Source organism: Brassica napus, chromosome C3 (assembly GCF_020379485.1).
Source record: "Brassica napus cultivar Da-Ae chromosome C3, Da-Ae, whole genome shotgun sequence".
Lineage (NCBI taxonomy): Eukaryota > Viridiplantae > Streptophyta > Magnoliopsida > Brassicales > Brassicaceae > Brassica > Brassica napus.
The window spans coordinates 63,954,730-64,098,908 of record NC_063446.1 but is presented as its reverse complement, the minus strand read 5'-3'; the positions used below and the strand labels follow the sequence as shown (position 1 = coordinate 64,098,908).

General features: G+C 35.9%; 9 protein-coding genes, 1 long non-coding RNA gene, 3 other non-coding genes and 7 pseudogenes across 13 annotated transcripts; 8 read left to right on the top strand and 12 right to left on the bottom strand.

Annotated features, from left to right (window-relative positions):
* Positions 1-6,882: 6,882 nt before the first annotated feature.
* Positions 6,883-8,278, top strand: LOC125583855 (annotated as a pseudogene).
* A 9,601-nt stretch (positions 8,279-17,879) lies between these two features.
* On the top strand, positions 17,880-17,986 carry LOC125584715. The gene has a single exon (XR_007321624.1). It is a non-coding gene; the product is annotated as a small nucleolar RNA R71 (small nucleolar RNA).
* A 2,388-nt stretch (positions 17,987-20,374) lies between these two features.
* On the top strand, positions 20,375-20,481 carry LOC125584714. The gene has a single exon (XR_007321623.1). It is a non-coding gene; the product is annotated as a small nucleolar RNA R71 (small nucleolar RNA).
* An 8,464-nt stretch (positions 20,482-28,945) lies between these two features.
* Positions 28,946-30,667, bottom strand: LOC125583854 (E3 ubiquitin-protein ligase BOI-like). The gene has a single exon (XM_048751383.1). The coding sequence runs from the start codon at positions 30,545-30,547 to the stop codon at positions 29,843-29,845; it is 705 nt and encodes a 234-aa protein (XP_048607340.1). The 5' UTR covers positions 30,548-30,667; the 3' UTR covers positions 28,946-29,842.
* Positions 30,668-35,827: 5,160 nt separating this feature from the next.
* Positions 35,828-36,376, bottom strand: LOC125583250. The gene has a single exon (XM_048749885.1). The coding sequence runs from the start codon at positions 36,374-36,376 to the stop codon at positions 35,828-35,830; it is 549 nt and encodes a 182-aa protein (XP_048605842.1).
* Positions 36,377-43,367: 6,991 nt separating this feature from the next.
* Positions 43,368-43,937, top strand: LOC125583249 (uncharacterized protein At4g02000-like). Its single transcript, XM_048749884.1, has one exon. The coding sequence runs from the start codon at positions 43,368-43,370 to the stop codon at positions 43,935-43,937; it is 570 nt and encodes a 189-aa protein (XP_048605841.1).
* Positions 43,938-48,552: 4,615 nt separating this feature from the next.
* On the bottom strand, positions 48,553-48,658 carry LOC125584723. Its single transcript, XR_007321632.1, has one exon. It is a non-coding gene; the product is annotated as a small nucleolar RNA R71 (small nucleolar RNA).
* A 10,126-nt stretch (positions 48,659-58,784) lies between these two features.
* LOC125583248 lies at positions 58,785-59,486 on the top strand. The gene has a single exon (XM_048749883.1). The coding sequence runs from the start codon at positions 58,785-58,787 to the stop codon at positions 59,484-59,486; it is 702 nt and encodes a 233-aa protein (XP_048605840.1).
* A 4,870-nt stretch (positions 59,487-64,356) lies between these two features.
* On the top strand, positions 64,357-67,790 carry LOC125583851 (annotated as a pseudogene).
* Positions 65,431-65,964, bottom strand: LOC125583853. Its single transcript, XR_007320890.1, has 2 exons — positions 65,825-65,964; positions 65,431-65,619 (listed from the first exon to the last, which is right to left on the bottom strand). It is a non-coding gene; the product is annotated as an uncharacterized LOC125583853 (long non-coding RNA).
* LOC125583852 lies at positions 66,472-67,055 on the bottom strand (annotated as a pseudogene).
* Positions 67,791-81,563: 13,773 nt separating the features above from the next.
* Positions 81,564-83,631, top strand: LOC125583850 (pyrroline-5-carboxylate reductase-like). The gene is made up of 7 exons (XM_048751382.1): positions 81,564-81,838; positions 81,955-82,003; positions 82,161-82,233; positions 82,315-82,435; positions 82,525-82,630; positions 82,742-82,877; positions 83,220-83,631. Exons 3-7 carry the CDS (start codon positions 82,194-82,196, stop codon positions 83,420-83,422), a joined length of 606 nt encoding a protein of 201 aa, XP_048607339.1. The 5' UTR covers positions 81,564-81,838; positions 81,955-82,003; positions 82,161-82,193; the 3' UTR covers positions 83,423-83,631.
* Positions 83,632-83,716: 85 nt separating this feature from the next.
* LOC125583247 lies at positions 83,717-86,010 on the bottom strand (annotated as a pseudogene).
* Positions 86,011-95,314: 9,304 nt separating this feature from the next.
* LOC106436629 lies at positions 95,315-97,411 on the bottom strand (annotated as a pseudogene).
* Positions 97,412-108,766: 11,355 nt separating this feature from the next.
* Positions 108,767-110,548, bottom strand: LOC106436633 (peptidyl-prolyl cis-trans isomerase FKBP17-1, chloroplastic). The gene is made up of 4 exons (XM_013877589.3): positions 110,171-110,548; positions 109,982-110,104; positions 109,469-109,585; positions 108,767-109,054 (listed from the first exon to the last, which is right to left on the bottom strand). The coding sequence occupies exons 1-4, from the start codon at positions 110,456-110,458 to the stop codon at positions 108,926-108,928; spliced, it is 657 nt and encodes a 218-aa protein (XP_013733043.2). The 5' UTR covers positions 110,459-110,548; the 3' UTR covers positions 108,767-108,925.
* Positions 110,549-113,146: 2,598 nt separating this feature from the next.
* Positions 113,147-114,641, top strand: LOC125583849 (protein PHLOEM PROTEIN 2-LIKE A1-like). Its single transcript, XM_048751381.1, has 3 exons — positions 113,147-113,440; positions 113,694-113,812; positions 114,059-114,641. The coding sequence occupies exons 1-3, from the start codon at positions 113,261-113,263 to the stop codon at positions 114,438-114,440; spliced, it is 681 nt and encodes a 226-aa protein (XP_048607338.1). The 5' UTR covers positions 113,147-113,260; the 3' UTR covers positions 114,441-114,641.
* Positions 114,642-120,184: 5,543 nt separating this feature from the next.
* Positions 120,185-123,216, bottom strand: LOC106407844 (meiosis-specific protein ASY2-like). Its single transcript, XM_048749882.1, has 6 exons — positions 122,400-123,216; positions 122,183-122,317; positions 121,833-122,098; positions 121,434-121,715; positions 121,182-121,340; positions 120,185-121,099 (listed from the first exon to the last, which is right to left on the bottom strand). Exons 1-6 carry the CDS (start codon positions 123,214-123,216, stop codon positions 120,185-120,187), a joined length of 2,574 nt encoding a protein of 857 aa, XP_048605839.1.
* A 2,603-nt stretch (positions 123,217-125,819) lies between these two features.
* On the bottom strand, positions 125,820-126,329 carry LOC125583246. Its single transcript, XM_048749881.1, has one exon. The coding sequence runs from the start codon at positions 126,327-126,329 to the stop codon at positions 125,820-125,822; it is 510 nt and encodes a 169-aa protein (XP_048605838.1).
* Positions 126,330-129,550: 3,221 nt separating this feature from the next.
* LOC125583245 lies at positions 129,551-132,830 on the bottom strand (annotated as a pseudogene).
* A 3,451-nt stretch (positions 132,831-136,281) lies between these two features.
* On the bottom strand, positions 136,282-143,073 carry LOC125583848 (annotated as a pseudogene).
* Positions 143,074-144,179: the final 1,106 nt, after the last annotated feature.

Sequence of the window (144,179 nt, the reverse complement as noted above, 5' to 3'; positions counted from 1 at the left end):
TTGAAATCATATTAATTAATATTCAAAGTTTCACAAATAAAAATAAAACATTGCGAGTTTTTGGAAAAAAAAAACTACGGGTCTGGCACGTCCGGGAACACCTCGTTCGGGTACATCCTCTGCATCATCTCCATCATTTGCTGGCGAAGGGGAAGCCTGAAAATGGCTGGAATCCCGAGACTGGCTCCCCGTACCACCACGACCACGACGCTGTCGAGGCCGGATCTGATCATCATGAGACCTTTAAATTAAAAAAATATATTTAATAAATACAGAAATATATAAATTAATTTTTTTTTTTAAATCCCAAATAATAGTTTTTAATCACAAAAAAAAAATTTATAGATATTAAAAATATTTAATAATTATATAAAAATAGTTCTAATAAACAAAAAATAGTTTTAATAAATAAAAAATAGTTTAATAATTACAAAAAATAGTTTTAATAATATATATATATATTAAAAATATTTTTAAATCCCAAATAATAATTTTTAATCACAAAAAAAGTTTTATAGATATTAAAAATGTTTTGTAAAATCCAAAAAATCGAATTTATATACAAAAAAGATTTTGTAAAATCCAAAAAATAGAATTTATATAGAAAAATCGTTTTTTAAAATACAAAAATCGATTTTATAAATACAAAAAAAATAAAAAAATTATAAAAAAATTCTAAATCAATTCAACAAAACAAATTATTCAACCAAATCACAATTCTAAACCTATTATACAACCAAATCACAATCCTAACCAATAACCCTAACAAAAATCTATCAAAACTACACAAAAACCTAACAAATATAACCTAAGAGAGTGGGATAGGGTCCTTACATGATTTGTGTAAGAGAAGGGGGAGATCGCCGGATATATCGTCGGATTTCAGGGGGAAATCGCCGGAGAGAAGAGAGGAGTCGCGCAGAGGAAGAAGAGAGAAATGGGGAAGAAGAAGGGGCTCGTGGTTATAAAACCTAGGGTCCGACGGATATTATCCGTCGGAATTCCGTCGGAATTCTAATTTCAATTTTCGCTAAATATTTGCCCGGTAAAATATCCGTCGGAATTTCCTCGGAATATTCCGAGGAAATACCGAGGAACTAGTGTTTGGGGTTTCAAAACATCAATTTTTTTTGCCGTATTTCATTTCTTATACAATTGTAATGCATACCATTGAGGATTCTTTGTATAGATGAGCATAAACCATGAAATAACAAATTTCAAAACTAATTGAAAGTATTCCCTTTACCGTTCATTAAAAGGTATAAGTGTTTCTCTTATGTTGTGGGATTTCGTTCATACAATCGGAAAAGTGTTAATTATACGGTAAGGAACAAATTTTTGACTTCATAATGAATGTAAGACACTTAATAAGGGTTATATAGGTGTTATTCAAACCGCAAAACGTTGTTTTCGGTTTAAAAACCCTATTTCCTCGGAATTCCCTCGGATTTCCGAGGGAATTCCGAGGAAACCCTTTTCTTCCTCGGAATTCCGTCGGAATATTCCGAGGAAATTCCGATGAACTAGTGTTTGGGGTTTCAATACGTCAATTTTTTTTAAACGGATTGATCGATGGATATATGTACCAAAACGCATCGATCGATAGAGTATATCAGGTGTTCCTCGGAATTTCCTCAGAATATTCCGAGGCTTTTCCGAGGAAACAGGGTTTGGGGTAACAAAATCTCGTACGTTTTTTTATAAATGGATCGATCGATGTATATATATCCAAAAACGCATCGATCGATCACTAAGATGGACCAAAGCGTAACAATGTGATCGATCGATTAGATTATCCCGTCGATCGATCGAGAATCTCAAGCGTTCCTCGGAATGTCCTCGGAAAATCTTGTAAGTTTTTGTATAAACGGATCGATCGATGGATATATGTCAGAAAATGCATCGATCGATCACTAAGATGGACCAAAGCGTAACAATGTGATCGATCGATTAGATTATCCCATCGATCGATCGAGAATCTCAAGCGTTCCTCGGAATGTCCTCGGAAAATCTTGTAAGTTTTTGTATAAACGGATCGATCGATGGATATATGTCAGAAAACGCATCGATCGATCACTAAGATGGACCAAAGCGTAACAATGTGATCGATCGATTAGATTATCCCATCGATGGATCGAACAAAATCTCGGGAGCCTTTTTTTAAACGCATTGATCGATCTTTATTTGTACAAAAACGCATCGATCGATCTTTATTTGGTTGTGTTTTGAGTAGTTTTTAATTCGTATTCAGCTTTGCCTTGCTTGATAAACCAAATAACTATTATCTGAGTACCATTCTTTCAGCTATCAACTGCAGGCTGTGAAACATGGAAAAGCCACAAACATTGATCAACCAACAACATCCATGCTTTTAAGAATGTTCAAAGGATTCAAACTGACTGACCACTCAATCTACTCAAATTTTCTCATCTTGGGGCTTGGTATACACTAGGTTCGCTAGTACTACCATGTTCATAATCAGTTTCCCCATGATGATACCAAATTTTGTAACTTCGTGTAAACCCACTCAAATATAGATGAGTCCAAACATCCCACTCTTTAATAACCTTTCTATTTTTACAATTAGAGCAAGGACATCTTAACATACATGTTTTTGCTTCCGGTTGTCGGTGAACTAACCCCATCAATTCGGTTATACCTCGTTGGTATTCTTCCGTAAGCAATCTCGTGTTCGGATCCAAATGAGGTCGATCGATCCAAGAACGAAAATAATTTGAAGAAGACATATTTTTTATGAATCAAATTCGTGTGTAAATAGAGTAAGAGGGAGGATGAAGATATGGAGTGAATGAAGAGGAAGAGGACTGCTTGTATTTCGACGGACCAAGGAAATTTCGACGGAATTCCGATGCCAACGGCTAGTTCGTCGGAATTTCCTCGGAATTTTGTAAAATCCCCCAACGGCTCTCCAACGGCTATAATATTTCCTCGGAATTCATCTGTTTTTTCCGAGGAACACATTTTTCCTCGAAATTTCCTCGGAATATTCCGACGGATTGATATTTCCTCGGAATTTCGTCGGTATATTCCAAGAAAATTCCGAGGAAACCAAATTTTGTGTTTCCTCGGAAATTCCTCGGGATATTCCGAGGATTTCATTTTCCGTCGGAATATCCGTCAGAATACCGCTGTTTTCTTGTAGTGTGAACTTATCCCTAACTAAACATCCCTCCAAAGTTCCGACAGTTTAATATTATTTATTTTAAGAGATCTTCGGAAAATCGCGTGTATATATAGTTTATACTTAAAAATCATGTTAATAGCTTAAAAATAAACTTTTTTTTTTCTGGCCAAGATTAAAATAAGTTAAACTAAGAAAATAGGTATGCGACGTAAAAACGTATCTACAAAACTATACACTATTTTCATGAAAATGCATGACTTTTATGAAATTAGAACGAATCGCAAGGCCTATATATAAATTAAAACAATGTTATTACATCTTAATTTTTATAAGTAGAATCGTAAGAGATTCCTTTATATATACATACTATATGATAACTCGCGCGTATGCGCGGAGTGAGTTCTTATAATAATGTTTGTTTATAAAATGGTTTTAATATTTTGCAACACTACAGTCTTTATCGATTATAAAATGACGAATACAAATGTTGGTCTCTTAACTATATCATTGTTGTTGAAGAGTTAACGTATTACATCTCATTTTAATTATTTTTAAGACTTCGTCTGCACAAAAGGAAATTAAGTTTTGCGGCTGACATAAATCACCAAAACCAAATAGGCAACATCGATTGTAAAACGACGAAAGGGTTTAGGTTTTCTGCTCTCGATTTGTTTACTATTGACTCTTCATAAGAGATTTCATTTTCTACCTCTATAGAATTGTGCTTTCGTTCTCGTTTTTGTTTCATTGATATGAGTTAAGTTTATTTTTTTTTTAACTTCTTTTATGAATTCAGTGAATTACAGAAGTGCCAATTAAAAAATGGACATATAGTTTCACTCCATATACATATCTAAGAATCAAAATTTTGAAAAAAATCACCGGAAAACTATATTAACATGTTAGTGTTCAAATCTAATAAATCAAGCTGTTATAGAATATAAGTGCAGACTCGAAATATAAATGTATGTCTAGTATGTATTCACCATCTCGGTCCAAAAATCATCTAATTAGAACAACAAAACAAATTACTTATTTCACCAGTTCGGGTAATATACGAATCCGAGCGGGTAATATCTGAACCCGAACGGATATCCAAAGATAACCAAACATAAGTATACTTAACCCTATATTTCTAGTTTATTTCTCTCATTTTATTCAAAATATTTATATTAATGATTCTTATTGCTCAAAATTAGATAACATACATATAATTATGGACAAAATCATTTGCTACTTACTTAAAATATATATCAAGCTCTTGTTTCTTGCATTAAAAAAAGTTGCATCTAAAATTTCAAAACAACAACTAAATTATTGTCTTTCTATTTTTAAATTTTTATCTCTAAACCTATTAATAGTTTAATATTTTAAAAATTAGAAAACCAGTTAAGTTAAAATATATTTTAAATACAAAAAAATTAAACAATAAATAATTTATTTATTTTATTCTTCAAAATTTAAATATCTGAACCCGAACATAAAATATCCGAACCCGAACATAAAATATCCAAACCCGACTCGAAGTGTAGAAATATCTGAACGGGTTCTACACCTTTATATTGAAATATCCGATACAAACCCAAACGTGTATCCGAACGCCAACCCCTATGATATATGATCATTTGTCTCTTGCTTGAACAAAAAAAAGTTAAACAATTGATCACAAAATTTTCAATGTGGGACTTTTACTATTTTTAGTGATTTAGTCGTTTTTAAAAATTAAAAATATAACAATTAATTAACAAAATTTTCAATGTGGGACTTTTACTATAACAGCTTGATTTATTATATGCTTAATGTCATTGTTTAATTTCTTTTAATAGTATAAAAATAAACAAAAAAGAAAGGGGTTATAATTGTTTTTATCAAATATGTATTATTCATGATGATTAATTGTCATATATATGTTAACCGTATTTAGTAATTATGTAGCTTTTATTTAAGGAAAGAAAAAAATATTCTTGTGTACACTATTAATTAATTTGATAGTTAATTTAATAAAAAACATAGTATATGTTTATATGGATCAACTTATTTTTCTAACAATTCTAAGAATCATTCTCGTAATGACACCTGGCTACGAAAACATGTTGTAATGTTCCTGGATTAATATATAGGAGATATATATAGTTCTGTTATTTATAAGATTAGTTAGCTAATAAACACATCTATAGTCGTGTATATAAATCTTAGTATAAAATAATGGTATAGTTGAATTGATAAATAACTGCTCCGAATGATATATACAGTGGCAGATCTAGAAAAACATTTGAGTGGGAACATAAAATTAATTTTACTTGATAATCTGACAAAAATACCTTATATAACACATATAAAAATGAAAAGAGAATACAAGGAGGTTTAAACCTTGGTCATAGTGGGGGAAAATAATGATTTTAACTAAGACTTACCTCTAGGTTCACCAACCAATAGGATTGTGTTATTTCATATTCGATATCTTTTAAAAAAGAAAACAAAATATTGTCAAATTAACGTCGTCAGCAAAACATTAAACCATAAATCCTAATCTCTAAATCCTAAATCCTAACCCCTAAACCCTTGGGTAAACCCTAAACTCTAGGATAAATCTTAAACTCTAGGTTAAATCTTAAAGAGTTATTCTTGGGTTCACCCCATAGGGTGAGGTTCACAAACCAATAGAATTTCATTATTTCAAATTCGACTTCTTTAAAAAAAAGAAATAAAATATTATCAAGTTATATTATGTTTTTTAAAAAACAAAATTTTAAAAAAATAGCAGTTACAGAAAATAGAATTAAAAAAATTCTTTTTAACGTCGTCAGCAAAACACTAAATCCTAATCCCTAAACCCTAAATCCTAAACTCTTGGGTAAACCTAAACCCTTGGGTAAACTCTAAACCCTTGGATAAACCCTAAACCCTTGGATAAACCTTAAACTCTAAATAAAAACACTAAACCCTAAAACTCTAAACCCTAAATCCTAAACCCTAAACCCTAAACTCTTGAGTGTTTTAGTGTTTAGTGATTTTGATTTAGAGTTTAAGATTGACTTATTCTTGGGTTCACTCCGTAGGGTGAACCTATAGGTTCACCAACCAATAGGATTTCATTATTTCAAATTTGATATCTTTTAAAAAAAAAAGAAACAAAATATTGTCAAATTATATTATGTTTTTAAAATTAAAAGGTAAAAAGAAATAAATAGAAAATAGTAGTAATTAAAAGTATATATATTTTTAACGTCGCCAGCAAAACACTAAACCCTAAAACCTAATTCCTAAACCCGAAATCCTTGGATAAACCCTAAACCCTTGGATAAATCCTAAACTCTAAATCAAAATCGCTAAACACTAAAACACTCAAGAGTTTAGGGTTTAGGATTTAGGGTTTAGTGTTTAGTGTTTTTTATTTAGAGTTTAGGATTTATCCAAAGGTTTAGGATTTACCCAAGGGTTTAGGGTTTAAGATTTAGGGTTTAGGGTTTAGGATTTAGGGCTTAGTGTTTTGCTGGCGACGTTAAAAATATATTTTTAAAAAATTTTCTTTTCTGTAACTACTAGTTTTTTTTTACTTTAAAAAAAACATAATATAACTTGACAATATTTTGTTTCATTTTTTTAAAAAAATATCGAATTTGAAATAATAAAATCTTATTGGTTGGTGAACGTAGAGGTTCACCCTAGGGGGTGAACCCAAAAATAACTCGTGATTTAATATGTTTTCTTAGCACGCGTGAAAACGTTAAAAAGTCCATTTCTGTGAAATGGAGGGGGAGTGTATTGATTAGTTTTTTTCACACTCCACACATCAAGTGATTTGCGTCATCAGTGACAATAAATGGCCTGAAAACAACGGGCACACATTCATATATAACTCGACTCATCCAATAAGTCCAAAGCACACTAATATTAAACAATCTAAACACACAAAACTCCAAAAGGAAACAAAGATGGCTTCAACTCCAACACTTCTCATGAAAACATTCTTCCTTGTACTCATCTTTGTCTCTTTTACAATCTCTCCAGCAACTTCAACGGCGCCAGAAGACTGCGCAAGCGAGTCAGCGAACCCGTGCGTCAACAAGGCCAAAGCCTTGCCTCTCAAAGTCATAGCAATCGTAGCAATCCTAGTCTCAAGCATGATTGGTGTTGGGGCTCCTCTCTTTAGCCGAAACGTACCGTTTCTCCAGCCAGACGGGAACATTTTCACTATTGTCAAGTGTTTCGCCTCAGGGATTATCCTTGGAACTGGTTTTATGCATGTTTTGCCTGATTCTTTCGAGATGTTGTCATCACAATGCCTTGAAGAGAACCCGTGGCACAAGTTTCCCATCTCCGGGTTTCTCGCTATGTTGTCCGGTCTTATCACTCTAGTGATTGACTCAATGGCTACAAGCCTTTACACTAGCAAGCACGCAGCTGGGATCGTACCACATGGCCATGGTCACGGCCCCGGAAATGATGTTACCTTACCAACAAAAGATGGCGATTCTTGTAGTGCACAACTATTGCGATATAGAGTCATTGCTATGGTTAGTACACATGTAAATATTAGAAACTGACGTTGCTATTTTAAATGATATATAACTGAATATGAATGTTATGAATATGAAGGTATTGGAACTTGGAATCATAGTTCACTCTGTAGTCATTGGACTATCTCTAGGAGCAACAAGTGACATTTGCACCATTAAAGGACTCATTGCTGCTCTTTGCTTTCATCAAATGTTTGAAGGCATGGGTCTTGGTGGTTGCATTTTTTAGGTATATAAAATTATATATAAGAAATTTTTTATCTACATCCAAAATGTTAAAATTTGAAATAATAACTTTTTTAATGTTTGAGATGTTTTCAGGCTGAATATACGAACATGAAAAAGTTTCTTATGGCGTTCTTTTTTGCGATAACAACACCATTTGGAATAGCGTTAGGGATCGCTCTTTCGACCGTTTACAGAGACAACAGCCCCAGCGCATTGATCACTGTTGGATTGCTTGATGCATGCTCCGCGGGATAGCTCATCTACATGGCGCTTGTCGACCTTTTAGCGGCTGAATTTATGGGACGAAAGCTTCAAGGTAGCGTCAAAATGCAGATCAAATCTTCTAGGGTGCGGTGGCATGTCGGTCATCGCCAAATGGGCTTAACTATAACAATGAGGAATTGAACTATTGAAGTCCTGTGAATTTCATTGTCGGACTTAAAACCGTTTTAGGTTCAGTTCTCCATTCTGTATCGTTTGAATTTCATTGTCGTGAGTATCTATCATATTTTTCTTTTTATATATTTCATATATGTATTGTGATTTGTCCCACCAGTCATATAGTCTTTTTAGTTCTTGTCGTTTGATGTTTTCGCATGTCATATAAAAAATAACTAGATTTTTATCCGCGCTTTCAGATCGCGGGTTTATTATTTTTTTTTTTTCAATGGTCAAAATATTTAGTAAATGTCATATTTCATATATTTGTATTTTATTTTATAAAAGACTTAAACTTTTTATCTTTCTTTATCGTGTTTCATTTTAAATGACAATTTATGTTTAAAAAATTAAATTTTATTTTTAATGAATTAAGTTGGTATAACTCTGATAAATTAATTTTATTATGTGGTTGATATTTTTAATAAAAATAATTATATATTTTTAACAAAGATTTATATTTTTCAATGAAAAAAACAATTTTTTATATGAATGCTTAAATTATATTAAGAAAAGAAAAAAAAATAATTAAGAATGGTTGAAAAAAAATTATTTGAACTTGGACTCAATGGCCCAAAGGAAAAAAAATGTGAGAATTGGATCTGATTTCTTAATCGGTCCAAATGGCCCAAGAGAGATCTGATGTGGACAGTGGACTGGATCCGAAAAAAATGGTCAAATATAGATGTGTTATTAATATTACTTGATTGCCCTTAATGAAACATTCAATGTTAGTAAAGAAAATGCAGACTAATGTAAAACGGACAATAGGATCCTGCTTTAATAGTATAAGTACCTTTTGCTAATCTTAGTGACATTAGTCTATATATTTCGAAGTAGGCCGGTACATCGGTACATTGTTTATAACATTCTTGTTTTTTTGCTGAACATAAAGTTTGTTTACGTTTTGAAAAGTTTGTGTTTTAAAACCTGAGCCATCCGACTATTTCTTTACCTAAGATACTGTATATATTATACACATACACATTAATTTTATAACTTTTCAAATATACAATAACTCAACCGTTAGAGATGTTTTGCATTTTTCAATATAAACAAATCCCTATAACCTAAACACTATTCCATATACTTCTAAACCCTATACATATTCTAAGTATAACCAATTGTACACCATATCTATATATAGATTATACACTGATATTTCTATTATAATTCGAATTGGAAACCAATTAGTACAATCTCAAGTTTTATAATATAGAATATATGGTACATGTCATTGATTGATCATAGATACATTTCAAAAACGAAAATGAGAAACATTTTTTTAATTTGCCATTTTACATTTACTTTTCAATCTGTACAATATATTATGTACAATCAAATAAAATCTTAAGAATATATTTCCCCTATATTGAATCTCTGTAAATTTGGTACAATGTAGAATATAAGATATTCATTTTCACAGGAAATAATTAATGTCGAATATATCATCTCTTTTAAATTTTAGTTATTAAAATATTCTTCCTATACAGATTTGGTATCTACAATTGTTATACTACATTTACGCAATAAAAGATTTGATAAACCCTAAAATTTAGCAATCCTATGATAGGTTTATAGGAATGATAAACGAAAATGTCTTAAATAATATCTCCGCTATATATATATATATTTTTTTTGATTAACCTGGGGGTATCCCAGGCCCATGGAGAGGCCCAGACTAATCCCCAGGCTATATATTTTTATATCCTAAAAATAGACTACCCCGTAATATTTTGTCAAATATCAGTTGTAAAAAGATTTCAAAACGTTTTTTATTATTCTCTCTCCACGTCATATACCTTTTTTATTCTCTCTCCACGTCATATCCCATATATATTAATCGAAGAACATTTAAAAAAATGTAACCTCAATTTTGTAATAACTAAAAAAGACTCATTGCTTATATGTCAATCAATTAGGTAGTTAATTAATTATACGTGTCAGTCTCACATTAAAATTGAAAAACATGTTGATCCAATTCGATTTTTATATCTCATTAGAAACATTTAATACCAACTATATGATATCATATGATATTAACTAAAGAAAGGTGACTATTTATTATATATTATTTCATTAAATAAAACCTACGGAATTACCTAATGTGATTATGATATATATGGTAACCAATGATTTTAAATAATGAAGATTTGCTAATAATCTGTATGCTTTTTATCATTTTTGTTTAATTCTTTACTATTAAAATAAATTACACAATTACATTAATCATATATTAAAATTTAGATTCTTTGTATATGTTGTATTTTAAAATTTTCAAAACGAGTATAAATTACTAAAACTATTAAAAGTCTCACATAAACTTTTGTGATCAATGTTTAAATTATTTTCTATAATAAGATACAATGATAATAAAATCATATAAATAAATTATTTTATTTTAATAGGTTTTTATGTTAATATATATATACTTCATATCGTTTAAATTTAATTATATATCATATACGATAGATAAGATTGATTGTTTTGATTTATTTATTCTAAAATGATTGCGAATAAACAAGAGCAGTCATTTGATTTATATGTGCAAGCCAATTTATTACATAATAGTAACTGATTTCTAAGTTATTTAATATATAATTATTATTTTATTATTTCATAATATGCATAAAAATATAAAATAAGTATTTATTCTGCACAAGGCACAGATCTTAACCTAAGTATGTATCTCTTTAATAATTTTGAATCTTAAACATTTTCTAAATCTCAGACCAAAATAAAAGAAAAAAATGAGAATAAACTCCAAAATCAATATTTATATCGAGCAATAACCAAAATGACACAAAAAAGAGAAAACTATCGAAGATAGATAGGATTGATACGTGAACGTAAGCTTCTCATAACCATAATTAACTTTTAAATTGCTAAATCATGATATAAAACCGAGCTGACATAGTTTCATTGTAACCAAATAGTAGGCATGAGATTCTTCGGCATAAACGTTAGGTTTTTATGCGATAAATAATTTTTTGACCTAAAATATTTTTAAAAATGAGATCAATTCATTAGTAAACAAATTATATAATTAACAAAAAAGGTTTTACAAAATTGTTTAAGAGCCAAATATATTAATTCGATCAATAATATAACCATACAATATTTCTTAAATAATTTTCATATAAATTTACCCTACCTATTATAAATAAGAAACAATGTATTTGAAAACCTAAAACACAAGCCTATATTGAGCTAAGTTATTCAACTATTTTTTTTTTGTTTTTTTTTGTTTAACCAGGTGTTGGCCTTGCGGTCCACCACCTAGGCCCGGCGCCAGCCTTTGTCTGTACCTTTTTACGGGCCCTGGACACGCCTCCCCGTCCACGCGAGTCGAACAGCCGACCTCCCTTCCCCAAGGAGGTAGTACCACTGGACTACGAGGTCCTGGGTAAGTTATTCAACTATGAAACTCACAATATGCTGAACTGTTAATGATGATCTTAGCTTATGAGATTATCATTACCTCTTTATCTGCATGCGCTTATGTTCTTTTTATCTTTTTAAAGCTAATGTTCATTCTTATTGATTCTCTGCAGGATATCAAATTCACGTTCAATGTGCTGGAAAACAAAAGAAGAATACAGAGTTCACAGAGACACTTAGTAAGTGTCGGATCAAATTTAATAGTACTGTTTTAAAAGTAAAATGTTTTTTTTTGTTTTCTGACATCAAACGGCTGATCTATTACTCAAGTTTGAGGTGGTCTGGGGAACAAGACCGGAATAGAACAACCAATGTAATACAGGTCCCTATGAAAGAATCTCGTTATCTTAGCTAATGAATCAGACGATACATTTTCAGATCGAGGAATAAAAACAATAAAGAATTCTGGGAATCTGCTCTTCAGCTTCTGCAGCTCGTCCAATTCAGTTGAAAAGTTGGGCCATGCTCCTGGGTCTTGAATCATCGAGATTAGATCCTTACAATCCGTTCCAAAAGCTTGACACATCGATAGCTGAAGCATGCACTCCATCACCCACGAGAGGGCCTCGAGCTCCGAGTGAAGTGGTGAGATTCTTCGTCGCTGGTTTCGTGCTCCTAATAGCTGAGTTGTTCCTCTTGAGGTCTTCCATGTCTATCCATAACCACTGTAGTGTGCATCATGTGTCCATGATCCATCTATCAAACATCTCTCAAAATTTGTTAACTGCTCAAGGTTCTGTGCAACTACATGTTCTTCTTGTTTTGTTGTTTGCTTGGAACCAAGTATGGCATTCTGACTCAGCATGTCGGACAGTTTCCAAAGGGTCTCTGTCTATTCCTCTGAATAGTTTATCATTTCTCGCTTTCCAAATAAACCACATAATCCAAGGATAAGGGTCTTTATCCAGCTCAAGATCTTTTATATCATTCTTCCTCCAAAAAAGATAGTCTATATTCGTGTAATGTCTCGCGCTGGGGAACACTGATGGCGGAGTTGGGGTTGCTGCATATGCCCATTTTTGTAGCGCTGGGGGACACTCGAAGATGGCATGGTTTATAGTCTCATCATCTGCTCCGCATCTAGGACAATAATTATCGCATCGCATATGACGATGTGTTAGATTGCTTGTTACTGCTAGTTGTCCAGAGATTGTTTGCCAGATAAAATGTCTTAGTTTTGGTGGAGCTTTTATCTTCCAAGCAAAGGCTTGGAGTTTCGTAATACTCGGTTCTCCCTGGTTTTCCACCATCTCTTTGTTAAGAATGTTCCTGGCTACCCAATATCCTGATTTAACAGTGTACATCCCATTCTTGGTATAACTCCAACAGTACTTGTCCCTCTGATATCCTTGACTTATGGCCAATGATTGAATCAGAGGGATGTCTTTCGGATCCACATAGTTTTAAAGCACCTTTGAGTTCCATATTTTTGGATCGCATGTCATCAGATCACGAACTGACATCATTGGATGAACACGAACTGACATCATTGGATGAACCACTGGCGCTAGTGGTCAGCTGGTCTTGCTGGTATCGTTGGTATCCAATGGTCTTCCCACGCTCTAATCTCATTCCCAGAGTGTACCTTTTGTCTGATACCCAACAACATTAAAGGTTTCGCTGCCATTATACTTGTCCATCCATATGAAGGTCTATTTGCTTTGTTTAGCCGCAAAGGCGTGCTACATCTGAATTATTTACCCCTTAGAACTCTTGCTACTAAGGAATATGAGTATTGTACCAAGTGCCATAACTGTTTGCCTAATAGGGCAAAATTGAATTCATGGATCATCCTGAATTCTATTCCTCCCTCTTCTCTAGGTTTGCAGAGTTTTCCATTTTACCCAGTGTATACCCCTTTTAGGAAGGTTCGAGCTCCACCAGAATTATGTAATGGCACTAGCTAACTTATCACAAGTCTCTAATGGTAGTAGCAAAGTCGACATTACATAGGTAAGTAATCCCAAGAGGATAGACTTTATGAGTACTTCCTTTCCTCCCTTTGTTAGCCAACGGCCTGTCCAGCCGTTAACACGATTCTGCCAACGATCCTTGAAGAAAGCAAACAACTTCCTTTTTGAGCCACTAATATCCTCCGGAATACCAAGATAAGTTCTCATTCCCCCCCCCCCCCCCCCCTCCTCATTTGTGATTCCCGTTGAGCTTTTGATAGTCTCTTTCACACTGCCAGGTATCTTTTTACCAAAGAGCAGGGATGATTTTTCGAAATTAATACACTGTCAAGAAGCTTTCTCATAAGTCTTAAGAACTTTCATGACTTCATCGCATTCACGGGGCTCCACCTTACAGAAAAATAGACTAGCATCAGCGAAGAGAAGGTGTGATACCAGGGGGCTAGCACGCGAAACGCGCATCCCCATTATCTTACCTTGGATCTCTGCGTGATTAAGAAGGCTAACGAGCGCTTCCGGTCATAAGATAAAAATGAAAGGAGACAAAGGATCTCCTTGACGCATTCCCCTATGTGGGTTATATTCCTCTTGGCTGGCCATTGAACATGACATGATATTTCACCGATGTTACGCATCACATTATCCACTCTATCCATGTACTTGAAAATCCCATCTTACTCATCACCGCACTGATGAAAACTCATTCTAGCTGATCGTAGGCTTTACTCATGTATGTCGTTATTGCCATCCTCCTATTTCTTCAGCCGGGATCTGTACGAAGAGCATGGAACATCTCCTGTTCTATTAGTACATTATCAGATATTTGTCTTCCAGCAATAAAGGCTGACTGGGTCTCGGATATCCGATCCGGTAGTAACTTCTTTAATCGCTGGCCTAATACTTTGGAAATAATCTTGTAACTGACATTGCAAAGACTGATGGGTCGAAACTGAGACATTTCATTCGGTTTGTCTTTCTTACGAATGAGACAAATATTGGCGTCATTAAGACCATTGGCCATAGTACCCTTAAAGAAGAATTCATTAATCATACGGGTTAAATCTTCTTTAACGATGTCCCATAATTTTTGGTAGAAAAAGGCTGTCATGCCATCAGGTCCAGGTGCCTTTTCTGGGTGCATCGCAAAGAGGGCCAACTTTACCTTCCATTAGGGCTGGGACATTTAACCGGAACCGTTTACCGGAACCGGATCTGACCCGAAATAGACCAGTTCGGTTCGGTTTTGGATATGGCAATATTACCCGATGGGTCATTGTTTCAAATACCCGTGGACATCGGGTAGGTTCCGGTTATTACCCGAAACCCGATCGGGTACCCATTTAAACCGAAATGGATAGCCTAAAACCCAGAATATTAAAAATGTGTTATCACCACAACTCGAATCCAGGGTGGATAGGTAGAAAAGTGGCTATGTTACCACTAAACCACTTCAACTTATATGTATTCTTCTATATTGTAAACATATATAGTATTTCAATATTATTTTTCTTATAAAATTGACATTTTAGGGGCTTGAACCTGGATTGGCCACACTAAAAATAGAGTATGTAACCACTGAACCACTTCAATTTACATAATAAATGGGTACCCGGAACCGACCCGGAACCGGTGGTATCCGACCCGAAAACTGAACCGAAATTTACCAAATACCTATTGGGTAGAAAATTCATTTATCTGAAAGACCCGGACCCGAATGGATTTTACCCGTACCCGATCCGAATATCCGAAGTCCCAGGCCTACCTCCCATTCTGAAACATGAGCTGTAAGACCTGCATTTATTTGTCATACATTGTTGTTGTGACATTGGCCAGCGCCTCCTCCATTAGTTCCGGGTTGGAAGTTGTAAATAGTTCTCTAAAGTATTCAGTAGCGATGGCTACCAATTTTTCTTCATCTTCCACGAGATTCCCAGCAGAATCTAAAAGGCCCGTAAATTTATTTCTGGCTCTTCTCTGTTTAGTAATAGCGTGAAAGAACATTGTGTTTAAATCCCCTTCTCTGAGCCAGAAGATTCTACTCTTTTGTTTCCAGAATCGTTCCTTAGCCTTAAGAGCCTCGGTAAGTTCCTTAACCGCTGCTCCTATTTCTTCTGTCGTGGCATCATCATCTGAGTAAAGGTTATCCACCTTCGATTTGAGTTCTTCAATCTGTTTCACAGCATTCAAGTCTTTTTCTCTCTTCCATTTTCCTAATACTTTTCTGCAGCTGGATATATGATCCATGATCGTTGCATTAGGAGAAAGTTCAGAAGAGTTCCAGCCATCTAAAATCACTTGTCGTTTCTCTTCATTGTCTAGCCATCGCTTATCAAATTTGAAACTTTTCCTTCTTTCTGTTGGTTTTGTTAGGATATCTGCCAGTACCGGACGATGGTCTGTGATATTAAGAGTTTTCAAGGCTCCTAAGACAAATGTTGTAGTATAAAAGATTGTCGAACCAGTTTTGAGGGATATCAAAGCACCGAGAATGCAAGTACTCACTTAATCTAAGTGCAACCAATGATTTAGATGGGTTTTATACTACTACTAATACTAGAAAGCAATAACAGAATGATACTTTCTTGACTAAGGGAAAAGAGAACTCATGGGCATAGGGATTAGACCTTGGGTGATCAAGTATCGAACTAAGGATGACAAATGATCAATCAAACTATCAACCTTAAGCCTAGACACAATTCTAAGCAAGCTCTATGTCTAGATGAATGCTCATTTGCTAACATATCTCAAACATCAAATGTCTTTGGTTGAATAATATGAAAGCAATCATTACTAACAAGTCTATTAGCTATTTTAGCACCTTTAACAACAAATGTCTTTGGCAAAGTATATTAAAAGTCTAGGAGAGTTGTCTCAGGCATTTCATCAAACACCTTTTGGGTGGGAAATGTCTGTTGATCAACTTTTGAGTGGCCAACTCAGAAGATGCATTATGAATACTCAACTCAGAAGATGCATTGGACATGAGCCTCACGCATACCCGACATCGCTGGAAGCTTAACTCCAATATCACTTAGGTCTTTTCTGAACTTGGAAATCACCTTCTTCTGAGCTTTGGTGAGAACCCTTTGTGGAAATGGGAGCTTGTCATAGGGTGACTGCTCAACCTCAGTGGTGTCCTCCAGCTTGACCTCTTTCAGCTTCTGGTTAGCTCTCTTCGCAACTGGTTTCTCAGCCATGGGTTCATCTCCCTTCAAAATCTTTACTTCAACCATTTTGTCAGCTTCCTCCACAATCTTTGCTTCAGCTGTTGCTACAATCAGATGCTGAACCTGTTCAATCTCAGTTCCAAACACCAATCTTTCAATTTCATCTACCTCTTTCTTGTGGTTACTCAATTCAATCCCTGAAGAAGTGGTAGAGAGGACAACATTGCAATACTCCTTGGGTGTTTGCTCAGATTTTCCAGGTAGAGACCCTTGCTGGCGATTCTGGTGAGTGGTCATGGAAGCAAACTGGTTTTCCAAAGCCCTGAACTTGTTGTTGAGCTCATTGTAACTTCCATCAATCTTGGAGTGAAGGTTCTTCAACTCATAACCAACCTGCTTTTCACTTCTAGTCTGAGACTCCAAGATCTGTTTCAGTAGAACATCAGTGCTGCTTTCCTGAGGAGTAGAGGTAGAAGGATTAACTTGTTGTTGAGAAGACTGGTTCCCTTTGTTGGAGAAACCAGGAGGAGGGTTTTGCTGAGGCTGATAGTTGCCTTGCTGGTTGTTCCTAGGCTGATAACCACTTTGTTGGTTGTTAGGATAGGATTTCTGTTGGTAGTTGTTGTACTGAAAGTTGGGCTCTTTCTTGTACCAACTGCCATTGTTGTTGATGAAACACATCTCTTCTTGACCTTCCAAACCCTCAACCTCATTGATCCCAGGTGGTGCATCTTGGTTTGAGTTACCAACAAAGTTCAGCTGCTCTTGGGTGGATTTATCAGCAATGAGTATGTCTATCTTATCCTGTAGAGCCTTTAACTCCTTCCTCGTCTGCTTGTCATCTGTTCTACTGCCTCTGTCGTGGTCTCCACTGTAGAGTGCGTCACTCTTTACCATGTTGTCAACCAGCTCCTCTGCATCTTCCTCAGTTCTTCCCAAGAAGAACCCATTGCTAGTTGTATCCAATCTGGCTCTGTACTTAGGAAGAGCTCCCCTGTAGAATGTGCTCAACAGGCTTTCCTTAGAGAAACCATGGTGAGGGCATTGAGCTTGGTACCCTTTGAATCTCTCCCAGGCTTCACTGAATCCTTTCAAGCCCTTCTGTTGAAAGCTGGAGATCTCATTTCTCAGCTTAGCAGTTCTTGAAGTAGAGAAGAACTTCTCCAAGAATGCTTTCTTGCAGTCATCCCAAGTGGTGATAGAGTCGCTGGGTAGAGACTTCTCCCACCGACGCGCCTTATCCCCCAAAGAGAAAGGGAATAACTTCAGCTTTAAGGCATCCTCTGACACACTATTGGTTTTTGACAACCCGCAGTAGCTGTCGAACCTGTCCAAGTGATCGAATGGGTCCTCTAAAGCCAAGCCATGAAATTTGTTGTTCTCGATCACGTTGAGGAGTCCTGACTTGACCTCAAAGTTATTGGCTGCCACAGCCGGTGCTCGGATTCCCAGTCTATGACCATGAGTGTTGGGCCGGTCATAAGTACCAATGGGTCGAGCTGCCCGCGGTTGGTGTTCTGCCCCTTGTTGTGGATCTGCCATATCAACGTCCAATTCCTGCAAGTGGGCTTGTTGCTCTTCTTCTCTTCTAGCTCTAGCACACTCTCTCTCTAAAGCTCTGAAGAAGAAGAATCAGTAACAAAACAAAATTTAAAATGACTTATTCTCAAACAAGTGACTAAATCTCAATGTTTCAATCTACTCAGAATTTGGCAACGGCGCCAATTTGATATTAAGAGTTTTCAAGGCTCCTAAGACAAATGTTGTAGTATAAAAGATTGTCGAACCAGTTCTGAGGGATATCAAAGCACCGAGAATGCAAGTACTCACTTAATCTAAGTGCAACCAATGATTTAGATGGGTTTTAAACTACTACTAATACTAGAAAGCAATAACAGAATGATACTTTCTTGACTAAGGGAAAAGAGAACTCATGGGCATAGGGATTAGACCTTGGGTGATCAAGTATCGAACTAAGGATGACAAATGATCAATCAAACTATCAACCTTAAGCCTAGACACAATTCTAAGCAAGCTCTATGTCTAGATGAATGCTCATTTGCTAACATATCTCAAACATCAAATGTCTTTGGTTGAATAATATGAAAGCAATCATTACTAACAAGTCTATTAGCTATTTTAGCACCTTTAACAACAAATGTCTTTGGCAAAGTATATTAAAAGTCTAGGAGAGTTGTCTCAGGCATTTCATCAAACACCTTTTGGGTGGGAAATGTCTGTTGATCAACTTTTGAGTGGCCAACTCAGAAGATGCATTATGAATACTCAACTCAGAAGATGCATTGGACATGAGCCTCACGCATACCCGACATCGCTGGAAGCTTAACTCCAATATCACTTAGGTCTTTTCTGAACTTGGAAATCACCTTCTTCTGAGCTTTGGTGAGAACCCTTTGTGGAAATGGGAGCTTGTCATAGGGTGACTGCTCAACCTCAGTGGTGTCCTCCAGCTTGACCTCTTTCAGCTTCTGGTTAGCTCTCTTCGCAACTGGTTTCTCAGCCATGGGTTCATCTCCCTTCAAAATCTTTACTTCAACCATTTTGTCAGCTTCCTCCACAATCTTTGCTTCAGCTGTTGCTACAATCAGATGCTGAACCTGTTCAATCTCAGTTCCAAACACCAATCTTTCAATTTCATCTACCTCTTTCTTGTGGTTACTCAATTCAATCCCTGAAGAAGTGGTAGAGAGGACAACATTGCAATACTCCTTGGGTGTTTGCTCAGATTTTCCAGGTAGAGACCCTTGCTGGCGATTCTGGTGAGTGGTCATGGAAGCAAACTGGTTTTCCAAAGCCCTGAACTTGTTGTTGAGCTCATTGTAACTTCCATCAATCTTGGAGTGAAGGTTCTTCAACTCATAACCAACCTGCTTTTCACTTCTAGTCTGAGACTCCAAGATCTGTTTCAGTAGAACATCAGTGCTGCTTTCCTGAGGAGTAGAGGTAGAAGGATTAACTTGTTGTTGAGAAGACTGGTTCCCTTTGTTGGAGAAACCAGGAGGAGGGTTTTGCTGAGGCTGATAGTTGCCTTGCTGGTTGTTCCTAGGCTGATAACCACTTTGTTGGTTGTTAGGATAGGATTTCTGTTGGTAGTTGTTGTACTGAAAGTTGGGCTCTTTCTTGTACCAACTGCCATTGTTGTTGATGAAACACATCTCTTCTTGACCTTCCAAACCCTCAACCTCATTGATCCCAGGTGGTGCATCTTGGTTTGAGTTACCAACAAAGTTCAGCTGCTCTTGGGTGGATTTATCAGCAATGAGTATGTCTATCTTATCCTGTAGAGCCTTTAACTCCTTCCTCGTCTGCTTGTCATCTGTTCTACTGCCTCTGTCGTGGTCTCCACTGTAGAGTGCGTCACTCTTTACCATGTTGTCAACCAGCTCCTCTGCATCTTCCTCAGTTCTTCCCAAGAAGAACCCATTGCTAGTTGTATCCAATCTGGCTATGTACTTAGGAAGAGCTCCCCTGTAGAATGTGCTCAACAGGCTTTCCTTAGAGAAACCATGGTGAGGGCATTGAGCTTGGTACCCTTTGAATCTCTCCCAGGCTTCACTGAATCCTTTCAAGCCCTTCTGTTGAAAGCTGGAGATCTCATTTCTCAGCTTAGCAGTTCTTGAAGTAGAGAAGAACTTCTCCAAGAATGCTTTCTTGCAGTCATCCCAAGTGGTGATAGAGTCGCTGGGTAGAGACTTCTCCCACCGACGCGCCTTATCCCCCAAAGAGAAAGGGAATAACTTCAGCTTTAAGGCATCCTCTGACACACCATTGGTTTTTGACAACCCGCAGTAGCTGTCGAACCTGTCCAAGTGATCGAATGGGTCCTCTAAAGCCAAGCCATGAAATTTGTTGTTCTCGATCACGTTGAGGAGTCCTGACTTGACCTCAAAGTTGTTGGCTGCCACAGCCGGTGCTCGGATTCCCAGTCTATGACCATGAGTGTTGGGCCGGTCATAAGTACCAATGGGTCGAGCTGCCCGCGGTTGGTGTTCTGCCCCTTGTTGTGGATCTGCCATATCAACGTCCAATTCCTGCAAGTGGGCTTGTTGCTCTTCTTCTCTTCTAGCTCTAGCACACTCTCTCTCTAAAGCTCTGAAGAAGAAGAATCAGTAACAAAACAAAATTTAAAATGACTTAGTCTCAAACAAGTGACTAAATCTCAATGTTTCAATCTACTCAGAATTTGGCAACGGCGCCAATTTGATATTAAGAGTTTTCAAGGCTCCTAAGACAAATGTTGTAGTATAAAAGATTGTCGAACCAGTTCTGAGGGATATCAAAGCACCGAGAATGCAAGTACTCACTTAATCTAAGTGCAACCAATGATTTAGATGGGTTTTAAACTACTACTAATACTAGAAAGCAATAACAGAATGATACTTTCTTGACTAAGGGAAAAGAGAACTCATGGGCATAGGGATTAGACCTTGGGTGATCAAGTATCGAACTAAGGAGACAAATGATCAATCAAACTATCAACCTTAAGCCTAGACACAATTCTAAGCAAGCTTTATGTCTAGATGAATGCTCATTTGCTAACATATCTCAAACATCAAATGTCTTTGGTTGAATAATATGAAAGCAATCATTACTAACAAGTCTATTAGCTATTTTAGCACCTTTAACAACAAATGTCTTTGGCAAAGTATACTAAAAGCCTAGGAGAGTTGTCTCAGGCATTTCATCAAACACCTTTTGGGTGGAAAATGTCTATTGATCAACTTTTGAGTGGCCAACTCAGAAGATGCATTATGAATACTCTACTAGCAAGGAACAAGAATGATCTACACTAAAACATCCTAGAACTAACCTAATCACCCTTAATCTCCCTAACCCATGAATTCAAAAGGTGATTACTCACTAATCTCCATGATTCCTCTTAAACCCATATTGGATTTCAGATTAATCATGTAGAGAAATAGATAAGAAATCAACAAGAACACAAGATGAAAGCAATGAAAGCTGAATCAAAAGAAGTTTTTACTAGTTCTTCTCTCTTGAAAAGAGATTATCTGCCTCCAATGACTTACAAAAGTACTTAACTTAGGTTTAGAAAGTGTAAAAACATCAAAACAAATGACCAAAAGGCCCCTGAAATAACATAAAAATCGTCCAAGCAAAACACGCGGAGTGACCTAGCATAGTCGCTCCAGGAGGTCACTCCCGACGCGTTTCTTTGTGTCTCGACCCGTTAAAACCCGAGTGACTTGAGCTGGTCGCTCTGGCTGGGAGTGACTTGAGCTAGTCGCTCTGGCTGGTCGCTCTGGCTGGGAGCGACCTCGGTAGGTCGCTCTGAGAGGTCACTCTGCGATGCTCGACCATGATGGATATGCCTCTAGTAAATTGATCATAACTCCTTCATTACATCTCCAAATGACTTGAAACCACTTCCATTAGAAAGCTAACTCAATTTTATGTGTCTCCACAAAATCTTAGCAACAGGAGATTTCTCTAAAGGCTCCATCCATGCTCATCTTTCACCTCCTTTTGGATCACAATGCTCCCAAACATCTCAAATCACTCCATGGCACACTCCAACACCTAATAAGGACAATGAATGCAAAATGCAACCTAGACATGGCTAAATCCTAATCTATATGATGAAAATTCTCGTGGATGAATGGATAAAACAATGTAAATATGCAAGATATCAGTCTGAACCCCACATGCGAAGGTATTGTACTTTAGAGTGTGGGAATTTGTCATGCCAATCCTCATTTCTCATAGCATGATGTAAGCGGCATCGTACATATCCGTTGGGTCTCTTTCCGGCCCATGATAGTTTGTTTCCAATATATGAAAACTCCAGCGTACCACAATTTGAAATCATTTGATTGAAGGAGAGGAAAGATGTATCAGATTGTCGTTTTCCACCTTCTTTTTCATGGTGACCTGTTATTTCATTGAAATCCCCTATCATAAACTAAGAACTATCTCCACTCGTGGCAAAACGCATAAGACGTTCCCAAACATGATCCCTTTTTTCTAAACCAGGGTCCCCATAAACTATCTAACACTTTATAAAATAAATATAAATGTAATAAATGTTGGTTGCAATCCTTCGTCGAACAATATTGTAATAACTGCAAAATAGTAAGTCCCAAATAGTAATGCCCCCTATAATCCTTTATTTACTTTAAACGATTTTAAAACATGTAATAAAGGGGAACATTTATTTATTTCAATGTAAATATTTACGTAAATCCACATATAATTTTTGTTAAAAATAAATTAAAGTAAAAATAGGCTGCAGCAAAAAGACCATATTTATCAAATTCATATAAGTACATGTTTAAATTATTAATCATGTACATCTGGGTCGAACAAATATATCCAATTTGTTTTTATAAAATCATTATAAAAGTGTACCAATACGAAATGGGTTAAAAAAATATTTTCACATTTCAGTTTTATAACATTCAAAATATAAATTAGTATAATACATATTAACTTTGGAATATTTTTACTAAAACTAAATATTATAATTTTTTCAATTTCATGTCATAAAACGGATTAGAATCTAAAATATATAAATAAAGCATTCCAATGTATATTCCAATATTTTTCCCAAACACAAACGGTAAATATATTTATATATCACATGATATATTTCACCATTTAATCATAAATTTAAGAATAAAAACTAAATTATGCAGTTATAACAAAATTAATATTACAATTTTAATATTTTTTCCTTATCTAAATTTCAATTATTTTAATTAAAATACTATATCGTGTAGATCACTTTAAAAAATAAATAAAATAAAGCTTATAACTTCACAATATATATAATATAAGGAATTAAAATTTTCAAAGTCTAGTCTGTACTATTAAACCAGAATCCCTACTAAAATTTTGCTCTTGATTTTCAAATTATTTACAATGGTATGTCATTGCATTTAATTCTAATATAAATATTATTCATTTAAAATAGACAACTGAAAATTTTATATATTTATAGTAACTAATCTTTCCATATTTTTTGTAAATGATAATAATTCGAATTTCTATGTAATCTATATTTTTATTTAATCTATATTATTAAAAAAGAAGTAGAAAATATAAATATCCCTTAATTTTAACGTTTATTTTCAATTGAATGTCATTGAGATATTTATTGAACTTATATTTAAGTATGCTTGTCTTTTCCTAATTTAAATAATAGATTTCCTTAATCAAATATTAACCAAAATATTTCCTAATATATTTCATATTAACATATTAAATATTTTTAATATTTTTTAGTAAAAAATAATAAAAGAAAAAATCACACATCATAATCAATTTATAAAACATATAAATAAAATATAAAATAGTGTATTCTAATAATATTGGATTTTTTATGTGATACATTGTGATATAATAGACAATTAAAATCACAAAATATAATTATTCAAAGTAATAAATAAATTTTTTATGTTTTAAAATTTATATTAACGATTATGTAATACATTTCAATTTACAAATATATATATATATATATATATATATATTACACCATTAGTACAATGAAATTGTTTAAGTGAAAGCATATATTTATACTGTCACGGGTCAAGCTCTAGAAATAAACAACAATAGCGCAAATTTATTTTTCTTTAACAAATTTATTTTAAATAAAATTATAGTTCCAAATATGTTTATATATTTTATGTATTTATAAATTTATTTTCTTTGTTTTTCAGGGATGCTAAGATTTTGAAATTGGAAAAAATTATGACCCACTTCTGTATTATTTTAATTAGGATAAAATTATATCATAATGTTTTATTAAACTTTTAATTTTTATTTTTATTATAACTGCAAAGATTAATTTTCAATATGAATATATGTTTAAATACTACAAATAAATAATTTAATATAAAAAAAAACTAAAAACATAAAATAAATACCCACCCTGTTGGGCGGGTCAAGATCTAGTTTAAACATTTAATACTCTAACCATTGGTGATTATACTAGAATAAGTTTTATCTGATATATTTTAAAATAAAATATATTTCTTTTCTAAATTGATGTTACATAAATTTCCTTAATATATGTGCTTACAAAACTAACATTTCATATAAATCCTAATTATCAACTTCTTATTATTTTTAAATTAATATTTAAAAACTTAAAATAAATTTGATTTTTCTAAGCAAACCTATGATTAACAAGTATACATTTTTACAATTTATGTTTTTCAGTTTATTTCATCGAATATAAAAAATATTTATCAAGTAGAAACACGTTGAACAAATAGAATTTTTTTATTTCTATTATGAACTAACACACATGTTAATAATTTTAATAAGAAAATAATTTTATTAACAAAATCTAGTCTATATTATTAAAACTTAAATACTTTTTGGTACTGTTTGGAAACATACATACTAAAATAAATGCGAATTGTTTGGAAACATGGATTGCAGTATAAAAAAATATAATGTCATTTTAGTAAATTTATTAATATAATTACATTATTTGTCTAACCATATTTCACTCAGTTTAACAATTTCATTAATTATATTAACTTAACAATACATCACATCATTAATTATATATACCTTAATAATAATAATGCGAATTTTATTTATTAGTTAATCAACATTTAATACTAACTTTGTGATAATTATAAAATCAAATATGTAAAATAACTTGATTTTGCATATGGTTAAACGTTTGGTTTAGTTTTTTTCATTAAAACGCTTTTTAGTTTTAATCGGTGGAAAATTACGTATCCAAAAACATAATTCAAGACACGTTTATGTAAATAAAATAATAACTTAAATCAAAATAATAAAAATATATTACATTTCTTTTCACTTAATTTTTCACTCCAATTAATTATTTTACTAAATTAAAAACTCCTTCTATTTTACCTAATTTATCCAAACACATAGAAAGAGTCATTTTTATTAGTTTATAAAATGAGTTAGGCATAAACATTGGCTATCCATTGAGGTACGTATTGTTTTTTGGGATTTATTTTTTTAAATTAGGATCCGCTTGAATATTATAAATTTATGTGTGGGTTTTGAGTTGAGTCTTTCTGGATCTGGATGGGTTCGGTTATGATATATAAGAATCTAAAAATATCTAAGAAACAAAGGTATTTGAAATGGGTTGGGATATTTGTACTAAAATAACCATATTACCTGATTCGGTCCAAGTCTTTTGAATACAATTAGTTATATTACGACTCATTTAAAATATGTAACACTAATTATTAACAATAAATATCATTATATAAAAATGTAAAAACCAATGCGGGTGCGCGGGTCAATCTCAAGTGCTTTCTTAGATTAAATAACGGGAAAATTGCATTATAAACCCCGAGAGTGTCACATTCTCGCACTTTAAACACTGAACGTTTTTGACTAGCACTTTAAACCTTCAAATTGACATTTTTATCGTAACAAACCTCCAAGTCAACTAGGTGACATGTACTGTTCATTTTGTGATGACGTGTCGGTTTTTTCTTTTTTTTTTTCTTTTAAATAAAAAATAAATACATAGAAAATTCAAAAAAATCGAAAAAATTTGAAAAAAATTTGAAAAAAAACAAAATAAAATCGAAAAAATCAAAACAATTCAAAAAATCTAAAATTTCAAAACAAATATAAAATATAACATTTCATAATTAAAAATAAAATAAATATTTTCAAAAATTAATCCAATTATAAACCAATAAGTATATATAATATAATAACTTAAACCAATAAGTATAATATAATAACTTGAATCCAATTAATCCAGATTCTTGTTTTTGGTTTTTGATTTAAAAAAAAAATTTATTTATTAATACTTAACTTGTTAAATTTTCAAAATTAATCCTATTATTGGTATTATTATTAAAATGATATTTATTTTAGTAATTTAAGTTTGTTTAAAAAGAAGTTAACTTATAAGTGAAGTTCTTAAAAATAGTAAATAACTTTGAAATTAAATAAATAACTAATCAAACTTTAGAGAAACTAACATATATGTTACTTATCTAAGAAGCTCCACTCATACCAAAACCTAACATATAAAAATCTAAAGGCGTACCTCTCTATCTCTTAATTATATTTCAAACTAATTTAGAATATTTTAGTTAAGGTCAAAAACATTTTAAGTGGTCTATGAGATATTTTCTAGTTTCACAAAAATTAAATAAGTTAAGTATTAATAAATCAAAAATTAAAAAAAAAATCAAAAACCAAAAAAAAACAGAATCTAGTATCACCATTCAAGTTATTATATTATATATATTTATTAGTTTATAATTGGATTAATTTTTAAAAAATATTTTATTTTATTTTTAAATTTTGAAATGTTATTTTTATATTTCTGAATTTTTCAAAAAAAAAATCGATTTTTTTGAATTTTTTCGAATTTTCTATGTATTTTATTTTTATTTTAAAAAAAAAACCGACACGTCATCACAAAATAAACAGTATAAGTTACTTCGTTGACTTTGTAAAAAAGTAATTATGATAAAAATGTCAATTTCAAAGTTTAAAATGCTAGTCAAAAATGTTCATTGTTTAAAGTGCAAGAATGTGATACTCTGAAAGTTTAAAATGCGATTTTTCCGTTAAATAACTGATGTTATGGAATACTAGTTCGGCAAATCCATAAGCCAACAATTGTAAATATTAATAGAACCTGTACTTAATACACATCGAAACAAGCCCGTTTAAGAAGTTGGCCCATTGTAGAGGCTCGTGGTCATGAGATCAATAAATAAATAGACTGGCTAGATCATATAACATAGCGAGAAATCTGCTATGCCTAGTCACAATAGCCATCACCAGCTTCGTAGGCTCATAGCAATGCCATCAGGTCTAGTCACAATAGCCGTTGACTCCATTGCTACGAAAAAATTGTTAATATCTTCTTGGAACAAAAACAAACGCTTTTAGGTTTAAGTCTTGATACTCTTACTATCACTTTACAAATTACAACAACCCAAAAAAACTACTTGCGTGGTACTTAGTGGTTGCTTTGTTCTTGCCTTTGATGTTTTTGTTTGTTTCCAATGGAGTTGCCATTGTTTTTAATGGATCTTTTACATTAAATAGAACATGTCTTTTGGTAGATTCGTAAAGGGATTGGCCCAACGAGACGTCATAATAGTATTCTTGTTTTCCTTGTCTTTTTTTTTTAAGGTAATCTTGTCGTGTAATGGTTTTTTTTCACTAAATCTTGTCGTGTGATGGTTACGCATTTGTTAACAAAAAAAAAGCATCTGTAAATCAACTAAGAACACTCTTTATTGTTAAAGATTCTCAGTTTAAAGGGTTTATAATGGTTGTTGTGAATTATTTTTCTTGGTTCGCAAAATAAATGATATTTTATGTAATTTAGTTTTGAGACGTTTTCACAAAGCTGCGGGTCAATACCTAAAACATGGGTACATAGTAAGCTGCCCAATTACAGAATAGTTTTTACTATTGTTAGGTTAGTTTTGTGTTTTCGCATAACCGGATCTTTTAGTTTAGGCTAGGCTTAATAACGGAGCGATAACTACCTTTCTTTTGTGCTATATATTTGATATTATCCTAAACGAGAACTATCTCTTACAAAATATATGATCTTCCGTTTTATGATATACTCGAATAATTAACTTAAACGATAACTATTTTTCTTATTAAAGTTATAAAGTAGTTTTTTTTCTTGGTCAAACTGGAATTTAAAATATTATGATGTAGACAAAATAGGTTAGATAACTATAACATAAACATTTTGGGCGATGCTAAGCAGGTATGTACGTAGGGGCATGTCTAACAAAAAAAAACAGTATGGGCAACCAGTGGCGGAGCCACATGCATCAAGATGGGGGCCACTGAACCCAACAAAAATTTGAAAATTAGTGTAAGTTATTGAATTTTAATCTGTATGCCCCCATTCAAAAAAATTTGTTGCCCCCATATCTTTGTTTAAACTGTAAACCCACTTAAATTTTTTAGAAAATAGTATTATATTTAAGTCCATTTAATATTTATGCCCCCAACAAAATATTTTCTTGCCTCCGCCACTGTGGGCAACAGTAAGAGCGAACGCATGGCAATATGTCTAACTCCCTCTTTAGTTAATGGATGTACGAAGCTTCTTTATAGTCGTACCAATACCATTAATTTTCATTTTGCCACTATTTATGTACGACTCCCTTCCAAATTAATAGTATATTTTTTTAAAAATTGAAGGGGAAATTTAAACAAATTATTGGATAGAGTCATAGAGACATGGTAACGTTTCTTGGACGCAGTCATCGTAACTCGTGAATTCACACATCGTATTCATCGTTTTAGTTTGGTTTTTCTTTTTTATCAATATAAATTGTATGTATTTACGTACGTGAAGCCATTTTAGTGGGAAGGGTTTTTGGTTGTCTAGACATGCACCGCACATGATGGTCCAAATTTGAAATATTTATTACACGACAACTATGATGACTGCACTCAAAATGTCGTTGAGGCAATCGAATTCAGACTCTTTCAATATATTTTTTTTGAATGAATGTTTCATTTATAGTTTGCTAAATATGGTTCTTCTTGTTTACTATAGTTTGTGGGGTTAGAAATATAAAATATACCGCCAAACTGTAACAGTATTATCTATAGATATATAATTTTTCAATTTGTATGGACATTCTGGAAATCTATCAAACTAAGCGTTCATGTAATTGACTTTGAGAATAAAGTAACCAACTTTGGAATACATACACATTTCAAACAATCAAGAATCTTTTAATCCAGTACAATGAATTTCCTTTTTTCCTATCATTTTTGGGGATTCTTTACTTATTTTTTGTGAGTTAACTTGAATTATTTCATCTTTTTGCAACTAGTATTCTTGGCTTCAATAAAGTCTGTATAGAAATTCAAGATTTAAATTAAAATTTACAGGAATTAAGAAAAGAATGTACTTACAAAATACAAAATTAATTGGCAAAAAGAAAATCCTATTCTTTTAGATTTTAATCCTTTACTAAAACTTCTAGACGGTCAAGAAGACATGTTAACATGTACACTAGCGTTCATGACCGAACCACAAACCGGACAAGTTCGTAACGAAGCCGAACCACGAACCGTACACAAACACAAATGACGACAAGGTAACACCAACAGACTCCCTTCTCTCTCACCGCACCGCTTGCAACCGCTACTAACCGCCCTTATAGCTTCACCACCTTCAACCCAACTTCCGCAGCTAGATTCGGCATCGTCATCTACAGCGGTTGCTACGGTTTGTAACGTTTCCATTTGAGCCAGAACTTGGTCGAGGTTTGTTCTAAGGATGTTAGCGTGTTCTTCGTTCCTTTGAGCGATATCGCGCCAGATTTGGTTTTCAACATAGAGACTCTTGACTCCCTCTTGTAAAACGAAGTTAATGTTTCTTATCCGTACGATTTCGTCGTCTTTCTCTTTTACCTTCTTGGCTATCGCGTTTTGAACCGCAGACGCTAGCATCCGCGTTTGCGTTCGCTGACGTGCTTCAATATCTATTTTAAGCTTCTCCGTTTGCTGAGCTACAAACCTATCAATCTCCAATTGTTGCTGGTTTTGAATCTGACATAAGAGTTCAACGTTTATCAACGATGATGATAAACCAAACGCGCCGGACCTCCGTTTAACAGCTGGCGTGAAGTTAGCGTCTGTGTCAAGGTACTGAGATCCTCTGGGACGTTTTGTAGACGCTTCAACAGCCATTGATACGTTTGTTTTAAAAGCTCTGCGAAGCTGGACAAAGAGAGAGAAGGAAAGGGAGAAGGAGAGTTGTGGTGTCTGTGAAGAAATCCATGGGGGTTGGCTTTTATCTAAGGAGAGCAAGTCAAATTTATTTAATTTTCTATTAATTAAGGGTCAGACTGGTTTTTTAACTACCACCCGCAAATGCAGCTTTTGCGGTTGGTAGCGGTTGACAGCATTTCGAAACAATCATACAAACCACTACAAACCGCTACAAATCACTGCAAACCGCTCCGAACCTCTTAAAATCAAAAGCTGGTTCCAGCTAGCGTTTGCGGTTGCGGACGGTTGCGGGATGATAATTTTTTTTTCTTTTTTTTCAAAAACCATATAAATACAAAAAAAAATATTCAATAAAACTTTTAAATTGGAATTATAAAAATACTAAAATATATCTATTATATTTTAATTAATATAATAAAATTTTAAAATAAAAATATTTTCTATAATTTTTAAAAATTTAAAACTATAACTTTCTAAATATGATTTTCATATTTATTATAATATTATAATTTTTGATATTTTTATAATTATATAAAATGTAAAAATATTGTCAATTTATTATTTAACCGCTGTTGTATTTGTTAGTTAACCAGTCATAAGTATCCCGCAACTGCACCAATTTCTAACTGCAGAACCAGTCGTACAAATCTCTTAAAACCGCTAGAAACCGCAACCACCTGCATCTGTAAACTCCCGTAACCGCAACGCAATCGCTGCGTTTGAACCACTCAGGCCCTAAATTTCCTATTTTTTAAGTATCTTTATATATAAAGTTGGGTTTGGTTCCTCCTAAGCTGTCCACGTAGGTGGACAAGTTACTAATTCGAATTTTGAGAAGTCGACACGTGCCCTCTTCCAAAACGCGGCGTTTCATTAACTTAGAGTTGGAGATCATGTGGGCTTTTGGTGTAACTTATAAACATGGAATATTGTCGTTTGGGCTTTAGATCAAATTAAAAATAATACTTTTAACAGTATACTTTTATATTTTAGTAAACAAATAATATTGTGTTCTTTGTCTTATGAATACATCATAACAACAGCTCTTATGATATTGTTGATAATCAATCCAATCATACCGATATGACAAATTAATGTAAATCAACAGAACCGAGTACGATGATTTTAATTGGATTTACATATGTCGAAAAATACAATAATGTTTTTTTATTTTAATGTGTAAAATAGCCCGTAAAAATTAAAAAAATAGATGAACCAATAGGTTTATAGTATATTAGTGAACGTACATATAAAATGTATAATATTATATAGTGAATGCAAAATTGAATTTACTAATTTGATATACATATACTGAGCATTTAACATATGAATAATGTTTTAGCAAAAAAAAACCATAGGAATAATTATTTACTTTACCCATTTACATCAATTTATTTTTTAAGGTCCATGATTTCACGATAAATAGTGCTCCTATAATTATTTTCTTTACCCATTTACATCAATTTATTTTTAAAAGGTCCATGATTTCACGATAAATAGTGCTCCTAACTTCTTCTTTTTTTTCATACTTAGCGCAAAAGTATTATTATATATTATTCCTACTTAGGTATTTAAATAAACGAACACTCAGATATTTGAAAATTTTGAACGATTCCCTTTGTACGGTAAACAGTTTTATTTCAAAATATTAATACACTAATGCAAATATATATTTTGCAAGATAATTACACACATCTGCAGCATAAGCTCTTTATTACATACGAGCATAGATTCTATAAGAAAGTCCATGCAATATTATCATTTAATTTAAGTATATTGCTAATTCATAACACAAGTTTCCACAGATTAATAACTTCTAAATAAATAATAAAACCTATCTAATAAATTATATACTTATCTAATAACGATAGACCGTATTCAATTTAAAGAGTGGTAGGGAAGTCGAAGTATGACTTTCATTAGGAGAAAACTATCACATTTTAATTAAAACATACACAGACCAAGCTACTCACACTAACAAAAGGTTGTTTTGGCTTAGATTATATAAGCTTTTCATTAACATATTTCTCTGGCATGATCATTGCATAATTATATGCGGACATCATTAATTTTATTATATTAGATTGTTCTTCATAGAATAATAAAAGTTACTGTCATTTTAATTCAGTCCAAAAATATTTATTAAAAATAACAACATGATCTCCGGATTCTATTTATTTATTTTGTTTATAATATCGTTTTCAATCTATAATTGTTTTTTAAAAAAATGCTTCATAAAATTAATGTAAATTTATATAAAATAATTTTTTTCTAACTTCATGCCCGTAGGGCCGACTGACCCTAGTGAGTTTATATATTGGGCTTATTGGCCAGATAGCCGTTTTTAGTGTCAAATTAAGGATCTAACAATGATTTTGACATAATTCATTGTGAGACTTTTTGGCTTCCTTCCACCCGGTTATGTCCCTGCATGTAACAAGTTGACGGTTTCATATTCTAAAGTAAACGACATGGTTGGTTTTGTGTGACATATTAACAATCCCATAACTCACGGAGCGCGTGATGCAGCTGTATTTAACATATGATGCAAGTGTATGCATCGAGAGAAGTGGATAACAGTTGTAAGTGTACCAGAAACTATGTTGACTTAACCTTGAATTTAACTTATGTATTCAAGATTTACAACATCTATTACGTGAGAGGTTCTATTCCATATTATACCTACTATATTATTTGCTACTATTTGCATAGTACAACTAGAATTGATTTACATAAAATAGAAATTTAATGGGGAATTGGTAAGAGAACACTTGAAACTAAACACTAAACCCAAGTTAGGGAAATATAAACCCTCACCCATTGCATAATCCATATGTTTACAAGATACCCGTGTCATCTGGAAGTTGACGTGTGTGGTATGAGATGTGATGCCGCATGCTATGGAATGCACTTCCAATAGTTGGTGACAACTATTCCATATGAAAGAGTATGAGGATGCCACGTAATGAGGTAGAGTTACCAAGATATTTTTACTGTGTAAATTTTAACAAGTGCTGTAAGTTAATGATTATATATGTGCATTATAGGGTTTAGTAACCATTTACACTGTCCATTAAGAGAAGCGTTCTATTCTATATATACAGTACTATTTTAAATGCTACTAGAGGCATAGTACAGCCATGATTGAGTTACATGAAATACGAAGCTAATGAGGATGGGTAAGAGAACAGTTGACACCAAACACTAAACCCAAGTTAGGAAAATATAAACCCTAATCCATTGGCAATGTTAACTTACGCGAACCATTCTATTCTATATAAACTGTACCATTTTAAATGATACGGTAGGTATAATACAGCCATAACCGAGAAGGTATGGGACCCCATCTGCAAGACTTGCCCAAATTGTGACGCATTCAATATCGCCAGGTCCTCATTCTCTAATGCACTCTTTATCACCTCAATCCAACTGAGATTGAAATAGTTGTTAACCCTTTTCTTGCCAGCGGGTTCAAAGCATGTCTCAAACAATCTACTTGGAAGGTCTAACTCGTTCATACCAAACCTGAAGAATGAAAGTAAGAGCATCAAACAGTGAGGACAGTGGAAACTATAATATTGTATATAGAAATAAATTTTTATGTAAAACATAACAAGTAAGAATAACGAATGGAAAGGCATAAGATATAAATCTACAATTCCATATGAATTAGAATAATATAAAATTATATTTTATTCTATTCCACTTGACATGGAATAAATCTACCAGATATAATGCAATATCCATACGCCGAAACAACAGTGTAATGCATATGTTATTCAACACAGCAATCATTACTACACTATGTACTATGTATCTGTGATAAAAAAAAACTCAATTTGAGCTCAAGAAATAATTAAAAAAAAACGAAGGAGCCACAACCGACTATAAATTGTAAAGACCAATTTACATAACAGATCCAACATTCACCGTCGAAATAGTTGTAGATGTAACAGTTGTAGGGTAAGCCAAGGGTAATGCAGTATATGCCACACGAGAAATTAAACGCTTAATCTGTGTAATTCAAAAGTCTGACAGATTAAACACAACGAGCAAAACATAAACCATAAATCAAAATGACCAACTCAATAAATACGTTGCAAAAAAAGGAAAGGTCAGCCAAGTGGAGCAGAATAGCAAGTGATACTATCTTAAGTGGAATAGCTGAATTTGATAAGTATACTATTACATTCCAAATGGAATGGAGATTGGAAATAGGATACTATGTGTACCCGCGAAGCACTTGTAAGCAATGCTATTCCACACAAAAAGACCTAAATTACAACACTACGTATTTTGCATCTCCGCAATAAAGACAATTCAAATTTAAGGAACCGTCACACCATCCGGGAAAACCGAAATCCTAAATTCAATTGCGAAAGTCCAATGAGAGGGCCTAATTCCGTAACGGGAATGAAGGTATGCAACAGGACGATGGTACATAGTTAGCAATTATAGAACCCTAATTCTAAGACGACCCCAAAATTAAATTGAAATAAGCACAGACGAAGAGAATGTGAAGAGAATCGAAGGAAGAACACCGAGAACTTACCGGAGTTCCAAAGATCTGGAAAGAAGACTTAGTGAAGTAAGAAATGAAGGGTGTGTTACTAACCGATGCTGCAACTTTAACGTGGTACACGATTGTAAAGTGAGTACAAAGGAGATGGCAAAGATTTTGATTGCATGCGGAGCCGAGGCGTTGGAGCAAGCGAAGCGTACTTTTCTGTGCCATTTCTTCGTGAAACAAACAACACACTAAATGTACTTTCCTAGAAATAAAATTTGTTGATTCTTGACTTGTCGTATGGCGTCGCTTTTTAATACTAGTAATATATAGATTAAAATTTTAAATATATAGATTAAAATTTTTAAAAAGAAAATCGGAATCCGATAAATTTTATAGTCAGGATTAGTAGGTGTTGTCATAAGTGAGTGATTTTTTTTGTTGTGGGGCAGGTCGACCACGAGAAAAGAAAAGTCTTTATTTTTCTTACAGTCATGCGTGTTTTTTTTTATTCTAAATAAAAGCCACTTAAAGTTATCTTTTTATTTTAAAAACACTTAATTTTTTTTTACATCAAACGGCTATTCTATTACTCAAACTTGAGGTGGTCTGGGTAACCAGGCCGGAATAGACCAACCAATAAAATTTAACTCCCTATTGAAGGATCTAGCTAAAAAATCTGAAATTTGATTGCGCGCTCGTGGAACATGTATGATGTTGAAATCCGGGAATCATATCTGTAGTGTCTCTATCATCTCCAATTTCGTCGCAAAGCTTGGCCAAGCATGAGGCTCCTTTAACATTGCAATCAGCTCCTTGCAGTCCGTCTCAAAGCTCTGACATGTTGAGTGCTGAAGCATATTCTCCATCGCCCACCTCAGTGCTTTTACTTCCGTATGTAAGGCTGATTCACGTCGAGTGAGATTTCTTGTCCCAATGAGCTGGGTCTTTCCACTACTGTCCAGCCAAACCCACCCACATCCACTATAATTGGCAGAGGCAGTCCAAGATCCATCCAGCAAGCATATATTACCCAAGCTTATGACTTGGGGATTCTCCATATTGTTATCTTGTACCACTGGTTGTGCCACTTCATTCGCTTCAAACCAGGTCTGACATTCACTTTCTGCATATCGAACTAACTCCAAAGGATCTCTGTCGATCCCCCTGAACAGTTTATCATTCTTTGCCTTCCAGATATACCAGATAATCCAGGGGTACGGGTCTCTGTCTTCTTCCGACTCAATAATATTGTTTTTCCTCCAAAAAAGGTAGTCCATATTTGTGTAGACACTTGATACTGGAAATACATCTGGGCTTGTTGGAGTTGCTGATAAGGACCAAAATTGTAGAGCTGGCGGGCATTCAAAAATGGCGTGGGTTACAGATTCTTCTAAATCTCTGCATCTTGGGTAGTAATTATCACATCTCATATTACGTCTTGCTAAGTTCCTTGTTACTGCCACATGACCAGTTAACAACTGCCATATAAGATGACATATCTTTGTAGGTGCCCTTAAATTCCAAGCAAAGGCTTGAAGCTTGGTGATACTCGGCTCTAAGACTTCCTTCTCTTCCTTCGGCTTTAATAAATTATGTGCCGCCCAGTATCCAGATTTAACCGTATATTGGTCATTCCTTGTGTAGCTCCAACAATAGGTATCGCGACGATGAGCTTAGCTTATGGCCAGACTTCTTATGAGTGCTATGTCCTCGAGATTGACATAGTTTTCCAAAAGTCCAACATCCCAATCATTTGCTGCCTGATTAATGAGATCACTGACTCTCATATTGGGATGCATAACTGGCGCAACAGGGATAGCTGGTCTCGCTGGGGTTGTTGGGATCCACGGATCCTCTCACACCTTAACGTCATACCCTGAGTGTATCTTCTGTCTGATTCCCAGTAGAAGCAACTTTCTCGCAGCAGAAATGCTAGTCCACACATAGGATGGGCTACTAGCAGAATGTACTCGTAGTGGCGAACTTAATCTGTAGTATCTTCCCCTCAAAACCCGGCAACCAATGAAAAAAAAAACACTTAAAGTTATCTGGTTGGAATCTAATGTAATTCATAGCAATTTTAATGCATCTAATAATTTTATGTTAGATATTAAACTAACATATCAAAGTTAATGATTATATTACTTTCTAAATGAATTAAACATAATTTATGGATATGATACTATTATCTGATGATAGTATTTGAATCCTAGTTCACTATCATCGTTTCTTGTTTGAATTTAACAACAAAGTAGCTGCTATTATTTAGATGTTTTCTTTGACTATAGTTTCTATCTTTTAAATTAATTTACTATTTGTAATTAATTAAAATATTTTGTTTCTATAAAATAATAATAACATTTTTTTTTGACCCACACTCAATAACATTAAGAAAATATAAGTCTGTGCTAAACCAACTCGTAGGAAACACATACTCTGTTGTCTCCAGTGTCATACACTACGCCTAACATCATCACTATCTTAAAGCTTGGTCAGAGCTTTTTATCAATTTTGATTTTAATTATTTGTCCATTATACGTTTGCTTATACTCCTTTTTCATTTAGCTTCTATATAATCGGTTTATAATAAATATTGATTTCCCTAAGTTAGACAAACGAACAATATAGATAGATAAGTACGTGGAGTTCATGCTTTGAGAAAACGTGACAAGATGGATCACAGATATTAATATACAAGCGTTCAATCAGAAAAAAGAAATACAACTAGTGTGAACCAAATTTCTAATCGTTTATTGTCGTCTAATGCATTAAATTTATGGACATATTCAGTGTTCTAAAACGCGCAAAGTGTTCATTACACATTAGAATGACTGTATAGCGCCTATCTGTATAGGCGTACACCTACACGAAGTATATATGGATACATACCTTTACACGAAATATAAGTATAAGATTAATATATAAACACTATTTTTGAAAAAAATGAACATAAATATATTATAACTCCACTTTTATGTATAAGCATATAGTTTAACATATAGTTTTAAATTATAAAAATTAAAGTCATTTTAAATATATAAAGACGATAAATTAAAAATGATTTTTCAACAACTATACTAATATCCACAATCATATAAATACATTAAATAAGTAAAAATAATATAAATAATAACATTAATAAAATATAATAATAATACTAATAGTTTATTTTTTGAATATTAATTTTTAAAATCTACCTAGGCGTCCGCGTAGACCGCATAATGTCCGCCTAAACGCTATTATTCGCCCGAATTATATAAATCCGCATAAAACACTGTATGACATAAAAACAGTACGGTTGGCTACCGTATAGCGTCTAAACGCTGCCTAGGCGAACGCCTAGACCGTATTTTAGAACACCAATATTAATAGTTTCCTTCACGTCGCGGATAAGTTGCACCTTAGGTTTCTTCAGATAATATGTTTTTCTATGTTGATATTGTCCTTATTACAGTTGAGCTTTTCGTTTTTTTTTTTGTTTTGTTTTGTTCTGTGTGTACGTATGCTTGTATTACAGTTACAGATAGACATTTGTATTTACATTCATATTATACAAAGGATACGGGAAGGTGGAAGAAACTATCAAGGTGTTGAAGAATCAAATTGTTCCATCCTTATCAGCACCAACTACTAGTAGGTGTCAATCAGATTGATCCACAGAGGCTCGGCTATATCACGGGTTTAGCGTATGGCAGAATAGGTCTTCTCTATTCTTGAAGTTCACGACTACATGAATCAATTTTGGTATAATTTTACTCTGATCCGTCTTGTTTTGAGGGGGGTCGGTTTTTTTTTACAAATAGTTTTTAGTTTTGAGAGATCATTGAATGATTCGTGGGGTGTCTAATATTTATATTTACGGTTTGATTACAGGGATTGTTACCTATATATATGATAATTTTCTAGTATTAACTTTGTAAATTTTGAATGGAAAATCAATCACAACTCAGATCCACACACTATCGCCATAAACAACATGTAGGCAAGCATTCTATACTTTTATGTTTGGTAACTTCTATAAATATAATTTAAGTACTCTACAATCACTTCAAATTGAAACAACAATTTTGTAAACATCTCAATTCAATCATATCATCTAATCTATTCATGTTTAAACCTAAGAAAAAAAAAGCATTTCTCAAGTTTTGAAGAATCAATTTTTAAAATGAAGGAGTGATTTTTATATAAATATCAAAACAAACAATTAAGTATATGTATATATGGATAATCGGGGAACATAAATTGCCATTAGTCATAAATTCACCTTAGTTTTTTTTTTCTCATAAAATATATACACCTTCGTTTTTTAATTAACATGATGGTATCACAGATCTATATAAGGAATCTCCATTGAGAAGTGCATCCAACGGATATACTCTATTTTTAGATATATAAATGGACCGAAATCAATGATCATATCCATTTAGATGTTTATGAATAAAATGATTTAGTTTCGCGTAGTAGGTAAATTGAAGTTGAAACGTGTTAACTTCTTAAACATATCTTCTTACCACTCGAACACATGTCTCGGACATATCCAATTTAGTTTATCTAGAAGATATAAGATTTAAAACTTTTTAGCATTTTTCGCAAGAGCTGATAGCCCTTGTCGGGGATTGTAATCGTTGTTAGGGATTAACTCCATATAAGATTGTATATGAGAAAGACCATGGGGGAAGAAAAATTCAGAGCTCGAGTGACTTTAGATAGCTAGGGTGTCAATATAATCCCCGAATTATTTAGTAGGAAGGAGTTGCCGTTTCACAAAATCGTGTTCTAGTGGTATGTATATTTGTTCGATTATTCTATATTTCTAGGAAAATGTCCTCAGATGTTACTGTGTTTAGCTAAAATATTGGAAATTTCATTTGATAAACATATTTGTAAGAAAACAGAATCAATAAATTTGATATGAAAAATAGGCAGTCGTTCAGGGCATTTCGAATCGCAGAAACGTCAACATACATGTGTATGACTTTGTTTTGTTGGTGGTCGACATTTTCAATACATGACATCAAATGAATTTGGATTTTCTGAAGAGATAATACATACAGGTAACGACTAAAAGCAACGTGTTGTTAAAGAAAACACAAAGATAGATAAAGGTGAGACTCCTTGAGCGAATAAATGAATGTCGGAAGACCCTATTATAATATGTATATACACTTAAATCTAATATCAAAGCAAAAGGTTCATCTAACAAGTATAAAATAAAGTAAAATAAACATTGCTAGCTAAGTAAGAAGGGAGGGAATATTAGGTGAAGATTTTTGTGTACTTTCAGAAACACACGCACAATTTAAAAATAATTAAGTGGAGACTGATCAGAACATACGGCTAATTTGTCTGTATTATGATGATAGTGACAATATACCTTAACTAAAATTCGATATATGATAGAAAATTTATAGATTAATAATCGATAAATTAATACACTATAAATTAAAAAAAATTCCGATCTCAAGTTGAACCGGTGTAAATAGAACATTATTCGATAAAATAATAAAATAATAATATTTTAAAAACTTTTAGGTAAATATATAGTTTCATTAAAATTATAAATTAATAATTACAACATATATGAACTTTATATAAGCATATTCAAAACTTTTTATTATGTATCTTTCTTCAAAATAATTTTCATCTTTAATTTTATTTTAGTTTTATCAAATTATATATAAAGGTGAATTTGTATTATATAAGATATATTAAGCATATATAAAGTATATTAATAATCTGCTAAATTAAATAGTTAAAATTCAAATGTATACATACTACCCAATATATAATATAACGAAGCAAATGTTCTTTTCATTTTTCTATACTAATTTTTAAGAGAAAAATACAAATTTTAAAAAGATTTTTTTAAATTAATAACTCTATAAATTAATAAATTTTCTATTTTCAATATTATTAATTTATAGAGTTTTAGTGTAGCAGTCGTGAAAATGATTTAATGATGTGATCCTACTTCTCACTCTTAGTTATTTACGAGTGTACTCTTCTTTTTATCTGACATCAGTTCATGACTGTTTAACAGCAAATAAACAGCAAATAAACTAAGTTTGTTATATGCCACAATAGTTCGGTTACATGATTTACAATCGTATATATTTACCCTATGTTACGTCGTGACAAAGGTACATCGTACACAATTTGTTTCAGCCCACTTTTTTGTATGTACTTGATGGTTTTCGTGTCTGTGAATTCAGATGGTAACATAATAATGATAATACTAACCACTAAACTATTTTCATACACTAGATGTAGATGTTATACATATATATAAATTTTTAAGAATGTCGCATTGTATATTGTCTAGTATACCTAAGTAGTGGACAACACATGTAGAAAGCAAAAAGAAAAAGAAAAGTCGCGTTGCCTTTTAACCTGATTCCGAGTGGTCTCTTGAAATATATTCATGTATTAAACAAAATATATAGTAAGGGATACTAATAATATACTCCGTCTCTTATCTCAGCATCTTCTTTTAACCTCCCTTCATGTCTGCCGAACTCATTGGGACAAATAAATAAAAATAAAAGTGAGATAAAAAGTAAACCAATAATCAGACAGGTGCGAAACGTTAAAATATAGTACTTTAATTAGGGTGTGATCAGTAAATTGCCAGAGTGATTAAAAAGTACATAGGCTACGAATAGTAACAACAGGTCGATGCAAGATAATAAGATTGGTTAGTACGGTGGAATTTAAGTGTGGTTTGTGTTAACAAAAAACGCATACTGCAGGATAAGTGTGCTTGTCTAGAAGAAACGGTTTAAAATAAAGTATGAATGGTGTTATGTATAATAAATGGTGTAACTGCTGGATACATATAATATTTTTATATTTTACAAACTAAAAAATATCAGTGATACTAATATAATTTTTAAAAATACAAATTTTATTTAAAATTTATTTTATATATCTCAAATATGAAATTTAATATACTATTAATAAAATTTATAACCAATTTTTTTATTTAAAAAAATTATAACTGCGCTAGTTGTCTTTAGAAAAAATTAAATTAAGATATCTAAAAATATTTTATTTAATTTTTTTACCATCAACATAAATAGACTCATGAAGACTCTCCAAACCAAACTTTAAGATATCAATGATATTAAATTAAGAATCTGAAATTTTTCATTTAATTTATAGAAATATTTTAATTATCTGAAAAACTTTACAAAATCATTTTAACTTATTTCCTCATTTAAAATATTGTATTTTCAAATTTCAAAACTTTAGTTAAGTCTATGCACATTTATCCGGAACCAAACCTAATCGGCCAAAAAGCAAGGCTAGGTTTGGATCATATCAGTTATACTAGTGGAGTCTATATCTCTACAATCGGAAAGTCGGAACCGAACCGAGAACCGAATAGGTACATAATTTTATATAATATAGTTTATATTTATAAATATTAACTATGTTTGGTTTTAAAATAATCAAAATAATTTTAAAATGTTATTTATAAGTCGAAATAGTTAAAAACTGAATGACTAGAATATTTTTTATCCATGAGCATGTGTCCTACTGTGTAAAACTACATATTCGCTCTCTGACCCGAGTCCCAAGGCTGTCCCTTTCTTCTTTGTTTCTCACTCCTTTTCAAATCCCAACCACTTTTCTTTATCCAAAATAGTAAGTTTTTAGGGTTTCAACCTCAAACAGCCATAAACCGTCGCAACCTCCTCCACTCGGGGCGGAGACCCCGTCTTCCGCTCCTCCACCGAGGGCCTGTGATAGGATTGACAGCTACTCTCCTACACAGCCACCTCTACCCAACGCTACCAACTCTACATCCTTTCAAACCTCCCCAAACTTCACTTAGAATGGCAAGAAGACTCACAGCGCTGGAGAAAGGAAAAGGGCTCGCTTTGCCTGATAACCAGAAAGGACGCAGGAGAATAAGAGCCCCTGCCTTCGACAACTCTGCTTTCATACAAGCAAACATCAACACGCTCATAGGGCGGCTCACAAACACTAGAGAACAGAGAATCTCGTAACTACTAGAGAAGGTACCGAAGATATGGGTACTGAATGGAAAGGTCTCTGGCTCAGATCTAGGCCATGACACATTTTAGTTCAGATTCGAACTTGGAGAGGACCTAAGGAGCGTACTAGTGAACCGACCATACCACTCTTAACTCTTGGATGGTTATCCTCCAAAAATGGGAACCTATCATCTCACCCACATTCCCCTCTCAGATCCCCTTTTGGATCCAACTTAGAGGACTCCTCCTGCATTACTGACATGAGAGGATGATCTACGACATCGGCCATGACCTTGGAACGTTGGAGGACTACAAGATCACCCAGACCTCAACAAAAATTCGTGTATTTCTGGACGGTCTACCACCACTTCCAATGGAGACCGTTGTAGAATTTGAAGCTGGAGAAGAGACACTGGTCACCCTGGAATATGAAGGCCTGAAGAGATACTGCTCAAATTGCAACTCTCTGATTCACAGCTCTAGATACTGCTCCCAGATCCAAACAGAGAACACACAACACAAGCGCATCGAAGCTTCATCAAGAGAGGAAAAAAAAGGAGCCAGGCAATACTCACCATATGAAAGGAGTCAGACCTACACGAGAAAGCCGCCGGGCCCCCACTCCCCCCCTCCCCCACCAACGAGTCCAAAACCACGCCACTGGAAGAGACTCCTTCTTCAGAGAGAGAGAGTGGACAGACATGGAAGACCTTTTGGAGAAAGAGTCCCTATAAAGCTGATACAGACAAAACCATTGAGAAACAAGATTACTCCGGAATACAGCAGCCAGAACCACAACACAGAAAGAAACTCATCTGTCAACAAAACTGCACAATGAGGCTGAAAGGAGACCCCTACCAAAACAGATGCGCAGAACTCAATCTTACCAATGGGTAGAAAGATCCAAAGGGGGAGCCACTCCGACAGAATTGGAACCTCGACAGCAAGTGGGCCTTGTGGACAAAACTAATACCCCTCCAGCAAATGGAATGAGGCCTCTGGAGAGAAACCTGAGCATTACTGACTTCCCACCTCTACCAACCTTGCCTCATAATACCCAGAGCGAGAACGAACAGAGGAACGAAAAAGCGCCACAACTTCAGGAAGAACAGTACACCGCGGAACCTAATGGGCCAAAAGGGAACCCGAGAGCTGAACCTACAGCAATAACTCAAAGTGGTCAAAACATCTATCACATTCCCTCAACAGAAGAGGTTATGGAGGAACTACACGAGGTAACACTACAATACCTCAACTGCCCAGACCACAAGGAAGCAGCAGCTAGACGCCAAAGAGTACTCATAAGTGATGCAAGAGGAGATATGGGGGAAGATACATCAGCAATTATTGCAGCCGCAATCAGAAATGCTCCACAGTAACCAACACGTACCTCAGCAACAACATCGAACTCTACCTTCCAACCATACCAAGTCCAAATCCCTCAGGAAAACCAGGAGATACTAATAGAGGGAAGACCAGAGCTAGCACCACAGAAGAGAAAAAGAGGAAGACCTACAAAGACAAAAATAGGCCTTAGCCCAAAAATCTTCGCAGGGACTAATCTAAGAAAAAGGAATTTTTCACAAGTGCAAGGATCACCGTCAAGAAGCAAGAACTCACCAGGAAGTTCAGACAAGAATCAACACAATAAAAAGGATCAGAATGAGAGAGCAGGACCATCCAATACCAATGCAAATCCTACCATCCAGCTGATACCAACAATCTCGAGGAAGAAACCGGATTTTCGGTCTCCTCCACCCAGGTTCCTTAACTATACTGAGCTGGAACTGTTGTGGACTGGGGAACCCTGCAACAGTCCAGAGACTCAAGGAGATCCACAGAAGGAATTCTCCTCACATCACCTTCCTAATGGAGACGAAAAACGGCACTAATATGATTACCAAAACTCTCGAATGGATGGCGGTGGAAAACTTCTATGTAGTTCCTCCAAATAACACTGGGAGGAGGAGGTCTCTTCCTCAGCTGGAAAAAGGACATCAACCTTACGGTTAAATCAGCATCCCCAAACTATATTGACACAGTTATTCACTACAAAGGCACTGCCTTCCACGCAACCTTCGTGTATGGTGAGCCTGATCACAGCAAGAGACTGGCGGTCTGGAACGAACTAACAACTTTGCAACCTGGAACGGGAGACCCCTGGTTCCTAAAAGGGGACTTCAATGAATTAATAGACAACAGTGAAAAGAAAGGAGGGGCAGAGAGAGCAGAAGGAACCTTTTGTGCCTTTAGGACCTTCTTATCCGAAAATGACCTCTATGACTTGAAACACTATGGTAATTTTCTGTCCTGGAGAGGCAAGAGAGGATCACATGTGGTACAGTGTCGCCTCGACAGAACGTTGACTAATAGTGGATGGTATGATCTCTTCCCAGCGGCTAGAAGCCAATATCTGAAGTTCGAAGGATCCGACCACCGTCCCCTCCTCTCCTTCCTCGACAGATCAAGAAGCAAGGGTTAAAAGGTGTTTAGTTTTGACAGAAGACTAAACGACAACCCCGAAATAAAAAAAGCTTATCCATGATACCTGGAACAGAAACCCTGAGCTCCACGTAGACGAGAGACTATCCAGATGCCGCAAAGAAATATGTAGATGGAGCAAACAGTTTCAGGAGAACAGTAGAGCAAATATAAAAGAGCTTCGCCTCCAGCTCGATGAGGCAATGTCAAGCGAAAGCAACAAAGAAGATCTAATCTACCAACTGAATGCTCAACTACTTCAATCTTACAAAAATGAGGAAGCATTCTAGAGACAACGAAGCAGACAATTGTGGCTGATACTAGGAGATGCTAACACTGCCTACTTTCATGTGGTTACTAAAGGGAGGAAAATAAAGAATAGAATGGCAGTTATGGAACATGATAGTGGAGTACCTTGGTTTGAAGAGGATCAAATTGCATCTGTAATATGCAAGTATTACAATTCCCTCTTCTCTCCCTCACAGAACGATGGCCAGCATACAGTCTGGGAGGCACTGCAACCCTGCATAACACAACAAATCAACGAGAACTTAATCAGAGATCCAAGTCCAGAAGAGATCAGAGAAGCTACCTTTGCCATACATCCAAATAAGGCTCCTGGCCGAGACGGTTTTTCAGCCAGTTTATTCCAAGCTAACTGGAGTGTGGTAGGGCCTGCAATCATCAAAGAAGTCCAACTCTTCTTCACCACATGAACAATCTGACCCTCGCAAAACAACACTCATGTGAAATTGATTCCAAAGAAGACTGGAGCTAAAAGAGTTGCTGACTACAGACCCATTGCATTATGCAATGTGTACTTCAAGATCATAACAAAAGTACTGTCGCTACGACTAAAACTGGTCCTAAATATGATCATTTCTGAGAATTGATATCTTGCATATTTCCATTGTCTTATCCATTCACCCATGTGCATTTTGATCATATAGACTAGGATTTAGTCATGTTTAGGTTGCATTTTGCATACATGAGTCTTTATCAGGTGTTGGAGAACCACATGGAGTTTTTGGAGGCATTTGGGTGCATTTGGAGCTCAAAAGAAGTGTTTAAAGCGATCAACGGACGAGCAGCGCACCAGAGCGACCTCATCGGAGCGACGCCATGAAGTCGCTATGACACACATCCCGGAGCGACCTGGCCAGAGCGACATGGAGACGTCGCTCGTGTTTCTATCGTGAGACACCCCTCTCAGAGCGACTTGCCAGAGCGATGCTCCGAGGTCGCTCGCGTTTCCATGGCGAGACGACACAAAACAAAGCCCGGAGCGACCTCTCAGAGCGACCCACTGAGGTCGCTCCCGAAGGCCGGAGCGACTTGTCGGAGCGACATGCCGAGGTCACTCCGCGTCTATTTGCTTGTCGAACTCATGTTTTCTAAGGGCCTTTTGGTCATTTCATTATGCACATTTTTTACTCTTCAAAACTTATGTTTTAAGTACCTTTGGTAGCGACCAGGAGGATTATCTTTTGTTCTTTTGAAAAAAGCTTTGGAAAGTTCATCTCTTGAATCATTTTTGTTCATATAGTTATTGCAATTCTGTGTTTCCAATTCATTGTTGTATCCCTCTGTATGATTAATCTGAAATCTAAAATGGGTTTAAGAGGAATCATGAAGAGTAGTGAGTAATCACTATTTGAATTCATGGGTTAGGAAGATTAAGGGTGATTAGGTTAGAGCTGGGATGTTTTAGTGTAGATCATTCCAAAACCTTCCTAGTAGAGTAATCACAATGCATCTTCTGAGTTAGCTTCTCAAAAGTTGATCTTTAGGCATTTCCCACCCCTAAAGGTGTTCGATGAAATGCCTGAAACAACTCTTCTAAGCTTTTAGCATATTTTGTCAAAGACATTTGTTGTTAGAAGTGCTAAGATAGCCTTAGACCTGTTAGTAATGATTGCTTCCATATTATTCAACCAAAGACATTTGTTGTTTGAAATGTGTTAGTAAATGAACATTCATCTAGACATAGAGTTTGTTTAGAATCGTGTCTAAGCTTAAGGTTGATAGTTTGATCGTTTGTCTGCATCCTTAGTTCGAAACTTGATCACCCAAGGTCTAATTCCTATGCCCATGAGTTCTCATTTTCTTTAGTTAAGAAAGTCAACTCATTTACCGCTTTTATTATTCTGAAACTGAATCAACTTTATTCATTAGCTTAGAAATCATTTGAAATCACTGGTAGCACTTAGATTGAGTGAGTACTTGCATTCTCATTGTTTCGAATTTCCTTAGAATTGGTTCGACAATCATTTATACTATAACATTTGTCTTAGGAGCCTTGAAAACTCCTAACATCAAATTGGCGCCGTTGCCAAATTCTGAGTAGATTTGAACATTGAGATTTAGTTACTTGCTTGAGACTAAGTCATTTTTATCTTCTTTTGTTACTGATTCTCTTTCTTCACCTCCCTTTAAGCTACAGGTGTATGAACTTGCGGAGCAGGGGTCTATCAAACCTAGTTACAAGAGCCGCAGACATCAGAGCTTTAGAGAGAGTGTGCTAGAAAGAGAAGAGAAGAAGAGCAACAGCTCAATTGCAGAGATTGGATACTGATATGGGTGACATACCTCAAAATGATGCGTCAATGGAGCAACAACGTTCCACAAAACCAACAGCGAGCAGCTCGACCCATTGGCACTTACGACCGCCCCAACATTCATGGCCATAGATTGGGAATCCGAGGACCCGCTGTGGCAGCCAACAACTTTGAGATCAAGTCAGGACTCCTCAACGGACCCATTCGATCACTTGGATAGGTTCGACAGCTACTGTTGGTTGTCAAAAACCAATGGTGTGTCTGAGGATGCCTTAAAGCTGAAGTTATTCCCTTTCTCTTTGGGGAATAAGGCACGCCAGTGAGAGAAGTCTCTACCAAGCGACTCTATCACCACTTGGGATGACTGCAAGAAAGCTTTCTTGGAGAAGTTCTTCTCTACTTCAAGAACTGCTCAGCTGAGAAATGAGATCTCCAGCTTTCAACAGAAAGGCTTGGAAGGATTCAGTGAAGCCTGGGAGAGATTCAAAGGCTACCAAGCTCAATGCCCTCATCATGGATTCTCTAAGGAAAGCCTGCTGAGCACATTCTACAGAGGAGCTCTTCCTAAGTACAGAGCCAGATTGGATACAGCTAGCAATGGGTTCTTCTTGGGAAGAACAGAGGAGGATGCAGAGCAGCTGGTAGACAACATGGTCAAGAGTGATGCAGTCTACAGTGGAGACCACGACAGAGGCAGTAGAACAGATGACAAGCAGACGAGGAAGGAGTTAAAGGCTCTCCAGGATAAGATTGATATTCTCATTGCTGATAAGACCACCCAGGAGCAGCTGCACTTTGTTGGTAACCCAAACCAAGAAGCCACACCTGTTGTCCAGGAAGTTGATGGTTTGGAAGGGCAAGAAGAGCTGTGCTTCATCAACAACAATGGTAGCTGGTACAAGAAAGAGCCAAACTTTCAGTACAACAACTACCAACAGAGATCTTACCCCAACAACCAACAGAGTGGTTATCAGCCTAGAACAACCAGCAAGCCAACTACCAACCTCAGAAAACCCTCCTCCTGGTTTCCACAACAAAGGACAACAACCTGCCCAACAACAACCTACTACTTCTACCTCTACTCCTCAAGTCAGCAGCACTGATGCCCTACTAAAACAAATCTTGGAGTCTCAGACAAGAAGTGAGAAGCATGTTGGCTATGAGTTGAAGAACCTTCACTCAAAGATTGATGGAAGCTACAATGAGCTCAACAACAAGTTCAGAACCTTGGAGAACCAGTTTGCTGCCATGAACACTCAACAAAATCGCCAACAAGGTTCTTTACCTGGAAAATCTGAGCAAAACCCCAAGGAGACCATGAAAGCTATCACCCTCAGGAGTGGTAAGGAGTTACCTCAGAAAGCTCTCACCAAGGATGCTGAGAAACAAGGTGAGGGGGTTGCCATCAACATAGATGATGAAGTGGTGATTGTTGATGAGAGAATCAATGATGAAATCTTGGAGAAGATTGTGGAAGCAAAAGGTAAAGGAAAGGTTGGGGAAGAGAAGAAAACAGTGAAAGATGGTGAAGTTGTTGCTCCAGCAAGTGAGAATTCTTTTGTTCCTCCTCCCTATGAACCCAAACTACCATTCCCTGGTAGATTTAAGAGGCAGCTGCTAGAGAAGTACAAAACTCTATTTGAGAAGCAAATGAGTGAAGTTCAAGTCACAATGCCCATCATTGATGCTTTCATGCTGATTCCTCAATATAGCAAGTTCCTGAAAGATGTTGTAGCTGCAAAGAAGGAGATGGAGGGCATGATGATTCTCACTCATGAGTGCAGTGCTATCATCCAGAGGCTTGTTGTTCCAAAGAAGCTAGAAGATCCAGGATGCTTCACATTACCTTGTGCTCTTGGACCTATGGTATTTGATAGATGTCTCTGCGATTTGGGAGCTAGTGTCAGCTTGATGCCTTTATCTGTTGCTAAGAAGCTTGGTTTCACTCAGTACAAGAAGTGTAGACTGTCTCTGGTATTGGCTGATCGTTCAGTGAAGTACCCTGTGGGTATCTTGGAGGACCTCCCCGTTATGGTTGGAAAATATGAGATCCCTACAGACTTTGTGGTGCTTGAGATGGGTGAGGAAGCTGCAGATCCTTTAATCCTTGGAAGGCCTTTCTTAGCTACAGCAGGAGCAATTGTTAATGTGAAAGAGGGCAAGATTGATCTCCACTTGGGTAAAGGGCATGTTCTTCACTTTGACATCAAGGAGGTAATGAAGAAACCAACAGTTCAAGGGCAAGTTTTCTACATTGAAGAGATGGATGCCCTTGCTGATGAGCTCCTTGAAGAGTTGTCACTAGAAGACCCTCTACAGCATGCTTTGACGATAGAGAGGGAAGCTGAAGTGATTCAGAACCTGGAGAGTGCTGCCTATGGGATGATGTTGGATTCACACAGAGGATTTGGTAGTAAGGATCAGTATGAGGAGCTGCCTCAAATTGTCCATCAGGAAGCCTCGGTCATTCAACAAGGGGACACCCAGCAAGACGACTGGAGCGAGCTTAAGGCGCCTAAAGTGGAGCTTAAACCTCTCCCCAATGGTGTAAGGTATGCATTTCTTGGTCCTAATGGAACTTATCCAGTCATTGTGAGTAGTGAACTTACTGAAACTGAGCTATCTGAACTTTTGAAAACACTTAAAAGATTTAGAAAAGCAATAGGTTACTCACTTGATGACATCAAGGGAATATCACCCTCTTTGTGTATGCATAGGATACATCTTGAGGATGAATCAATGACTTCTATCGAGCATCAAAGAAGGTTAAATCCTAACCTGAAGGATGTTGTAAAGAAAGAGATTCTTAAACTCTTAGATGCTGGTGTTATCTACCCTATCTCAGATTCTAAATGGGTATCTCCTGTGCATGTTGTGCCAAAAAGGGTGGTATAACTGTGATTAAAAATGACAAGGATGAATTGATACCAACAAGAACAGTCACTGGGCATAGAATGTGTATTGATTACCGAAAACTGAACTCTGCATCTAGAAAAGATCATTTTCCACTTCCATTTATTGATCAGATGCTTGAGAGACTTACAAATCATCCATTCTATTGCTTTCTTGATGGATATTCAGGATTCTTCCAGATCCCCATACATCCCAATGATCAGGAGAAAACAACATTCACATGTCCTTATGGTACCTTCGCATATCGAAGAATGCCATTTGGTCTATGTAATGCTCCAGCCACCTTTCAAAGGTGCATGATGTCGATCTTTTCTGATCTGATTGAGGATGTTGTGGAGGTGTTCATGGATGATTTCTCTGTCTATGGATCTTCGTTTTCTGCTTGTTTGTCAAATTTGTGCAGGGTCCTACGGAGATGTGAAGACACCAACCTTGTGCTGAACTGGGAGAAGTGTCACTTCATGGTCAAAGAAGGGATTGTGCTGGGACACAAGATTTCAGAGAAGGGGATTGAGGTGGATAAGGCCAAGATCGATGTTATGGTTGGTTTGCCCCCACCAAAACAGTGAAAGACATCAGAAGTTTTCTTGGTCATGCTGGGTTCTACAGGAGATTCATCAAGGACTTCTCCATGATCACTAGACCATTGACCAGGCTGCTGTGCAAAGAAGCCACCTTCAGCTTTGATGTGGAGTGTCTAGAAGCCTTCAAGAAGCTGAAAGGTGAACTCATCAGTGCTCCAATTGTCCAGCCACCTAATTGGGATCTCCCCTTTGAGATCATGTGTGATGCTAGTGATTATGCTGTGGGAGCTGTTTTGGGGCAGAAGAAAGATGGCAAGACCCATGTGATCTACTACGCGAGCCAAACCCTGAATGATGCTCAGATGAGATATGCCACAACAGAGAAGGAGATGCTAGCCATTGTCTTTGCCTTTGAGAAGTTCAGAAGCTACTTGGTGGGATCTAAAGTCATTGTCTACACAGATCATGCTGCGTTGAGACACCTTTTGGCGAAGAAGGATGCAAAGCCCAGGCTCTTGAGATGGATTCTTTTGCTGCAAGAGTTTGATTTAGAGATCAAGGACAAGCCAGGAGTTGAGAATGGTGTAGCTGATCACTTGTCCAGGCTGAGAGTGGAGTGTGGCATTCCAATTGATGAAGGACTCCCTGAGGAACAGATCATGGCTATTGGAGCAGTGATAGCAGTTTGTGAGACTGGAAGGAAGCTTGAAGAAGTCAAGGCAACAGAAGAGAAAGAACCTTGGTATGCTGATTTGGTGAATTACCTAGCCACAGGAAAAGAGCCTTTGAATCTTGTGGGTTATGCCAAGAAGAAGTTCTACAAGGATGTGAAGAGATACTACTGGGATGAGCCCTACCTCTACATTCTCTGCAAAGATCAACTTTATAGGAGAGTGGTTGCTAATGAGGAGATTGATGGGATCCTTACACAGTGTCATGGATCATCTTATGGAGGCCACTTTGCTACCTTCAAGACTGTTGCTAAGGTGTTACAAGCTGGATTCTGGTGGCCACACATGTTCAAAGACACACAAGACTTTGTTTCAAGGTGTGATTCATGCCAAAAGAGGGGAAACATCACCAAGAGGAATGGGATGCCTCAGAATCCAATCCTTGAAGTTGAAGTATTTGATGTGTGGGGTATTGACTTCATGGGGCCATTTCCATCATCACATGGCAACAAGTACATCCTGGTAGATGTTGATTATGTCTCAAAATGGGTGGAAGCTATTGCAAGTCCCACCAATGATGCAAGAGTAGTAATCAAGATGTTCAAGAGCACCATCTTTCCAAGAGTTGTAATCAGTGATGGAGGGTCTCATTTCATCAACAAACTGCTTGAGGGACTTCTCAGGAAGAACAAAGTTAAGCATAAGGTGGCAACTCCTTACCATCCTCAAACAAGTGGTCAAGTTGAGATTTCTAACAGAGAGATTAAGTCCATTTTGGAGAAGATTGTGGGGATTACAAGGAAGGATTGGTCAGTTAAGCTTGATGATGCGCTTTGGGCTTATAGGACAGCTTACAAGACACCTCTGGGGACCACACCTTTCAACCTAGTGTACGGGAAAGCTTGCTATCTGCCAGTGGAGCTTGAGTACAAGGCACTTTGGGCAGTAAAGTTGCTGAACTTTGACATCAAGAGTGCCAAGGAGAAAAGGCTTTTTCAGCTACATGAACTTGATGAGATAAGAGTGGATGCCTTTGAAAACTCAAGGATCTACAAGGAGAAGACTAAAGCTTTCTATGACAAGAATATCCTAAAGAGAGAGTTTAAAGAAGGAGATCAAGTTCTTCTCTACAACACAAGACTGAAGTTGTTTCCAGGAAAGCTTAAGTCAAGGTGGTCCGACCCTTTCAAGGTCAAAGAGGTTAAGCCATATGGAGCAATAGTTTTGTGGAGTACTGATGGAAGAGACTTCACAGTCAATGGGCAAAGGGTTAAGCTCTACCTGGCAGATGCACCTGAGGAAGATGGAGTTTCAACTCCACTATCCGATCCTACCCCAGCCTAATCCAAAAGGAGGCAAAGTCAAGCTAGAGACTTAAAACAAGCTCACTTGGGAGGAAGTCCCATGCGTATCCTTGTACATATTGCATTGGTATTCTCATTTTCATCATATTTCATAAAAAAAAAAAGAGAAAAGTGTTGAAGTAGTGTTCAGGTGGTTCATCGACCCGGTCAAGGCAAAGAATCGAGCGTGGGAGCGAGGTTCCGCAGCGACGCCACGAGGTCGCTCCAGCTGGGAGCGACGTGATCAGAGCGACTGGTCCAAGTCGCTCGCATTTTCAGTGTCCAGAGCTCGAGAGTCGCTCTCGGAGCGACGTCTCGCAGCGACCACGTGAGGTCGCTCGCGTTTTCGGTGACTGGGAGCGACTAGATCAGAGCGACTCGGCTAAGTCGCTCGGATTTCTGTCTCAGGGGCTCGAGAATCGCTCTCGGAGCGACGTCTCGCAGCGACCACGTGAGGTCGCTCGCAATTCTGTCGATCAGAGCGACGTCTTCAGAGCGACACCTACAAGTTGGTCACCCTTTCGTCGACACACGACGCGAGAAAACAACCCGGGGAGATACTTCTGGCAGCGACACCCTCAAGTCGCTCCCGAGCCGGTCCAGGTAAGTCCCTCTTCGATTTTGTCCGGTTTAATTCAAGTTAACCAGCCCTAAACCTAACCGGACGACCCTAGACCTACCCAGACCCACGACCTCCATCTCTTTCACTCTCCCTTCCTCTCACAAACACTCATACTCTCTAAAACAAACCTACACCAAAAATCTCCTAACTTTCTCAATTCTCACCCAAATCTCCTACTTCTTGTTTCTAAATCCAAGATTTCGCCCCTGTAGTCTATTCCTCACCACCCATTTCCCATTTCCTTTCATCCAAAGCAAGGTATTATGTTTTTAAATTCAGATTCGTAGGTCCATGAATCCTAGAATTTAAAAATCGAAATTTGGTCATTTTCTTGCTTGATTGTGGTAAAATAGACTAGGAAAAGCTTGTATATCAAGTTGGGTTGTTGAATTGATGGTGGAATTGAGCTTAATTTGAAATTTGGCAAAATTAGGGTTCATGGATTTGGGGCTTTTCGAAATTGATCCTAATTGAGTGTGTTAGTGGGTGAGTTAGTATGTTAAGATGTTGAAAGGTTTGATTAGAGAACCTTCTCATTCTAGAATTACCTTGATTATTGAATTTTACTTGTCTTATAATTTTCACATGATGAAAAGATTGAGAATTGTGATTCTTTACGTTGCCCCTTGAAGTTTACATTTGCAAAGTCAATCCACTTATCCCTTTCCAAGTTTTGTATTTCTCAGGTACAATGGTTAAGAAAACTAAGGGAAAATCGGATGCTGAGAGGCAAGAACCTGAGAGACAAGTGTCTTCGTTGAGAGGAAAGGCTCTATCCTCGGAACAAGCTGGTTCTGAGACAAAAAGGACTTCTCGACAGCAAACCATGGCTGCAAAGAAGGCAAATGAGCAAGAGAAGAGGGCAGGAAAGAGTATAGCAATTGCCACAGTTGAGGAGAGTGGCGATGAAAGTGCAGATGAGCAGGCTCCTACAAAGAGGGCCAAGATGTCCAAGGGGAAGGAGGTTGCTGATGATAGAGACAGGGCGAAAACTCCATCTGAGGAAAAGTTGTATCATCATTTGCTGAATGGGGTAACTTGGACTCCAACCAGATTCGCTGACCTCGATTTGCTGAAGGAGGTGGGTCTCGATTCTGATATTGAGGCAATGTTGGAGCACCTGAAGATGCCCAAACTCCTCACCATGGCCTACCCTGCCTACCGGGATGTCTCCTGTCAGTTCTTGTCTTCCCTTGAGGTCACTTACCATGACGCTCTGAACGTGAGACAAGGATGGGGCAAAATAAAGTTCAAGGTCAATGGGAGAGAGTACAATATGAACTTCAAAGACATTGGGAGAGTCATGGGTTTCCAAGACTTTGCAGACTACTTCCTTCCCAAGTGTGAAAACCTCCCCACTCAGCTTTGGAAGTTAATCACTGGAAACAAGCACTCTACCGGGGCTGACAAGAACTCACATATCCGGCACCCGTCTGTACGCTACCTCCATAGGATGCTCGTCCATGCATTCTACCCATGGAAGCAAGTTGGTAATGTCACCGAGGAAGACATGCGACTGGTCTGCCCGGCTATCCGCCCCTACGCCCCACCTGGAACGTTGCCCCTTCCAAGCAACGACATCTATGCTTCCTTCGGGATGGTCAGCTTCTTCGTGAATCGTCTCGAGCACTACAGAGACTGGGCATGGTACACAACTGATTCGCAACCAAAGGTTGGGATAGGCGGAATGATCACACCACTGCTCCAATTTCTGAATGTTCCCTTGGGAAAGGACGCAGCAGAGCCTAAGTTCATCGATGGCACTTACTTGAGGATTGCCATCTATTTCAGTGGGATGTATGGGAAGGACTACGTCTACCACTACTACTTGCAGGGCAAGCCGGTCGAAGTGGTTCTTCCAAACCAGAGACTGACAAGCTTAGAGAGACCTGGAGCTATCAGCTTCAACTTATCCTAAGAAGACTTTCTTGGAGAACACGGGTCTCTCGGTCTCATTGTTGCACCAAGGAAATTGAGTGTTCCGACGAGACACGACTTCACGGAACCTCCTAAGGAAGCATCTGTACCCATCTATGGACCTCCACGCTACTACTTCAAGCCACATGATGGAGTCCTTCCCCCTGGTGCGCTTCGTGACGCTCATGACCACATTGGCCGACTTCAGCGATGGAACAAGGCACAAGACAGAACAATCGAAAAGCTGAAGGACAAGTGCAAGGCGCTGAGCAAGACGGTGAAGAAGCAAGCAAAGACTTCAGCCAAGTTCATGAAGAAGGTGGCCGATGTCTTGACCAAAGGAGGAATAGCTGGATGTAGCTCAGCGGACTTCACCTTCGCGAACACATCAGTCCCCCAGCCCCCACCTCAGCCCACTGATCTTGGTTTCCCACTCACTGATAGAGAGCTCCAGCAAAAATGGAGGAACCACCCACTCAGCCTTCCACCTCTGGAAACAAGTCGCCATCCCTAGCCTCTTCAGAAAGTGAGGCCGAGATTGAAGAGGTTCAGAGCCAACAATGGTATGGAGACTACAGCTCAGGACATGGAGGTTACTACACCACGTTCCCACCAGACGGCGACGATGCTGGGGCATCTGCCCCCACTCACTATCCTTGAAGGTACTTCTCTACTTTCCCTTGTATATACCATTTCGTTTTTGCATATTAGTTTTCTCTTTTTGGGTATCTCTCTCTCCTTAACAACACAGAGACTGTGTCATTTAAGTTTGGGGGAGGTACCAAGTATTTGATCATGTTTGCTTTGATGTTGTTTCATTGAGTCATGCATTGCATACCTATTTGCATAAAAAAAAAAATTTTGAAAAAATTTGAAAAACACAAAAAAAAATCATTTAGTTTGCATCATTTGCATTTCTAGGAGAGTAGAATCAATCAGCATTTATTCCAGGCAGAGCTATCACAGACAATGTCCTAATAACACATGAGGTGTTACAATTCCTGAAACATTCAAAGGCGGAGAAGAATTGCACCATGGCTGTCAAGACAGATATGTCTAAAGCATATGACCGCATTGAATGGAAATTTATAGAGCAAGTTCTACAGAGACTAGGCTTCCATGACAAATGGACTAACTGGATCCTACAATGTGTCTCAACGGTTTCCTATTCCTATCTAATCAATGAGACAGTACTAGGGTCGGTTAAACCACACAGAGGAATTAGACAGGGAGACCCCTATCTCCCTATCTTTTCATCTTATGCAGACAGGTACTATCGGGCCTATGCAGTAAGGCAGAGAGAGATGGAACCTTACTGGGGATTCGTGTAGCACGTGGAAGTCCGAGGGTGAACCACCTCTTATTCGCGGATGACACTATGTTCTTCTGCGATGCTTCCCCCGAAAGCTGCTCTAAACTGAAGTCCATCATCCTTGACTATGAGAAGGCCTCTGGCCAAAAGTTCAATTCAGAGAAATCATCAATCACATTCTCAAGCAAAACACCAGAACAAGAGATAACCGCAGCAAAAACTCTACTGGGCATTGATAAAGAAGGGGGAACGGGTAAGTACCTTGGACTACCGGAGTATTTTGGCAGGAAGAAGCAAGATATGTTTACTTCCATTGTAGACCGAATCAGACAGAGAGCTTCTAGCTGGTCAATGAGACGACTATCCAAGGCGGGGAAACTAACTATGCTCAAATCAGTCATGCTTTCCATCCCAACATATCCAATGTCTTGCTTTGAAATCCCTGCAAGTCTGTGCAAACGAATACAGTCAGTCTTAACCCGCTTCTGGTGGGATGACTCTCTGAACAACACCAAAAAGATGTGTTGGATAGCATGGAGTAAAATGACTAAACCAAAAGCGGGGGGAGGCCTAGGACTCATAGATATACAACTATTCAACCAAGCGCTCCTAGCTAAACAGGCATGGAGAATCCTAACTGCCCCTGACTATCTATTAGCTTGGATACTGCTAGGAAAATATTGTCACAAAACATCTTTTCTCGAAGCCCAAACCCCCGCGGTGTGCTCACATGGCTGGAGGAGTATACTACACGGCAGAGACTTATTAAAAGGAAATGTGGGGAGAGTTATAGCAAATGGAGAGGATACTAAAGTGTGGAATGACTCATGGATAACACTACAAGAGAACATCAAAATCTATGGGCCAGTACCAGAGGCAGGAATGGACCTTCGGGTATCTGATCTACTAACATCCGAAATGAAGTGGAATGAATCAAAACTAAAAGAGTTCATACCTCTGGTTGCGGACAGAGTCAAATGCATTAGGCCAAGCGAGACAGGAGCAACAAATACGTATATTTGGCAAGCAGCAAAGTCAGGTGTATACTCTTCCAACTCGGGTTATTTTACAGCCTCTATGGGAGAAGCAAATCCTGGACTAGCAGATCCCAATAGCTTCGACTGGATCAAAGATATAAGGAGAGGAAACTTCTCTCCCAAAATGAGAATGTTTCTCTGGTCAATAGTTCAGAACGCTCTTTCATTGGGAGTTAACCTGCAACACAGAGGCATTAACTCATAAGCGGTTTGTAAAAGATGCAAAGATGTTGAAACTGCTATGCATACATTCTTCTTCTGCACCTTCGCACAAAAGGTATGGGAGCTAATCCCCTTACACAAAGGAATGTCGATCGCAACAGACAGAAACTTCAAAGACGCAATCATCAAATTTCGTAAAGCTGTCTGCTTGCCACCATCAGGTGTCTCAGGAAACATCCTCCCCTGGGTTTGTTGGGCGTTGTGGATTGCTCGCAACACACTAATCTTCGAGGACCAACTCTCTACACCAGAGGAAACGGCGACGAGGGCAATACGATCAGCGCAGGAATGGGGACTCGCGCAAGGACTAAAGGATCAAATACCAAAACGTGCAGAGAACCAACCCAATTTGAAGCAGCACCAACCCGAAAGAAACACGATAATGGTTTGCAAATCGGACGCCGCATGGGACAACGGATCGAACAAAGCAGGGCTAGCTTGGATTCTCACAGATGCATCGGAAATCTGCAAACACAGAGGAGCCACAACCCAGGACTTTGTTTCCAGCCCATTGATCGCAGAAGCCCTAGCCCTACGATTGGGAATCATCTCCGCAGCAGCGATGGAAATCTCGGATCTCCAGATGCTGTCTGACAACCAAACGGTTATTAAAGCTATCAACAACGACATCCAGAACCCAGAGATCTATGGTATTGTGAAAGATATCCAAAAGATCTCCTCTGGTTTTGTCGATATCACTTTCTCTTTTGTATCTCGCGTGTTTAACGGTGAAACTGATGCCTTAGCAAAAACCACCCTAAACAGATCTTCTGTAATGGACCCATGAGTGGGCTGAACCTAATGGGCCTGAGGCCGGTTTCTATTTCTAGTTTAATGAAAATTTGGTGAACAAAAAAAAAAAATATTTTTTATCCAAAAAAATTAAAATTATCTGATTAATTTGAGTTTTTATTTGAGTCTAAATTAATTAATCATATGAGTATAAGTATCTTTTAACATTTTTAATTAAATGTTTTGGTCATTTTGACTTTTATGTGATATATTTATAATAAAGATTTTTGATGGTATCCTAAAAAAATTTGCTTAAAATTATTTAAGAGAAAATGTACAAAACTAACTTAAAACATATTTCTAAAGTTAAAAAAATTATAATCCTTATTTTTTACTATAGCTCTTTCTAAAAAAATATGTAAAAAAAAAATCCAAAGCTTAGTTTCCCTTTTTGTTGCTCACCCAAAATAGGTGTGAGAAGACATTACCAAAATCTTGTGTAAATATTACATAGAAAAATATAATATATTTTTATTTGTTTTAAAATTTTGATTCAATTAAGCAAACACATGTACAGTACATAGACCACACCTTTTTTCTTCTACTGCGTTTGATGTTCGTTCCACTTTCCGCACTCTTGCTTTTTGTATTATTACATATTTTATTTTTATTTTTTATATAAAATTTATCAACTCAAAATTGTGTTGAATGGAAACATATATTTGGACCGCTATGTGCGTATTGGTGATCCGGGGTAAACATTCATAGCTATAAAATGAAATAAAGAGAATGAAAATAAAAAATGAAAGTAAATGTTTACCCTGTTCAAAACATACCAGATAATTTACACCATTTTCAGTTGTATTCGGCTCAAATATATTTTAACCTGATTGGTAAAATATATTGCAGAAAGTAAAGTAAAACAGTTTTACTCTAAAATATCTATACAATCACACCCTAAGAGTATCTAATTTAGCTTTCGTACAATTCATTTCAGAAATTAGAGTTAATAACAATAAGAAAAAAATGGAATAGAAAATTTAGATATTAAAATAGTACTTCAAATATTCAGAACAAAAAGGATAGGAAGTTTAAGCTTATGATAGTTTAGGAAAAAATCAGTTTTGGGATAGATATTCTGGATAATCTTCTAAAAATGAGAAAGTTTAATCTTTAAATATATTATTTAATTCTATTTTCTATCTATCTTCTTTTTCTATTCTTCTTGTATTTTTCCATATCCATTTGAATAATTTAATTAGATATTTATTAAATAATTATTTGAACTATTGAAAAAAGTGAATATTATGGACTAGTAGGATGAAAACCCATACCAAAATAGAAGTTTGGGCACATATACTCAATACTCTGCTCTTATCCGCTACTCGTCACGTACTTGCCCTGTAAAATCAAGTACTTGTAGTGGTCAAATCAAGTAATAGGTTTTTCAAATTAAAAACTTCCAAGCACAAGCCAAATACCAAGTCTTTTTTATTTTTTTACTACTTGACTCGTTTGTACTTGGCACAGTTTTAAATACAATTAGATGAGCCATGAATCTTCTTACTTGGCTTATTTGTTTAACTTCGTCTTAAAAATCAAGTTCTCGACATTATTAAATCAGATAATAGCCAATAAAATTATTATTTGTAAATTTAAGTCAAGTGTCAAATATTTTTATATTTTTCAATATTTATCTCATTATTTGTCTTTACCTATTATTCGCTATTCGTTTCTACAAAAAATCTTATTATATATTTAACGTATTTTGTATTTTATTTATATTGTAACTCAAATCAGATAAAAATATTAGATTCGAATAAAAGTTTTTGATAAAAAAAAGATAGCAAAATTCTTTGTATGAGATTATACTTTATTTTACTTATTTGCAATTTGAGTAATAGGTATTTTAGAAATGAGTACTTGATTTTATCAAGTAACAAATCGGATCAAGTAACTTGTAAGTACTATTTTTTTTCTTGAGTAAGTATTTGTTTTGATCAAGTCAAGTTCAAGTCCTAAATACGGTTACTTGAAGAGCCAAGCCAAATACCAAATCTTCAAAAATTAGCAAGTATTTGGCTTGTGCCACCCCTAAATAGATAGGTCTATGCATAGAATAAACCCTCCTTCATATTCTCCTTGTAAAATACATATTTAATTTAATAGTTCTTAAGAAACTTTATCAACTTAATATTTTGTTCAGTTCAAAAAAAAAAAACTTAATGGGAGTGATTTGTCAGGTTTTAACTTAATACTTTAGCTTTAAAAAAATTTAAATCACTAATCTTAACCAATCATGTTGTAGCTTTAGTTTTCAAAATTAAAACCTACAGCAAAACTTTATAAATGTTTACCAATCAAAATGTAACTTTATTTTTTTTACATCAAAAAGGATAAAACTTTAATTTTTCTATTTGGTTTAGACTGAAATCCTACATCCTTATTTTTGGGCTTTAGAAAATATAAAAGAACGTTCTCTTTTTCAACAACATATGAGGTACGTATATCTATATTAATCAAATATTTAGTATATTCAAAACAAAGATAATCCTTCATCATAAACTAATAATATATGAGGTACGTATATAGTCAAATATTTAGTATATTCAAATCAATGATAATCCTTGATCATAAACTAATAATTTAAAGTTAGATAAACTTAAGAATTGAAATTATCAACTAAAAATGGAAGGAAAAATGAAAAAAATAATACATGGAAGGCTTTCGAGATGAGATTGCAATGAATTTATAGAATTCTCGTTGATAAAAATTTATCATTATTATCTATATGGTGGTTTTTCTTTAAATTTTTATTTTTATATGATTTTTATTTTATTTTGGATAAATTCGCTAAATCGTTAATTTAATAACATATTTTTTTACAGCTACAACACATTTTATTCAATCATATTTTATTTTAAAAAATATAACCAATAATTTACGGTTACCGTTATCATAACTACAACAAAAATCTCTAAAGAAAAATCTACCTTAGTAAATGTAAAGCTAAAGCCAAATACATTTACAGCATAAATTCTACAGTAATTTTACAAGCTCGTTTAGTTTTACCTTTGGTTTTCTAAAAACTAAAAACATAAAATCAGACCAATATACAAACTAAATATACATTTTTTGATAAAAGACTACATATACATAAGGATGAATTTTTTCCATAATTCCCTTTAAACTTCAATTTTTACGTGAGACGAAATATTTCACTTTGGAACAAGTTTTTGTTCTCTTTATTTTTTGTAAATAAAGTTATTTATTTGCAAAACGTACGATACCAAATTTTCTTACGGTGCAATTCCTCCAAAGAGTCATCTAATTATTTTTGATAAACTTCGTACTTACTAATGTGATTGGTTTTATGCGGATCAAAATTAATATTGACCTTTTTAGAAACTATTTTTAAAATCATGTTGGGCAGATAGTTTATATATACTAACCGGTAAATAATGTTACCAACATTATTTTTCTTTCCAAAATAAAATAAAATATGTTGTAGGTTGAATAAAATACTAAAATAATTTCGTCAAATAAGTTGATTTATCAATTAAAATATATGCAACCACTGGATGATTGGATGTTATTATAAAGGGTATCATATTATTGGAAAAATTTCATAAAAATACTTTAACTAAATTTCGTTAAGTTTTTTTAATATGCAAACTTTTTTGCTACTCAGTTTAATATCCAAACTGATTATTTTACTCATTTTAAAATACATATAGAGTGTGTTTATAAACTTGAATATAGTGCATTACCAAACATGAATATTACTGTATTTTTTGGTAGTGAACATAAAACTTGTGCAGAACGCGTATGTATTTAGAGTGTGTTTGTAATTAACGTGCCCGGTCATGCACAAGTTTTTCAAATCGGGAACTCGTACGATTTCTCACCAAAATATATAAGTAAACATGAATATTACTGTATTTTTGTAACTGGAATGAATATTACTGTATTTGACTATATGTTTTTATTGTCATCCAAATATATTTATATGCCAATATAGAGGATTTGAGAAATTGTAAAATTACTATGTCGAGGTTACTTTTCAAGTTATCCACACTCGTTTCCAGTTATACTATTTTAATTTGATATTTTATATTTTAAAACAAGTGTAGGGTAATTTGTATATGTTTAGTTTGTATTTAAAGGTGATAAATTTTACTATAATAAGCAAGTTAACAAATATAATTGCACCAAAAATTAGTTAACAATTGTATTATTAATCTGATAATTTGTTGTTGTTGTTGCCATGCGTTTAAACTTCTGGTTTAAGAGTTACTAGTATTTTATAGCAGGAGCATTTGTCTTATAACTGCATACATTTGTTTTATAATTTACAATGGAAAATGTTATTTGGAGGGTTATGTAATTTACAGTGGAAACAAATGTTATTTATAGTGTTATATTTATTGGTAAATTTTTTTTTTTTGTTTATATTATTAGAATAGTCCAATATGGACACAAGATGAATGTTAATTATATAATAATAATCTATTTACCAAAACTAAAAAATATCATTGCATATGAAAAATCAAATTGAGAAAAGCATAGCTTTTGTAACTAATTGACGCTAATATTTTTGTAGTCTTTTTCTTTAATATTTATTTTTATTTTCGTAGTACTGTTTTCTAACACTCTTTTATATTTTTCTTTTCTTATTCTATACTTTCATTAAAAATATAAAATCTTAGTTTCTGAGAGAAATTGCAAATGAAAAATGTAAAAGCGAAAGTGTATCCCCACATCTCTATGAGATTATTAGACCATGATTAACGGGATATCTTAAGAGGGTTTTTAGGTTTTTTTTGTAATTAAAAAAAAAGAAAAATGATAATTATGTTAAGCAATGGGTCTTATTTAGGAAAAGGTAGAGCCGTGTCTTGAGGGACACCTGTTACAGTTAGAGAGAGTTTGGTTTTTTTTTTTTTTTTTTTTTTGCGATGGAGACGCTTCCAATTTCCGCAGAGAGCTTCGAGGTAGGGTTCATCGGAGCTGGAAAGATGGCGGAGAGTATAGCCAGAGGCGTCGTTGCCTCCGGGATGCGTCCTCCGAATCGTAACTCCACTGCAGTTTACTCGAATCTGAATCGCCGTCAAGTCTTCGAGTCCTTTGGCGTCAATGTCTTCTCCAGTAGTGAAGAAGTAAGTGGTTCTTCTTCTCTTTACCTCTCCTTAGAGTAATCTTAGATAGAGAGGGAGCTAGAGATTTCTCATTGGAGTGAACCATGATCTTCACGGATGTTGAAAAAATTTAGCAGGCTATTAAAGAAAGCGATGTTGTGATCTTCTCTGTGAAACCTCAAGTTGGTATGCTTTCTACCTCTCAATTTTTTTTTCTATATTGAATCATAATCGAATAGAAAATAAAAACAATTTGAGATCTATAATCCATTGACCATTGATCTGCAGAATTTACTTAAAGATATACCTTTTTACTGAAAGATCTCCTTTTTATCTTATGTTAGGAATGGTCTGGTCAAGATCGGTTCGTAAGGGTGATGCCTAATACACCAGCTGCAGTTGGTGAGGCAGCTTCAGGTAGTTTCTCCGAGTCATTGTTTGCGATTTATTACTATCAAATGCTTACTGATAATGAACATTATGTCTTGCGTAAAATAGTAATGAGCCTTGGAACAGCGGCAACGGAAGAAGACGGAGCACTTGTTGCTAAGTTGTTTGGCTCTGTGGGGAAGATGTTCAAAGCTGATGAGAAAATGTTTGATGCTGTCACTGGTCTCAGGTACATCACGGTTTCTGAATGTCTTAAGTTGTTCAAGTCATGAACCAAGCATTCATGTACCCAACTGAATATTTTCAATCTTGTTACAGTGGAAGTGGACCAGCGTACATATTCTTAGCCATTGAAGCTTTAGCTGATGGAGGAGTAGCTGCTGGTTTACCCCGAAAACTCGCATTCGGTTTAGCTTCACAGACGGTCAGTCAACTGACCCATTGGTCCCCTACAGCTTCTTTAACATTTTCTTCTGTTTGTCTTAATGTTTTGAAAACTAGAAAGAGAAGAATGAGCTGTGTGCGTCTATGGCAGGTTCTTGGAGGTGCAACAATGGTGAGCAAAACGGGGAAGCATCCGGGTGTGTTGAAAGATGATGTTACTTCACCAGGCGGGACTACAATAGCCGGAGTTCATGAACTGGAGAAAGGTTCTTGGAGCTGCAACAATGGTGAGCAAAACTGATAATTTATTTTTTTAAGAACTCTCGGTTAAGATACCTTCATTGGACCACTCAAAATGGGAATCTCTTAACAAAAGTTCTTAGGTTACAATTATTACTAAAAAAATCATTAAGAACCCCATTAAGGGTTTTAGGGTTAATCATGCTCTTAATACACAAACTAAATAATAAGAAAAACCAACCTGATCAGGTGAGGTCTTGCGCTAGAGCGTAGATCTGTAGGAATCTTTCTCGTTTTCTCTATCATCCGAGTTTCTTAGACCCTATTTGTTGCCTTTTAGTTACCCCCACATTTTTTTCTCTTCTTGTGGTGATTATTAAATTTCTTAGGGGCTTTTGACGTGTGCTTAGATGAGACTCGGTTATTCTCCTTTTCTGAACTATCACGACAACAACAAACAAACATCGTTCTATGGTTGACTTATTGCTGTTCCGAAGGCTTCCATGGTCGTCGTCGAGGACCATCCGATCTGTGTCAGGGACGCAAACCCGGGAAAGAGTCGTTGCCGATTTTTGATTTGAAAAATTATTAAAACTGATAATAAACCAGGTGGTTGAGAGCATTGGTTTAGGTGAAAACCGTGAGTGGTCGGACCAAAAGGAAAAAAAAACGAGATAGTTGAGTTTCTACCTGAGGAAAAATGCCTGAGAAAAAACTAGGACAATGTCAGATCTTCAAGTTTACTTAGACTGTATCTTTTATATTTATATATTAAAGGAGAAGCATTGGCTTTAATTCATTCACACCACCTTCGCCATGTGTCGCTTAGATAGACCTTCTCACAATTTGTTTCCTTATTTTCTTCAATTCTAAAACACACGAGATACGTTAAAACTTAAAACTAAAAAGATCAATATCGCGTGAGATAAATTGGGAGGCGAGTCAATTGGCTTGAGGGTCGATGTCAAAGTTGTGGAACATCGTATTTGGGAGGTGGACGTATCTAATATGATGGATGTGAAGGGCAACGAACCGGAGCCCACGAACGCGATCTTGGTTGGGACTCGACCTCGACCTTGCTCAGTTTGAGGTAGTTAGTGTAGTAAGCAGGGGTAGAGATCTAAATGGTGAAGTGGGTTGTCTTCGAGAGATACCAAGACCGTAGAGTAGTGTTGCTCTGAATACCCTATAGCTTCACTATGTAGCTTGATGAGATTGGTTCTGATGTTTTGGACTTTTGGGCACAACTTTTCAACGTCGATATTTGTCTCCGTGGGCAAGCACGTGGACATGAGCTGTTGGAACAAATTGTCGACATTATTGGACGGTTTAAGGCTCTTGAGATTGGACATTTTGTTATTCAAGTCGAGAATTTGCTTCTCGAAATGAGCCTTTTGGCAAGCCATGTCGAGACTAAAAGGATATTTGGGATTGGTCTCAATACTCTTCATGGTGATCACAGTAATATACATTCATCTTACGTGTGTCCATGTCGTCTGGATGACAAAAAAAAAACAGTTATATGTTCCATTCTTTCAACGTCCATGTCTGTTTGGAATAACGTTTTTTTTTTATCAACTGGAATAACGTTTTCTTCATGATCTTTAATTTGTCTATTACTTTTTCGTCTTTTCCATTTAATAGTTAATAATTTTCTAACAGCTTTGAGTCATTACCTAGCTCATTTTTTAATTATATGATAACGCAACACCAAAGAAACTGCGTGTCTGTCAACTTTTCAGAGAACAGTTTAGCAATATAATATTGCAGATTAAAAATTTCTTACTTATTTCTTTAGTATCGTAACATTTATGCTTCTTAATTAGGTGATTTCACTTTTGTAACCAACCTACAAGGTTGTTCTGAAGTCTTATTTGATCTAACATGGCAGAAATACAAAAATTCAAATCGAAGTAAGTATACTAAGTTAGTAATTGCATATGTATTTATTGGTTAGCTCAAAACTAATTATAATTTATGCTAATTTCTATATTCTTGTGTTTGTATGCTGTCACAGGATTCCTATAGCAGGATAAGAATGCAGACTTGGAGAGTTGATCAAGCTTGAAGTCTTTTTCGTTTGCTTAATGCCATATTTTTATTTTACCTAATAATGATGTTTTGCCTTTCAGAATTTTGGTAGCTATCTATTTACTATATCAGTTTTATACTTATGCATATTAATAAAATCGAGCTTTTTAGTTATAAGACTTCTTTTACAACATTCTTCACCTTAACCTCCAGCACTTTTGTGATGCCTCCAATCCTTTTTTTTGTCCGAAAAATAAGTTCAAACTGAATAGACATCTTATGATACTCATATATCCTAAACCTTTACACATAAGTTGTGGCCAACTCTTAGACGTAAATTGAATTCGCATTCCTCTTGTTTCTTATTGAAAACCTTGCTCTGCAACATCTTTCTTCGACCTTATTTCTGAGATTTTTTTTCTGCCGGTAAAAACTTTTAACCATCAGAACGGAGGCAGAAGATTTTTAAAATGCCTTCAAACCTACCCCCAAACTTTTAGACATAATTTTTTTTAACCTCCTTTTTCTATTCCAACCGGTTTGGTTATTCTTTTCCAAGTGGCTCTGTCTGATTAAACCGAAGCGAAGACAAAAGAAAATATTAAAAAGAACCCTCATATTATTCAAATTTTACAAAATAACCTCTAACTCATAAAAGAGAAACCAACCAAATCAAATTGACATCATTTCGTCCAAAATTCTAAATGCAAGATTAATTATGAAATATTATCTATTACCTTTTATTAGTGAAAAATCTAAATGATTAAAAAAATAAAACCGATGGTCCATAATCTATATAACAATGATGAATGTTGAATACATATATATTATGTTAGATTATATTATTTTTTGTTCAAACTGAATAGAAACCCTATGATACTCATGTATCCTAAACCTTTACACATAAGTTGTGGCCAATGAAAAGTTTAAAAAATCTAACCTAGAACCAAATCGATATCCACATTAAACACGCTTAATGTCTTCTTATCTTCTAAATAACCAAATTAATAATCTCATTCCGCGCACGGCGCGGATTACGCGGATTATCACCTAGTATTTAATTATTGCCGTAATTGGTAATGGATGATTTTATGAAGTATAATATTCTAACTAATTTATTTTGCAGTGATTTCATCATAGGAATTATGTATTCTTTGTTTAAATGATAAATTTGACTTCTATTCTAAGAGCATCTCCAAAAGACACTTTATAACTTCAAATATAAAGTTTTTTGCTCTCCAAAAGGAAACTTCAAAACTTCAAACTTGAAGTTTCATATTTTTATTTGCATTTTGGTCCCCATAATCACACATCACCTTTATGATTCATAAATATTTTCCCGTTTATTGTTTTAATCCTTAAAAAAATTATATCTCATAAATATTTTAAATTTTATTTACAGATTTTAAATTTTACACATAAAATTAAATAAAACTTTAAAATAAGATTTAAAATATTTTAAATTAGATTTAGACAACAATAATATACAAAAAAAAACTTAACAAAAAGATTTTAAAAAATTACATGAATACATAACTATTACACAAATTTAAATATTACAATAACACTAATTGTCAGGTAAGTTTGATCATGAACCTTCAAATTTTTAAATACTGTCCAATTTTTTTTGTGTAACTGAAGATTATTGTTGTTGTTGTTTTTGATGTATTTTTCGTACAATTCTTTCTTGTTTATATCGAATATATTCACGAGTATTAATATCATCGAAAAGAAATGAGTCTTTTAGCAATATTTTATGTTTCTCTTTTACTTTCTTGTTCCGATCTAATGTATTTACAAGTATCAATATTACCCAATTTCAACAACTTTTAGCTCGTAATCTACAAAGTAAAAATGAGGAGAGCCATTTTTACTTCGAAATGCACTAATAGATCATATATGCATATACGGAAATCATTTTATGAAATAATATGGTATTTTGTTTGAAGTTTAATATTAATTAAGTTATTTTTAATTAAATTTTTATATTTAATAGAATATTTTTTTATTAATATTGTTGTTATATGTTTATATATATGCTAGTTTTTTACAAAAGTTTTATGAATTCATATTATTTATGAAAAATATAATGACCATATTATAAAATATAAATAGTTTTGAAGTTGAGTTTGAAGTTTTGCTTTTGGAGAAGAACACATTTAAACTTCAAATATAGAGTTTTGGAAACTTCAAAATAGAGTTTCTTTTTGGAGATGCTCTAACACGCCAGGGCCATGCTATATTCTTCGAGCTAGTGTTCAACTTTTACATATAAAAATACCTCATGATTTCGTAAGAATGGTTCCATTTTCTAATAAAATTCTCTTATTATTGAGATTCCAAGAAGGCCAACAGTTAAATAAATACTCATTTTGTTTCATAATACTTAATTTTTTGACTTAGTGCATAAAGATTAAGAAATTTATATTTTTAAAAATATTTTTAAGGATAAAATTTTTAAATCATTTAACTAATTATTAAAAAGACCGTAAAATTTAATTGATTGAACAGTTTCCAATAAAGTTAAAATTAATCTTAAAACTTCGAAATTTCATATAAATTGAAACAAAATACTCTTTCTAAAACATCATCTATATTGAGACGAAAGGAGTATGACTTACTGAATGACTAGAAGGAAAATCAAAGTTATAAAGAATTACCAACAAGTTTAAACTAGACGGTAGTATATAACATTTTTGTTATTTAAAAATTAAACTATAGTTCTGATTGTATGGTATATAGCGTAAATAATAAAAAAGAAACATTTATTACTCCAGTTTACGCTAAGAAATTGTCAATCAAATGAAATTCATTTATCCAACATTTACACTCTGATTACTATTTTTTTTTTTACGTCGAAAGGTCATTCTATTACTCAGACTAGAGGTGGTCTGGGTAACCAGACCGGAATAGAACAACCAATAAAAAACAACTCCCTATGGAAGGATCTTGCAGTTTTTGCTAAAAAATCTGAAATCTGATTCTGCGCTCTTGGCACATGAGTGATGCTGAAGTCCGGGAAGCATATTTGAAGCGTCTCTATCCTCTCCAATTCCGTCGCAAAGCTTGGCCACACATGAGGTTCCTTTATCATTGCGATCAAGTCCTTACAGTATGTCCCAAAGCTCTGACATGTCGAGTGTTGAAGCATATTCTCCATTGCCCATCGCAATGCTTCTAGTTCCGTATGCAGGGCTGATTCGCGTCTAGTGATATTTTTGGTCCCTATAAACTGTATGTTCCCACCACTGTCCATCCAAACCCATCCACATCCGCTAAAGTGAGCAGCAGATGTCCAAGATCCATCTAACAGGCAGATATTACCCAAGCTTAAGACTTGGGGTTCTTCGGTATTGTTTTCCTGGATCACTTATTGTGGCACTTTATTCGCATCAAACCAGGCTTGGCATTCACTTTCTGCATATCTAACCAGTTCTAATGGGTCTCTGTCTATCCCCTGAAGAGCTTGTCATTCTTATCATTCCAGATATACCAGATTATCCAGGGATAATGATCTCTGTCTTGTTCTGGCTCGATGATCATTTTTCTTCCGGAATAGAATAGGTAAACAGCGGAAAACTCACACTTAATATACAATAACGGTCAATGTGTAGATCAATGATTACATGTGATTGTGACTATGCGATATACACATGTCCCAAGCCATTAATATCACGAGATGTCAACAATAGTAATATGCTCTACCACAAATGTCGTAGGAGGCGGGGCAAATGTATACTTTATCGTTCAAGTCGCTCTCGAGCCGGTCCAGGTAAGTCCCTCTTCGATTTTGTCCGGTTTAATTCAAGTTAACCAACCCTAAACCTAACCGGACGACCCTAGACCTACCCAGACCCACGACCTCCATCTCTTTCACTCTCCCTTCCTCTCACAAACACTCATACTCTCTAAAACAAACCTACACCAAAAATCTCCTAACTTTCTCAATTCTCACCCAAATCTCCTACTTCTTGTTTCTAAATCCAAGCTTTCGCCCCTGTAGTCTATTCCTCTCCACCCATTCCCCATTTTCGCCCCTGTAGTCTATTCCTCTCCACCCATTCCCCATTTCCTTTCATCCAAAGCAAGGTATTGTGTTTTTAAATCCAGATTCGTAGGTCCATGAACCCTAGAATTTAAAAATCGAAATTTGGTCATTTTCTTGCTTGATTGTGGTAAAATAGACTAGGAAAAGCTTATATATCAAGTTGGGTTGTTGAATTGATGGTGGAATTGAGCTTAATTTGAAATTTGGCAAAATTAGGGTTCATGGATTTGGGGGCTTTTAGAAATTGATCCTAATTGAGTGTGTTAGTGGGTGAGTTAGTATGTTATGATGTTGAAAGGTTTGATTAGAGAACCTTCTCATTATAGAATTACTTTGATTATTGAATTTTACTTGTCTTGTAATTTTCACATGATGAAAAGATTGAGAATTGTGATTCTTTACGTTGCTCCTTGAAGTTTACATTTGCAAAGTCAATCCACTTATCCCTTTCCAAGTTTTGTATTTCTCATGTACAATGGTTAAGAAAACTAAGGGAAAGTCGGATGCTGAGAGGCAAGAACCTGAGAGACAAGTGTCTTCGTTGAGAGGAAAGGCTCTATCCTCGGAACAAGCTGGTTCTGGGACAAAAAGGACTTCTCGACAGCAAACCATGGCTGCAAAGAAGGCAAATGAGCAAGAGAAGAGGGCAGGAAAGAGTATAGCAATTGCCACAGTTGAGGAGAGTGGCGATGAAAGTGCAGATGAGCAGGCTCCTACAAAGAGGGCCAAGATGTCCAAGGGGAAGGAGGTTGCTGATGATAGAGACATGGCGAAAACTCCATCTGAGGAAGAGTTGTATCATCATTTGCTGAATGGGGTAACTTGGACTCCAACCAGATTCGCTGACCTCGATTTGCTGAAGGAGGTGGGTCTCGATTCTGATATTGAGGCAATGCTGGAGCACCTGAAGATGCCCAAACTCCTCACCATGGCCTACCGGGATGTCTCCTGTCAGTTCTTGTCTTCCCTTGAGGTCACTTACCATGACGCTCCGAACGTGAGACAAGGATGGGGCAAAATAAAGTTAAAGGTCAATGGGAGAGAGTACAATATGAACTTCAAAGACATTGGGAGAGTCATGGGTTTCTAAGACTTGGCAGACTACTCCCTTCCCAAGTGTGAAAACCTCCCCACTCAGCTTTGGAAGTTAATCACTGGAAACAAGCACTCTACCGGGGCTGACAAGAACTCACATATCCGGCACCCGTCTGTACGCTACCTCCATAGGATGCTCGTCCATGCATTCTACCCACAGAAGCAAGTTGGTAATGTCACCGAGGAAGACATGCGACTGCTCTGCCCGGCTATCCGCCCCTACGCCCCACCTGGAACGTTGCCCCTTCCAAGCAACGACATGTATGCTTCCTTCGGGATGTTCAGCTTCTTCGTGAATCGTCTCGAGCACTACAGAGACTGGGCATGGTACACAACTGATTCACAACCAAAGGTTGGGATAGGCGGGATGATCACACCACTGCTCCAATTTCTGAATGTTCCCTTGGGAAAGGACGCAGCAGAGCCTAAGTTCATCGATGGCACTTACTTGAGGATTGCCATCTATTTCAGTGGGATGTATGGGAAGGACTACGTCTACCACTACTACTTGCAGGGCAAGCCGGTCGAAGTGGTTCTTCCAAACCAGAGACTGACAAGCTTAGAGAGACCTGGAGCTATCAGCTTCAACTTATCCTAAGAAGACTTTCTTGGAGAACACGGGTCTCTTGGTCTCATTGCTGCACCAAGGAAAATGAGTGTTCCGACGAGACACGACTTCACGGAACCTCCTAAGGAAGCATCTGTACCCATCTATGGACCTCCACGCTACTACTTCAAGCCACATGATGGAGTCCTTCCCCCTGGTGCGCTTCGTGACGCTCATGACTACATTGGCCGACTTCAGCGATGGAACAAGGCACAAGACAGAACAATCGAAAAGCTGAAGGACAAGTGCAAGGCGCTGAGCAAGACGGTGAAGAAGCAAGCAAAGACTTCAGCCAAGTTCATGAAGAAGGTGGCCGATGTCTTGACCAAAGGAGGAATAGCTGGATGTAGCTCAGCGGACTTCGCCTTCGCGAACACATCAGTCCCCTAGCCCCCACCTCAGCCCACTGATCCTGGTTTCCCACTCACTGATAGACAGCTCCAGCGAAAATGGAGGAACCACCCACTCAGCCTTCCACCTCTGGAAACAAGTCGCCATCCCTAGCCTCTTCAGAAAGTGAGGCCGAGATTGAAGAGGTTCAGAGCCAACAATGGTATGGAGACTACAGCTCAGGACATGGAGGTTACTACACCACGTTCCCACCAGACGGCGACGATGCTGGGGCATCTGCCCCCACTCACTATCCTTGAAGGTACTTCTCTACTTTCCCTTGTATATACCATTTCGTTTTTGCATATTAGTTTTCTCTTTTTGGGTATCTCTCTCTCCTTAACAACACAGAGACTGTGTCATTTAAGTTTGGGGAAGGTACCAAGTATTTGATCATGTTTGCTTTGATGTTGTTTCATTGAGTCATGCATTGCATACTTATTTGCATAAAAAAAAAAATTTTGAAAAAATTTGAAAAACACAAAAAAAAAATCATTTAGTTTGCATCATTTGCATTTCTAGGAGAGTAGAATCAATCAGCATTTATTCCAGGCAGAGCTATCACAGACAATGTCCTAATAACACATGAGGTGTTACAATTCCTGAAACATTCAAAGGCGGAGAAGAATTGCACCATGGCTGTCAAGATAGATATGTCTAAAGCATATGACCGTATTGAATGAAAATTTATAGAGCAAGTTCTACAGAGACTAGGCTTCCACGACAAATGGACTAACTGGATCCTACAATGTGTCTCAACGGTTTCCTATTCCTATCTAATCAATGAGACAGTACTAGGGTCGGTTAAACCACACAGAGGAATTAGACAGGGAGACCCCTATCTCCCTATCTTTTCATCTTATGCAGACAGGTACTATCGGGCCTATGCAGTAAGGCAGAGAGAGATGGAACCTTACAGGGGATTCGTGTAGCACGTGGAAGTCCGAGGGTGAACCACCTCTTATTCGCGGATGACACTATGTTCTTCTGCGATGCTTCCCCCGAAAGCTGCTCTAAACTGAAGTCCATCATCTTTGACTATGAGAAGGCCTCTGGCCAAAAGATCAATTCGGAGAAATCATCAATCACATTCTCAAGCAAAACACCAGAACACGAGAAAACCGCAGCAAAAACTCTACTGGGCATTGATAAAGAAGGGGGAACGGGTAAGTACCTTGGACTACCGGAGTATTTTGGCAGGAAGAAGCAAGATATGTTTACTTCCATTGTAGACCGAATCAGAAAGAGAGCTTCTAGCTGGTCAACGAGACGACTATCCAAGGCGGGGAAACTAACTATGCTCAAATCAGTCATGCTTTCCATCCCAACATATCCAATGTCTTGTTTTGAAATCCCTGCAAGTCTGTGCAAACGAATACAGCCAGTCTTAACCCGCTTCTGGTGGGATGACTCTCTGAACAACACCAAAAAGATGTGTTGGATAGCATGGAGTAAAATGACTAAACCAAAAGCGGGGGGAGGCCTAGGACTCATAGATATACAACTATTCAACCAAGCGCTCCTAGCTAAACAGGCATGGAGAATCCTAACTGCCCCTGACTATCTATTAGCTTGGATACTGCTAGGAAAATATTGTCACAAAACATCTTTTCTCGAAGCCTAAACCCCCGCGGTGTGCTCACATGGCTGGAGGAGTATACTACACGGCAGAGACTTATTAAAAGGAAATGTGGGGAGAGTTATAGGAAATGGAGAGGATACTAAAGTGTGGAATGACTCATGGATAACACTACAAGAGAACATCAAAATCTATGGGCCAGTACCAGAGGCAGGAATGGACCTTCGGGTATCTGATCTACTAACATCCGAAATGAAGTGGAATGAATCAAAACTAAAAGAGTTCATACCTCTGGTTGCGGACAGAGTCAAATGCATTAGGCCAAGCGAGACAGGAGCAACAAATACGTATATTTGGCAAGCAGCAAAGTCAGGTATATACTCTTCCAACTCGGGTTATTTTACAGCCTCTATGGGAGAAGCAAATCCTGGACTAGCAGATCCCAATAGCTTCGACTGGATCAAAGATATAAGGAGAGGAAACTTCTCTCCCAAAATGAGAATGTTTCTCTGGTCAATAGTTCAGAACGCTCTTCCATTGGAAGTTAACCTGCAACACAGAGGCATTAACTCATAAGCGGTTTGTAAAAGATGCAAAGATGTTGAAACTGCTATGCATACATTCTTCTTCTGCGCCTTCGCACAAAGGGTATGGGAGCTAATCCCCTTACACAAAGGAATGTCGATCGCAACAGACAGAAACTTCAAAGACGCAATCATCAAATTTCGTAAAGCTGTCTGCTTGCCACCATCAGGAGTCTCAGGAAACATCCTCCCCTGGGTTTGTTTGTCGTTGTGGATTGCTCGCAACACACTAATCTTCGAGGACCAACTCTCTACACCAGAGGAAACGGCGACGAGGGCAATACGATCAGCACAGGAATGGGGACTCGCGCAAGGACTGAAGGATCAAATACCAAAACGTGCAGAGAACCAACCCAATTTGAAGCAGCACCAACCCGAAAGAAACACGATAATGGTTTGCAAATCGGACGCCGCATGGGACAATGGATCGAACAAAGCAGGGCTAGCTTGGATTCTCACAGATGCATCGGAAATCTGCAAACACAGAGGAGCCACAACCCAGGACTTTGTTTCCAGCCCATTGATCCAGAAGCCCTAGCCCTACGATTGGGAATCATCTCCGCAGCAGCGATGGAAATCTCGGATCTCCAGATGCTGTCTGACAACCAAACGGTTATTAAAGCTATCAACAATGACATCCAGAACCCAGAGATCTATGGTATTGTGAAAGATATCCAAAAGATCTCCTCTGGTTTTGTCGATATCACTTTCTCTTTTGTATCTCGCGTGTTTAACGGTGAAGCTGATGCCTTAGCAAAAGCCACCCTAAACAGATCTTCTGTAATGGACCCATGAGTGGGCTGAACCTAATGGGCCTGAGACCGGTTTCTATTTCTAGTTTAATGAAAATTTGGTGAACAAAAAAAAAGAATATTTTTTATCCAAAAAAATTAAAATTATCTGATTAATTTGAGTTTTTATTTGAGTCTAAATTAATTAATCATATGAGTATAAGTATCTTTTAACATTTTTAATTAAATATTTTGGTCATTTTGACTTTTATGTGATATATTTATAATAAATATTTTTGATGGTATCCTAAAAAAATTTGCTTAAAATTATTTAAGAGAAAATGTACAAAACTAACTTAAAATATATTTCTAAAGTTAAAAAAATTATAATCCTTATTTTTTACTATAGCTCTTTCTAAAAAAATATGTAAAAAAAAAATCCAAAGCTTAGTTTCCCTTTTTGTTGCTCACCCAAAATAGGTGTGAGAAGACATTACCAAAATCTTGTGTAAATATTACATAGAAAAATATAATATATTTTTATTTGTTTTAAAATTTTGATTCAATTAAGCAAACACATGTACAGTACATAGACCACACCTTTTTTCTTCTACTGCGTTTGATGTTCGTTCCACTTTCCGCACTCTTGCTTTTTGTATTATTACATATTTTATTTTTATTTTTTATATAAAATTTATCAACTCAAAATTGTGTTGAATGGAAACATATATTTGGACCGCTATGTGCGTATTGGTGATCCGGGGTAAACATTCATAGCTATAAAATGAAATAAAGAGAATGAAAATAAAAAATGAAAGTAAATGTTTACCCTGTTCAAAACATACCAGATAATTTACACCATTTTCAGTTGTATTCGGCTCAAATATATTTTAACCTGATTGGTAAAATATATTGCAGAAAGTAAAGTAAAACAGTTTTACTCTAAAATATCTATACAATCACACCCTAAGAGTATCTAATTTAGCTTTCGTACAATTCATTTCAGAAATTAGAGTTAATAACAATAAGAAACAAATGGAATAGAAAATTTAGATATTAAAATAGTACTTCAAATATTCAGAACAAAAAGGATAGGAAGTTTAAGCTTATGATAGTTTAGGAAAAAATCAGTTTTGGGATAGATATTCTGGATAATCTTCTAAAAATGAGAAAGTTTAATCTTTAAATATATTATTTAATTCTATTTTCTATCTATCTTCTTTTTCTATTCTTCTTGTATTTTTCCATATCCATTTGAATAATTTAATTAGATATTTATTAAATAATTATTTGAACTATTGAAAAAAATGAATATTATGGACTAGTAGGATGAAAACCCATACCAAAATAGAAGTTTGGGCACATATACTCAATACTCTGCTCTTATCCGCTACTCGTCACGTACTTGCCCTGTAAAATCAAGTACTTGTAGTGGTCAAATCAAGTAATAGGTTTTTCAAATCAAAAACTTCCAAGCACAAGCCAAATACCAAGTCTTTTTTATTTTTTTACCACTTGACTCGTTTGTACTTGGCATAGTTTTAAGTACAATTAGATGAGCCATGAATCTTCTTACTTGGCTTATTTGTTTAACTTCGTCTTAAAAATCAAGTTCTCGACATTATTAAATCAGATAATAGCCAATAAAATTATTATTTGTAAATTTAAGTCAAGTGTCAAATATTTTTATATTTTTCAATATTTATCTCATTATTTGTCTTTACCTATTATTCGCTATTCGTTTCTACAAAAAATCTTATTATATATTTAACGTATTTTGTATTTTATTTATATTGTAACTCAAATCAGATAAAAATATTAGATTCGAATAAAAGTTTTTGATAAAAAAAAGATAGCAAAATTCTTTGTATGAGATTATACTTTATTTTACTTATTTGCAATTTGCAAGTAATAGGTATTTTAGAAATGAGTACTTGATTTTATCAAGTAACAAATCGGATCAAGTAACTTGTAAGTACTATTTTTTTTCTTGAGTAAGTATTTGTTTTGATCAAGTCAAGTTCAAGTCCTAAATACGGTTACTTGAAGAGCCAAGCCAAATACCAAATCTTCAAAAATTAGCAAGTATTTGGCTTGTGCCACCCCTAAATAGATAGGTCTATGCATAGAATAAACCCTCCTTCATATTCTCCTTGTAAAATACATATTTAATTTAATAGTTCTTAAGAAACTTTATCAACTTAATATTTTGTTCAGTTCAAAAAAAAAACTTAATGGGAATGATTTGTCAGGTTTTAACTTAATACTTTAGCTTTAAAAAATTTTAAATCACTAATCTTAACCAATCATGTTGTAGCTTTAGTTTTCAAAATTAAAACCTACAGCAAAACTTTATAAATGTTTACCAATCAAAATGTAACTTTATTTTTTTTACATCAAAAAGGATAAAACTTTAATTTTTCTATTTGGTTTAGACTGAAATCCTACATCCTTATTTTTGGGCTTTAGAAAATATAAACTCATAATTGAAAAAGAAAAGAACGTTCTCTTTTTCATCAACATATGAGGTACGTATATCTATATTAATCAAATATTTAGTATATTCAAAACAAAGATAATCCTTCATCATAAACTAATAATATATGAGGTACGTATATAGTCAAATATTTAGTATATTCAAATCAATGATAATCCTTGATCATAAACTAATAATTTAAAGTTAGATAAACTTAAGAATTGAAATTATCAACTAAAAATGGAAGGAAAAATGAAAAAAATAATACATGGAAGGCTTTCGAGATGAGATTGCAATGAATTTATAGAATTCTCGTTGATAAAAATTTATCATTATTATCTATATGGTGGTTTTTCTTTAAATTTTTATTTTTATATGATTTTTATTTTATTTTGGATAAATTCGCTAAATCGTTAATTTAATAACATATTTTTTTACAGCTACAACACATTTTATTCAATCATATTTTATTTTAAAAAAATATAACCAATAATTTACGGTTACCGTTATCATAACTACAACAAAAATCTCTAAAGAAAAATCTACCTTAGTAAATGTAAAGCTAAAGCCAAATACATTTACAGCATAAATTCTACAGTAATTTTACAAGCTCGTTTAGTTTTACCTTTGGTTTTCTAAAAACTAAAAACATAAAATCAGACCAATATACAAACTAAATATACATTTTTTTGATAAAAGACTACATATACATAAGGATGAATTTTTTCCATAATTCCCTTTAAACTTCAATTTTTACGTGAGACGAAATATTTCACTTTGGAACAAGTTTTTGTTCTCTTTATTTTTTGTAAATAAAGTTATTTATTTGCAAAACGTACGATACCAAATTTTCTTACGGTGCAATTCCTCCAAAGAGTCATCTAATTATTTTTGATAAACTTCGTACTTACTAATGTGATTGGTTTTATGCGGATCAAAATTAATATTGACCTTTTTAGAAACTATTTTTAAAATCATGTTGGGCAGATAGTTTATATATACTAACCGGTAAATAATGTTACCAACATTATTTTTCTTTCCAAAATAAAATAAAATATGTTGTAGGTTGAATAAAATACTAAAATAATTTCGTCAAATAAGTTGATTTATCAATTAAAATATATGCAACCACTGGATGATTGGATGTTATTATAAAGGGTATCATATTATTGGAAAAATTTCATAAAAATACTTTAACTAAATTTCGTTAAGTTTTTTTAATATGCAAACTTTTTTGCTACTCAGTTTAATATCCAAACTGATTATTTTACTCATTTTAAAATACATATAGAGTGTGTTTATAAACTTGAATATAGTGCATTACCAAACATGAATATTACTGTATTTTTTGGTAGTGAACATAAAACTTGTGCAGAACGCGTATGTATTTAGAGTGTGTTTGTAATTAACGTGCCCGGTCATGCACAAGTTTTTCAAATCGGGAACTCGTACGATTTCTCACCAAAATATATAAGTAAACATGAATATTACTGTATTTTTGTAACTGGAATGAATATTACTGTATTTGACTATATGTTTTTATTGTCATCCAAATATATTTATATGCCAATATAGAGGATTTGAGAAATTGTAAAATTACTATGTCGAGGTTACTTTTCAAGTTATCCACACTCGTTTCCAGTTATACTATTTTAATTTGATATTTTATATTTTAAAACAAGTGTAGGGTAATTTGTATATGTTTAGTTTGTATTTAAAGGTGGTAAATTTTACTATAATAAGCAAGTTAACAAATATAATTGCACCAAAAATTAGTTAACAATTGTATTATTAATCTGATAATTTGTTGTTGTTGTTGCCATGCGTTTAAACTTCTGGTTTAAGAGTTACTAGTATTTTATAGCAGGAGCATTTGTCTTATAACTGCATACATTTGTTTTATAATTTACAATGGAAAATGTTATTTGGAGGGTTATGTAATTTACAGTGGAAACAAATGTTATTTATAGTGTTATATTTATTGGTAAATTTAATTTTTTTTGTTTATATTATTAGAATAGTCCAATATGGACACAAGATGAATGTTAATTATATAATAATAATCTATTTACCAAAACTAAAAAATATCATTGCATATGAAAAATCAAATTGAGAAAAGCATAGCTTTTGTAACTAATTGACGCTAATATTTTTGTAGTCTTTTTCTTTAATATTTATTTTTATTTTCGTAGTACTGTTTTCTAACACTCTTTTATATTTTTCTTTTCTTATTCTATACTTTCATTAAAAATATAAAATCTTAGTTTCTGAGAGAAATTGCAAATGAAAAATGTAAAAGCGAAACTGTATCCCCACATCTCTATGAGATTATTAGACCATGATTAACGGGATATCTTAAGAGGGTTTTTAGGTTTTTTTTGTAATTAAAAAAAAAAGAAAAATGATAATTATGTTAAGCTATGGGTCTTATTTAGGAAAAGGTAGAGTCGTGTCTTGAGGGACACCTGTTACAGTTAGAGAGAGTTTGGTTTTTTTTTTTTTTTTTTTTTGCGATGGAGACGCTTCTAATTTCCGCAGAGAGCTTCGAGGTAGGGTTCATCGGAGCTGGAAAGATGGCGGAGAGTATAGCCAGAGGCGTCGTTGCCTCCGGGATGCGTCCTCCGAATCGTAACTCCACTGCAGTTTACTCGAATCTGAATCGCCGTCAAGTCTTCGAGTCCTTTGGCGTCAATGTCTTCTCCAGTAGCGAAGAAGTAAGTGGTTCTTCCTCTCTTTACCTCTCCTTAGAGTAATCTTAGATAGAGAGGGAGCTAGAGATTTCTCATTGGAGTGAACCATGATCTTGGCGGATGTTGAAAAAATTTGGCAGGTTATTAAAGAAAGCGATGTTGTGATCTTCTCTGTGAAACCTCAAGTTGGTATGCTTTCTACCTCTCAATTTTTTTTCTATATTGAATCATAATCGAATAGAAAATAAAAACAATTTGAGATCTATAATCCATTGACCATTGATCTGCAGAATTTACTTAAAGATATACCTTTTTACTGAAATATCTCCTTTTTATCTTATGTTAGGAATGGTCTGGTCAAGATCGGTTCGTAAGGGTGATGCCTAATACACCAGCTGCAGTTGGTGAGGCAGCTTCAGGTAGTTTCTCCGAGCCATTGTTTGCGATTTATTACTATCAAATGCTTAGTGATGATGAACATTATGTCTTGCGTAAAATAGTAATGAGCCTTGGAACAGCGGCAACGGAAGAAGACGGAGCACTTGTTGCTAAGTTGTTTGGCTCTGTGGGGAAGATGTTTAAAGCTGATGAGAAAATGTTTGATGCTGTCACTGGTCTCAGGTACATCACGGTTTCTGAATGTCTTAAGTTGTTCAAGTCATGAACCAAGCATTCATGTACCCAACTGAATATTTTCAATCTTGTTACAGTGGAAGTGGACCAGCGTACATATTCTTAGCCATTGAAGCTTTAGCTGATGGAGGAGTAGCTGCTGGTTTACCCCGAAAACTCGCACTCGGTTTAGCTTCACAGACGGTCAGTCAACTGACCCATTGGTCCCCTACAGCTTCTTTAACATTTTCTTCTGTTTGTCTTAATGTTTTGAAAACTAGAAAGAGAAGACTGAGCTGTGTGCGTCTATGGCAGGTTCTTGGAGGTGCAACAATGGTGAGCAAAACGGGGAAGCATCCGGGTGTGTTGAAAGATGATGTTACTTCACCAGGCGGGACTACAATAGCCGGAGTTCATGAACTGGAGAAAGGTTCTTGGAGCTGCAACAATGGTGAGCAAAACTGATAATTTATTTTTTTAAGAACTCTCGGTTAAGATACCTTCATTGGACCACTCAAAATGGGAATCTCTTAACAAAAGTTCTTAGGTTACAATTATTACTAAAAAAATCATTAAGAACCCCATTAAGGGTTTTAGGGTTAATCATGCTGTTAATACACAAACTAAATAATAAGAAAAACCAACCTGATCAGGTGAGGTCTTGCGCTAGAGCGTAGATCTGTAGGAATCTTTCTCGTTTTCTCTATCATCCGAGTTTCTTAGACCCTATTTGTTGCCTTTTAGTTACCCCCACATTTTTTTCTCTTCTTGTGGTGATTCTTAAATTTCTTAGGGGCTTTTGACGTGTGCTTAGATGAGACTCGGTTATTCTCCTTTTCTGAACTATCACGACAACAACAAACAAACATCGTTCTATGGTTGACTCATTGCTGTTTCGAAGGCTTCCATGGTCGTCGTCGAGGACCATCCGATCTGTGTCAGGGACGCAAACCCGGGAAAGAGTCGTTGCCGATTTTTGATTTGAAAAATTATTAAAACTGATAATAAACCAGGTGGTTAAGAGCATTGGTTTAGGTGAAAACCGTGAGTGGTCGGACCAAAAGGAAAAAAAACGAGATAGTTGAGTTTCTACCTGAGGAAAAATGCCTGAGAAAAAACTAGGACAATGTCGATCTTCAAGTTTACTTAGACTGTATCTTTTATATTTATATATTAAAGAAGAAGCATTGGCTTTAATTCATTCACACCACCTTCGCCATGTGTCGCTTAGATAGACCTTCTCACAATTTGTTTCCTTATTTTCTTCAATTCTAAAACACACGAGATACGTTAAAACTTAAATCTAAAAAGATCAATATCGCGTGAGATAAATTGGGAGGCGAGTCAATTGGCTTGAGGGTCGATGTCAAAGTTGTGGAACATCGTATTTGGGAGGTGGACGTATCTAATATGATGGATGTGAAGGGCAACGAACCGGAGCCCACGACCGCGATCTTGGTTGGGACTCGACCTCGACCTTGCTCAGTTTGAGGTAGTTAGTGTAGTAAGCAGGGGTAGAGATCTAAATGGTGAAGTGGGTTGTCTTCGAGAGATACCAAGACCGTAGAGTAGTGTTGCTCTGAATACCCTATAGCTTCACTACGTAGCTTGATGAGATTGGTTCTGATGTTTTGGACTTTTGGGCACAACTTTTCAACGTCGATATTTGTCTCCGTGGGCAAGCACGTGGACATGAGCTGTTGGAACAAATTGTCGACATTATTGGAAGGTTTAAGGCTCTTGAGATTGGACATTTTGTTATTCAAGTCGAGAATTTGCTTCTCGAAATGAGCCTTTTGGCAAGCCATGTCGAGACTAAAAGGATATTTGGGATTGGTCTCAATACTCTTCATGGTGATCACAGTAATATACATTCATCTTACGTGTGTCCATGTCGTCTGGATGACAAAAAAAAAACAGTTATATGTTCCATTCTTTCAACGTCCATGTCTGTTTGGAATAACGTTTTTTTTTATCAACTGGAATAACGTTTTCTTCATGATCTTTAATTTGTCTATTACTTTTTCGTCTTTTCCATTTAATAGTTAATAATTTTCTAACAGCTTTGAGTCTTTACCTAGCTCATTTTTTAATTATATGATAACGCAACACCAAAGAAACTGCGTGTCTGTCAACTTTTCAGAGAACAGTTTAGCAATATAATATTGCAGATTAAAAATTTCTTACTTATTTCTTTAGTATCGTAACATTTATGCTTCTTAATTAGGTGATTTCACTTTTGTAACCAACCTACAAGGTTGTTCTGAAGTCTTATTTGATCCTAACATGGCAGAAATACAAAAATTCAAATCGAAGTAAGTATACTAAGTTAGTAATTGCATATGTATTTATTGGTTAGCTCAAAACTAATTATAATTTATGCTAATTTCTATATTCTTGTGTTTGTATGCTGTCACAGGATTCCTATAGCAGGATAAGAATGCAGACTTGGAGAGTTGATCAAGCTTGAAGTCTTTTTCGTTTGCTTAATGCCATATTTTTATTTTACCTAATAATGATGTTTTGCCTTTCAGAATTTTGGTAGCTATCTATTTACTATATCAGTTTTATACTTATGCATATTAATAAAATCGAGCTTTTTAGTTATAAGACATCTTTTACAACATTCTTCACCTTAACCTCCAGCACTTTTGTGATGCCTCCAATCCTTTTTTTTGTCCGAAAAATAAGTTCAAACTGAATAGACATCTTATGATACTCATATATCCTAAACCTTTACACATAAGTTGTGGCAAACTCTTAGACGTAAATTGAATTCGCATTCCTCTTGTTTCTTATTGAAAACCTTGCTCTGCAACATCTTTCTTCGACCTTATTTCTGAGATTTTTTTTCTGCCGGTAAAAGCTTTTAACCATCAGAACGGAGGCAGAAGATTTTTAAAATGCCTTCAAACCTACCCCAAACTTTTAGACATAATTTGTTTTAACCTCCTTTTTCTATTCCAACCGGTTTGGTTATTCTTTTCCAAGTGGCTCTGTCTGATTAAACCGAAGCGAAGACAAAAGAAAATATTAAAAAGAACCCTCATATTATTCAAATTTTACAAAATAACCTCTAACTCATAAAAGAGAAACCAACCAAATCAAATTGACATCATTTCGTCCAAAATTCTAAATGCAAGATTAATTATCAAATATTATCTATTACCTTTTATTAGTGAAAAATCTAAATGATTAAAAAAATAAAACCGATGGTCCATAATCTATATAACAATGATGAATGTTGAATACATATATATTATGTTAGATTATATTATTTTTTGTTCAAACTGAATAGAAACCCTATGATACTCATGTATCCTAAACCTTTACACATAAGTTGTGGCCAATAAAAAGTTTAAAAAATCTAACCTAGAACCAAATCGATATCCACATTAAACACGCTTAATGTCTTCTTATCTTATAAATAACCAAATTAATAATCTCATTCCGCGCACGGCGCGGATTACGCGGATTATCACCTAGTATTTAATTATTGCCGTAATTGGTAATGGATGATTTTATGAATTATAATATTCTAACTAATTTATTCTGCAGTGATTTCATCATAGGAATTATGTATTCTTTGTTTAAATGATAAATTTTACTTCTATTCTAAGAGCATCTCCAAAAGACACTTTATAACTTCAAATATGAAGTTTTTTGCTCTCCAAAAGGAAACTTCAAAACTTCAAACTTGAAGTTTCATATTTTTATTTGCATTTTGGTCCCCATAATCACACATCACCTTTATGATTCATAAATATTTTCCCGTTTATTGTTTTAATCCTTAAAAAAATTATATCTCATAAATATTTTAAATTTTATTTACAGATTTTAAATTTTACACATAAAATTAAATAAAACTTTAAAATAAGATTTAAAATATTTTAAGTTAGATTTAGACAACAATAATATACAAAAAAAAACTTAACAAAAAGATTTTAAAAAATTACATGAATACATAACTATTACACAAATTTAAATATTACAATAACACTAATTGTCAAGTAAGTTTGATCATGAACCTTCAAATTTTTAAATACTGTCCAATTTTTTTTGTGTAACTGAAGATGGTTGTTGTTGTTGTTTTTGATGTATTTTTCGTACAATTCTTTCTTGTTTATATCGAATATATTCACGAGTATTAATATCATCGAAAAGAAATGAGTCTTTTAGCAATATTTTATGTTTCTCTTTTACTTTCTTGTTCCGATCTAATGTATTTACAAGTATCAATATTACCCAATTTCAACAACTTTTAGCTCGTAATCTACAAAGTAAAAATGAGGAGAGCCATTTTTACTTCGAAATGCACTAATAGATCATATATGCATATACGGAAATCATTTTATGAAATATTATGGTATTTTGTTTGAAGTTTAATATTAATTAAGTTATTTTTAATTAAATTTTTATATTTAATAGAATATTTTTTTATTAATATTGTTGTAATATGTTTATATATATGCTAGTTTTTTGCAAAAGTTTTATGAATTCATATTATTTATGAAAAATATAATGATCATATTATAAAATATAAATAGTTTTTAAGTTGAGTTTGGAGTTTTGCTTTTGGAGAAGAACACATTTAAACTTCAAATATAGAGTTTTGGAAACTTCAAAATAGAGTTTTTTTTTTGGAGATGCTCTAACACGCCAGGGCCATGCTATATTCTTCGAGCTAGTGTTCAACTTTTACATATAAAAATACCTCATGATTTCGCAAGAATGGTTCCATTTTCTAATAAAATTCTCTTATTATTGAGATTCCAAGAAGGCCAACAGTTAAATAAATACTCATTTTGTTTCATAATACTTAATTTTTTGACTTAGTGCATAAAGATTAAGAAATTTATATTTTTAAAAATATTTTTAAGGATAAAATTTTTAAATCATTTAACTAATTATTAAAAAGACCGTAAAATTTAATTGATTGAACAGTTTCCAATAAAGTTAAAATTAATCTTAAAACTTCGAAATTTCATATAAATTGAAACAAAATACTCTTTCTAAAACATCATCTATATTGAGACGAAAGGAGTATGACTTACCGAATGACTAGAAGGAAAATCAAAGTTATAAAGAATTACCAACAAGTTTAAACTAGACGGTAGTATATAACATTTTTGTTATTTAAAAATTAAACTATAGTTCTGATTGTATGGTATATAGCGTAAATAATAAAAAAAAGAAACATTTATTACTCCAGTTTACGCTAAGAAATTGTCAATCAAATGAAATTCATTTATCCAACATTTACACTCTGATTACTATTTTTTTTTTTACGTCGAAAGATCATTCTATTACTCAGACTAGAGGTGGTCTGGGTAACCAGACGAGAATAGAACAACCAATAAAAAACAACTCCCTATGGAAGGATCTTGCAGTTTTTGCTAAAAAATCTGAAATCTGATTCTGCGCTCTTGGCACATGAGTGATGCTGAAGTCCGGGAAGCATATTTGAAGCGTCTCTATCCTCTCCAATTCCGTCGCAAAGCTTGGCCACACATGAGGTTCCTTTATCATTGCGATCAAGTCCTTACAGTCTGTCCCAAAGCTCTGACATGTCGAGTGTTGAAGCATATTCTCCATTGCCCATCGCAATACTTCTAGTTCCGTATGCAGGGCTGATTCGCGTCTAGTGATATTTCTGGTCCCTATAAACTGTATGTTCCCACCACTGTCCATCCAAACCCATCCACATCCGCTAAAGTGAGCAGCAGATGTCCAAGATCCATCTAACAGGCAGATATTACCCAAGCTTAAGACTTGGGGTTCTTCGGTATTGTTTTCCTGGATCACTTATTGTGGCACTTTATTCGCATCAAACCAGGCTTGGCATTCACTTTCTGCATATCTAACCAGTTCTAATGAGTCTCTGTCTATCCCCTGAAGAGCTTGTCATTCTTATAATTCCAGATATACCAGATTATCCAGGGATAATGATCTCTGTCTTGTTATGGCTCGATGATCGTTTTTCCTCCGGAATAGAATAGGTAAACAGCGGAAAACTCACACTTAATATACAATAACGGTCAATGTGTAGATCAATGATTACATGTGATCGTGACTATGCGATATACACATGTCCCAAGCCATTAATATCACGAGATGTCAACAATAGTAATATGCTCTACCACAAATGTCGTAGGAGGCGGGGCAAATGTATACTTTATCGTTTTTTCTAAAGTTATTGAGTACGTTCCATTTCACAAAATGTGGGGTTTTCTTTATTTATTCGTGTACCATTAAACAAAAGTTGAGTAGTGTATAGAAGAAATGGACAAAATTGATTAGACGTCATACGATGGTCTTCTGTTTATTTTGGCTTTTGAATGTTTATGTTGCTTTTGTGGACCAATTCATGTTTTCAAGTAAACTAATAAAAAGTTCAAAAAGTAAACTAATAAATGTAAAATATTCTAATAATTAAACTACTTAATTATTTGGCCATGGGAGTTAAAACTTTGAATGAAACTGTCTTTGTCTATTGTAACCAAACTCTTACCCCTTTTTTTTTACAACAAAACACCACATTTTTTCAAGTCAATTAGAATAGGTTACTTTTGAAGCTAACCATAGAAGAATAGAGGAGTCTATGCGGAAAAAGATAAAATTCCGGGGTAAATTTTTTCTTAATTAGAAAATCAGTTAATATATTCAAATTTCGCGTATTAAACGAAAAAAATTATTTAGAGAACAGTATCACTACAAGAAAACATATTTTTTACTAGGGCAGTATTCGTTGTAAATTCGTCGTAAACAGGGTGTTACGACGAATTAACCTCGAAAGACGTTTCGTTGTTAAACGTCCGTCGTAACAGAGGTTTCGTCGTAAACGACTCGTTACGTTTACGACGAAATATATTTCTCGTAAAGCGCAGGGAAAGAATTCATCGTAAACGATACGTAAGATTTCGTGGTAAAGCCCACGTATTGATTTCGATGTAAAGCACACGTAAATACTTTCATTGTAAATCACTCTTAAACATTTCGATGTAAAACCCTCGTAAATCTTTCGATGTTAATCACTCGTAAACATTCGATGTAAATTCCATGTAATGTTTACGAGGACTTTACATCGATTCTCATTATATTATTATTAATTAGTATATAATAAATTTTAATTTATATTTAATATTCAGAATTAAAACTAATTTAAATTTTAAAACGAAATATGAAATTGAAAAAAATATTTTTAAAAGGCATTTAAAAGTCATACAATAATATTTAAATTCATAATACAAACAGAAATATAAAAAAAAACTACATATCCTCGAAGTAGTTGGTGGGGTTGCTCGGCTGTTGACGGGTTGGATCGGACTCTTGGGGATCACGTACTGGCAATCCCAGAGCGGCTCGTCTCTCACTCAACATTCTCTGCATAACCATGTTTCCCACGGCCATCACGTCTAGCAAATCCTCAAGAGAGTCTAAACGAACCTGCTGACTATCCATTCGAGCCTTCATCTGAGCAGTCTCTTCATCCCGTCTCGAAGTGTATGACGAAGTTGCCCTTGCAACTTCGTTAACAGAGCCTATACCGACTATCCGTCCCTTCTTTTTAGGAGCCACCTATAAAATCAAAAAATATATTAATATAGTTAATTATGTTAAAATATTTAAAATAATGTAAACAAAAATTTTAAGTTGTACCTCTTCGAAGATTCTGTCGACCTCTTCGGTGGACAATGTGACTGGTAATCCATCGGGAGAACCCTGGGTTAGTTGCGTCTCCCGTTCTTCAATCCGACCAGCCACTGCTTGGAAGAGTTTCTCAGATGCAGGATCCACAAAAACTCCGTCGGATATGGCTTGAGTCATCTTGAATAGGTCAGACAGAGATGGTAAGACTCCCGTCTTCTCGAACTACAAAAAAAAAATTAAATTAAATATTATAAATTATATTAATTGAATATTTTAAAATATATATTTAAAACAAAACTTACAGCTTCTAGACAGACTCCTGCATGAGGTTTTTGTCCGGTTCTGTGAAGCATGGGTAAATGACCATCTTTATCCTTCGTCCTTCGAGAAGCCGAGCACAAATTGACCTTTTTGATCGAAGAGGGGTGCTCCCAATAGGCGATGAGGCCATCCCACACATCCGTCGTGAGCTCAGTGGGCTTTCCCTCATACCCGTAGATCTCCCACTTGTCCTTCCAATCGGAGACTGTATTGCAGAGGCGGATCTTTGCCTTTGCAACGAATTCCGCCTTCACCCTCTCGGTGATTCCCAAAGACCAATGCCACTTTTACTGAAACAGAAAAATTTTGAAAAAATTACAATTAATAATAAATATTAAAAATATATAGTGAAAATTTAATTAAATTTAAAAATCTTACCGCAAAACATTTAAACCACGTGATCTTAACGTGATTTGGTGTCTTGCTCCAGTTCGGATATGCCCCGTCGTAGTAACCCTTAATCGTCGCCGAAACGCTCCGGCTAACACGGTTGTTAACCCCAAACCTGAAAAAAAAAAATAATTTAACTGTTAGAAAATAAAAATAATTTAAATTTTAATGTAATAAAAATTAATAACTTACCAATAAGTTCCTCGGGGTCTATCGGGGTCTAGAACATCCAAACCCTCCCGTCTAGGCTGGGCAAGCAAATCCTCCACCGTATATCTCGCGAATGGAGCATATGAAGGCACACGCAAATCCGGATGAACTGCACCTTCTGGGACAGGTTGAGGTGCAGCCGCTGGAGGAGGAGGTGGAGGCATCTGCGGTGGAAGAGGAGGACTCGATAAAACTCTCTGAGAAGTCTGAGAGGCACCATACCCATCAGGCATATTTCCAGGAACATGCCAATTTCCTCCAACCTTAATTGTTTCCTAAGCTCCGTAATAATCAATGTCTGCTTCGATCTGCTGGCCGGTGAGATATGGAGGAGGACCGTCTCTGACAATTTTTTTGTGCCGAAACAATGTCTTATTTCTTCTGTACGGATGGGCAAGTGGAAGAAAGCGACGATGACAATCAAACCAACAACTCTTCCTACCATTCTTCAGTTTAAAAGCATCCGTCAATCAAAGACAATAAGGACAAGATAATCTTCCATGTGTTGTCCAGCCAGACAACATCCCATAAGCAGGGAAATCACTTATCGTCCATAGCAGAACTACTCGCATCGTAAAATTGTTTTTCAAGGAACAATCGTACGTCCTCACCCCTTTTGACCACAATTGCTTTAGCTCTTCTATCAACGGTTGAAGAAAAACATCAAGAGACCGTTTTGGATGCTTCGGCCCAGGGATTAATATGGTCAAAAATAGAAATTCTTGTTTCATGCACATATCCGGCGGTAAATTGTACGGCGTAAGAATGACTGGTCACAAAGAATATTGTCTACCAGACATTCCAAATGGACTAAATCCATCGGTGCATAACCCAAGATAGACATTCCAAATATTTGTAACAAAATCTGCGTGTACCTTGTTGAAATGTTTCCACGCTCTTGCGTCTGATGGATGTGCAACCTCACCATCTCTCTGGACATGTTCCGCATGCCACCTCTTCGACGCAGCAGTCCTCTCAGATTGATATAATCTTTTCAATCTGTCTGTAATTGGTAGGTACCACATCCTTTGGTACGGTACCCTATTCCTCCCACGGCCTTGCGGTTTGAATCGTGGTTTTTTGCAGAATCGACACTCTTCTAACTTGTCATCTTCTTTCCAGTAGATCATGCAGTTGTCGATGCAAACATCAATCATCTCCGAAGGCAACCCAAGACTATAAACCAATTTCTGAATCTCATAATAAGATTCAGCAGACACGTTGTCTTCTGGCAAATACTCTTTAAACAACTCCGCCCATGCATCCATGCAATTCTCAGGTAAATTATTATCCGTTTTAATATTCATCATCCTAGCTGCTAGAGACAATTTAGAGAGACCTTCTCTACAACCAGTGTAGATTGGTTGATTTGCAGCATCTAGCATTTTATAAAACCTTTTTGCATCCAAATTAGGTTCTTCTGCATTTCCAGTTCCATCAGATATTGTTGTAGTTGTTTCTAAAAATGCATCACTAATCATATCTTGAACCCTATCATGATCTACCATCTGCTCCTGGTCTTGATGATAATTATATTCATTATGCAAATGATTCGGTTCTTCACTATGATGAGCATCCTCAAAATTATTATTACTACTACTAGCTTTATTTCCCCCATAAACCTCTCCATGTTGATACCAAATGTAGTACTGTGGTGTAAATCCTCTGTTTACTAAATGCTTCCATACAGTTTCACTACGTGCAAATTTTGAATTCTTGCATTTTCGACAGGGGTAGAACATCCTACCGCTTTCCTGCGTGATCGGTGTACAGGCCGTCTGGTGCATGAATGTCTCTAGCCCGCTCAGAAATGCGTTCTTCACCCTCCCATCCGAATCTTTGTGCAAATACATCCAACTCCGTAACTCGTAAATACTACCGCCACCGACCATTTTTTTCTTAGATTTTTTTTTGAAATCTTTTTTCGGATTTTTTTTTTCCGTTTGTGTGTTGTGAGGAAGAGAGTTGTGGGAAAGGACATATATATAGAGAAATTTTTGAGTTGGGTAGTTGAAATATAACAACGATTTTACAAGGAATGTTTTACATGGATTTTACATGGTTTTAACATAATATTTACAACGACTTTACGACGAAATTAGGTAAGTTAAAGCACATTGAATACACGTTTTCACCTAAATATAACGGTAACATGTTTCGCTGTAATGTCGATGTAACGATTACGACGTATTTCTCATTCCACGTACTTTCGTCGTAAACTTACATGCATTTTACGACGAACCTATTTCGTCATAAATTTACATGGTGTTTACGACGAAAGTTGGTCCTCGTACTGCGTTGTAAACATCATGTAAATTTACGACGAAATATTTTCGTCGTAAATCTTCGTTGTTATTGGCACGTTTTCTTGTAGTGTATTAACAATTCATTCTATTCCAAAGCCACACACAATAGGTCAATTTTCTGCTTTGTTGATCAAGTTTACCAATTTAAGACAATATAATTCTAACATCATCGATGAAATTCCCATATGCAAGGAATGTAATTGTCCAAAGAGATTTAATTTAATTAGTGGAGTGGCTAAAACAAAGATCAGGCTCGATCGCAACATTTCCAACATGCGTTTCATCGGAACCCAAACGTTTTATCTCCTAAAATAACCTATCAGTTATCACTGAATCGAAGATAATCCAACTTTTCCGCACATATTTTCTTGCAGGAGACAGCAAAGCTGAAGGAAACGGTATAGGACACTTAGCGGAAGATTGTTTCTTGGAAATCCGAGAAATTCTTTCAGATGAGCTTGTTGACACCACTGGTGCAGGCGACACATTCATTGGAACAGTTCTTAATGGTAAAACATTTGCAAAGACACTATTACATTAAATGAGAAATCATAACCCAAAACCCAAATTCTTACTCCCTCCGTTCGGTAATAGGTGACGTTTTAGTACTTTTGTTTTGTGTCAATATATTTGACTTTTACAGAATTTAATAGTGACAGAAGATTATTTACTTACCCTTGTAGCATTAATGTGTTTGCTAGCATTTTTTACTGAATAAATGATCTCAAGTAAATGAAAAGGTTAAATTAGAAATTGCATCAGCTGTCTTAAACTACGTGCAAAGTTATAGAACGTCAAATAAAAAGAACGGAGGGAGTAACATTTATTGACCTATCACGACTTGTTTCCTCGTTCTGTAGCCTTATGCCCATGTATGCCCCCAGAGAAAATGTTACCCTTCGATTCTCAAGTGTTAACTCTCTTAAACATAAAGCATATTCCACAGAACCTATTTATTTTTTAACAGTGCTCATAAATGTTCAACTATAGACATCTTTCCCCATATAAATCATGTGAATCTAGGACTTATTTTTGGAGAACCGAATTTCCTAATTCTAAACAGAAACACAGATTATAAATGGCCATGAGAAGAGAGCATTATCATACATTTTTATATATAAATCTCTTACGTATTAATTGAGAACCGAGTTTCCTAATCCTAAACCGAAACACAAATTAATCTATGGTTGCGATTAGTGTGAGCCGAGATTTTTATATATAAATATTATACATAATAAGAGATTTTTATATATAAATCTCTTACATATTTTTCCAGAACCGAGTTTCCTAATCCTAAACCGAAACACGGACTAATCTATGGTTGCCATTAGTGTGAGACTTGCTTATAAATGGTCATGAGAAGAGAGTATATCATACATTTTATATATTAATTGAATTTTTTTTTAAGTTACAACATTGAGTACAATGCTTAGGTGTCTCATATCTCATATTAAAAAGACTTAAGTTAATAGTATTATTACAGAACTGTTATCGTATATTATATTGTGGATCATCCATCAATCAAATTTTCAGAAATAAATTTTTTTCATTCTTTCTATAAATAAAAGCTATTGAATTATCTAATGTAATTTATAATAAATATGACAATTAATGATATCAAATAATAAAGATTTTATTTCAATTTGTATATCCTCTATCATTTTTGTTTTTATTTTTATTAAAATAAATTAAATAATCACATTAGTCATGTAAAAGAAATTTATGTTTTTCTATCTGTTGTATTTTGAATTTTTAAAAATGATTATAAATTATTAAAAATATTAAAAGTTTCATATTCTGTTTGTAGTCAATGATTTAAAAAAAAAATTGCTATAAAAAGATACAAATGATCATAAAATAATAAAAATATGAATAAAAAGCCTCATTTAATAGATATACAGATTAAAATATATTCTATAATTAGTTTAGTGTCATTTAAAATTAATTATATATCATATACTGATAAATATTTTAATTTCAATATTTCAGAAATATATATCATACTGGAATGTAAAAAAATAAATATTTTATGATATATCTCATTCTATGTGTACGGCTTGGTTTATTACCTAGTTAATTTTATTTTAGAAGCATTATGAAACTAATTAACAAACTTATGTTTCTTGCCTTTTATCTTTCCCTCCCTAGACATGATATGAAGATATAAAGCAGATAAAGTTAATCTTTTGTATGTTACAAAAACAAACATCTTCACTAGCCGTTGTCGGAACAGCTGAAACTTTAAAACTTCCTTCGGATAACCGTGGTGGCCACCGTAGCATCCCATGCCCGTGACACTGTAAAATCCAAAAACAAGATTACTCGTAAATATATTACCTTTCGCTTCATATAAAAAGGAAACGAATATTTAAAAGTTGGAATAAAATCGAACCTGAACGAGATAGACCAGAGTTATCGTCAGCTCCAACATGCCACGAGAAGTAACCACGCAGACCTTTCTGCTTAGCGTATCTCACTTTCGTCACGATACTCTGATTATCATCATACCCTATCCAACTCGTCCCAGCATAACAGTAATCTCCGACCACTGTGGAATTATAAACCGTTGTTGCTCCGTTATCCACTATAAACTTTCTTATCTGACCGTATCCTATCGAACCGTCCGGTGAAATTGCCGATCCAGTGGTGGCTGCGTAATAGCTAGGACTGTTGGCGTTTGAGAGACGCCATGCGTAGCCGTAGTAAGGAAATCCCAAGACTAATTGCGTTGCTGGAAGTCCGGCTTGAATCCATGCCCTCACTCCAGCGTCGCCACTCGGACCTATCATAAACCGGATTTAATAATCAAATCAAACCGAGCTGGTGATTCCGGCTATGAACGTTTTCTAGTTCTTATTGGACATAAATTTTGTGTTTTTGATCAAATTATATATTAAAATTTAAAACACACTAAATAGATTTAATATTAAGTTAACCTGATTTTCATTTTTTAAGTTTTTATCCAGAACCGAAGGTAGTGAAACTAAATCAAACCGAAATTTCGCAAAGACTAGCAAAAACGAAATACTCTCATCCCTGAGTGGCTGAGTCTGCGTTTTGTTTTTTTTATGATTTTACTAAAACATAAGTGTTATATATCTACTCTTTTACAAAAAAAAGATATTTAAAGTTTTTGTACAAGAATTACTATTTTTTATTAATCTATCTCGCTTTGCATAAAACAACAAATACTTATATTTTAATTCAACTAATGAAAAACCATAATGCAGAATAAAAATTATCATAAATACCAAGTAATATTTAACTTTTGCCTAGAAACATGAAAATACCACTTAAATAAAAAAAAAGTATTCAAAAAACATCAGTTAAAGTGAAAGAGAGGAGTAATATATTTGGTTGTGTCCAGTTATTGTAGTACCTGCGTTTGAAAGACTATTGAGGGCGGCGGGTGGACCGGTTACGGTGGACCAACCTGGTCCATAAAAATCATAGGCCATAAGATTAACCCAATCTAAGCTACTGGCAACAGCTTGAACCGGGTACAGTACAGAATAGTAATCAGAAGAGTAGAAAACCGCAGCCGCCAAAAGCAAACGCGGTCTACTAGTGCTACTTGCTTCTGCTGCAACCGCAGATCGCCATTCTCGAAGTAGCGTCCCGAAGTTGTTCATCTCCGTTGCACTACTCGGATACTCCCAGTCCAGATCAAGACCATGAAATCCATTGGACCTAGCAAGTCTAATAGAAGAATCGATGAATGATTTTCGAGAAGTTGGGTTACTTGCCATGGAAGCAAACGCGGATTTATTAGCGATTCCACCGCCGATAGACATAAGGGTTTTCACTGAAGGGTTTCTCCTTTGCACGGTTTGTGTAAAGGTTGAAAATTTTGGTTGGTTGGTGGAGGAGATAGTGATTTGATTGTTTTGAGAGTTGAGATCAGCGAAAGCACAGAAGAGGTGAGTGAAGTGAGATGAGTTAATGTCGGTAACTGGGAATTCACTCTCTGGAAACCAGTACGACCCTTTAACGACGGTTTGGGCCGATGAGGGTTGGAGGAGAAGAAGAAGAAGAAGAAGAAGAAGAAGAAGGTGATGGAGACAATGAGTGATGTGGGTTTTGCTGAAGACATTGTCGAGTTGCTGTGAAAGACAGTATGGGTTTTGCTGTCTATTTATTGAGAACTAGAGTTTTATTTTGAGTAATATATTAACTTTCTTGATTCAACTTTGTATAATGTATAACAAATCTTATGAAAAGTAAAAAGTCTTTGGACAACATTTTTGTTTCTTGAATACACAAGTGTACTACTTACTAGTTACTACGCATGCGAAAGCTGGGACCAAGAGACTTTAATATCCAAGATGGAATTTCTACTCACCATATCCAATAGAAAATCCAAAGCTTACAAAATAGAGAAAATTACTAGAATATATAAGAAAAGTTGGTTTATTATTAGAGTGTTATACATCTTTTAAAAATTACTAGAGTGTTTGGATACTTTTAGTAAATGATAATAAGGGCCTTTGGTTAGTTTTTTTAATTAAAATTATTTTTAAACATTAAATCCACATCACTAATAAAATATCCATATCAGTAACAGAGAACAATTAACCATCTCTTTAATTACATAACGATAAAAAAAACACACACAACAACACAGCACTATTGCGTCGAAGAACTAAAGGAATCCTAACCGCCTCTTCCCTAAAATCGTCATCGACATTGTGTTTACTCCGTCTTCCTCGAACTAACTCTCTGTCTTGTCTTCTCCGATATCGTCTTCCCCGAAATCGTCGTCTCCAATCGTTTTTACGAAATATTTTTCGCTGTAATCGTCCGAAATCATCTTTTCTGCTGCGTTTGTCGAGTTTGTGGCTGAGTTTTAATTTATCTTGTGGCTGAGTTACTTTTCTTTTACGGCTGGTTTATATATGCAGTTGTAGCTGAGTTACTTTCCACTAATCTCCGAAAACCTAGCTATAAGAAGTGTGCATTCCGAGGAGAAAAGACAAATACATTCCAAAAAACACCCAAATCGACAATTGTGGGATGTATTTAATTAAGTTTGTTTGTGATTTCATACCCATATTTGGATAATCTATTTTTTTTTCAGATCTGAGTGAAAGAGAAAATTGAACAAAAAGAAAATGAAGGAGATGAAAAGAAGTGGCGGATTCAGCAGAGACGACACAGAGGAGTTCATTGAAGCTTGGATACATGGACAAATACCAGAATGGTGCAGAAAACCTGTATTTTTGGTTTTCTATGTAAAAAGCATAACTCACCCATGTATTGTGTGTTTGATTTATGCTATGTTTACACTACTCAGCCGTGTCATTTATATATCTCAGTCGTGTCGTTTACATAACTCAGCCGTGTCGTTTACATAACTCAGCCATACCTCAAACATACCCTAAAATAAAAAAAATATTTAAATAACTCAGCCGTATCGTTTATATAAATCAGCAATACCTCAAACATACCCTAAAATCGGAAAACTGAATTCAAGTACTTTAAGAAGTTATATTGAAGATCATCTTATCAATATCAAGTGAATATAAATCGACTGAATGTGTATAGTTTCTTAAACTTCAAGTTGAGACTTTAACTTGATCTTGAGATATATGTTCTCTTACAATCACTTATACAATTCTGACTTACAAGACTCTAACTTTAATCTTTTCTTAAATATAAACCTCAAATCATAAACTATAGAATTATAAAGTTATAAAAATTTAAAGTTTAACTTTGAACATTAAATCCAATATTTTTATTATTATTTAAAGTTTAAGGTTTAGGTTTAAAGTTTACGTTTATAGTTTAGAGTTAAACTCAAATTTTAATCTTTTAAAAAAAAACAATCTTTAATTTAAAGTTCCATTTTAAATTTTGATTTAAACCCGTAACTACATTTTTTTAAATTTACGCAATTTTTAAAACAAATTGAAAAGAACTGAAATTACAAATTATATTGCTTTTTTTCATGACCATTGATTGATTTTAGTCTAAGGGTTCAATATTTTCAATATAAAATTATAATATTTTATAATGTTTTAAAATTTAAACTAAAAATATTAAATATAAAATTATAAAGTTAAATATTTTCAAAACATTATCTCAAACCATATCTATTTCGAACCTTTAACCCTAAACCCTGAACCACATACTTTGACCTATACCATAAAACATTAAACTTCAAACTTTTTAAAAAAATTAATTAATCATCTACCATAAATTCTAACTACAAATGTTAAAACTCTAATATTTTTGTTATTTAAAAATATAATCTTAAATCTTAAGTCGAAACCCAAAACACTATATACCAAACCCTGAACTCACTCAGTTATATACCCTAAACTTTAAACTTCATATTTAAACCATTCATCAAAAAATCAACATATAATCATAAAATCCAAGTTTTAAAATTTAAAGCTTTATCAAAAATACACTTTAATATAAAATATAATTTTAACCATCAAAATTAAAACATTAACCATTGATTGTTTTAATCTAAGGGCTATAAATCCATCTAGTGGTTATTTTCTAACTTCTTTCTCTTTGGTTAAATTTTTTCGTACAAGGATTACAATTCTTGATCATTGATTAGTTTTGATCTAATGGTTTAAAATGCATTTTTTTCTTCACTTTCTCTCTTCTATTTGACGTCTCCTTCTCCTCTTCTCTTTCCTTCGGGAGTTCTTTACAGTTCCAGATCTTCTTCATCTCTCTCACTTTCTGTCTTGTAAACAAGAGAGATTCATACATTATCATTCATTTTTTATGCCTTAGTATATTTGGTTTGTAAATCTTAGAAGTGAGAGAAGAAGAAACGTCAAAGAAGAAAAGAAGATTGTCGGAGAAAAAGAAAAAGTGTCGAAGAAGACTGGTCTTCGCCGTCGTCACGGATATTGAGCTCGTCGCCATCTATACTTCCCGGCGTCGTCCTTGTTTCTGTTTCTCAGATCCATTTTTGCCGGTCTCCATCTTCACCGTAGTCACCACTACCACCGCTTGTCACCACACTGGTCACCTCTCTCTCTTTCAATTTTTCTCGCTCTTTCTCTGTGTTTTGAATTTGTTCTTGTTACTAGAAGGTGGATAAGGCAAATGAGCTTGATGGTGGAGGAGATAACAAAACTGTTGTGTGGCTTGAAGACGTCGGAGCTCTCGTGGTAACGAGACTGCGGTGGCGAAGGAAGAAGACAATAATGACCTCCCGGCTCTCGTGATATGGAAGAAACACGCGGTGGTTTAGTTAGGTTTAGATTTTGTCGACACGGCTACAAGCTTTTTTGTTTCTAGGTTATAGATTAGGGTTGATTTATAATTAAACTCAGCCGTAACGTATGCATAACTCAGCTGTAAGTGTGCATAATTCAGCCGTAACGTATCTGAATGGTATAAGCCAGTCGTAACGCTCCTATAACTTAGCCGTTAAGTGTAATATGTTTCGTATTTTGGGCGGAAAAAAATATTTTGAGCGGGAAAAAATCATTCCTTCAACTGTGAACACAATATTAAAACTTTAATATTTTCTTAAATTTAAACCTCAAACCCTAAACTATAGAACTATAAAGTTATAAAAATTATAAAGTTTATCTTTTGAGCACAATATTAAAACTTTAATCTTTTCTTAAATTTGAACCTCAAACCCAAAACTATAGAACTAAACTCAGTCGTAACGTATGCATAACTCAACCGTAATTGGATTATAACTTAGCAGTAACATATGCATAACTCAGCCGTAACGTATCTGAATGGTATAAGCCAGCCGTCTTATAACTCAGCCGTCAAGTGTAATTTGTTTTGCGACGTTTCGTATTTTGGGCGGGGACAAACTCATTCCTTCAACTCTGAACACAATATTAAAACTTTAATATTTTCTTAAATTTGAATCTCAGACCCTAAACAATAGAATTATAAAGTTATAAAAATTATAAAGTTAATCATTTGAAAACAATATTAAAACTTTAATCTTTTCTTAAATTTGAACTTCAAACCCTAAAACTATAAAGTTATAAAAATTATAAACTCAGCTGTAACGTAAGGATAATTCAGTCATAACGTATGTGTTGGAGACTTAATGTATGAACTAAAGTTATCATATTCAGATGACGCACCATCTGAGTCATCAAACATATAAACTCAGCTTTCAAATTCATCATCTTCTTCGTCTTCTCTCATTTTCTTATTTTTTTGTTCAACTCTCTTCTTTTCTTACAATTTACGGGACTTAGTTTCTTCATCTCTCTCTTTGAGTCTTTTTTCTTCTGCAAGACGACGAATCCAATGACAGAGGGAGCAGCAGGATATAGGAACGCCATACATGAAACTGGAGGAGAGGAAGCTTCTTCTTTAACCGACCATCATCAAAAACGACGACGACTGTAGTAGATCTGTCTCAGATTTTCAATTTTAAAAAAATCTATGTTTTCAGACTCAGTTGCGGAAACAATAATTACCAGAACCATAAGATCTCAGAGAAAGATAAAGAATAAATTGAAGAAGATAGATAAAGAAGATGAAGAATGAAGATTAACATAGACCCTTATTTTATTGTTGTAACATTAGTGATGACATGGCAAATCCGAATTGATGACATGGTGGATGAGATGGAAAATCGGTTAGTCAGCCGCAAAACGAATATATAACTCAGCCTAAATAAATCAGCCCTCATGTACAATGTAAGTCAGCCGAAACGTGGATACTATTTCAGTAATTAATCTTTCGCTAATAAATCAGCCATATCGTCAAATAAATCAGTCGTCAAACAAATGATATTCTAGTAATTAATCTTTCGCTAATAACTCAGCCGTAAATAAGCTGAGTTTACTATTAATCCATCCAATGACGGCTGATTAAATATAACTCAGCCGTAACAACATCTCATAAGTCGGCCGTAAATTCAATAACTCAGCCAGACGATGTTCATTAACTCAGCCGTGGAAACATAACTCAGCCGTGTCTTAACTACAACTCAGCCAAATTTTACAGAAATCAAACCGCCGATGTATAAGTCAGCCGTAACTTGTGTACGTAAGTCAGCCGTTATCTCATAAATCATCCAGATTTTTGTAAATCAGCCATAACTAACGGCTGATTTATGTTCTTAAGTCAGCCGTTTTCTCTTAAGTCAGCCGTGTTATTTAATTCAGCCGCAACGTAACAATAACTCAGCCGTAACAACGTATATAGCTCTTTACGGCTGACTTAATGAAAACACAGAACCGAATTCCTACGTGGCGCCGGGTTTTTGATTACGTGGCATTAAAATGTAATTACATTCTTGTAAATACGTTTTTTCTCATAACGTAAAAAGGGGCACGCTTGGTATTTAAAAAATGTCAGTAATAAAAAAAGATTTGTATGGTTCTAGTCAATTGTCCTAAAATATTGTATATTTGAGTAAACTTCCCTACAAAATATCTATTTTAGGTCTTTTAAAAATTTGAGGATGTTATACTAAAGTTAACAAAAATTATATTAACAAAATCGTCTAACAAAATTTCAAACTAAGGAATTAATGTATCGTTTTTAATTTACAAAATTAATAACACAACCATAAACAGATATTTCTTACAAATAATTTTCTCTTTTTTTTTTGTAACTTTCTTCTTATTGAACCTAATTCTCAAAACCTTTTCATAAAAAATTTTATGCACCCAATCTTGTGATCACCTAACATATGTATTTTCTGAAGAAATCTATCTTCGAGTTTTGGTTATATGATTGGTTCTCTGAAACTTTCCTTCTCAAGCGAATTCCAGTCTCATTGGCCATTGCAAATAACATACACAAACCTTTGGGAAATTATGTGTTATGATATTAATGATATTTTGGTTCAAACTTCCTAATTGTATAAAATAACAATTGCAGAGACACTTGTAGATATAAAAGATTAAGCTTTGAAATCTAAAAGTTCTTTTCCCCAAAAGCTAGTTAAGAGAGAAATACTTGGGTCTTACAAGATACTAGTTAAACACTTAAACCCCATAGCTAACATGTGTCTCTTATAAGGTTCAAAGTAGTTAAACTGCGTTTATTCACTCTAAATGAAGTACAACACAGAGAACCAAGAGAGGAAGCAAACAAAAGAACTTATATAGAGACTTATGGCAGGAAGGCTAGGGTGAAGGCTAAAGCATGGCAAACTATCGCATAACCAAACCAATCCCTTAATTGTAAGCATGACTGATGTTATGGTCCGACAACAGCATACTAAAGCCCAAGATGAGCCCATGGAATCAAGTTACCAACGGTCATCTTCCTCTCCAAATATACCTGAAAGTAAGACAAAGACCGTAGAGCTACATAACAAGTTTGATGCCCTCTTATCCATTCGTGAAGCTGAGAGAATCTTTACAGTTATCCCTATTAGCTGTCACTAAGAGATGTCGTCATTCTAGATTGTTCCTATGATGACTATAAGATGATGATGTATGCTGTTTATGAAAGTTAATGAGAAAAGTATTATTCAGTCAAAATCCTCTGTTTTACTCTGTTCTTCACATGGTATCAGAGCCATATAAACCCTAACAGGTAGCTATGGCGATCCTCTTATTCCGTTTCCGTTCCCAAGCAAAATCCACATCCTAAGTTCCGTTACCTTGAAGCTCAATGATACGAACTATCTCTTGTGGAAGACCCAGTTCGAATCCCTACTGTCTAGCCAGAAACTGATTGGTTTCGTCAATGGAGGTGTCACGCTCCCAGAGCCAACAAGAACGGTGGTCATCGACAACATCGAGACTCAAGCACCCAACCCCCAGTACGAATCATGGTTCTGCATTGATCAACTGATCCGGTCATGGCTGTTTGGCACTCTCTCTGAAGAAGTCTTAGGTTACGTCTATACCTTAACTACGTCTCATGAGATCTGGCTCTGCCTTGCCGAGAACTTCAACAAGAGCTCTCTTGCTCGCGAGTTCACCCTTCGCCGCAACCTTCAGCTCTTGACCAACAAAGGAAGAACTCTTACTGCTTATGTTCAGGAGTTCAAGACTCTCTGTGATTCTCTCAGCTCTATTGGGAAACCTGTGGATGAGTCGATGAAAATCTTTGGGTTTCTCAATGGGTTAGGACGCGAGTTTGATCCAATCTTAACGGAGATTCAGAGCTCGTTAACCAAGTTTCCTCAGCCCACATTCAATAATGTCATGTCTGAAGTCCAGGGGTTCGAGTCAAAGATGAAGTCTTATGAAGACAATGCAACTGTCGCTCTGCATCTGGCTTTCGAAGTTTAGTCTACGCAGCAACAACAAGGAGACAGACTCAACGCTCCAAGCTATAATCCGAACTACAAAGGCCGTGGAAGAGGCTCTTTCAGAGGCAGAGGTGGTTATACTACACGCGGTCGTGGTTTCTCACAACACCAGACACAACAAAATGCCTCTGGAGAACGCCCAGTCTGTCAAATCTGTGGGAGGTCATGTCACATTGCCCTGAAGTGCTACAACAGATTTGACAACAACTATCAAAGGACTGCTTACACATTGGTGTGTGTTGAGGAGTCTGGTAGAGAGTGGTATCCAGACTCTGGCGCCTCTGTTCATGTTACATCTTCACCTTAAAACCTACAAACCTCACACCCGTATGAAGGAGGTGATGCTGTAATGGTGGGTGATGGAGCTTACTTACCAGTCACTCATGTCGGAAATGCTGCTATCACTATCCCATCAGGTAATATCTCTCTGAATGAAGTGTTGGTTTGTCCTGATATTAAGAAATCCTTGTTGTATGTCCCTAAGCTGTGTGATGATTATCCCTGTGGGATATACTTTGATGTTAACCATGTGTATGTGATTGACATTCCACATCAGAAAGTGACAGCAAAGGGACCCAGAAGTAGTGGATTATACAAGTTGAAGAGCACTGAGCTTCAAGCTTTCTACTCAAGTCGGCAAATGTCAGCATCTGAGGAGGTATGGCATCACCGACTTGCTCACACAAACTCTCATACTCTTCAACATCTTCATAGTACCAAGACGATCTCTATCAATAAAAGCAAGGCTCTTCCTGTCTGTCAGCCGTGTCAAATGGGAAAAAGCAGTCGTCTACAATTTTTTGCTTCAAGTTCTTTAGTCTCAGAACCTCTAGGATGTATCCACTGTGATATCTTGGGTCCATATCCTGTTGTGTCGAACCAGGGGTTTAGATTTTATGTTGTGTTTGTTGATGAATGCTCTCGCTACTATTGGTTCTACCCCCTTAATAATAAAGCAGTGTTTTTTTTTCAGTCTTTGTGGGTTTTCAAAAGCTTGTCGAGAATCAGTACTCAAAGAAAATCAAAATTCTTTGGACAGATGGTGGAGGAGAATTTATGAACAACAGACTAAGACAGCATTTGGTTGATCATGACATTCAACATCGTGTCTCCTGCACCTATACACCCCAACAAAATGGGATCGCAGAGCGTAAGCACAAACACTTGATTGAACTTGGATTGGCAATGATGCTCCAAAGTCACTTACCCCTTCAGTACTGGGTAAAATCCTTCTACACGGCTTCATATGTTACCAATCTTCTTATTGCTGCATCCAGAAACCACAAAAGCCCATTCGAGATAATGCATGGAAGAGTTCCAGAGTATGATCAGTTACGTGTCTTTGGCTCAGCATGCTATCCATGCCTGCGTCCTGTTGCTGAGCATAAGTTTGAACCTCGATCATTACTATGTGTCTTTCTTGGCTACAGTCCTCAGTTCAAAGGCTTCCGGTGTTTATATCCTCCTGCAGGGAAAGTTTACATCTCAAGACATGTAATCTTTGAAGAGTCTTCATTCCCATTCAAAGATCAGTATAAACATCTTCTGCCACGATATAAAACCAGTTTATTGAAGGCTTGGCAGAATGCTACTTCTTTTGAGGAACCAGTCGTCACTGAGCAGATTGCTCGAGTCCTTCCTTGTCCGGTTCAAGTGATTCCCCCAATAGCATAAGCGCCTGAGGTTCAGGTAGACAATCAAGCAGATAATACTCCAGTTGAAGCTCCAAATTTTGGAGCTCCAGTACAAGCAGAACAGAGATGAACCAACATCCAATGACGACTCGAGCTAAATCAGGCATTCAGAAGCCAAGCAGTAGATATGCTCTTTTGACATCAAAGTTTGATGCAAAGAAGCCCAGAAACATCAGGGAAGCAATGACTCATCCAGTGTGGAACAATGCTGTCTTAGAGAAAATAACAAAGATTCATATGCTCCACACCTGGACCTTGGTTCCAAAGACTCATGATATGAATATTATCAGGAACACTTGGGTCTACACAGAAGAAATCAATCCTGATGGTACAAGAGGAACACCAAAGGCACGTCTGGTCACCAAAGGCTTTGAGCAAGAAGAGGGGCTTGACTATCTTGAGACATTCAGTCCAGTGGTGAGGACTGCAACTATAAGATTGATGCTGAACATAGCAGTAGCAAGAGACTGGCTAGTGCGACAATTGGATGTATCGAGTGTGTTCCTTCATGGAGAATTATCTGAACCAGTCTTTATGTATCAACCAGACGGCTTTGTGGACCTCGGAAGCCTGATCATGTTTGTCAGTTAACCAAAGCATTGTATGGTTTGAAGCAGGCTCCTCGGGCGTGGTTTGACACATTCAACAACTTCCTCATTGACTTTGGCTTTACATGTAGCAAAGCTGCCTGTCTCTTTTCACTTACCATAAGGGAAACAATACCTTGGTACTCTTGTTGTATGTCGATGACATATTACTTACTGGAAGCTGCGATGATCTGTTACAGGAGCTGTTGTCTGCTCTGAATTCTCGGTTTGCTATGAAGGATATGGGAAAACCTAAGTACTTTCTTGGCGTGGAAATGCAAGAGTACAAAGATGGCATTTTCCTTCACCAACAAGCGTATGCAAGAGACATCTTACACCGAGCTTCTATGTCTGACTGCAACCCAATGCCAACCCCTCTGCATGTTACAATAGAGACCATCCATCTGACTTTTTTGAAGAACCATCCTACTACAGAAGCTTAGCAGGAAAGCTGCAGTATTTGACTATTACAAGACCTGATATTCAATACGCAGTCAACCGTGTTAGTCAAAGAATGCATCAGCCCACAGTGGCAGATTTTGGGTTGTTGATGAGAGTACTTCGTTACATCAAAGGAACTCTGCACTTGGATCTTCACATCAATAAAAACAATGGACTGGAACTCTCTGCATACTGTGACATTGATTGGGGAGGTTGCAAGGAAACGCGCCGTTCAAAAACTGGCTTCTGCACTCTCCTTGGCCCTAATCTGATCTCATGGTCCGCTAAGAGACAGCACACAATGTCAAGATCATCAACAGAAGCCGAGTATAGAGCTCTTGGGTCAACAGCTTAAGAAATCACTTGGCTATCTTACTTACTACGTGATCTTGAAGTTTCACAACCGAATGCTACTGTGTTACTCTGTGATAACTTGTCGGCTGTGTATCTCAGTGCAAATCTTGCTCTCCACAACTGGTCCAAGCACTTTTACACAGACTATCATTACATTAGGGAGCAAGTAGCTCTTGGGCTCATTGAGACTCGTCATATTCGAGCAGCCATGCAGATTGCGGATATATTCACCAAACCCTTGGCAAAGAAACAATTCTTTGACTTGCGTGGCAAACTTGGGGTTGGTGATCCTCCCACCTCAAGTTTGAGGGGGGGGGGGGGGGGGGAGTGTAAGCATGACTGATGCTAGCCCAAGATGAGCTCATGGAATCAAGTCACCAACGGTCATCTTCCTCTCCAAATGTACCTGCAAGTAAGACAGACCGTAGAGCTACATAACAAGTTTGATGTCCTCTTATCTATTGGTGAAGCTGAGAGAACCTTTACAGCTGTCCCTATTAATTTTCACTAAGAGTTGTCCTCATTCTAGATTGTTCCTATGATAACTATAAGATGATGATGTATGTCGTTTATGAAAGTTAATGAGAAAAGTATTATTCAGTCAAAATCCTCTATTTTACTCTGTTCTTCGCATTAATCACTCGACAACTAATATGCTGATCCCAATCACTAATCACTATAAAACATGCTGATGTGGTAGGTCCACTCGCTGGATTCTTATGATTCTCCATTTATGAGTCTTTAGGTGGATATAATACTTTTGAGTATAATGTGTTATCTAAAATAAACGGGGACAACAAGTTGCTGAAATAGTGGTATGAGTGCTGTCTTTAGGAACAAGTAGTACGTTGTTTATTGGAATTGTGGTTGTGAGTGGTGTTTTGGTTGGCTCTCAAGAATGAGATCCCTTCTAACTTGTGTGTTTCTGAGTTTCTACTTCATTGGATATACAGTTTATTTTGTTACTCTTCATTTCACAAGAGGAATAGAAAAGGAGGAAAGACAAAACAGGAAAGAAAAGAAAAGAAAAAATTATATATTCTGAAAATGTGGAGAACTTTTTCAACATTGTTCTTCATGACTGGCAAAATCTGAGTGGGTTAAAGAATGATTTTACTCTACTTATTTACTACTCAAACTACATTTAACATTCATTCAAGTGGATAATACTATAATCATAGATTGGGACTGAGGTGCACATCGAGTTACAACTAATCTGAGTGGGTTAAAGAAAGATTTTGTTTAATTTTAATTTTATGTTTTATGATATCTTGTCCAGCAAGAAACAACCGAAGAGAATGAATGGCTGGCTGTATGAATCATCGGTTAGGGCGTCTGGTACTGACGAGTTCGATATCGAAAACGAGGGTTCCAAGAGTAGAGCCTTCACCATTGGCAAGACGTGTTGGGTTAAAGATAGTCGTGAAGAGTCTTTGTCTGTCAAAGAACTGCGAAACAAACACACACAACAAGAGAAAAACAAAGAATACTGATGAAACTAATCTTGAATTATAATTATATGTTTATGCACACAATATTTGTGATCTCTTAACAATATATAGTTTCTGAAGAAACCAATTCTACGTTTGTATGATTGGTTTTCTGAAAGTTTCAATCTTAAAACGGATTAATACTAATCTTAGTTCCAACAATACGAAACATGCGACTTATCACAGTGATAAGTTGATAAAGAGCCAAGTGTAGAACCCTAGAGCATGCCAAACTCTCCCATACTAGCTTAAAGGCACTAGCTAGCCCAAAGGTAATCAGTGTGGGACTCTTAGCAATAACATTTGACTATGAAGTAGGGACTTGAATCATTACATAAGAAAGAATAAGGAGAGGGAGAGAGAAGGACATACATTTGGTGGGAGAGGTTCTTGTGATGTGTTCTGGTAGCCTTGAGACGGAGGTATAACCACCCGACGAATCCCTCCTACTTTCATCGACCTCACAGCTGTTTCGATCCCCGGAATAACCTGCACATCAGTTATCATCAGCGTAGAACCAGCTTTGGTCAAAAGAGATCAAAAAACAACATCATATAATCAAAGCAGGGTAATGTGAATCCTCACAAAGCCTTGTAGCAGCTTCAAACACCTCATACCAATTAGATTTCAAGCACAAACAGAAACTAAAATCTCTTTGTTCAAGACCCAACAAGCAAATGTTTTTATAACATGGGTTTTCAAATTGAGACAAAATGTTCAAGACCCATGTTATCAAAAACCGAACTTTATAGGAACACAAGGTTGAATTAAATACTTAGAAGCAAGCAAATATTTCAAAGGTCACACCTTTGAGTCAAAAAAATCTGAACTTTATGGGAACACATGATTGGATTATACTAAACGGAAGCAGATTAGTTTCATTACATTGGTAGAACCAAGGATGAATGTAAAAGGAACAGAGTCTCCACTACTGTCTTTATGATCATACGTTGAATCAAATCTCCATCCTTGCTTCGCAGCTAATCTCCCATAGTAATGTATAGCAACCTAACACTTCCCAATAAAAAAAAAATCATTTCTTTTTGATAAATCTATAATTTACAAAGCGCAGACCTGATCTCCTTCAATGGGGATTTCACCGTCGCCGATTCGGAGGTCGAGACTCTTAACTCCGCCGGAGTTAGGGATTTCAGAGAAGTCAGCTCGTGCCGGAGAAGAGAAGTAACCGGAGGAGATGATGGAAGACGCGACGGCGATAATGGATAGAGATATTTCTCTTCTAGATGCTGATACTGACGGCGATGACGTCGCGGGAGAATGAGATGCGGAGATGGTGATGGATGGTGGAGATGCGAAATGGACGGTGGCGATGAAAGGTGCACGCGCGAAGCACCGAATCATTTTCTTTTTATCCTCTTATTAAATACGAAATGGAAATGAAGGGCACGGCACATATTCTCTCTCTCTTATGTGGAGTTGTGTAGACGTCACAGTCCAAAGTGGATGGACTGTGATAGGATTAGGATTCACGAAGGTTGCAGCCAAAACTAGTGGACACAAGAATTATATAAAAAATGAAATTCTTTCTTTATTTTCTTAAATGTAAAATCTGTATATCTATATTTTATATTGCAATGTTTAAATATGTACATATATATATAACTTTTATATAGTAATGTCGTCGAAAAAAAATCATTTACTTCCTCCGTATCAATTTAAATCGTCTTTAATAATTTTTTTCCATGATGTTTTTATTGTTCTAGATAAAATTTAATATCATTTTAAATATATAACCAGTTTAAAAATGCTGTATTTTTTATTGGTTGAACTAATTTATTTAATGCTATTTTTATGTAATTAAGATAAATTATATAAAATTTAGTATTTTCTTAATTTTTGCATAAAACCTTAAAAACCACAGAAAAAATATATAGCAATGTATGAATATTTTTCTTTTTCTTGTGCACTTTTATAACAAAATTGAATGGACTATAGAGTAATGGAGTCAGCAATCTACTGGTAAAGTCTCAGACTCCAAAGGTATTTCATAACACATGCACAGTTTGATTTAGGCTAGCTAATGGACATGTAAATTTATCCTTTTGTAACAAAATTTATCTTTTTGTAACAAAATTTATCTCTCTTTTCAGATTTAGGGTTATCAAAGATAACTGTTTTTACTGTAAAATGGATAAAAATTAGTAGAAAATGTGTTTGGATTAATTTCCCTATGGCTAAATTGTAAGTGGAGGTTATTGGTTCTAGTAGTTTAGTAGATTTAGAAATACATTTTGTATTTGATAAATCCATCGATTTTAAATCAAACAAACAAATTTCAGAATCAAATATACATATTTTAAAATCAAAATAAGTGGATTATTATAAATCAGTCAAATGGATTTTCAATAAGTTCAGATTTGTAACAAAATATATATATATTTTTTTTTTAAACTACAGAATGTGTTTTACCATGCTTTTGGTTTGGAGTTTTAAGTGTTTGTACTTGTGTAATTTTTCTTAATATGTAATAGAGATTATATATAAATTATGATGGACACATACAATAGAAAGTGGAAAATATTAAATTGTACAAATTGGATAATTGGAAAAATTTTAAATAGAAAACTTTCAAACGGGATCAAGCAAAAAAAAAAGAAATGTATATTGAACATAGTGGTTTTAAGTCAAAACGTGTTTATATCAAATTTTCTCTTTTATGTGTTTTTCGTTTTAACATATATATATATATATATATATATATATATATATATATATTTTAACTCACGTAGCAAGCATCTCATATATTAGTTAAATAGTGCTTGTTTATAATTGTTAGAGGAACATGTTCAACACGTATGACTTGGGGCAAAAAAGATACTGAGAACATCAATAATACAAATCTATCGAAATATCAACACTCAACTCAATATTTGCTCCTTTGTATTTTTAACTTAAAATCACTCATAAATCCATTCAAATCCATTTTTAAATTAAATCTTTAAACAAATCATTATTATTGAATAACACCTGATTTTAAAATCTATTTTAAAATCATAGAACCAATAACAATGAATTTGAATATGGATTCTAAAATCACAGAACCAATAACACTAGATTTCATTTGTATTTTGAAATCCATTAAAATATATAAACCAATAACACCCTCTAAGTTTTGTAACACTTTGTAACATAAAATTTATTTAATGAAGTTCTCCCAGACATGAGACAAGAATAAGAAACAGCAATAGAAAATACAGTTCTGAACTCTTTTTCAGATTAAAGAAACGTTTGTTAAAATGAATTTAAAACAAAGTTAAAATTGTATCAGACTGAAAAAAATAGTTTTCTCTTTCTTTTTGTTCTTTCGTAATCTTCTGTTCTATAAACACTATGCCAAAAACTTTATAAAAAATCTAATGTTAACCAAATCAAAAGAAAGACTGCAAACTTGTTGAACAGCTAGAAGCCTAGAAGTCTCTTATGTACCTAGCTCTAGAGCTCATAAATAAATTTTGATTTACAGTATTAGTGCTCTCCAATATACCACTTACTTTTAAGCACTAGTGTTGAGCTAAGTAGTATATATTCCTAAACAAAGAACTAGATAATATTCTTTATATTGACATGTTAGAATATATTCATTCGATCTAGAGAAAACTCCATCAGTTATATTTTTAAAATTAAAAGGCTAACGATTTTAAATGATTATTAATTTTCAAAAACTCGACCCTTTTTAGTTCAATGTATATTAATATTGACTATACTACCGTAATTTTAAATTAAAATATTTTAATCATTTGATAATCGGTGTTGCTAGTTCAATTGGCATAGCAAACCACCTCGCCATCTAAAAAGAAATAAAAAACATCTCAAAGTTCGAACACATACACCTTAGTTCGAACACCAACACCTTTGTTTCTTAGTGAACAAACAAAGTCCAACTTTCTGCGCGGTATGAGAACAGTTTAATTGATTTCCGGTTCGATATGCCCGGTTATTAATAAGAATCATAAAAAAAAGAGAGAGAGACGGAAATAAAGCATGACAAAATAGAATAAGTTCTTAAACCCCTTTCCCTAGGTCTATATATTTACAACAATTTATTTGTCAATTTGTAAACCGAGATACCACATCTAGAAAAACAAGTAAATTGCAAAGCTTTTTCAGCAAAGATAATTTGCTCAAAGACAGTTTACAAAGAAGATGTCTACCATTCAGGCAAGGTGGGTACCGATTCAATCTCCGGTGGAAGATAAGGCGATGAAACCACTTAACTATGAGACGAAGAAACCACATAGCTATGAGACCATTCTCAGAGACGCAGATCTTCCAATCCCCCCTTCCACCGAACAACTACGTTCTGGTGTTCTCTTGAAAAAACTGGTTGGTGCTTCTTTCTTTTTTTTGCTCTACAATTTTCTTGAACGTACATCCATATAATTTTTAAAAAATTAAAGATAATATAGCATATAAGATAAGTACTGAATGACGAGATTAACAGTATCCAAATGTTAATTTTTTCGAAGGAAACGAAAATGGGATAAATCAATTAATTAATTCGTTTTTATTTTGTTAAAGCTCATTAAATTCACATGTTGTGAATCTTGTGATGATATTCTTATAAAATATTGAACAGATCAAATATTGGGTGGACGACAGAAACATCAATTGCTTCATGATCTTTCCAAGAAAACTCTCTATCACTTGGTCTGATGACCCCAACTATTGGACATGGCTTCCCAACGACTCACCAAAGTAAGATACGTGTAGTTTAAAAACCCAGCACTATGAATAGTTTAACCACATGACCTGTACGTATTTCTATTAGAACTATTGAAAATATTTTTTTGGTCTTAGATTAATCGATCAAACTCGGAGAATTTATCGTACCGGTTAATCTATGTTACATATGCACCCTTCAACGGGTATTTATATTACTTTGTATTATTACTAACATATATAAACCGCCTGTGATTTGTTTTCTCTGGTGAATCTTAAAAGCGAGAAAGGTGTAGAAGCTGCGGAATTGAATAACGTGTGTTGGCTCGACATCACGGGCAAATTCGACACAAGTAATCTCACTCCTGGGATTACGTACGAGGTGGTCTTTAAGGTGAAGCTAGAGGATCCTGCCTACGGATGGGACACGCCGGTGAACGTAAAGCTAGTGTTGCCTAACGGTAAGGACAAACCACAGGAGAAAAAAGTGAGTTTAAGAGAACAACCGAGGTATCAATGGGTCGATATTAAAGTCGGAGAGTTCAAGCATGAGAGAGATTCCGTCGGAGAGATCATCTTCTCAATGTATGAGCATGCGGCTGGTGTTTGGAAGAAAGGGCTCTTCCTCAAAGGTGTTGCAATTCGTCCCAAGTACAATAATTAATATGGGATATAAAAACATTTGAAGATCCATATACACCAGTGGATATTTTTAATTTATATTTCACATCATATATACCATATATATATATATGAGGAACGTGTGTGTGTATATATAATAAGGTTGATCTACCGTTTTATTACTTTAAATAACAACTTTGATGTTGGTGTTGAATAAAACCAAAACCGAAATTTGGTGTTGTAATGTTCTAAGTTTTAAATTCAAGTTTGAGTGCATGTATACAATAAAAATGATCGATCAAAGAAAATTTATTATGGATCGGGAGCTCGTGGTCATTTGGCAAGGAGAAGGGTTTGAGATGTCACCACATTTCACCTGTCATACGAAGCTAAGTCACATTTTTTTGGTCACCTTACACGGATATGGGCTACTGCATCTCGGCCCATTTGAATATCCGGGAAAGAGTCTATCCGTGGGCTGCATGTCCCACCCGCAGATTAGGTCTATGTCTTTAATAGACCAGTTTTAACCCTTTTTCGTAAAAAAAAATGAAAATTTATTATGTATCTTTTTGGCCACCAGATAATTTAACATTACACTCCAGGAACCACATAATGGTCGGTTGACCTCGGTCGCCGGACACTGTGTTTAATTAATATATATTGTATGAGAGCAAACAGTATAGACGTGAAATCGTTGGGATTTTTGTTTTGACCAAATGCAGAAAAAAACAATGTATCCGAACAGATTTTTTATTTATTTAGGATTTGGTATGGTTGGTAGTCGAACGATTCAGTAGTAAGAATACTTAATTTGGATACAAAATGTGCCAGCCTTGTAAGGATAAGGTTCGATCCTGTATCAATAAAGAAAAAAAAAAGTAAACATGAATGCAACCACCAAAGTTGATGCTTATATATGAGCTGATTTTTTTATAAAAAATATTCGCACGCATCATGGTTCAAGAAACAAAAATGACAAATATCATCAATTTAAAAACTCATTTACGAGTAATATTATATATTAAAACATAAGTCACAACTTTAATTTATATGTGATTTTTTTTAAAAAATGGACATATTCCTAGAAAGTCATGTTACATTTAATATCTAATCTTATCATTTAAATTTTGGACATACCAGAAATTTTTATTGGGCTATCAATAATTGGATTTAAACAATAAATGATCCATTAGATTCATAGATAGTATAAATTAAATAGATATAATTTAATGTTGTAATATTATAACTCTATATGCTAAATATTTAAATATTTATCGATGTTAACTTTTAAAATTATAAAGATTTTTTTTTTTAAAATAACAAAAATAATATTATCTAACAATGATTAATCTTTACTACCTTAAACCAATGGAATTTTTTTTAAATTATATATTTTATTTTACAAATTAAACAAAAACTAAATGTTTAATTATTTACTCAATAATATAAATCTATGAAGCGGAAAGTTTAATTTTAAAAAAACTTTATAAATTTGTGAAATGTTACAATATCTTTGAATATGACAATAAAACAATATTTTACTAATCTTTATATATATAGTTACGATTTCAATAATGAAATAATAATCCGAAAATATATATATAGAAGAAGATACAATTACATGTGAAAGTTTAAAACAATCTATTCAATGAAAAAAAATAGAGTAAACTTATTATGTTTTAAAAATTGATAGACACATATATATTATAATATATACCAATTTAAAATTGAAAACAAAATATTTATATAAAAATAAATGAAAACAAAAACCAGATCTAGTAATACTTATAGGGGGAAACAACTTATCTATAACTTTTTTACGTGTTGACAAGAATTTATTTTCCAAATTAAAAAGTCATGTACCTTAATTAAACTAGTTAAAGCATATCAACAAAAAGTTACAAATGATGGGATAATGAAGATAGTGTTGACAAGGAGTTACAAGGAGTCGTCTCCTCTCTCTCTCTCTCTGGTTAAAGGAAATTTCAGATCTATCTCTGAGACCGGCGGCTCCTCCGTCGGTCTTGGGTCCGGTGTATTGCTTTCTCCTCTTTCTTTGTTCTTCTCCCTTCTCTCTCCTCGCCATTGTTGGATATACTTACATCTCTGTTTCTGCAATTGCCTTAGCGCTTGTGTTGTAAATGGAGAGGTGGTGACATCGATTTGCTTGTAGATGGGAAGGGTTCTCCGAGAGAGTTTGACTGCCGCAAGGGTTCAGATCTGTGCCGGATCTGCGGCAGCGGTGGATGATCTAAGTTTCTCTGGGCTTGAGGACTGCTCTAGGGTTTTCTTCTTCCTCTGTCCGCTTCGCCTTCTCTCGGTCTCCAAGTAATGGTCTCTCTCTCTTTCTCGGCTGGCAGATTTGCTTCCTCAGGTCAGTGCTTTTATCCTCAGTTATGATGGTGGTGGGATTTTTCTGGTGAGCTTAGAGGACTAGCTAGCCGTAGGTTCCGCAGGCTTCATTCCGGTGGTGGTTAAGCGTTTTTCAGGGCTTGAGTGTTGAAGTCTCTGTGGTGTCTTTGTGGTAGGCTACTGGTGTATATGGTATCTAGCTTTTCTAACAGTGGCTGTGGCATTGAGCCTTGTTTTAAGGAACTGCCTAGAGTTTCCATTTCAAGGGTTCGTTTGTCCTGTCTGCGGCTGGTGGCATAGTTGTATGATAGGATCCCCGACTCCTTCTTGCTCGGAGAAGATCCTTTTACTGGTTCTCAGTAAAAGGAACGCGGGAGAGGATGTGGAGGGCTTCGATTTGGTCTCTCGGAGTTTTCTTGCTTCTGTGGCGACGTGTTAGAGACTGTCAAATTTTCTGTGGTGGAGGTCTACATTCTACCGGTGTTTGGTATTGTCTCTGTCTTCTTTTTCTGCAGGTCCGGTGGGTGTGGCAGTCGCTTTGGCTATCTCCTTTACAAATAAAGAGCTCGGTACAGCTAATGGACTTCTTTGGTTTGAGATGTTGGAAGGCTCTTCTCTCTGATTTGTAGAGGATGGATTTGACCATCCCACAAGGCCCGAGGAATAGAAAGGCCTGGCCCGGATTAGGTAGAGCGACGGCTCGATCGGTCGGCTCAAGAGTCAGGTCTCTCGGCTTGACTCTTGAGTACTTTTAGTCAATCGTCATCGACTAAAGTATATTCGGCTCAGCGGCTGCTCGGATGCCTACGGGCTTCTCGGCCCAGCAGAGGAGGCCCACCAAGATGGCGTAAATTAGGTCAAGGACGAAGCATCAGGACGTCTACACGTCGACGGTTCATCCACGAGTAAAGGGTCGGGGGCAGGAGTGCAACTGCAATCACCAACAGGAGAACTCATCCGGCAGTCATTCAGTTTTGGTTTTGCGGCGTCAAACAACGAAGCTGAGTACGAATCCCACATCGCAGGGCTCCGTCTCGCCAAGGCAGTGAAAGCCAAAAGAATTAGCGGTTACTGCAACTCTCAACTTGTCGTAAGCCAGTACCTCGGCGATTACGACGTCCGCAACGAAAGGATGGACGCCTACCTCAAACTCGTCCAAGACCTCACACGAAACTTCGAGTTCTTCGAACTCACGAAGGTTCCTCGCGGAGAAAATGTCTGTACCGACGCCCTCGCTGCTCTAGGAAACAAGCTACACGATCAAGTCAAGAGGACAATCCCAATCCATAAAATCGAGAAACCGAGCATCGACACGAAGGCGGAACAGACTGTGATCGCAGCAGCGATTAGCGAAGCGATGGACATTGACGAAGCAGAACCTCCTTCGCAGGATGATCAGCCAACAGATTGGTGCAAGGAACTCATCGATTACCTCGCTGAAGGTTTATTGCCCACCGAGAAATGGGACGCGCGGCGACTGAAGCGACGTAGCGTACACTACGTTGTCATGGACGGGGAACTACACCGATGGACCGCAACGAAGGTTCTACTCAAATGTATCTCCGGCGAAGAAACGAGACTAGTCATGGCCGAAACACATGAAGGAGCAGCAGGCAATCACTCGGGCGTACGAGCTCTCACATTAAAAGTAAAGAATCTCGGATTCTACTGGCCAACCATGAACGCCGACTGCGAGACATACGTGCGCAAGTGCGACAAATGCCAGCGTCATGCTTCCACCTTACACAGCCCAACGGAGTTCCTTCATACCCTAACTGCTCCATACCCATTCATGCGATGGGGAATGGACATCATCGGTCCGATGCCGACATCTCGCCAAAAGAAGTTCATCATGGTCCTCACAGATTACTTCACCAAATGGGTTGAAGCCGAAGCCTACGCCAGCATCACCGACAAGGAGGTGCAAAACTTCGTCCGGAAGAACATAATCTGCGGACATGGGCTACCATACGAGATCATTACAGACAACGGTTCACAATTCATCTCGCATCATTTCAAGGGATTCTGCGACAGATGGCGAATTCGACTCAACATGTCGACCCCGAGAAACCCGCAAAGTAACGGTCAAGCCGAGTCGACGAACAAGACCATCATCGACGGTCTGAAGAAACGACTCGACTTAAAGAAAGGTTGCTGGGCAGATGAACTAGACGGTGTCATGTGGTCCCACAGAACAACTCCTCACGGAGAGACGAAGGCTACACCCTTCTCAATGGCCTACGGCGTCGAGGCAATTGTTCCCGCAGAAGTGAACGTGACGAGTTTGCGCCGATCGCGAATGCCACAAAACGTCGAACTCAACCGCGACATGCTGCTCGACGCACTCGACGACATCGAGGAAAAGCGCGACCAAGCACTACTCCGAATCCAGAATTACCAGCATCAAATCGAGAGCTACTACAACAAAAAGGTTAAATCGAGTCCCCTCGAAATGGGCAATCTTGTTTTAAGAAAGGTCTTCGAAAATACTAAGGAGTGGAAAGCCGGCAAGCTTGGAGCCAACTGGGAAGGACCATACAAGATAGTCGAAGTCATCAAACCAGGAGTATACCGCCTCGAGACTTCAACAGGCGAAGCAGTACCGAGAGCTTGGAACTCCAAACATCTCCGTCTCTTCTTCAATCCTTAGTCAAGACGAACGCCTTACCGAATAATTGCGCCACTAAGGCCACTTTTACTCGGTCTCTTCAAAAAAAAAAAAAAAAAAAAAAACCCGAGTAAATGCGCCATTAAGGCCACTTTTACTCACAATCTAAGAACTATGAATGGCTTGATTCCCGCAAAGGGATACGTAGGCAGCCCAAAAAAAGGGGGGTCCAGCCGAAATAAAAAAAAAAAAAAACAAACCTCCTCCCCGAGGAATCGATCTCTGAAGCAGACGATCACTTAAGCGATGCCGACACGAGCATGCCCCGGCTTCTCGAACAAGCGAATCGGTACTCGCATCCCACGATGGATAGTCGACTGTGTTGCGATTTAAACCAACACGGCCGAGACAATGACTCCAACTCACCCTGTAATTTACTAAGTAAGGTTTGACCTACCGAACGCTTGAAAATTACGTTAGGGTCGATTTGGAACCGTCAACGTCGAGAACTCATAATTAACAACGAAACTCAAATGACGAACGATCGCGAGTCAAAGAAATCGACCGAGACAAAGTCATGACGAGCTTAACACTACAACGATTCGATATCTCGAATAACGTTTATACTAAACAAACAGTCACTTCGAATCTTGAGAAATCATGCATTTGATAGACAAGTACGATAAAAGACAAACAGTTAATACGATTCGAAGAATTGGAAATAACAAAAGAGAAACAACAAAGTAGAAGTCTTAAAAGGCAAAAGTCTAAAAAGCAACAACACAAGTCCTCCGGGACTCAAAAGAAACAACAAACAAAAAAGACTAAGCTTCCCGATCACTCTCGCGATCGTTGAGGACGGAGAGCTCCGAAGCCCTGAAGCTTGACTCATGAGAAGCCGGAGAAACATGCACTTCGTCTGATCTCGGGATGATCTCTGGATCAGCCAAAGGACCTTCAAGAAGAGGCGTCCGGTCTTCGCGCCGCTCTTCAGTCGGATGAGTAGGCGGAATGTGAAGACTCACTGCAGTCTCCGGATCGATCAAGCCGGCGTTGGACCCATACGGATCGAGACTCGCCAAGATTCGAGCATCCACAAACTGAGAGTCCAATACGAGAGGAGAAAGTGTGAGATCTTCCTCGGGTATCTCGCCCACCATAAGCTTCTCGGCTTCCTCCTCGTATTTCTTCTCTTGCTCGGCGAATATCTTGATAGTAGCTTGCGAGATGTCTCTCCCAGCCCTCTTCAAAGCCTCAAGGCATTTCCTGGTTCCGAAGGCTTGGCTATGAAGCAACCGGGCCTCCTCATAAGGACCTCGTCGCTCTTCTCGGGAGCGAATCCTAGCGAAGCGATGATTAGCTTTCGCAGCCATCTTGGCCTCAACTCTTCCTCTTTCCCTCGTCACTTCCAGGATTCTGGAATCTCTAAGGCGCCTCATCTCTCTTTCATGAGACGCAGCAAGCGAAACCTTCTCGCTCTCGAGTACGGCGTTCTTCCGCTCGAGCTCACGGACGACTCCTCGGGATACCTCCAACTCGGCTTTGAGCTCGTCTCTTCGAGCAATAATGCGAGCAACCATCCCGTTAAGCCTCTCGACGTCAGCCCTCGATGCATTCAGCTGGCGAGCAGAAGCTTCCTCTTTCTCCGCGTGCTCCTTCTTAGCCAGCTCGAGTTCGCCCAAAGCTCCCTTCAGGGTAGTGTCGTACTTATCGATCACGACGTTCGTCGTGCTATCCCCCTAAACAGACGAGGAGATGAAAATTGTAAGAAAAAGTTAAGGAACGAAACAAAAAAAAAAGAGAAGAGACCGAGCCGTTTACCAGCAGCTTGGCCCTCGCAGCTTCCTTGTATTCACTCCCGAAGATGAGGTCCTTCACAGCGGGCAAAGGTTTCGCCCTCCCCCTTAGTTGGCGAAGGAACTCTCCGCACTTCTCGGGAACGTACACTAGAGGGGCCGGTCCCTCGTAGTGAAACGAAACCTTGTCAGGAAAGTTGACTCCGGGCACCCTCCTCAAGATAGCGGAGCCACGAGAAGAAGTGCCGATCTAAGCGACCCCTTCTCCAATGGGAACCGGAGTTCCCTCGTGAGAAGACACCAGAATAGGAGATCGCGCCTCATCGCCAACCTCGTCATTATGCCTCCTGATCAAAAGCGGCGACTCTCCGATGTCTTCTTCAGAACCGTCCTGACGGGCGGCATTAAGAGGAGTTTTAGATTCCTCCACTTCACCAACTTCCGCCGCATCGTCCCGTTCTCCCGAGATTTCAGCCTCAGAAGCCTCCTCTTCGGGTTGAAGTTCTTCTTCTTGAACATCACCCTCCTCAATCTCAGTCGGTTCTTCGGGATTCTCCGACTGCTCGTCAACAGGCTTCTTCGTCCTCTTCTTCTTCTTCTTCTTCTTCTTCTTCTTCTTCTTCTTCTTCTGGGGTTCGCCAGAAGGAGGAACGTCGCTCGCCTCCTCGGCGCTCACCTCGACTCCCGAACCGCCCCTCTTCCTTTTTTTACCCTTCCCCGCGTTTCTAGCACCAGAAGGGGGAACCTTACCAGCGCGAGGAACCGTCGTTGAGGGCCCCTCCTCGCTGGCCAGTCCCAGCTGGGCGGCTAATATCGCGCTCAAATCAGGAAGAGTTCCCATCTTCTTTGCTTCAGAAACTTGCTTATGGATGTCCTTCGGGAAGATGTCTAGTCTCTTGGTGCGAATAGGATGAACAGTTGGAAGATCAGATCTCCACTCTCCTGAAAACATAAGGCAGAAAGGTCAGGACACGACAAATAAACTTTGCGATCGAAAGAATAACCAGAAACGGCGAGAGAACGCACTTCGGGCGATCTGGTCCTTAAGCTCGCGAATCCTCTCGACGGTAATCTCGAACCAACGGTAGATTCGAAGCAAAGCGACGTCTCGAACGCTCTTTAGGAAATCCTCAGGATAGACTGGAGACGTGGGATGGCCAACTGCGAGCACAACAAAAAGAAAGTTTCGTTAAGATCGACAAAATCAGACGTAGCTCGCGACAAGATATTCTACCACAAGAACAGTTCCATAAGACCCGATAGTCCTCTCGAGGAGGCTCCTCGAAAGCCGAGTCGTCGGACTTGATGAAGAAATAGGAACGCTGCCAATTCTGCGTTTTGTTTGGATGACCAGCGCACACATTGCAGTTTGGTCGCATCTTCACCGAGTAGGTTCCGTCCTTCATGTCGGTTATCGAGGTCATCTCCTCGAACGACCTGATGCTCATCGGCACGTCAATCTGCTCCGCTAGAACTGATAGAGTGACGGCTAGTCGCAGCGAGCCGTTCAGTAACTGACTAATCGCCAGATCTCGCCGCCTAGCGTACGCGGTGATCAGTCGCGGGATGGGGAACCAACAGCGAGTGTCGTCCTGGAAGTAGGACTCGTATACGGTTTGGTACCCGATTGGAGGAGACCAAGGCCTTTGCTCCTTCATAGGAATGAGGAAGGTCACGCCTGTAGCGTTATTGGCCCGAAGAACCCTCTTCATGCTCCTCAGGGTCGACTTAGTCTCGTTCACACCGTCCCAATCTTGACCAGCCACGAAAGCAGGGCGCAATAAGTCAGGATGTAGTCGTGGAAGCTCCTCAAAAATCCCTTCGGGATAGAAGGTCGTCGGAAACAACTCGGCTTCAGAATCGTCATCTTCCGAAGGATCGTCTTCCACTGCGCGAGCTCTCAAGGTAATCGAGTCAACGGGCACCGCCCCGCTCTGTCCTTCTCTCGCACACTCCGTCGCATCCCTCACGGCAACGTTCTCGCTCCCTTCTCTCGCAAGCCGCGTAGCATCTGCGACCAAAAGCCTCTGGGAGCGAGACAAATCAACTGCATCCATCATCGCCTCGTGATGAGTCGATTCGAGATCCCCGATACAACCTCCGTCAGGACTCCTTGCCGGACCTGATGCCGCCGCGACTGATTTTCCCCTTTTGCTGCCTCAATAACCTCTGAGCTGACGACATGGTAGAACAAGACGGCGAAGAACGCGTCGAATGAAGGCTATAACACTTAGAGAGATAAAAGAAGGAGAGAGAGAGAAAGTACCTTTGATCGCGGAGGAAACTTGAAGAAATGAGAAGGGATCTGCGTATTTATAAGGAAAAGAGAGGGGGGGATTCGAGGCATCATCATTAGGTCTATTCGAGCCTACATGGGCCTCGAAACTCTCCCTAAAAACCCAGCGAACCCTCGCGACGTTTCGACTTCTCGGTGCATTTAAAAGGAAAAAAAAAGGGAAAATTTGAGGCGTCGTCATTAAGCCTAAACGGGCTTAAATGGGCCTCGAAACTCTCCAAAATGTCCAGCGGACCCTCGCGACGGTTCAGCTTCTCGTCTAAATCAGACGTCGGTCATCTTAAAATCAGAATAAACCAACGGCTAATCTAGACATGTCAGTCGGGATCTGAATATCCGCGACTAATCGGCCTCAAGCGAAAATATTCCAGAACCTTCCCTGCGACACAATGACCAAAAGGGGCGAGAAAGCCTCTACTGCTCGCTTCCGAAAGAATGACGCTGTGCGACTCGTCGACCAACCGTTCCAACCTTCCGACAGGCCTTCTATTCCCTCAAACCTTCAAACCTTAGAATCCATCACGAGCCAGAAAGCACTTCGCTCACTAATGGACTGGGGGGGGGGCTTACTGTAGAGGATGGATTTGACCATCCCACAAGGCCTGAGGAATAGAAAGGCCTGGCCCGGATTAGGTAGAGCGACGGCTCGATCGGTCGGCTCAAGAGTCAGGTCTCTCGGCTTGACTCTTGAGTACTTTTAGTCGATCATCATCGACTAAAGTATATTCGGCTCAGCGGCTGCTCGGATGCCTACGGGCTTCTCGGCCCAGCAGAGGAGGCCCACCAAGATGGCGTAAATTAGGTCAAGGACGAAGCATCAGGACGTCTATATAAGGGAAAGGGGAGGCAACGAGAGAAGGATCCGAAATCACTGACTAACACTTGGCGGCTAGATTAGGGTTTTCACCTTTGCTTCATCTCGCCGTTAGTTGTACTTTTCCGGTAGCTCATCGAGCCACCGGCTTCCTTTCTGTCGCATTCTCTTCATTTTTCTTGTAACCGACTGAACGTTTTCTCCGACCATAAATAAGACGTCTTTGTTAAAACCCATATCTTCTTTATTACCGTTTTCCGATTAAACATGATTGGTGGTAGTAGTGTATCTCCGTACTTTTCCAGCAAAGCTGTGGTGTTTCTTCATTGTGGCGGGACTGATGTGGTTGTAGCACCGTACTTTTCCGGCGAGGCTGCGATGATTTTTGTTGTGGCAGGTCTGATTTGGTTGTGGCTTCGTACTTTTCCAGCAAAGCTGCAGCGTTTGTCGTTGTGGCGGGACTGATGTGGTTGTAGCAATTCGTACTTTTCCAGCGAGGCTGCGGTGAATCTTATTGTGGCGGGTTCGATGTGGTTGAAGCTTCGTACTTTCCCAGCAAAGCTGCGACGTGTTTTCGTTGTGGCTGGACTGAAGTGGTTGGAGTTGTCTACTCTTTAGTCGTGGTATAGAGATTTCTGTGGCATCTCGTTCTAAGGTGATTTTATTGGTTGTGGTCATAGTGTTTGTTCATTTTGTTTTTTTTTTGCTGCTGTAGATTTTGGTTTTTCTAATTTCTTTGACGTGTCACTGTATTTCTGTTAAAAATTAAAAGTTGGTATAAAATTTAGCATTTTACCAAAAAAAAAATAAAAAAAATGAAGATAGTGTTTTTTTTTCTCTAAGTAATGGCTCACTTTTTCTGAGTTATTCGAAGTTCCATTTTCGTAGCGATAATAGAAGAATAAAGTTAACATATCAAATGAAAAATATCAAACATATTTTTTCTCAAAAAGAAAACACCACCAACCTGCGAACATATTTAACAAGACATAAAAGAAACGGAATATATACCAAGCCAAATTTGATTTAACGAATTTATGAAGAAGTCAACTATATAGCGATGCTTTGATCAGGTTGAGTACAAGTGTACACAAATAATATAGTAATATATAATAACTCGGATGTATCATCAAATAAAATTGACAAAATTCAATGATAATCAGATAAGAAATAACTTAACATGAGTAGTAGGGAATTCAGGTCAGCTAAATGAGTCTATAAAGACCTTAATCTTGTAGTTCTTAAGAACAATTAACTAAATAAGAAGAAGAAAACATATTGGAAGACAAGCAATAATCGAAAGAGTGAGATATATAACTATTATTAATATTCTCATCAGTTCTTTTTTTGTTGTCATTGAATAAATTCATAAAGTGTTTCACAAGGCAAAGCTTGAGGAAATAATCTCAGCAAAACTAAAGAGAACCAATAGGCCTCAACCAAATTCCCAAAACAAATGGGATAAACAAAATGATAGATACACCATATATAGAACTCATTAGCGTGAAGTAGCCTCTTGGGATAGCAGAGATGGCAGCCAGCTAGGACCATTACTAGCCACATACGAGTGGTGTTACACTTAGCGCAATAGCATAGGCTGCAGTATTACTAGAAGTTGAAACTAGTTGAAGACTACATCTCGCAACTGCATGGACATTCCGCAATACCTCATAGCAGTTATGATAGCTAAAAGGGTTTATCAGAGGGTTGTTAAGAACTTCAGCCACACTTGGTGAAGAGAACTCAAACATCACATTCTTCAATCTCAGGTCAACAACAGCAGCTGCTGCCCATGATAATGCCATGAGGTCAGCCTGCGTCGATGATGATATACCTCTGAAAGATCGTCGACTATGAACCAGGGCTTTCCCAGAGGAGTCTCTAATAATCCATCCTGCTCCACCAACTGTTGAAGCTTGAGACCAGGACGATCCAACATTGCATTTCAGAAACGATGTCGGAGGTTTAGTCCATTCCCTAACAACACCCGGTTCCGGTTGAGTAACCACAAGACTCTCAGTAATGTGACCATGAAGGTTCAACCAAACAACTGCCTGATCCATTGCGCACTGAGAAGAATCGAAACCCCAAACTCCAATTTGTAATCCCGATCTCGCTCACACTCTCTATCTCACTGTGTTTGTACTCTCAACCTCACTCTCGCTCTCGTTTGATGGATCAAGAAAAGGTAAAGCACAAAAGAAAGAGACTCAGAGATTTGGTAACCCAGTTCGGGATCCGATTTGGATCCGGTACATCTGGGGCTTGACGGCACAAGCAACACTTCACTAATCACTCCGAAAAGTATAAAAGAAAGATGATCAAGAGATACAATCACCGCAAACTCAAGAATAATCTTCTCACTTTCTCTGATTCTGTAAAGCCTTTTTCTTCTAGGTGAATGCAGCTGAATCTTCTCGATCTAACTAACTCTTCCTCTCTCCTTCGATATATAAAGGAGACCGGTACTCTCTGAATCAGAAGCTGACTCCTAATAACCAACCCGGTTATCTCCTTCTTCTAATTCTTGTACCAAATCGCAGCTTAACCAATCCGGTTTAGTGCAATTCCTATGATTGTTGAATGTCACAGATCATAACACGCACGACATAATTACTGAAGCCACCGGGTTGACGTGTTCAAAGCAGAACCTATTCCTAGCTTTCCATATTTGCCACAGCAAATTCTCATCAGTTCTAAAAAAAGAATATCGTCAATATTCTAAAAGCCAAAAAACACTATATAACTATGAGGCCATTTTTACAAAAGAAGAACTACGAAGCCATTATTGACAAAAGAAAACTTACAAAGCCATGCTACAATATACAGACCCTCCTCTGGTAAAAAAGATGATGAATAAGTGAAGAACACCCAAGAACAATGAGAAAAAGAGAGAGTTTGATCCATAAAAATAAAAAGAGAGAATAGAAAATGTTGTTGTTACGAGAGAGATAGAAAAAGAGTAAATGAAATATTTTTCCTTAGATTTATTATTCTGGCATACATTTGAATGTATAGGCTGAAAAGACAGAATAAATGAATAAACAAAGGATAGAAGGGATAACTTCCAAATGCTCCAAGATTTAAATTCAAATTATCTTTCTTGTGACGGTCGTGTGGATGGATTCTCGTGGATGGATTGTCGTGGAAATAACTCGTTGTGAATGGGTAAGCTGTGGATGAGTTTCTGTGGATGAGTTGACTTAGACCATGCAATGATTTATTTTTACTTTGGTCATGTCTTTTTCATTCCAATAATTCAGCCACTGCTTTTTCTTTCTTCATTCCAGCACTCTCCCTCAAGCTTGAATATAAGGTATAATTAAACTTGGAAAAACCATATAACACATCCAAAATGTTTCTCACTCCTCTAGAAGCTTCCCCAATGTCTTTCTTGGCTCATGGAGGTTATCTTGGGTGAGGCAAGATATAAAATGGCATCCATGTTCATGCATCCACCTGAATTCATACACATGCATGCATCCACTCTCCGTAACCTCTTCTTCTCTTCAATTCTTTTTTATCTCTTTATGTTCAATACTTCCTTCCACGGCGTCGTTTGTTGACAAGTTATACCCTTTGATGGCATTTTCTTGAAGAACAAGAAACGCTACAATAAAACATCACCTTTTTAACACTTAATCCGTCATTCTAATAAAAAGTTCATGACCAAATTAGTCATACATAGATGCAGAAAACACATACTGCAGAAATAAATGAGTACAAAGAGAAAAATTAATAACTATTAAAGATGGATCAATATCAATAGGTACCATTTAAATGGGAGAGATATTCATACCCCTCAATTTTTTTTTTTAATAAATTATGTCGGCTATCCGGTCAATCCCGACAGAAACGCATTAGTGTTACCGAATGGACTACGCCAAAAGCATATCATCCCAATCTAACCGAGTTTAGATACTTACTTCTTGACTAATGCCTGAGGATGGGCCGAAGTCTTATTCAACCCACCATGTTAATTATTAACTGGACCGAAGCTCAAGTCTAGATTGACCAAAAAAATATATATTAGTTTCTAGTGGGAATTGAACTCAAAACCAATATGGATACACGCTGAGCCCAATTATTCTTGTAACATGGATCTTTGTTGGTAAAATGCTGTTGAGTTAAGAACCATCAGGATGTTAGCTTTACCCTTTTTGCTCGTCCCAGTCGACCAATGAATTAGGGATCTTTCCAAGTTTCTATAAAAAACTCCCAATCTATTGAAGCTACGAGAACTGAGAACCACTAAATCAATTCAAAAGTCGCTATAACCCAAGATTGGTTTCCGAAACCACATGCAAGAGCTAAATACTCAAGTACTCAAACTCTAAGAAAAATTACTGGAACCAAAACAAAATTAAAAAACAACCTGAAAGACTAGAGACCAAAACCAAAACAAACCGGCCTGGTTACAATAGAATACTGTCGATGTAGAGCTATCTCCATATCTAAACAAAATACGCTATTGGAATGTGAATGAGCTTTCCACGTGCCTCCGATGCGACTCCACACCCCCAACCATGCCAAAAGAAGCACCACTTCTTTAGTGGCCTAGCCACCAATATGCTTATTGGTGAATAAAGTTACACAAACACAAAGATTATAAGAATTTCTATTCTTATTAGATTTAGAAACTCTCTCAAAACTAAACCTTTCAATGTGTTTTTCTTGATGGAACATCTCTCCATGAGAACTCTTTATATAGGAAGAAGCTACATCTTTTCCTAAGGGCGAAGCTACATCTTTTCCTAATAATAATATGGACACATTCCTAAGCTCGATATGTTTTCCTTTTTCCTTAACCCATCAAACTTCACTTTAATGAGTTAACTTGCTCCTCAAGTTAATTGGAATTATCCAACATTCTCCCCCTTAATTCCAACTTGAATCTTAGGTATGTTGATCTTCTGAACACCGATGAACTTGCGTATTGCTTCGAACTTGATCCTTTCCAATGGCTTAGTGAGTATGTCTGCCTTCTGCTCCACTCCAGGTACGTGCTGCACTTCGATAAAGTCGAACTCCACACATTCTCGAATGAAATGGTACTTCGAGAGTATGTGTTTGCTTCTACCGTGAAACACCGGGTTCTTGGTGAGGGCTATCGCTGACTTATTGTCAATCTTCAACACGACCTTCTTGTCTTCTTTGTTCATGATCTCGACCATCAACTCCTTTAACCATATTGCTCGTTTTGCAGCTTCCATAGCTGCCATGAACTCCGCCTCACATGAAGAGAGTGCCAATGTGGGTTGCCTGCACGATGTCCACGTGATCGGCGATGTTCCTAGGTAGAACATAAACCCTGTAGTGCTTCTTCCATCATCAACGTCTATGTTATCGCTGCTGTCAATGTAACCTGTAATCTCTGTTGTTCTATCCCGTTTGAAGAAGAGACCATACTCTGTAGTGCCCTTTATGTATCATAGTAGATGCTTCACTGCTTCTCCATGACTTTCTCTTGGACTCTGCATATATCTGTTTAATACACCAACCGAAAACGCCAAGTCCGATCGTGTATGAAGAAGATACCTCAAGCATCCTATGATGTTTCGATACGATGTTGCATCAATCTCAGGCTCCTCCTCTGCCTTTGATACTTTCAAACTCGTGTGCATCGGAACATGAGTATGGTTACATGACTCCATCTTCGTCTTGACAAGTATACCTTGCGCGTATCCTTCTTGTTTGATGTGAATGCCATCAGCTCCTTGCGTTACTTCTATACCAAGATAGTATGTAAGCTTCCCAAGGTCTGACATCTCAAATCTTCTTGACATATCATCTTTGAATTGCTTGATAACGTTGAGTGGTCTCTGCCACACACACCTCCCAATCCTAACTCGATGGGTCCCGTTCCTACTCGAAGGGTATTTTGGTTTCTTGCAGATTTCTTGTCAACCGCTCTGATACCAATTGTTGGGATTTATTAAGCCCATACCCAACTCTGTATTATCCGATTAGTACGATATTGTCCACTTTGGGCCTTAGGCAAGCCCGCATGGTTTTATTTTTGGTTTCCTTCCCAAAAGGCCTCGTACTATTAGAGTTTGACATCTCTATATATATTAGACTCTCTTTGTCTAATTTTCCAATGTGAGACTTAGTTTATTATATCACATTCTCCCCCTCAAACTAAGGATCACATTCATCTCGTGTCCCACAACTGACTTCCAGGATCTTTTGACTTGATCTCTGCCACACACACCTCCCAATCCTAACTCGATGGGTCCCATTCCTACTCGAAGGGTATTTTGGTTTCTTGCATATTTCTTGTCAACCGCTCTGATATCAATTGTTGGGATTTATTAAGCCCATGCCCAACTCTGTATTATCCGATTAGTACGATATTGTCCACTTTGGGCCTTAGGCAAGCCCGCATGAATTTACTTTTGGGCTTATTCCCAAAAGGCCTCGTACTATTAGAGTTGAACATCTTTTTATATATTAGACTCTCTTTGTCTAATTCTCCAATGTGGGACTTAGTTTGTTATATCACATTCACCCCCTCAAACTAAGGATCACATTCATCTCGTGTCTTACAAGTGACTTCCAGGATCTTTTGACTTGATCTATGCCACACACACCTTCCAATCCTAACTCAATGGGTCCCGTTCCTACTCGAAGGGTATTTTGGTCTTCCTGCAGATTTCTCGTCAACCTCGCTCTGATACCAATTAAAGTTGCACAAACACAAAGATTATAAGAACTTCTCTTCTTATTAGATTTAGAAACTCTCTCAAAACTAAACCTTTCAATGTGTTTCTCTTGATGTAACATCTCTCCATGAGAACTCTTTATATAGGAAGAAGTTACATCTTTTCCTAAGGGCGAAGCTACATCTTTTCCTAATAATAATATGGATACATTCCTAAGCTCGATATGTTTTCGTTTTTCCTTACCCCATCAAACTTGACTTTAATGAGTTAGGAATTATCCAACAGTAAATATGGTTCTAACTTTGTCAAACGCACAACTTGACTCAAAATGTAAAACATTTTTTATCATTAAAATATTTATTAATCAAATGCTGGTTTCCATAGGAATTATGCATGCTTGAAATGTTCACCATACTGCTACACACTGAAGTGGACCTCATCTTCATCTAAAGTTCAACATGACAAACTTTTATATTCTATATGTATAAACGTGACTTTGAACCCTTAATTATTCTCTTTCAGGCTTGTTGATCTCCTTTTGCTTATGCTTCCTTGTCCTTTCTCCAACTGATCAACAATACATTCACATTGTATGTATAAGGGCAAAATATACTTTCTAATCTTTAACTTTGGCAAATGGTACAAAAGCAGCATAAACTTTTGCATCTAACAAAAATGTGCTTATACCTCTGATACAAACTACAAAGTCAATCAAACAGAGACAACGCAAGAGCTCAAATTTCATGGGGACGCTTTGCACAACATCTATCCACTCAACATTCCCCCAAACCTCACCTTCATCATGCGTTTCCATCGTGATTTCCGCACACCAAATCTGCTTCCTATTACTATTACCGGGGTTACGTGTCATATGCCCTTCCCACATAAATAAAAGCTTCCCACCACAACTAACTAACTCAGTTGTATTTCCACTTAAGCCACCATTCCCATCGTACATCTTTGTTAATGAGTCTAAACCTTTCACACCTTTCCAATTTCCTCCATCCTTTGTCCACGAGCAGCCATGACTTAGACTATAGACGTATCATACACCATCAATCACACATGCTGACTTGGGAATACAGCGGTACCGTACACCACCATCCATCAAACATGTTGACTTCTGTAACTACTCTCCCAGTTATCTTGACTTGTGTCATAAGAGCATGATTAATGGGGGTTCTTAGCGAAATTAATCATGCTCTAACCATACGTTCTGTCTGAATTCCAAAAGTAAATCTTTCCTTTTATCTCTTTAATTCTGTGAAAGGTACAGCAACATATCTCAGTAGCCGGATCCGAGAGAGGTTTCCAAGTTTGTGTATTTGTGTCGAACACCTCACCCCATGGTTCTTCTAATACTCCGCATCCTCCCATCACATATATTTTTCCATCGTAGCGACATGTGTGAGCATGCCTTCGGCCTAAGATCATGCTAGGTGCATCAAGCCATGTGTGAGTACGACAACAAGGATTCGTATGGCTGATGAGGGACAAGCCCATTTAAACCTGACCCATTTGGACATGTAATTTGCCTCATGTTCGGTCTTGACTGGTCCGCCGATAACATAAATCTCTGAACCAACAACTACGGTGGATTTTGACAAAGAAAGAAAATCAGACGACGGAATTAGAGCCAACGATTTTCCGGCGGTTAGGGGTAAACCATTGGGGAGATTGATAACTTTCATCGGAGAGACAGACGTAGAGACACTGCTTGGTGCTTCCGATGTGAGTTCGAGCTAAGTAGAGCTCCTTGGAAGAGAGGAGCGACCGAAAGCTTTTTGAAATGATTGAGAGTGTAGGGTAGTACATTCTCGAGATCCTGGCTAAGCAGTTGACTACTATTTCATCTGTAAGTAAAGAAAACGATGGACATGAAGGTGGTTCTGCTGCCATGACTTTCTGTGTGGATGAAAACTAGGTTAAACGAGAAAATACTATTCCGCATGTGAAATTATCACATAAAGTTCTTTTTCTATTTACTTACTATGTGTTTTCCTACACCATATGTGCAGTAAATTTTTTTTTAAATCTAACTTTTATTTAAAAATAAATTTTATTAAATATTATATATTTTACTATTTTCTTACTAATATTTAATATAAATTTGATATATATTAAATCAATTTGTATAAAACTAATAAAAATGATATAACATTGTATAATTATCAAAAATTTAGCCTAAACAATATTTATAAAATTTGTAGGTATATAAAAAACTAATGATCTTACGATTAGATATTTAAATTTTAAAAAAATTGTAGAAATTTTTGAAATCTTTAGAAATCCAAATTGTATAATTATACAAAAATAATAATATTTCGAAATTTGAAATGTTATATATGAATATATTTATTTTATAGATGATGTATGAGTTATTACCATATTTAAAAAAGTTTACAAAAAGAAATATCAATATTAAATGTAATATATGAATTATTACCATATTCTAATAAGTTTGCCAAAAATATAAATCAACATTAAATGAAATTATCCATGTCATATTTTTCCGAAGCTATGTCATCAATTGCAGTAGTCATGTCATATTTGTTTTGTGAAATTGATTATAAAGAGGACATGTGGCAAAATCACTTCGCAAATATAGTCTTGGGGATAGCAACCCCTCCCTTTTTTTTTTTTGTTTTGCCAATTTGTTCACTTATTTTGATACCTGTCACAGAAGCCCCTAATTTTCAGAAAATACAACAATGGAACTAGGGGGTGTTCAATTCAATAAAATTGAACAAACTAAACCCAAATCAAACATCAATAGAAAAAAATGGTCTGAATTGGTAATACCAAATAAACCAAATAAATGTTATTTATAAGAATCCCCAGGATATTGTTCGCATGTTCGGTGTATTAACCGTCCAACCCGAATTATATAAATTACATAATTATTTTATTTATATTATTTTTAATTAAAAATTTGACTTTAAATATTTTTTACTTTTTAAGTGGGAAGTTGTTTTGATTTTATCAGACTAAATAAAATATATCTTTCTGCTGACATATATTTGAACTAAATTTTAGTTATTTAATAATATTATGATATTTTTAATTTTTCTGATTTTTATTTAATAAAAATTATCATAATTATTAAATTTTTATATTTACTAATTAGTTTTCCCTAATATTTAAATAAAATATAAGAAGTATATTTAAAAGGTAGAATACTGAAAATATTAATCTTTTAATAGATCTAATTTTAATCATATAAACTAAAATTCAGAAATGTTATAAAGATAAAATTTGTAACGGTTTTTGTATAAAACTTAAAGTCAAAAAAATATAATCTAAATCAAACAAAATTAAATATGGTTTTAATATGGTAGCTAATTTTCATAAACCGAAATACCGAAAAAACTAAAACAAGACTAATATTTGAATTGAACGTCCCCTCTCTCAAGGTATGCTTGGGCATCAGTTGTAGTATGGGTCGATTTTCTTCGGGACAGATTTTTATCTTAGAGATTTGGATCTATATTAGTATCTATAAATTTCTGTAAAGTTTCGGTCAGTTCAGATCTTAATTTAAAAAAAAAAAACAATTAATGCCAAAAAATTCTTTGGATATGGTTCGGTTTGGTTACTTAATACTAGAAATATCCTAAAAGACTCAAAATATACTTGAATACCCGAGAAGAACTAATATATTATTAAAGTTAATAAAATTTTATCTTGTAACCCATAGCTATTTCCGAAAACTCAAGCCTAATTATTCTTTTAAAAGTTTTGAAAATATAGGTGGAAAAATAAAAAGCCTAATATATCAAAAGAATTTTGGATTATTCAGATACCCAATCGCATTTTGGATAGGCGGATCGGAACCGAGACCAGCAAGTTTAAATATGAAAACCTAATAAGGTAAAATTTATATATAGACCTGATCCGAACCAAATTTTTGAGTCGGTTCTAGTCTGGTTTTCAGATCCAAGTAAAATGCTAAGGTCTAGTTGGAGCTAAAAAGTTGTGTTTGAAGTTTGAACAAACATGGTTTCAGCTAAAACAAAATTCAAACAACATATTAAACATGAGTTTTTTTTTTCGAAACACGGAATTCAACTTCGCTTACAATGTTAATTAAGACACAGCTTGTGCTTTAATTGGTAAAGATGGTACTGAGGACAGAACTCAACAAGTGAAAGATTTGATCTTTGAACATTTATTTTTCTTTTGGAGAGTATGTATCCATTATGAGGTAATGCGAAATGGAGAAGGAATGATCCTGAAAAAGTTAATCTAAGGGTGGCTTCAATAGTATTGCTGCTTGATGTGACTCATGCTCAGGGTGCTATTCATACCGGGGATTTGGAATAACGTGGTCCGCGACGCGAGGGATTATCCTAAAATTAATTATAGGGTGATTTCGATAGGAATCATGCTTGCTTGAAATGTTCACCGTGGTGTTACACTTTATTAAGTTTCTTGCATTTGAAATCGACTGCATTTTCATCTGACGTTTCAACATGAAAATTTGTTTTATTCTGTATGTTTTTTTTCTTATGTTTCAGTGAAAGTAGGAGCTCAAATTAAATACCTCGTCGAACCTTATAAGCCTGAGACAATCTGATATGTGTTTCAGTCCTAGCACAAACATAACGCAACCCTACTTTCAAGAAAAGAAAGACTTGATCACCGATATATACTACAAAATAATGAAATATTCATAATCAATTTAAAAGGCATGGCATTCAAATAGCATATGTGATACTGGAGCGGTGGAGCGGTGGAGCGGTCGAACATGGTCCGAACCTAAAAACAAACAAATATAAGAAATTTTCTAAAATAAATACATAAATTTGATTTAAAATTTCAAAATTTTAATGTATTCTTAAATTTCTAGTTTATAGTTAGAAGAGAAACTTCAAATATATATAAATAAAGAGAAAAAGACAAAAATAGCACTAAATCAAGTTTTTGTTTCCAAACTAACACTCAAGGTCAAAAGTCACAAAAATAGCACTTAATGTTTTATCAAAAGTCACAAACTTAGGGTTTAGAGTTAAAGGGTGGGGTTTAGGATTTAGGGTTTAGGGTTTAGGGTTTAGGGTTTAGGTTTTAGATTTTAGGGTTTAGGGTTTAGAGTTTAGGGTTTAGGGTTTAGAGTTTAGGGTTTATGGTTTAGAGTTTAGGGTTTAGGGTTTAGGGTGTAGAGTTTAGGGTTTAGGGTTTTGAGTTTAGGGTTTAGGGTTTTGAGTTGAGAAATGAGGTTTTGGAGATAAGATTTCAAATTTTGAAAAATAAAAAAATTAAAATTTTTAAAGGATAAACTTAGAAATGTGCTATTTTGGTCATTTTAGTTTTTGAGTGCTATTTTTGTGATATAAACTTAGAAATGTGCTATTTTAGAGATTTGCCCATAAATAAAACTATTAACTTTTAAAATTATTTCATTATATTGTTAAATATATAGTTAATATTTTCTTTGAACAGGACTTTATAATAATTTCAGACGCCCTGTTAAGAGGCTTCGATAAATATATCCAAAGACAAATACCAAGTTGCCCGTAGCTAGTTTGGCTTGATGATAAAAAAATTTATGTTCATAAACGTGACTTTTAACTCAACCCAATTAGTCTCCTTCACTCTAGTTGCTCTCCTTTTGCTTCCGCTTCTTTCTCCTTTCTCCAACTGATCAAAAATGCATTCACATTATATATATACAAGGGGACATCTTTCCACTGAGTTTAGCCAAAATGGATCATGTATAAGGGCACTAACCAAACAATGGCTCCATTTTGTTAAAGTGGAGGACTAAAAGCGACTATATACTATGTTTAATTAGATCATACCTCTAATACAAGTCAATCAAATAGGGACAACGATACAATGCACAAGCTCACGCTGTGTGGGAAAGCTTTGCACAACATCAATCCACTCAACATTCCCCCAAACTTCACCTTCATCATCCGTTTCTAACATGATTTCCGCACACCAAATTTTCTTCGTGTTTTTGGGATTATGTTTCATATATCCTTCCCACACAAATAAGAGCTTCCCACCACAACTAACTAGCTTAGTTTTATTTACTGGAGCAACCATTCATATTGTACATCTTTATTAATGAGTCTTAACTCTTTCGCACCTTTCCATTTTCCTCCATCCCTTGTCCACCGAAAGTAGTAGGGAGCATGACTCATACGATACCATACACCATCAATCACAGATGCTGACTTCAGAATAAAGCAAGATTATGCCCTTACTTTTCTTTCATAATTACAATATCATGCTACTCTTTATTTTTATTTTTTTCATTACTAATTAAATTCGGCTATTATATTTAGCCCAATCGAAGAGGAAGGTTTATTGTCCAATCAAATTGCAGCATCACTTATTAACAAATCAAGTCACTCCTATATTAATGCATAAAATAATTAATTAATTTCGATCAAAAATATAAGCCAATCGTATTGCAGATTTAATCCCCAATCATATTGCATATTTAATACGTTATACCATTTGCCTATATCATATTTCTCTCACTATCGTATTTAGCTTTATTTTCCAATTTTCGTTGGTAAAAAAATTATTTTTACTTTTTTAATAGAACCAGACTAACGTTTTTTAAGATATAGTTATTGTTCAAACCAGACTTTAATAAAAACTATGAGCTTTGGTTCAATTACCAGTTTTGTAGAATAAATGGGCTTTGGTTCAGTTACGAGTTTTGTATAATAAAATAGCTCGAATACACGTAAGAAGTATAGCCCATATCATACTCAGCCCAGACTTCTAACATAAGGTTTGATCCCGACGAACTTGGCCGACTCTTTTCTCACTGTAAAATCCTCGCCGTACCCCTCCAGCTCCTAATAGATTCAGAAACGTACACAATGATGGCATTCAATCAACGACGTCCACTACTTGAGCGTCAATGCCTCTTCAATTCCTTAGCAGGTTCAGTGATTGAGTATATACATACCCTCGGAGAGGATTCACGCACATCTCTTTGTTCCATCAAAATCGTTAAAATGATTTTTGTGAAAGTTCCAAAAATGGTGAATCAACTTCTTTATTTCTCTGAGCTCAAGGCTGGTTGGTGCAGGCAGAGTGTAGTAACGAGGAACTTTCATTTCTGGGAATCTTGGAATGTGAAGAAAGGTGGAGAGCTGATGGGATTTGATCTTCTACTGGTTGATGGAAAGGTAAGGAGGATTGCATGCTGTTTTTTTCTTTACAATATTGGTATCTGTAATCGTCTTTGAGAGATATTTTTGTTTTCTCTGTTTTGGTGCGAAGTTGATTTGTTGCTACAGTGAACAGTGGCTGGTTTTCCTATACAAAGCAATGGTATTTTAAGCTTTGAGGAATGTTTAAATGATTTACAGAAATGAATTAGTCTGAGAACAAATTTCACATCGTACAAAGCAGAGACATCTTCATCGAAGAACATGCGTAGTGGGCCACAAAGTCGGATGACATAGCCACAAACTCTGTTGTTTCCGTTTAAGTTCCCTTTGATGTTTAAAGATCATTGTATAAAGAACTTCTGAGTTCTCCCAAAGCTCATCCTATAATTCAGAAAACATAAAAAGCATAGTAAAACAGATCAATATGCAATTTATTTCCTTCAAGAGAATTTCGTTAACATGTGATAAAATTAAGTTCTTAGAATATAAACAATCCATTGATGATCTTTAATCAATAATCCGATCAATCCCATTTTACCTAACAGTTGATTAACCAAAGACAGTGTGGGAAGGGTAAAGCATCTCTTGTTTATAAAGAGGAATCTTTGAATGTCTGGGAAATTTGTAAAAATGTACGAGGTAGATAAGAAATGGAGGAAGAGGATGAGTTATTCACAAAATCACTATTTTTCCTTTGAGAATTTTTCTTGCATTTTTCCAAACAAAGAATCAACCGAACCCATCATAACAAACACAAACAGGAGGATGAGGTTCGTCCATATGGTGACATGGAGGACTTGGAGCCATTGGATACATATGCTGATGAGGAGGATGATATTGATCTTGTGGAGCAGAGTATATCACAGTTTCTGGCGGTCCATTGTTCTGCGGAGGAGCACCACCACTAACTCCCCTCCTCCTTCAATCACCACTATCATGGTCTTAGAGCTTCTTCTTTTTCTGTTTTCTTCTTCGCAGCTCCATCTCCTGACGGACGTTAAGGTATACCTTTGACAAACGTGGCAAATTGCTTCACCTGATCACATCCTCCAATTTATAATAAAAATAATATTTTAAAAATTTAGATGTAAAGGTTATTTGTTTTAAGAACATAGAAATATTTATACTAATAAAAATACAATTATTTGTTTATAATAATGTTATATAGTAAATTGTTTATATATAATAACTAAAGTATATATAATAGATTCAATGTAAAAGTTTATTAGGAAGATTATACAATCACTTCTATCGCAATAATAGTTATTTGGATAACATGGTTTACTTGGTGTTTATATAATTACATATACGCAAATTCAAACAAACATATATATTTTTAAATAACAAACCTAATTGTATTAGGTTTCTAAGTTTCTTACCTAATTTAATGTAATTTTTATAATAAATAGGCTATTCATTTTTGTATTGTTTAAATCAATACTTACCAGAAACTGTATATAAAAAGTATTACTAAAAATTCAATAAACAAGCATATAAATTTTTTTATGTATTTCGTGTTGAACTCAATCGGCCGTACAGCTTTAAGAAATTACATTTTATTTACTACTCTCTTTTTTCTTAGAGGACGCCTTGTGATTATGCATGCATGTAAAAATATTTATATTTATTTTTTTGCTTAATGAACACTTATTAATTATTTGCTTAACCACATTTAAACTAATAAATGTCATGTATTAAAAATACAGGAATATCAATATCGAAGTAAAAGAAACCTTGAAAACAAAGTTAAACATATATTTTTGTGAAATAATTAAATAGTGAAATAAATATATGATTTGCAACGCAATCTGCTATTACGACAAACAAATAAATTTTCATATGATGTACAGATTGTGTTTAAGTTGATTTTGGTTTGCACAAATTAGTAGTGGTTAAGAGTCTGACATTCATTTTAAAAATAAGTTGTGCTTAAGAGCTGCAATCTTTCGAAAGTTTCTGTAAATTGTGAAAGTTGCGGTGGATGAGTCTGACATGACTGCAAAGTTTCTCATGAATCATTTGCTCAAATTTGATGACATCGTTGCAGAAAGATAAGCTCGAGTACAAGAAGTTTAAAATTTGATTGCAACAAGAACATAATTATTGCTTACATGCAAGAACAATATTAGGCAGTGAGTAACTTAAACAGAAATAGTAAAATTTGAGCGTATCTGATCCAAAAAATGTTTATTTATTTCAGATATACATTGCATATCCTGAATACAATGAACCAGAAAAGTTAAAAAAAAAAAAAGTTTAATGAGAAAGACTCATCAAATGGTAGTTAACACATCATAGAAACAAATTTGATGACAAAACAACATATATATAACTGAAATTTAAATTATACAATAGAGAAAATTATTATCGTAACATTTAATATCAAAAAATCAGAAAAGTTGAGAAGAAAGACTCATCAAATGGTAATTGACACACCAGATGATATATAAGAAGAAAACAAAATCAGACCAAAACATTTCAATATACAATGAAAAAGCTTAATCCAAACAATAAAACAATTATGGAGTATAACAAACTTAATCAAATAAATATACATCAAACTAGAATAAATAAAATATTAAATAAGAATAATTTACATTATTTAGGTATTCTTTAAAAAAAGAAAATCAACAACATAAAATTATTTACTCATAGCAATGAAAAACATAATGGCTAGAAAACCAAAAACAAATAAATATCATAGTAAAATATGATATAAATATAATGTGATAGTGAACTTACCACTGATAATAAAATAATCATGTCAAAAACACATCAAAACAAATGAATCAAGAGACACAAAATTAAAAATAATAGAATGACCAACAACGTGTCAATATACTCATTAAACTAGATAAAAATAAAAATATTCATTATGACTGTAAAACTATGGAAGTACACATCTATTGACCTAAAATAAACCTATAATTAACCCATTATAGTAAATTTACAATCAGCAACAAAACAATATGAAAACTAACATTGGAAATTTAGAAACATAAATACTTTTGAAGATATATTACATTAATTGCATAATGCGACTTCTCCTAAAACAAATTACTAATTTACTATTTAGTAGAAACAAACTATATATGCTAATGAACAACGAAAATAAAGAATACCCATAACTACAAAACACAATAACATAATCTATGTTTACTAAAAACCCGTATCGACCATCAAATGTAACATCTCCCAACAATATCATACGAAGCAGCTAAAAGAACATACACACACGATGTAAGAGTTTATCTAGAGATACTGGTGATTCCATGATTACAAACAATTTTAAACTCATTATAGAATAAAACATACGAACCCGGCGCGTAGCGCCGGAATACCACTAGTACTTAATCTTTAACTTTGGCAAATGGTATCAAAGAAGCATAAACTTTTTTTCCAACAAAATGTACTCATCTTTCTATTGAGTTTAGCCAAAATGGATCCATGTATAAGGGCACAAACCAAACAATGGGTCCATTTTGTTAAAGTTGATGACTAAAAAGCAAATATTGTCTCTACTCTTTATACAACTTCATTTAGTTAGATCATACCTCTCTGATACAAGTCAATCAAACGGAGACAACAAGACAATTTAAGAGCTCACACTGTGTGGGAACGCTTTGCACAACATCAATCCACTCAGCATTCCCCCAGACCTCACCTTCATCATCAGTTTCCAACGTGATTTCCGCGCACCAAATTTTCTTCCTATTATTGGGATTATGTTTCATACAACCTTCCCACAAAAGTAAGAGCTTCCCACAACAACTAACTAACTTAGTTTTATTACTACCAGAGCCACCATTCCTATTGTACATCTTTATTAATGAGTCTAACCCTTTCACAGCTTTCCATTTTTCTCCCTCCCTTGTCCACCGAAAGTCGTATGGACCATAACTCATATGATACCATACGCCATCAATCTCACATGCTGACTTCGGAATACAATGGTACCATACACCACCATCAATCATACTCTCCCAGTTATCTTCGCTTGTGTCATAAGCATACGCTCTGTATGAATTCCAAAAGTGAATCTTTCCTTTCATCCCTATGATTGTGTAAAAATTACATCTGCATATGTTACGTATCGCATTACCCGGATCAGAGAGACGTTCCCATGTTTGCGTCTTTATGTCGAACACCTCGGCCCATGGTTCATCATCATCTCCGCATCCTCCCATGACATATATTTTTCCATCCTAGAAACATGTGAGAGAATCGTTCCGGGCTACGATCATGCTAGGTGCATCACGCCAGTGTGAGTACGACAATCAAGGATTCTTATGGCAGATGAGGGACATGACGGTTCGGTCTTGATTGGTCCACCATAACGTAAATGTCTGAACCAACAACTACGGTTGATTTTGATATCGAAGGAGAATCAGACGATGGAATTGGAGCCAACGATTTTCCGAGTGTCTTATTCTTCTTTTTCTTCTCGAGGGCTAGATTAGGGTTAATCCAGCGGGTACAAACCATTGGCGAGATTGGTATCTTTCATCGGAGAGACAGACGTAGAGACACTGCTCGGTACTTCCTATGTGAGATCGAGCTGTGTAGAGCTGCTTGGAAGAGAGGAGTGACCAGAAGCTTTTGGAAATGATTGAGAGTCTCGGGTAGTATGCTCTCGATATCAGGGCTAAGCAACTCACGATGATTTCGTCTGGAAGTAAAGAAAACGATGGAGATGTCGAAGGTGATGGTGACGTCTTTTTCTTCCTTTTACTCTTCTTCTCCGGTGGTTCTACTTGGAGGTTCATGGCGGCAATGACTTCCTGTATGGCTGAAAACTAGGTTAAATGAGAAAATACTATTTGGTATATATAAGATTATCACATAAGTCATTTGCTATTTACTAATAGCAACCCTACCCTTCTTTTGTTTTGCCAATTTGTTCTTTAGTTTTGATTTCGATCACAGAAGCCCCTAAGTTTTCAGACGTTGGAGCTAAAAAGAAGTCATGTTTGAAGCTTGTACAAACATGGTTTCGATCACGGAGACTTTAAACTGTAGCATATTAAACAGAAAACTTTTGTGTGTTTTTTTTTTCTTCCAAAACATAGAGTTCAGTATCACTTACAATGTTAATTAAGACACAGCGTATTCTTTAAGGTTCTAACCCTTTCTCAAGACAAATAGAACTCAACTTGCTAAAGATTTGATGCTTCAAACACTTGCTAAATAACTGCTAAAAAGAGAACAAACCTTTTTTAGTCTGACATGGATTGGATCAAGAATAACTATGATTCTTGTTTCTTTGCTATGATCAAATTTTTTTTCACACTTACCTCCTCGAAAGATTCTTGTTTCTTTGCAGATCAACATCTATAGACACCGTTATGTTGGTTTTTCCTCCATTAGCCCAAATTAAACCCAAAAAATCATGATCCATATTAAAAGCCCAAAAAAAGAGCACAAGGAGGAAGAATTATCTAGAATTATGGAGAAGAAGAGAGAAAGTTATGGAGTAGAATAATTAATGTTAGATATTTTGAAATAAGATAATAATTTAGAGAAATCTAGAACATGTTAGAGTTTGCTCCTTCACTTGTATAAATAAGGGTGCTTAGCACCATTTGTATCATCCAAGAATCAAGAAAAGCAATTGAGAGAAAACATTCAAGAAAGAGTTTTAAGAAAGTTTCTAAAAGAATCTCCAAACACAAACCTTAGTAGAAAATCCCTTTCCCAAATACAAAAGCTATCACAAATATAAACCGTCTACATTTCATCTTAACCTCTCAAAGAAAATATTATCCGCTATCTTTTCCAACAGCTGGTATCAGAGCCAAGTTACCGTTATCTTTGAAGAAGTAAAGATGGAGGCCATGTTACCTTTGAAGGTGACATGTTCAAGCTCACGACGGACAACTTCTCTTATTGGAAACCGATGATGGAAGATCACCTTTATTGTAAGGATTTGCATGAGCCCATCATTATGAAGGATAAGCCGGAAGGAAAGCATGATAAAGCATGGGAGATTCTTAATAGAAAGGCAGTTGCCGTAATACGTAAGTATGTCGACCGATCTCTCTTTGAACATGTCAATACCTACACAAATGCTTTTGAATTATGGAAAAAACTTGAATCCATGATTCAAACGAAA

What these genes read in the sequence shown, in the direction of transcription:
- LOC125583246 (XM_048749881.1), bottom strand. Translation starts at nt 126,329, where the DNA reads ATGGATCAGGCAGTTGTTTGGTTGAACCTTCATGGTCACATTACTGAG.
- LOC125583248 (XM_048749883.1), top strand. Translation starts at nt 58,785, where the DNA reads ATGTCGATCGCAACAGACAGAAACTTCAAAGACGCAATCATCAAATTT.
- LOC125583249 (XM_048749884.1), top strand. Translation starts at nt 43,368, where the DNA reads ATGATCTACGACATCGGCCATGACCTTGGAACGTTGGAGGACTACAAG.
- LOC106407844 (XM_048749882.1), bottom strand. Translation starts at nt 123,216, where the DNA reads ATGATGGATGCAGTTGATTTGTCTCGCTCCCAGAGGCTTTTGGTCGCA. An exon ending in CTATCGGGTCTTATGGAACT is followed by an intron (nt 122,318 to 122,399) that starts GTTCTTGTGGTA and finishes TTGTGCTCGCAG; the next exon opens with TTGGCCATCCCACGTCTCCA. An exon ending in TAAGGACCAGATCGCCCGAA is followed by an intron (nt 122,099 to 122,182) that starts GTGCGTTCTCTC and finishes TTATGTTTTCAG; the next exon opens with GAGAGTGGAGATCTGATCTT.
- LOC125583850 (XM_048751382.1), top strand. Translation starts at nt 82,194, where the DNA reads ATGCCTAATACACCAGCTGCAGTTGGTGAGGCAGCTTCAG. An exon ending in GATGCTGTCACTGGTCTCAG is followed by an intron (nt 82,436 to 82,524) that starts GTACATCACGGT and finishes ATCTTGTTACAG; the next exon opens with TGGAAGTGGACCAGCGTACA. An exon ending in TTCTTGGAGCTGCAACAATG is followed by an intron (nt 82,878 to 83,219) that starts GTGAGCAAAACT and finishes TAAATTTCTTAG; the next exon opens with GGGCTTTTGACGTGTGCTTA.
- LOC106436633 (XM_013877589.3), bottom strand. Translation starts at nt 110,458, where the DNA reads ATGATTCGGTGCTTCGCGCGTGCACCTTTCATCGCCACCGTCCATTTC. An exon ending in TCCCCATTGAAGGAGATCAG is followed by an intron (nt 110,105 to 110,170) that starts GTCTGCGCTTTG and finishes GGGAAGTGTTAG; the next exon opens with GTTGCTATACATTACTATGG. An exon ending in AAGAACCTCTCCCACCAAAT is followed by an intron (nt 109,055 to 109,468) that starts GTATGTCCTTCT and finishes TTTGTTTCGCAG; the next exon opens with TTCTTTGACAGACAAAGACT.
- LOC125583849 (XM_048751381.1), top strand. Translation starts at nt 113,261, where the DNA reads ATGTCTACCATTCAGGCAAGGTGGGTACCGATTCAATCTCCGGTGGAA. An exon ending in GTGTTCTCTTGAAAAAACTG is followed by an intron (nt 113,441 to 113,693) that starts GTTGGTGCTTCT and finishes AATATTGAACAG; the next exon opens with ATCAAATATTGGGTGGACGA. An exon ending in CTTCCCAACGACTCACCAAA is followed by an intron (nt 113,813 to 114,058) that starts GTAAGATACGTG and finishes GAATCTTAAAAG; the next exon opens with CGAGAAAGGTGTAGAAGCTG.
- LOC125583854 (XM_048751383.1), bottom strand. Translation starts at nt 30,547, where the DNA reads ATGGCTGTTGAAGCGTCTACAAAACGTCCCAGAGGATCTCAGTACCTT.
- LOC125583250 (XM_048749885.1), bottom strand. Translation starts at nt 36,376, where the DNA reads ATGGACTACCTTTTTTGGAGGAAAAACAATATTATTGAGTCGGAAGAA.